Raw genomic sequence first — 144,179 nt, 5'->3', positions numbered from 1 at the left:
CTGTAGTTTTTTATTTAACTGACGTTAATGAATGTGATTGAATGTAAACTGTAATCTGTGCACTATAAGCAATCTCACCAAGAGAAAACCATGAGTCTACGTGAGTCACACATCATTATTGTCATTGTTCAAATACAGAAACCATAGAGATGTATCAGAGTAAGGGTAAACATGGTCTGAGAAGCCTGATTTCAGCTAAAATGTGTCTCTCAGTTGGATTTCCCTCAAAATGAAGTTCCTTAAACACCCCTGATTCTAATTCTCTCTCTCAGGCTCCTCTGGCTGATGGTGAATATCAAGAGATTAAAGACCCCCAAAGCTGTCCTGGTGAACTTTGAGACCCCGTTCATTCCACAGCTCACTTACCCACAAGTCTCTCTGATTCTCAGCATTTGTGTCTTCACTTCATTAACCATTTGATACCTGTGGTTTGTCTTGATTTATTTTCTCACATTTGACAATGTAATTCTAAGCTCTTTCTTATGAATGATGTTTTTGTTGTTATTGTTTTTTATTATTTTATAGGGGGCACGGTGGCACAGCAGGTAGTGTCACAGTCACACAGCTCCAGGGGCCTGGAGGTTGTGGGTTCGATTCCCGCTCCGGGTGACTGTCTGTGAGGAGTTCTTGTTCTTGTCTAATCACAGGGTTATCTAAGACACTAAAATGCAAAATGGAACCTGAATCTTAAGTCATGCTGTAAACTTCCTCAGTTACACACCCTGTGCTGTAGGGGGCAGCAGAGTGTTTCTGACACAGGCTGGTAGAGTTTGATGAAGAAAGGTGTTATCCACCATCATATTGTCTAATGGAATATGTGGTCACCTCCTCAGTGTGGGGCTGAGAGTCCACTCTGGGTCAGTGTCCACATGGTGCTGGTCAGTGAATTGTGGGGACAACATCAACAATCCAGTGCAGTATAGATTCATGTCACCACAGCAGTCTTCTGTAGGAGTGCAGTCATAAGCTGATAAGGTCAGTCACCCACCAAGAGCAGGAAATTCAGCATACCGTCAAACCACAAGGGACTGAAATAACCACATCTTCTTGACATTAGAACTGCAGGTCTACAGCTGGCACTAATATGATCTCAGTAAGTTTAGGTTCCACTGTCAAACAAAAAATGAACAAACAACATTGTAAAAAATAAACTCTTATTGGGTGGAAATGATCAGAAACCTATATTGGGAATTCTATCATATGTATTAGTTGTTTGTCTTTTTTTTAATTTTATGTGAATTCATCAGTAAAAATGTCACTCCATTGACACGTGTTCATATTAATTATGCCTAAAATCAGTAAAAAGACACAATGGTGGATTACAACACTTTCTCTTTAGACACAATCACTAAAATAGGTCACAGAAACTAGTACATAATCATAACTTTACTACAACAGTCTCAGAACGAGTGACATTAGAGTCATTGATAGAAATACAATGTGTGTGTGCGTGTGCGCTTGTGTGTGTGTGATGTGTTGCTTTAGAATGACAGATTCCACTGGTTTTTCTTTTGTGGACATTACAGTAATATTTGTTTTTACTGTAGGTTTTTCCCCAATCAAGGTTCAGATTGGGTACAATGTCTCCCCAGTAATTTCTACTAACAACATCCTTGTGATTGTCTTCAACTGTCTGATGTGTTGTCTCCTGTCTGTTAGATTTTGCTAAAATTATTATTCTATATCATGTCATTTTAAAACAATTATGGGTGAATACTGTGGAGGGAGGGAGGCACAGTTGCTGGTTCTCCACCAGTTTCTGCTGTGTGTCCTGTAATTACAGGCTGTAATTGTAGAACTACTGAAAGTTCCTGTATGTTTTTATGTATACATTTTTATGTTTTTTTTTTTCAAATTTCTTAACATTGATAGCCATTCTTTTGTGATAAGAATTACTGATTACATCTTTAAAGTGGAGTTAATACCAACTTCATGCACAGTCTGTTTAGAGGATTATATTCATACTGTCAGAACTTTCAAAAGTGTTCCCTAAATTTAATAATTTTTATTACTCTGTTTTATTGTCTTTTATTTTGTTTTAAATTTTACTGAATAGCTTTTAATCATTTTTATTTTTATTATATATTCTGTTTTGATTCTATTTTATACTTTTTAATTGTTTATATTTTCTTTTACATTTTAAATTCTACTGTAATTTTTCTGTATCACTCTGTAAAGCACTTTGAATTGCCATTGTGTAAGAAATATTGCAATATATTTTCTCTAAACAAACACCGTGATCAAACGTCAAAAGATAAACCACTAAGCATCTCTGTACCTTGAGAGAGAGAGAGAGAGAGAGAGAGAGAGAGAGAGAGAGAGAGAGAGAGAGAGAGAGAGAGAGAGAGAGAGAGAGAGAGAGAGAGAGAGAGAGAGAGAGAGAGAGAGAGAGAGAGAGAGAGAGAGAGAGAGAGAGAGAGAGAGAGAGAGAGAGAGAGAGAGAGAGAGAGAGAGAGAGAGAGAGAGAGAGAGAGAGAGAGAGAGAGAGAGAGAGAGAGAGAGAGAGAGAGAGAGAGAGAGGGAAACATCAGGTTACTGAAAGAGAGAGAGAGAAGGGTGGGGTAGAGGAAGAAAGGAAGGACGTTTGTAATGGTGGTGTTTGTAATTAAGTGGCTGGTCAGGAGGAATGTCTAAAATGAACATATGAGAGGACTGAACTTTTAGTCCTGTTTTAATGCATGGACACATTTCTCATGATTAAACATAGGACTGTGGTCAGTTCATTATTCAGGACACTGCAGGAACTGAGCGACACGTCAAGAGCTCTTTCCCTTTACTTTAATTGGGCAGTGGTCCTGGGGGGAGGAGCTTTTCTAACAGAATTTCTAAACATGTAGCTGCTTTGAGTGTATATTTATATACACCTGTGCACGGAAATGCACCGGAATCCAGAGCCTCAACAGTGTGATCACAGGAATAGAAAAAGCCACAGCAGCGAGAGAAGAGAAGAAAAGAGACTGATTCTTCAGCTCAGGATGAAGCTATTCATCATCTTTTATGTCCTCCACCTGATCTCAGGTCAAATATTTTATTTCTAATCACTGTTATCATGAGAGCACACTGTACTGGTCCTGCACTGGTTCTCTGTGTGTTCATTGTTGTTTACAGTACTGTTAACAGTTTCTGTGTTGATGTTTATGCCCAGGGTGTGACTCTGAGGTGCTCGGATATTCAGGAGGAAGTATTCTCATACTCCCTGGTCTCCAGTGGGATACAAACAGAACGAGGTCTGTGTGCAGAGTGGAGCAGAGTGAATGTGTTTATCTAATGAAGGATCAGACGAGAAGCAATGATGTCAGTGAAGGCAGACTGAAGATGTATTGCCATAAGACAGGGGAGTTTGTGTTTGTGATCAGAAATCTGACCACACAGGATTCTGGGGTTTACAGATGTGCAGTTGGAGAGGAGAAGGGTGCAGACATTGAGCTGTTGGTTCAGACAGGTGAGAAGGTTTGGTTATGCTGTTGATATCACACACATTAGACTTCTTAAGGGTTGTAGACACCAGCTGCTCCAGGGTCATGCTACTCTCAGTGAGTTAACTTCTGTGCTTAGACATTTAGACACTCAACCAGAAACACCAGGAGCGAAGAAACAGCACTGTCGCATCCCTCAACATTCACAGCTGAGGTGTCCTTCAGAAAAGGGCTGGTCTAGTTTTACTAGGTGTGCTCACTGCACTAGTGTGTGTGTGTGTGTGTGTGTTTGTGTTGTCACTGCCATAGCCGGGTATAACACAGAGGTAGTTCCATCAAACAGCCCCTGCACATTTTTTGAAGTCTGTGCCAGCAACTTGTTGTAGCAGAAACCGCTCATTAAGAGAAGTGTCTGCAAACATTATTTCTCTGTGTTTGAAATCATCGCTCTCATGCTGAAACACTAATGAATCAACTGTGTGTGTTTCTTTGTTCATGTGTTTGGCAGATGATTGTTGTGGGGGGAGAGAAAGCAAGACAGTTTTTCTTGGAGAGAATATAATTATGAGCTGTAACTATCCACCAGAGTTTACAAACAACAGCAAGAGATTAATCAGCTTCAATGATCAGAATATTATAAAAGATTTAATCAACACAGATAAAGATTCACAGAAAGTGCAGAGAGGCAAATTCTCCATCTTTGACGACAGAAGCTCTAAAGTTGTCAGAGTGGAGCTCAGTGATGTGAAAGAAGACGACAGAGTGGTTTACAGTTGTGGAGCATGGAAGAAAGACAAGTCTGTTCGTTACTCTTCATACTTCAAAGAAATTCATCTACAGTCCCCTGGTGAGATCTGTTATTATTTACACTCAGAAATCTCATTCATATAAAACATGAGGTTTTAGCCATGAAGGATAGAAAATAAGGTTCTTAAAGTCAATGTGAATTTAAAGAGGGCCATAGACTCTGTGTTTTAAAGAGTATGCAAACCGTAAATTATATTATTTCTGTTCTATGCATGTTCAGACTCAGGCATGATGATGTATTCTATTTGTAGAAGTGTTTTTGTTTAAAATATAATTGTAGAAATTGTACTTTTATTAAATAATATTCATCAGTTAAACACACAGTTAAACAGAGAGCGGAATCTGGCCACACCCTAATTCATAACAATGCTGTTTTTTTTTACTTACTGTCATGTCAAAAGTGTAGTACATTATTGATTGTAGAAGTGTTTTTTTTTTTTTTAACATTATATATAACACTGCTCTCCCAGAATCTCCAAGTACACATAAACAAACACGGCAGCAACCTACAGGATCATATCAACAACACAAACAGCAACTAACTCTGATGAAGAACATCTCATTAAGACCTTATAGACATTATTTATAACTCCCTCCTGCATTCTTTTCTTGTGTTAAATGTAACCAGACTGTGCCTCCGTGAGACACAGATCTGAGTGACAAATCAAATCACTGTGATTTCAAGAGACGTTTCATGTGCCTGTAATCCTGAGGGTTTTGCTTGTTCTTATCTCTGTCTCTCAGCTCACAGTGTCCTTGTCATCATCACTGTGTGTGTGTGTGTGATTCTGCTGCTGATTGGAGGAATAGCACTGACTCTCAAACTGAGAAAAACCAAGAGAAACGGTATGCAAATTACTTCCTTTATAAGCCCCTATTCAGAAATCAAGGCTAAAGTTTCCCTCTAGTGGACAGCAGTAGGGAACACATTCATTCAGTTTTATGACTGAGGTTTTTCTCATATTCTGTTCCCACAGACACAAACTCTGCTCTCCGTGGTAAAGACAAAAATAAAGTAAGTGAACATGGGCTCTCCACCCCTGACCTTTATTACTACAATGAGGTGCATCCATTGTGCACACCCAGCTTGTAAAATCAGTAATGTATGATCGTTTCTTTGACCTAGTGAGTATTTTTGCAGCTGCATTAGGTATCACCTGCAAAGTATATAGAGCAGATCTACTAAGTGTAAGGAAAAGAACATTGCAGTAGCCATTACACGATTTACTAATATTCCATAAGAGGAGAGAACAAGGCTTGATCTGTTTCCAAATGTGGATGTCAAGTGACAGAGGTCTTCAAACAAATCACCTAAATTGTGTATTCTAAAATGGACAGCAGAGGAAAATGGCCCAAGGCTTTTCTTTGTCAAGGGGTAATACGATCTGGAGCAAGAAACAAATCCTGTGCCTTTATCAGCATAAAGCTGCAAGAAGTTATCACTCTCCAGTCTGATAGCATCAACCCAATTCAAAAACCCAGGTAAACTTCATTGGATTTGAATGTACAGTAAGTTGAAGGTAAAACATTGAATATTAGACACATGCAGTCTTACAGAGGCCACACCAAATATACCCACCCACTTAATGATTCAAATATAAATGTCATATATTGGAACTGTATATATAGTTAAACTGTGTTTGCTGGAGTGATGGAGGATTATCTAATAAGTGGGGTTAATGATTCAAATTTTCTAACATCAACAGCTGGCCTCAGTGAAGTTTAGTTTGTGGAGAGCTATGCAATCCACACGGCAGTGTTCCAATACGCAATATAACCCATTCATTCACAAGTAGAAGCTGTTACAGCAGCAAAAACAGACTCCCTGTAATAACACAACTTGCTGAATTAGCAGATGGTCAGAAGCTAGTAGTCACTCAGCATTTATGATTATGATTCTCAGTCATGTGGCGTGTCCTGTGATTTCAGGTTGATGGTGATGATTGTGGACCACAGGACCATGCACCCAACACCAACCAATCAGATCCTATCTATGAGAACTTTGACATCAGCTCCAACTAATTAGATTCTGTCAATGAGACCAGGTTGAGCAAAGCCAGAGAGTCAAATTTAAATCTAGCATAACCAGTGAAGACTCTCCCAGAAATATCCAGTGCTTACATCATGTTTCCATTTGTTCATGATACATCTACTGGTCCATGACCTCTGTCTAAGAATCCTGCAGAAATTTTCTAGTCTATAATCGCGCCTCAGTCCTCATTAGAATGTGGGAATTTATTTTGCTTCCTCTGATTGGTTCTTGTAGTCCACTCCTTGGATCACTGTCAGTGCTGAATGTGGTGTGTTCTCCTTGTGTCTGTGGAATTTCTCAAAGTACTCCAGTGTCTTCACACAGGCCATACACATGATGGTAGGTGGACTGGCCATGAAACTGTCCACAGGTGTGAGTGTGTGAGTAACTGGGTGATTTTGTGAAGATGTCCACAGAGGCGAGTGACTGGCTGAGTGTATGATGAACCTGAGTGCCCTCTCCAGGGTGTGTTCATGCCTTGTACCTTTGATTCCAACAACCACAATCCTGATCATGATTAAGTGGTTACAGAAGAGCTAAAGTGAGTGTATTTGCTTGCTTCTTGTTTGATCAAGATACAGATTTTATATTTGTATTCAGTTATTATATCAACATGTTTATGATTCACTTTTTTGGCTTGTCAAATGCAGTAGTTGCTTACAGAAAAAATAATCTGAGCTTAAACTTAAGACTTCATTGCTACTTTTTTGTGTATCTTTTTTTATTTGTAATAAACAGAGTGTCTCTGCATATACTTTCACATCTCCTTGTCTCCTGATTCAGTTCCCAATGTGGCCAGTATTCTTTTCAATAACTGATCATATAATACATTCTAAATTAACTATCAAATTCAATTCAATATTACAATGTAATGATTTCAATTATTTTTTTATAAAATAAATTACTGACATTTACACATATTTTATGACTGCACTTCTCACACTGGACACCAGAGGTTCTCATCTGAGTAAAGAGAGGTTCTATGATAGCTGTATGAAATACACATGCATCACATTATATACCTCAATCTCAATTAAAATATATCAAAATATAATTAAAACATTTGCACAAAAATTATGATAAATAATAAATCTAATACATATTTTAGACATTTAGACTTGTAGATCAACCTCCAGTAGCTAAATGGCTATTGTTTAATAAATAATTTTGTTATTTATGTAATGTATTTTGTCTATGTCTATGTAATATTTGTTATGCATCCTCAGAATGATACTTAATGTGAATTATTTCAACATAAAATTGTGTAGGGTCTGTAAAACCCACCTGAATAAATGGCTAATGTTTCGCTGATGATGAATTTAACTGACAGAGCTCTCCACAGAGAAATTTAGCATGTTTGTAAATGATGAAGGTTTATGTTTTATTAGCTGGCTGATGATAGTTGACTAACCAGCAACATCAAGATTCTTTTTTGTATTTATGCAACATTTTAAAAGCAGCTTTAAGAAGGGGATCCTGCAGATCCTGTGTTGTTCCTGAAGCCACAGGTGCTGTTCATGTTGGCTCCTTAGACGCTGGAACATTCCTCTTGTGTTAGTGTCTTAACTGACCCATTTTTAGGTTTAAATGCATGCATGTACTCCATAAATTTGTTAAGACATTTTTACATTGTCAGGAACTTCTATTTAAACTAATTAATTAAAAAAAAAAAATCACTAAATTATAAAATGCTTTTGTTATTGTATTTATGGCTTTTCTGTTGTTAGGGTCAATTTTGACCCAGGTGTAATTTTAAATCAGAAAACAAAAATCAAGCGCCAAATCTGGAATCATAAACACTCTATACACCAATAGCCAACAGCTAGCTCTTCTTACAACCACTTGAGCTTCAGTTAGGAGCTTCTATCTTTTCCTGTTTCACAAAACAAGGAAAGACAGACATGGCCAGACAGGTAAGGCCAAGTCAGTTTAGACTTTGTTGTTTTACAGAGCATACATCTCCAGTTTACAGTATGAAACAATGAGAAATTAAAACCAACCCTTTCATGGATAAAGAAGCCTTACAATGAATAACTATGTGCAAGAAGCACTACAATTTGGCTACAAGCACCCCTCCATTTCACCTGCAACTGCAGGGTTTTCTGTCCCTACTTAGAATGTAGAAGAGCCAGTTCTATTACTGTAAAAAAATCAGTATACTTTCTTCTTTGGCCCCTTTATGGATTTATGAATGGCCTAAAAGTTAGTATGCATCAAGGAGGGTGATGAAAGGAAAACTGCTTTCAGCCCTACATCTGGTAACTTTTAATACCTAGTCATGCCATATGGACTGACCAATGCTCCTGGCGTTTCCAGTATTTTATAAATGGGTTAGATCATACACAAACAATATTGTTATTTAATCCTCCTCACTACAAAAACACATCAACCATGTCAGACAATTCCTATATCATCTGTTAGAGTACAATATATATGTAAAACTAGAAAAATATGAATTTCACAAGCTTAAATGTATAATTTCTTAGTTATGTCCTCAGCCCACAGGCAATGAATATAATTTGAGAGTAGTTCCACAACTAGGGTTTACAAGTTCTACAACAGTTATAGGGATATTATTTAGAAAAATACACTTGAGTAAGTAAATGAGTGAGTGAGCTATGTGTTTGTCTGATTGTCTTCTCCCACCTTCCTCTATATATTCAAATATTCCCTGCATATCATGGCCAAAGCTCTAAAACCCTAAAAATGTCATTCGACACAGACCTAAAATTTACCCACTGTCAATATTCTAGCCATTTTTCTTCATTGTTTAACCTTCTAACACACTGCAAAGATAAGCAGACCTTCACACCCTGTACTAGGGCTATCCTACATATTGTCCTCTAACTCACAGCATAAATTATGCTAGGCTCAATGGACCAACCACGATAAAGAGATGCTACCCTCGGCTGGCTGGAGATGATGAGGCTGTAAGCAAATGCAATGGTCAGAATATGTCAAGTGACTACCTGCATTTTAAACGATAAATAACATTGTCTTTTAATTTATATTCACTGTGCAGTTATTATTAATTAAATTATACATTTTTTTGAAAGAACAAAATGAGAAATCAAATCAGTGGGGCAAAAAGTCCCAACAGAGAAATACTCTCCAGAAATATGAAAAATAGAAAGAAAAGTTTGTGGTGAATTTGAAAGCACAAAAGAAGAAGACAATACTTCTTTTGAAAAGAACACCAAAGTAAACTCAAGACTAGGCATGGAGAAAGCAGCACAGAGCGCTCATAGAGTGTCAGCACCAGCTGTATTCACTTGGGCTGATTTCTGGGTTGCCTGGAGCGTGATCACCCTCTGGAGGTCGGAATACCACGGCACAGGCGGTCCTTTCACTGCATTTCCCTCAATGTAAAGTTCCCTTCTACACCACGGACTGATTAATTTATTCTCTCAGGGTTTATGGCCTTCTTTCTGTCACAGAATATTAGAATATTATAGACTATTAAAACTATCTGGGGGACCTTTCAGACCCTATTTATTCCACAGCTCAGTTAACCACAAGTCTCTCTGATTCTGGAGACGGTCTGATGTACTCTACAATGAATTTCAGTTCTACTGACTCTACCACTTTCACCACAGCATCTCTCAGCAAGGAACAAGACTCATGTGACTATGCTACAGTCAGATATATCACCTGATGAGCCACATTACCCCTTTATTCAGGTCACATTCTGTAATCGACTGTAAATATGTTCTTAACATCTGTGTTTTCTTTTCATTAACCATGTGTTATCTGAGGTTCGTCTTGATTTATTTCCTCACATTTGACAATAAAATTCTAAGCCTTTTCTGTAGAAAATTGTCTTTGTATGTATTATATTGTCTGCAAACATTTTAAGATTTTTTAAAAAATAATAAATAAATATTCAAAGATTTTAGAGAGTAACACCATAGACATTTACAATCCACTCCAAACTTTTCTAAAGTCAGTACACATTTTTTAAATTAAAGTTGTATCTACTGTACACACTGTGTTTCACCTGTAACAGTGAATAATCTCCATTAGTTACACTGTAGTTACACAGAGGGTGTTCTTGTCTAATCACAAGGTTATCTGAGACACTAAAGTACAAAATGGGACCTGCATCTAAAGTCATGCTGTAAGTTTCCTCAGTTACACACCCTGTGCTGTAGGGGACAGCAGAGTGTTTCTGACACAGGCTGGTAGAGTTTGATGAAGAAAGGTGTTATCCACCATCATATTGTCTAATGGACACTGTGGTCACCCCTTCAGTGTGGGGCTGAGAGTCCACTCTGGGTCAGTGTCCACATGGTGCTGGTCAGTGAAGTGTGGGGACAACATCAGCAATCCAATCCGATTCATGTCAACACTGCAGTCTTCTGTAGGAGTGCAGTCATAAGCTGATAAGATCAGTCACACACCAAGAGCAGGAAATTCAGCACACTTTTCAAACCACAGTGATAATGTCTATTGGCACATTTCCTAATAAATGATGGCTTAAAATCAGTAAAAATATTCCATGTATCTGTAGCTACAGTCACTTATAACAGGTCAGTTAACCTAGAAAGAGGTAAATAATCATGACTTTACTACAATGGTCTCTGAATGAGAGATATAAGGGATGTTGATAGATTTAAGCTGTGTTTAATAAGTGTGTGTGTGTATGTGTGTGTGTGAGGCTGGTATGGTCCTCCAGTCATTATCCCTAGACCGAGATCACATACTGCATTGTTGAAAGTTCTCACACACGTCTAATGCATGGGGAATGCAGTCTGTGCTGCAGTCGGCTGTATCATTTTCCTTTAGCAGACTCACTCCACTATAAAACATTTAAAAGTGAATTAAACTGACTGTGAGTTATATAATAATTTAAGTCAGTGCTGGTTAATTAGCCACAGCCAGTCCCGGGACTGAAAACAAAAACAAGTATAGTTAATTTGCTAACGATACCTAACTAACGTTCTAATTTTGTAGCAGATTCCTCAACAACATAAACTGCACTTTACTGTGTCTGATCAACTTTTATCAGCACAACACACCACCACGACCATGTCAGTGTCACTGCAGTGCTGAGAATGATCTACCACCACATCACACCTGCTCTGTGGAGGTCCTGGGCACTGAAGAACAGGGTGGAAAGGGGTTAACAAAGTATGCAGAGCAACCAATGGACTACAATCTGTAATTGTAGAACTACACCGTGCTCTTGTGTTGTTATATATTTCCTTTTCTCACCTTTCTATTTAAATTTAAAATGTAAAGGATGTAAAAGCAGCAGTCAGTTTCTCCAGTGATGACCCTTCGCCTAATTAAACAACTACTGACACCTCGTGGCTGTATTTGGATTTATTCGACTGTCTGTGCTATACCCAGATTTAGACAATGCTACCCCTATGTGGCAGAACTGCATCAACTTGATAATTTAGAGCCAAAACCGCAGTTACTGCCTCGTGATTATGGAAAAAATGTTAAAACAATTAATTAATATAAACATTGGTGGCAATTATTTTTGATAAAAATGACTGATTGCATCTTTAAAGGTTCAGAGAGTGGAGTTAATATTAACTTCATTCACTGTCTGTTAGAGGCTTGATCTTCATGGTGTTGGATCTGATGTTTTTTATATCACATATTTATTATCATAATTATTACACTATTTAAATTTGTTGCAAATGTTCTCTAAAAAAACTATTATCTCAGAACCATGATAACGTAAGAGTGACAGTAAGAGAGAGAAAGTGAGAGAGATTGTGTAACTGAGTGAGAGATAGCAAGAGAGTGTGGGGTAGAGGAAGAAAAGAAGGAAGATGATCATTTTCAATGAGAGGTGATGAGTGAGAGTGAGGCGTGTTGAGGGTAAAGATGTGACCCTCACTGTCTCTGATCACAGAGCTCTGAAAACAACATACGCCAACAACATTTTCTACACCTCAAATCTTTAACACTGTGCTGCTCTCAGCAGGTCACATGGCATAACCCCTTCATCAGGTGGTGTTTCTAATGAAGTGGCTGGTCAGAAGGAAAGTCTGAGATGAACACATGAGAGGACTGAACTTTTAGTCCTGTTTTAATGCATGGACACATTTCTCATGATTAAACCTAGGACTGTGGTAAGTTCATTATTCAGGGCACTGCAGGAACAGAGCGACACGTAGCTCTTTGTCTTTACTTTAATTGGACAGTGGTCCTGGAGGAGGAGCTTTGTGACTGAGTTTCTAAACATATAAGTTTGAGTTTACACTCAATTATATTCATTTGTGTACGGACGTGAACTCACAGAGATAGAAACAGCCACATAAGAGCAGAGAAGAGAAGAGACTGATTCTTCAGTTCAGGATGAAACTCTTCTTCATCATTCTTGTCCTCCACCTGATCTCAGGTCAGATATTTTATTTCTAATCACTTTTATCATGGGACTATGTGCTGCACTGGTTCTGAGCTGCACGGTTCTGTGTGTTCATCGTTGTTTACAGTACTGTTTCTGTTGTGATGTTCAGGCCTAGGGTGTGACTGTGATGTGATTGGATATTCAGGAGGAAGTATTCTCATATACCCTGGTCTCCAGTGGGACACAAACAGAATGAGGTCTGTGTGCAGAGTGCAGCAGAGTGAATGTGTTAATCTAATGATGGATCAGACGAGAAGCAGCACTCTCAGTGAAGGCAGACTAAGAATGTATTCACATACAGAGGGGGGGGGGTTGTGTTTTTAATCAGAGATCTGACCACACAGGACGCTGGAGTTTACATATTTGGAGTTGGACAGAAAAAGAGTGAAGAGATTCAGCTGTCAGTTCTAAGAGGTGAGAAGGTTTCATTTAGCTGTTAAAATTATTACACACATGATTTATTTGACATGATTTAGGCACAGTCTCCAACATTCCTTCTGAAACGAGAGATCACACTGCTGTGGCTTATCTTCTGAATCTGGGTGTTCTTTCACTGACACAGAGGTGTTAGTGAAAGAGGCACAATTTTGTTGCATGTTGCACATTGAGAATAAATTCATGTGTACAATTACATATACCACAATACACAGCAGGCACGTGCACAGATGCTCAAGCACCTGCCCTTTTGCCCTGAATGAGAAAACTTCCCTTTCTGCTGGAGACCAATTTTATTCATTATTCCTCAATATTTAAAAATAAAAAAGTTACCCTCTCTGCTATCAGTTCCCCTATAAGTGTTTTGATATCTGATGGGCATTTATTTGAGTTCTTGTGAGAATTCTGCCCTGATCTGGTCGGTGGTGCGCACAAGATCCCGCTTTGCCTCCCCCCACCTCCTCCAGTTAGCACTCTTGCCGTGTTGAGCGCTAGGCCAAACCACTGCTACACAATTCTCCTCTGACCCGCAGCGTCAGACAGACAGGTACTGACTGTGTTTGTACAATCACTGATGTTGTTTGGTGTAAAATTAATCACAGCACTTAACATTTTATTGCAGCTGAAAACATTTACTTGGCTACTAGCCTGAGGTTTTTTTTTAAATAATAAAAAAAGTGTGTGTGTGTGGGGGGGGGGGTGAGGGGCATTTAGGCAACACACCGGGTGAAAACGCTTGCCTTTTTGTACAAAAAGCATCCATGCATAATGCGTAGCCTGCACGTTTTGTACTCATCAGTCATGAAATACATGATTTCAAAGCCTTATGATGATGAAGGGGGAGGGGGACAAACTGCAGCAGACAAACAGAGAGATTTTAAAGACAGTTTTATGGCCTTGTTTTTGCCTGTTTTTCTTTTTGATAAATTCTGCAATTTGATAATTTGAGTTATTTTATTAGATGTGTATTTCTTGTGTTAAAAATATAAATATGTAAGTTAACTATCCTACTGTTTTTTTCTATTTTTTTTTTTTTTAATATATAACAATTTTGGTGATGGGTGCCCCTTTTTTGGTTTGAGCACCTGGCCCCAAAAATGTCTGTGCACGTGCCTGTTAAAATGTTCCCCCAAACAACCCCACCCTTCACTAGATGTTGGAACACTGCTGTGATGATTTGATGGCATTCATCCACATGAACACTGCTGGGCTAAAATGAAATGTGTGTATTTCTTTGTTCATGTGTTTGGCAGGTGCTTGTTGTGGTGGGAGAGAAAGAAAGACAGTTTTTCTGGGAGAGAAAGTCACTATGAGCTGTAACTATCCACCAGAGTTTACAAACAGCAGCAAGAGATTCATCAGAATCAATGATCAGGATATTATTAACCCGATCATTTACACTAAAAATAATTCACAGAAAGAACAGGAAGGCAGATACTCTATCTTCGATGACAGAAGATCTAAAGTTGTCAGAGTGGAGCTCAGTGATGTGAGAGAAGAAGACGCACTGGTTTACAGCTGTGGTGAGTGGAGGAAAGACAAGTCTATTGGGTATTATTCCTTCTTCAAAGAAATTCAGCTACAAGTCCATGGTGAGATCCATTATTGTTTACACTCAGAAATCTCATTTTAATGTGGACATCTCCAAAAGTCCCACTACAAGAGTAGAGGGAGAGACCAAACTGAAATGAGGGCATCCAGGTTTATTCCCTAAAGGTTCATTACATTCTCTTCTCCAGAAGGAGAGATGGATATTTTTAATCTTTCATTATAGAACTGTGTAACATAGTAGAACATAATGAAGTCCTGGAGTTGTAATGGGGCATAAGACATTTTTTAAAGAATCTACAATTAATACAGAATAAAGGTACAGTTACCTTCTCTATAAACTGTACAGACTATATACCCTGAGGAAACCACCACTAAGACCATTTAAAGTGTATTTGTGCTGTAAATGGTAACTGGATGTAAACATGATGTAAACCGGATATGTGTAAACAGTTCACTCATTTTCAGTCCAACAGACCAGTGTTTGCGTGAAGAAGTGTGTGTGTGTGTGCACTTCTTCAGTGCAGTCTCAGTCTCTAGGTGTTAAGGAGTCTTGTAAAATACTATAACTCTATTCAGCTTGCTTCTATCCATGACTTGCAGCTGTATCAGGGAAAAGACTGAGACAGAGGAATACAGGGCTTGTGTCTGTAGTTTCTTACACACTAAAACAATGAGATGATTACTGAAGCCTTTGTATGATCGGTGTGTGAATATCTCACTCAGATTCAGACAGAAGAGCAAAGAAACACATTAGAGTCTAATGCTAAATGTTTTTCATTAGATCCTATGATGAAAATAGCTAAATGATTAAAATCTTTTTTCTCTACATATACTAAACTGTGGGACCCTTTACACCCCTGATGCAAAGAGACAGTGGGCCTCTGTGATTCTGTGCGCTGTGAGACTCTCTCCAGCGCAGGGAGAGTAGCTGTGTATGAGATACATTTCTTGCAATTGATTTCTTTTTGTTCAGTGCCATCTTAATTAAAGTTAAAACACAGCACATCCAAACCACAGATGCTGTGTTTTTCTTTGGTATGAGTTGCTTCAGTTGGCCTCAGTGTTAAGATTCTCCACCATGCTGCAGATAGGGGCATAATCACAGGACAGCATGGTAGTTTTGTTTTAAAAGGACAGTACATGAACACGCAGTGGAGACATAACAGATTTTTAAAAAATTTAAAAGATAAAAAAATTATATAATCGATATAAACAAGATTCATATTACAGAAAGACTCTGGAGCACAGAGAATATTAGAGAGAGATTCTGGAGTACATATATGGAGTATACAATTAACACCACCTCCACACAGGTAAATCTCCACCTGTTCACACTTATGTCTTTACTTCAAAATTAAAAACAATTACATTTATCCAACACATTTCCCTCAAAAATGCAATCTCCCTCTCCCTCCCTCCCTCTCTCTCTCTCTCTCTCTCTCTCTCTCTCTCTCTCTCTCTCTCTCTCTGTGAGCTAAATATAAAAAAAAATCAACAGAGGATACCAGCTCAGCAGTACAGTCCACTAGTGCAGTCGTTCAGTTCTGAATTATTATGTGTTCTCTTTGCTCCTGACCACACCTGACCCCTCTCACTGTGTCTGAGCTGAGGTAGTCGTGTTCAAGCAGGAAATCACAGACATATCCAGGACAGTGGTTTCATCTGGAGTTATTTCATAGCTAGAAAATCTTCCCATATTTTACACATCAGTACAGGATATCCAGACTTTCCCAAGATGATGCCACACTTCTCAAACTATCCCAGAATTCTAACAGAAAACCCAAATCAGTGGTGATTCCAGTCATTGAAAAGAGATTCCATGCTTTAAATGGTTTACAGAGTCTGAGACACACACAAACACACGCACACACACACACACACACACATACACAGATCTCACACAGCTTTGTCCCTGTGTGTGGTGTGATTCAGGACCTGATGAAGGTCAGTGATGAGGTTGTGTCCAGTGGAAATATCAAAGACAGCTCCAAGCTGAGTGTGTTCCTCGGAGCAATGGAGGACACACTCCGTCTCATCGGACCCCAGCTCAACGAGTCTGTCACCAGAGTGGAAAACAACATCTCAAGTACACACACACACACACGCACACACACACACACACACACACCCACCCACACACACACACACACAAACACACACACACATAAATCAAGCTGAGCTGTGTTCTGCTGTTTCTCATTTGGTGCTTGTCCAACCTAGCAACTGTTGCTATGAAAGAACACTTTATTGTGGTGTTTTTTTCCACACAGAGTGGTATGTTAAGGTGAAAAAGGATGTGACTCCACCCAAAGGCATTGTGACTCTGGGCACCAATGTTGTGCATCTGAACACCAGTTGGGAAACTAGTGGGGGAAAAGTATCCAGGTAAATGCCCACACACACACACACACACACACACACAGAGGTTTATTTTTAATTAATTTTAAGACATTTAAGACACATATAAAGATATTTAGTAAACCCTATAAAAATTTAAATACGTGTAATAAAACAAATCTAAACTGACACTTCCAACCTCTGCCTACAAACAGACACACACTGTATGAATACAGAACAGAAACAGAGCTAATCTCTTTGTCCGGACACTCTCCTCAGGTTTTGCCTACGTGGGTGTGGTCAGTTATAAAGCTCTGAACTCCACCAACACCTCAGTTGTGGAGGAACCGAACGCTGAGAGCAGAACTGCTGAGTACTACCTCAACTCTCCAGTGGGGACAGTCTGTGTCAGCAACAAAAAGACTGACCACCTTCATGAGCCTGTTGCATTTACCTTCAAACACCCGCAGGTAAACACACACACACACACACACACACACTTTGGCATGTTCTGTTTTCAATTTCAAGATCCGCTTTCATTTCAACTTTATGCAGATTTAAATATTCCTGTATCTAAAAGTATAATAGAGAACAGGTTTGTTGAAATAGACAAACATTCTGTACCCATACTTTTGACCACCAGTGTATTTATGCTCCATGCATCTTACACAAACACAACTGATAAAATAATCAATCATGATTGACTGTGATTTCCATTGACTGATCTGTCCTCAGTGGCTGTTTCTGTGACAGCAATGACATCCTGTTTCTACTCCTTCATTTAATGCTCTTGTTTTCATAGAATTATCAAATGCTTTTCCCTGCCCATGTGCTTTTGTTTTGTTTTGGTTTCTGGCTCCTTCCCATTTCACCTGAGAGCAGTAATTTGTCATGTTTCTAATCACTCTCAGGTGTTTCTGTCTCTTGTCTTGGTTTTTTAAGCCCTATGTTTCCATCCTGTCCTCAGCCTGGTGTTACATGTATTACTCTGCACTGGTTCCCACAAGCTTACCATCCCCATCACCCTACACACCATGTTTCTCCTCACATGCTTTGTTCACTCCACATCTGCGGCTCCTGTCGTCCTTATGTAGCAGGTCCTGGATATTTGATGGGACTGATTCAGCACAGACATTTACTAAAAACCTCCATTATCCACAAAGACTCCACAGCTGCTTCTACCTGCCTTTAAATTAAAGCCTCAACACTGTGGCCTTTAGCTGCTCACCTGAGGTTATTCACTTTTGCTTTTATTTTTAATGTCTGTAAAGCTGCTCTGTGACACCACTCAGTATCCTTCAATTATTTTCTATATATTGCATATCTGATGTCACTATAACCGAGACAGATCTCATGAGATAAACCAATACAGGCTCAGCTCAGTGAGACCACTTCCCTCTACAGCCTCTACAGTGCAGAATAACCCACATCACTGGTTCCACATTCACCTGTTACACATACTCTGTCTAAAAAGAGGTCATGGGTTAGAAATGGTGAAGCATTCTGCTCTCCTCCCTGACCACAACATTCAGCTCCTCGGGCATTGGTCTTACCAAGAATAGCATAACAACATTCACAAATTCAGCATCTCCAATAAGCCTCTGAGTGGCTGATGTCATTGTACTCTGAAGTTCTTTTGGTGCCTGTCTTACTGAACCCCACCTCAAGTTTCTCTCAGTTCTCCTCCCATCTCTCAAGATCAGCTTGGTCCATGCGATCCACAATTGGACACTGATTGCTTGTCTTACCAGCTGCTACAAGAATTCTGAAACATCTGTTGTAACACAGCATGGTATAAGAGTCTCAAACTCATGACTGTTCTCTTCTGTGCAGGACGTTGTCTCTGAGAGTAAACCCTCCTGTGTGTCCTGGAACAACACTAAATGGACTAAAGATGGCTGTGACCTGCTCCAGTCCAATATCAGTCACAGTGTTGTGACTGTTCTCTTCTGTGTTCACCTGTCCACCTTCGCTCTCATCATGCAGACAAGACCACATCCAGATGTTGAAGTAAGAGCAACTATAGTTGTACGTACAGAAATATATTTAAGATAAAGCAGGAGAAATAACATACTTTACAGAAAGGTGAAGTGTGCCTCAACACAGACTAAAGGTAAATGTAACACTTTACATTAATGTTAACTAACTAATCATTAATTATAGAATGAATAATGATTAATTTCTCATTATTTACTCAGTAGTTAATCCTTCATTGGCTGTTACTAAGCATTAAGTGTTACTTAGTAACTGATTAATTTACTAGGCATTACGTATTAAGTGAACTAGTAATTAATAGTTTAGTTTGTATCTTAATTACTCATTATCTGTGTACTGCTACATACGCCATTGTTAATAAATTTGTATGTTCATTCATATAAGAAGTAACATAACTTACTATTACAATCGACTCAATGCCACTAGTAAATAATTAATTATTAGTAAATATACTTCTAATTAATTTATACTGTTATCTTATACAGTAATCATGCTAATTACCTGTTAATTAACATTCTTACCACCACATTTTCAGCTGTGTCAGTTTTTCACATTGGTCCTTACTCATCAAAGCACATCTGCTCATGAAATGAGCAAACACAAATTGATTGATCATGTTGTTGTCCATCAACTTAATATTTGGTGTATCTGTGAACTCCTGTTTTGGGATATAGTACTGAGTGTTTGAGTGTAAAGCGTTGTCATTAACTAAAAAAAAACATTATTATTATCTTTAATAATTTCAAGCTTGCTTGGAAATTGCAACGTTTGCCACTTAGTGCTGGGCTCAAGACTTAATCTGGGTGGAGTTTACATGTTCTCCACGTGTCTGCGTGGGTTTCCTCCCATGTTTCCCCCCACATTTCAAAAACATGGCGGTCAGGTAAATTGGCTACTCTAAACTGCCCTGGTGTGAAGAATGTGTGCATTTGCATGTATGAATATGTGTGAATGAATGTGTATATGCCCAGACATTGGCATTCTATCCTGAGTGAATCTGTAGTGCCCGATGCAGTCTTCAAGTTGCTTCTGGTAGAGTACACTGTGCACAAATTAGCTGCCGCTCCTTGCCGGTGTGTGTTGGTTGAATGTTCACTGTAAAGTGTGTTGTGTAGAGTGTTAACTGTAAAAGCGTCCTTGAGTATCTAGAAAGATACATAGAATATATGTTTAATTGTTTTATTGAAATGATTTAATTAACTAATATATTAATTTTATGCATGTTACACTGTGAAATAATTAAATATGTAAATTAACTGTTGAATGTGTTACTTCCTGTTTTCTGCATAGTTTGTTTTGTGGGCAGAGCCAGTATTATAAAAGCACAGTGTAATATGTAGTATCAGTGGGCCTGCTGTTCCTGAGCTTGTCCATGTTTACGTTTGCTAATTATCGACGTAACCCAAGACTGACCAACACCGCTCTGATCAACCTGTGTTTAACCCTGCTGCTGGCTCACCTCCTCTTTCTGCTCACACAGATATTCCTGCGTTACATAAAACCTCTGCAGGTGAGTGGAATTACACTTTTTGGGGAGAGCTGCTGGAGGGAAGGAATGGTAAACACTACCATAGGAAGTAAGCTGTCATACTTTTGATAGATATTAACGACTGTACATAAAGAAGACCAGACAACACCTGCCTTTTTGGAGACACTCTGTGTACAGCAGCACAAAGAGAGGGTGCAGGCTAAGAACATACCTTGCTGTTGCTTATCTCCTCTTACCAGCAACAACCATAAACATTTGGTTCATTTATTTTAAGCTCTAAGGTCTACATTTTTCTGAATTCACAAGAGAGTATATCAGTTTCATCAAATTAATATTGGCCCCAAATATCACTGTACTTTATTATTAATAATCAGTATCAGACCTAAAAGGGCAGAGGTCAACCCCTACATTTAAAGGAGCACTATGTAATATTTTTACCTTAAATTATAGCTTCAAAATGATCATGATGCTCCACTTACCTACAATAGAGAGAATAGAGCCTCACTTATTTCTACTCTGGGCTCAGAACTGCAGAAACTTAACTATGTAATTTTGAGGAGAGTAAGAAACACCCCCCTCTTTCTTGACATCAGTACAGTGCAGTAAAAATGAATAACACTAATGACACAGAAAGCCTTTTCTCACATCGGACAAACCAACATTTGTGGCCAGTGCCAAATTGAATTTTGAATATTCCCTTTGTAATTTTTTTGTATGATGACATCAGATCAGCTGCTCTGTTCTTGCCACTGATTTTTTTTTCATGTCTGCCTTTCTCTCTCTCTCTCTCTCTCTCTCCAGGTATTGTGTGCAGTGCTGGCAGGTGTTCTACACTTCCTCTTCCTCTCTGCTTTTGTGTGGCTGTTCACTGAAGCTGTGCTGCTCTTCATCCATGTGAAAAACCTCACTAAGTTAAGATCAAAGAAGTGGGGGCTTAATTGGAAATACCTGGTTCTGATTGGATACATTATCCCTCTAGTTGTGGTGGGTGTGTCTGCTGGACTGCTTCCTGATGGATACGGCAGTGAAAAGTGGGTGGAGTGGGTGGGGTTTCTTTAATCAGGGTGGAGTTTAGTTTTGAGAAAGAAATCATCAAAAGAACTAAAATAAAAAAGGGTATCAGATAATCAGATATAGGCCTGTGTGCCTGTTTATGATGTGTGTGTGTGTGTGTGTGTGTGTGTGTGTGTGTGTGTGTGTGTGTTTGTGTTTCTTTGTAGATGTTGGCTTAAGAAAGATAAAGACTTTGTGTGTAGCTTTCTGGGACCTGTGTGTTTCATTCTCACTGTAAGTAAATCATATCTAAACATTTTAACATTCTCTTTTGGTTTTTGTGAGCAGGGGTCTGTAATGAAGCAGCCATGTGTCAAATCAAAACTGACTTTCTGAATCATTTTCACGAAAGAAGCAAGTGCACAGATCACAATGGCAAGCGCATAACAAAAATTCAAAGACAAATGTAGCAGAGGTATTTAAAATCACGAACACAGACCTGGAGACAGTTACTGGGTGTGGCTGGAGGAAGATGAGTGACATGACAAAATGGAGGAGAATGTGAGAACACAAAAAAGCAGTACTTCTGCTATCATCTGCTTATTCTGTGTATTTTTGTTTGAAACTTCCAGCTCCACCTTAATTTTGCAGTATCTACAGACACTGGAAAGTAATTGCTTTGACATTTAAGATGGAATTGGATAGTCTAAGACATAATATACTGAAACTACATTAAGGCCAAATGACTTCTATCCATCCATTATCCACCGCTTATCCGGGTCCGGGTCGCGGGGGAAGCAGTCGGAGCAAAGAAACCCAGACCTCCCTCTCCCCAGCCACCGACTCAAGCTCCTCCGGGGGTATACCGAGGCGTTCCCAGGCGAGACATGTAGTCTCTCCAGCGTGTTCTTGGTCTGCCCCGGGGCCTCCTCCCCATTGGACATGCCCGGAACACCTCTCCAGGAAGGCATCCAGGAGGCATCTGAACCAGATGCCCGAACCACCTCAACTGGCCAAATGACTTAGCAATCACAAACCTTGCTTAATCATCAACATAAACAGACTAATTCAACATAAAGTAATACATGTCTCTGATACATTCAAAATTACCCCCTCACAGTCTCAGGAACAGACAGAGACACACAGTACATGAAATCTAGTTGTTATTTAATAACTCAATTGCCTCAATGCGGCTCTGGTTTGCAGAGAGGAAACTTACTTTGACTGTTGTGTGTGCATATACACCGAACAGCAGCTCAGAGTATTATGCCTTCTTGGAGGTAGTGAGTGGAGTTCTGGTGGAGTTGGACACTCTGGTAAAGAGAGGGGCTGAGCTGTCAACTGATCACCATCTGGTAGTGAGTTGGATCCGATGGCGGGGAAAGCTGCTAGACAGACCTGATGAACCCAAACGTATAGTGAAGATGTGCTGGGAAAAGCTGGCAGATGACTTTGTCCAGAAAGACACCTTTCTCTCACCTCAGAGAGAACTTCTCACATGTTCCAGAGGAGGTAGGGGGAATGGAGTCTGAATGGTCCCTGTTCTGACTTCCAACATGGAGTCTGAATGGTCCCTGTTCTGACTTCCAACATGGAAGCGGCTGCATGTAGCTGTGGTCAAAAGCTTGTCGGTGCCTGTTATGGCGGCTACCCAAGAACCCGTTGGTGGACACCGGGGATGAGGGAAGGTGTCAAGCGGAAGAAGGAGGCTTTTCGGGCTTGGCTAGCTCGGGGAACTTCTGATTCTGCGGATGGGTACAGGCAGGCGAAAAAGGCTGCAGCTGTGGCAGTTACTGAAGCAAAATCCAGAGCATGGGAGGAGTGTGGAGAGGCCATGGAGAGTGACTTCCAGGCAGCCTCAAAGAGGTTTTGGAAAACACTCCGACAGCTCAGGAGGGGGGGGTGACACTGTCCAAACTGTGCTCAGCAAGGATGGTGAAACTCTGAACTTGACTGAGCGTATTGTTGAGCGTTGGAAGGAGCAATTTGAGGAAATCCTTAACCTAAGAGACATGCTTCCTGTGCAGGAGGTAGGGCCAGAAGTGTCTGTGGTGTCAGATTTCATTTCCTTGGCTGAAGTCACTAAGATGGTGAAAAAGCTTTGCAGTGGCAAAGCTCCAGGAGTGGAGCTCCAGAGTTACTGAAGGTACTCGATACTCTGGGGCTGTCTTGGATGAGACGCCTATACAACATTGCATGGACCTTGGGAATGGTGCCTTTGGATTGACAAACGGAGGTGGTGGTTCCAATTTTTGAAAAAGGGACCAGAGAAAGTGTGCCAATTATCATGACATAACACTTCTCAGCCTCCCTGGGAAAGTCTATGCCAAGGTGCTGGAAAGAAGAATCCATCCGATAGTTGAACCTAGGATTGATGATTGAGGAGGCATGGGAATTTGCTACTCCAGTCTACACATGCTTTGTGGATTTGGAGAAGGCATAAGACTGTGTTACCTGAGAGATTCTGTGGGAGGTGCTCTAAGAGTATGGGGTACCAGGGTCGCTCCGGCGAGTCGTACGGTCCTTGTACTATAAAAGTTTGAGTTGTGTTCGCATCCTTGGTAGTAAGTCAAGCTTGTTCATTGTGGGCATTGGACATCAGGGTTGTGCCTTATCTCCACTCCTATTCCTGATATACATGGACAGGGTGGTGAGGCATAGCATGGGACAGGAAGGCTTCTGTCGAGGAGCTTGGGAGGTGGCATCTCTGCTTTTTGCGGATGATGTTGTTCTTCTGGCTTATTTGCATGGAGGCCTCCAGTGTTCACTTGAGCAGTTTGCAGCCAAGTGTGAAACTGTCTGTATGCGGACCAGCACCTCCAAGTCTGAGGCCATGGTTATCTCCCGGAAACAGATGGCATGCTCCCTTCAGGTAGGGGGAGAGAACCTACCCCAAGTGAAGGAGTTCAAGTATCTCGGGTTCTTGTTCATGAGTGATGGGAAGAGGGATAGTGAGGTTGACCGTAGGTTAGGTCTGCAGTAATGTGGTCTCTGTACCGGACCGTCGTGGTGAAGAGAGATCTGAGCCGTAAAGCAAAGCTCTCAATTTACCGGTAAGTCTACATCCCCACTCTCACCTATGGTCATGAGCTCTGGGTAATGACCGAAAGAATGAGATCGCATATACAAGCGGCTGAAATGAGCTTTCTCCGATGGGTTGCTGGGCGTACCCTCCGTGATCAGGTGAGGAGCTCTGTGACTAGGGAGGAGCTCAGAGACCCTGAAATGGACAAGCAGAAAAGAAGATGAGATGAGATGAGATGTGAACTGTCAGTTCTTACTAGCCCAGAAGGGAGTGCTACAAATGATTTTACACAAATATTTATTTTCCTTGTCAGGACAACACACTTCACTTCCTGAACATCTTGATCTTCATGACCTCAACTCTGAAAAAAGTGAAGAGTGAAAGTCTGAAAACCAGACCCACTGAGCGTGAAAAGCAACTTTTTAAAAGTGTGCACCTGAAAACCATGCTCCAGTTCATCATCCTCGTCTGCTCCTGGGTCCCTGGTTTCTTCACAGTTTGCAGTAAGGTGTTGGAGATGATCTTCCTGCTCCTCAACTCCCAGCAGGGAACATTCATCTTCCTCATCCACTGTGTCTTCACCCAAGAGGTCAGTCTTTACCTGCTCCAGCTTAGGGTCAATCCTACTGACCCACCATTTCCCAACAAACACCAACACTACCATGTTACCAGCTGTGTGCTAGGATGATGAATAAGGAATCCATGGAACAATCACGTAAATATAACAAAGTTTGAATGAAATTAATTTCAACATTTCTGCCTCCAGGACTGTGTAGTATTAAATTTATCAACATTATATTCCCATACTATCTACTTTATAGAACCTAGCAAAACACCCTATAGTTTTGTGTTCCAAATACAACAGAATTCACAAAAGATTTGAATTATTTTTCAGTCAGGGTTCATTTCATAGGATCTACTTTTTTTGTCATTCACATTCTCACTCTTTATTCTTCTACTTCCAGGTGAGGCTATTGTATGTGAAGTGGTGGCAAACTCTCCGTGCAACCCATACTCCAAAAACTGAAGAAGATCCTGGTACTACAACATCAAAGTTCTAGATTTAAGGATTATCAAGCATCTTCAGGTTTAATCATTAATTGTTTATTTCAGTGAAAATGGATTATTGAGAATCTTTCTTGTTTTATTCCAGGGTAAAATTCATGATGTTTTTGTATCTATATGCTGCCCCTTTGATAAATAATCAGCTCTCTTGGGCTCAATCTCCACTGCTATGCTGATGATACACAGAATAGTTGCCACATTAAACCCAGAGAATCATTCCATACATCCTTTCTATTGTTTTATATTCAGGAGTTAACTAATTGGTTAAAATCTATTTCTACAAACTAAATGCTACAGTTATTCATTGTTGGTACCAAATCAGCTCTCTACATTTCCAAATATCATCCTTCCAGTTGGTAACACTCTAGTTAGCCCATCTCCTTCTGAGTGAAATTTTGGTGCTATTTTTAACTCATGCATCCACTTTGCTATTTATGTTAAACCTCTGATGAAATCTGCTTTTCTCCATCTTCACATTGTTGTTAGACTTTGCCCTGTACTCACCACTAAAGCTGCTGAGATCCTTATAAATGCCTTCGTCATATCTGGATGATCCAGATTACATCATTGTCTATTCTATGGCTTACCAACCAAAACACGGTCCTCTTTAATACATCCAATTTCTGCAGCAAGAGTCTTGGTAACTACTAAGAGATCTGTTCATATTACTCCCATTCTTCACCTGTTACACTGGCTACAAATAATACATGACTTGTATGTCTTACTTGACTTACATGATCTCCCTCAATCTATTCTGATTATATCCTCTTCTGCTGTATTTATTTCCCTTTAACTGTAAAGCTTCATTGGGTTTTTGTACTGCACTATGTATGTTTAACATAAAATTATTATTATAACCATCATCATTTTTTAGTGCATTAGTTTTATCGTTTATGATTTTGTTTCATTTTTAATCATTATAATTCATAAAGTGTTTTAATTGCTGAAGTATGTTGAATAAACTGGTTAAACACAGTTTTGACTTAGACCACCTTATTGAACACCTTATTCCGTGTTTAAGTCCAACTTTCACACTTTCAAGCATCTAAACCACAACACCAACAAATCAGAGTCAGTCTACCAGACTGAACACCTCCAAACTTACCAATAAGATTTAGACTACTAGATATTTTCTGTACATGCCCTATTTCAATGAGACTTAAAGAGATTATGAGCATTTTCTGTCCTGGCAGAGGTAATTGGTATAATAGTGATTTTTGAAAAAATCATGAGCTGACCCATGCTGTCTCACCTGAGTCTAGTCTAGGTTTGAATGTGCCAGCCGCTTATAAGAAATCAGAGGGAGCTCATCATCAAACTGTAGTCTGTAGATTTTGACTGCCACAGTTTGTCAAATGATGGACAGAAAATGACATCACTGGCCGAATAAAATTTGTCAGCAGCAGGATTTCAGATTATATTTCTGAGAAATATTTGATCATTTTATGAATGCCCCTCTCTTGTCTGAATACTTACCATCCCTTCACAGGACATCAGCATTATTAGGTAAATATTGAAATCTCAGTATAAATGATAAAAATAGTTTATGTTTAAAGAAAATTATGACATGCATTAATCTGTAGTTAAACTATTGATAGGTGGATCTTAATAGGTGGTTGTTATCTGGTTTCCGGGTGTGGATAAAATAATGTCATGGATTTTTAAACTGTTGCTATGGTTTCTATGGAATTTTAGATTGTCATGTTGGTGTCACGTAATGATTGATAAGGTATCTCTGATGGCTTTTACTATGGTATATTTCAAGTGGTTGCTAAGTAGTTTAACTATTAGAATTTGCAAAATGGGGTCAGACTTGGACTCTCAATTAATATACTTTACATTTGCACACCACAAAGTGCCATAAGAAATGACTGGGTTCTCACCATTCCTCTATGGACAGGAAATCTTGGGACATTTGGAAATATTAAAAGAAACCTGTGATGGACAAAAACATAGTTTAGAGGTTTGATGTCCTCTTGCACATCTTAAATATATCAGAGAAGATGACAAGCATGATAGAGATGTTCCAGAACTTGGAGCAAGCACAGAAAAAATCGACCAAATATCTGGTATGAAAAGAATGCTTAAAACAGGTGATAGTCATTTTGCTGATGACACAAGAAACAAGCTTGCTGGTGAATAGGCAGGGACTATTCAAGGTCTTGTACCAAATCAAGCAGCACACTCATGAACTATTAGACACTATAAGAAGACTCAACAGTCATTTCACATAAACATGCTTTGACAGTGGATAGAGCAAATCAAAGTGGATCAAAGCCCAACAATTGGAGGGTAAGTTGAGTGTGTTGAGCAGTATCTAGACCACCTCAAATTAGAACAAATAGAAGAGCTACAGATCATCATCCCGTAGAATCTCATCAGGAAGGACCCAGGCAGAATTATCATTTTGTGACAATACCCTTTGGATTACATGGAGCAGAAGCAACCATTTAGCGGTGAATGGCAGTACTACTTACAAAATGTGAGGAGGATCAGTGAGGTGGGTCTGACAGCAAATCTAGAATAGTTTCACCTCGCAAAAGAGTCTGTCTCTTGCATTGTATATTAATTTAGACTTGCCAGTGGTGTCATCAGACCTCAGATGAAGTGACTGTGTGCCATTCTCTGCCAGATTCAAAGCAGAATAGTGATGGAGCAAGTGTACTTTATTGCTCTTCCACTGCGTCATCACCACGTGTCCAAATCAGGACATATCTCTGAGCAATGGCAGATGACACTCACCACCAGACTCCCACCAGAGCGAGAGAGAGTAAAACTAAAAAAAAAAAAAAAACACCAGAGGGCAGCACTAAAACACAAAACACTTTGGGAGGCCAACCACACTGAAAAGTGTAGTACATTGAAAAATCTATGCTGACTCATGAATGCTCCATAGCATTAATATTTGTTTAATAAAATTAGATTTAAAAACACCTGCTCCTCTCCGTTTTTACAGAAGAACCCAGTAAACTCACAGCAGTCTGTAGCCACAGCGCTTATTCAGTTGCAGCAGTTTGCAGTCATAAGCACTGCTGCAGCACTGCTGCGAGTTTAATGGGTCTCTTATATTCACAGATTCAGTCTCACATTCATTTAAGCTTAGTGTTTCAACACCTGTTCAATAGACTGCACAGACCGATAAAACCTGAGAGTTTGAAATTAATGTTAAAAAACTCAAATCTCAGGTGTTAATCAAACATTATGTCCAGCACAGTTCTCCAGAAACTACCTTCCTGTTACATTAGGATGACTTTATTGTGCACTGAAAATAACACTCACAACTGACTGCTGCTCTCTCTCTCTCTCTCTCTCTCTTTCTCTCTCTCTCTCTTTCTCTCTCTCTCTCTCTCTCTCTCTCTCTCTCTCTCTCTCTCTCTCTCTCTCTCTCTCTCTTTCATTTAATGCATATATGAGTATACAGGTGTTGTGTGCAAGTGTTTCAGTGCTGTGTGCTGGGAAGTCAGGGAAGTGTGGGGACATACTTAAAATGCCAGTACAATGCCAATACAATCAATCATAAGCTGATAAGATCAGTCAACCACCAAGAGCAGGAAATTCAGCCCAGCGTCAAACCACATATGCTAAAGTTAACCACAGGGTGACATTAGAACTGCTGCACTACCAGTCTGTTTAGGTTCCACAGTCCACTGTCTAACTTAAAAGAAAGGAACAAGCAAAGAACAAAATAAATAAATAAATTAATTAATTAATAAAAAGGCAAATCATTTTAACAGTCTCAGAATGAGAGATGGTGTCAACTCAGATAACATATGGTCAATGAGATGTGTGTGTGTGTGTGTGCGTGCGTGTATTTCTTGTGCAATGTTCAATTTAACATACAAGATGACACAATGTACAATTCAAAGAAGGATCATGACATTACCTGAATTTAGATAATTATAACAAGTCTAACATTACAATGCTCAATTCTAAGACAGTAATAAGATGTTACATTTAAAATATACTATTCTTTGAAGTCACAAATGTTCTTATTTTATTGTTATCCAAGTCCCAGGTGTTAAATAAACAAGAAGTAGATGATCTCAGACATCACAATCTCAAATGCGATTATCTGGAAAGAACAAAATGTGAATGTAATTTAAAAAGCTTTCTCCCTGATGCAGACCTCATTTACATATCTTAATAATTACTAGTAAGGACCATGACTGTAAAACCTGAAACAAGAACGTGAACTCAAATACATTTCTGGGCCGGAGTTCTGGGTGGCTTTGGAATGCTTATAAAGCCTAAAAATGGAAGGCTTTCAAGGCATTAAGTGCTAGAGAATGGTCAGGTTGAGAGGCACTATGGTCAAGGGTTTGGCTGGTGTCCTATATCATGAGTGGGTGATTGAAAAGGGAGTTAGTGAATCCATGAATAAACATCCTTTAATAAATTGGTGCACAGCTGAATGCCACGTGAGATTAAATACAGTCACAAAAATATTAAACATTAATAATTAGTCCTTCCCTATGAGGTGTATTCAGCAAAATTACTTCAGATAACAGACATGCAACCAGAAAATTCTTTATTAGAAAATATTATTAAAAACAATTACAATTACAACATTCACTAATACCAAATCATCAAAGGATACCGACTGGAAACTGAGAATAGTGACATTAAAATATGCTTGTCAATTAAAGGGGATGTCAAGGATTGTAGGTAAATGCTGTTTTCCCAGGTTTGTTCACGGACAGTAGCTTCAACATTTTATAATGGAAAGGTATCTTTAAGGAAAAAAAAGACTGTTGTTTGTACATGGTTGAAGTGAAGTGTAAGTGTTTCAGTTTCCACAGAAACTCATTTGTTACTTGTCATTTGCTACTATTAATGCTACTACTATTACTATTCATTATTATTATTATTATTATTATTATTATTATTATTATTATTATTATTCATCGGTTCTTTCATTATCTATTACTACTACTAAGATTATATCAGTACACACGGTTATAACAGCAGACCTATGTGGTGGCACAGTGACCTTTTGTCAAAAATTTGTAGTGACCGACCCTAAAGAGGACGCAGTTAACACAGACTGTTCCTTCGAGAAAGCCCTTAAAAAATACTCACTGGCTGTAATGGTGGGTGATCAACCTGCTGTTTTGAAATCCTTTATGGGAGTTCCCACAGAATTTGAGGGGAATTCTAACTGTGAAGGTTTCCTACTACAATGTAAACTGTATTTTAGCTACTCCGCTGCTCCTGTTCCTGTGATGGAGATGAACCCAGCCACTCCTGTCCCTGAGATGGCGACCAACCCGACCGCTCCTGTTCCAGCGAGGGTGGCGATCCAGGCTGCTCCGGATCCAGTGAACCAGGCCGCTCTGGATTCAGCGAGGGCGGCGATCCATGCCTCTCCGGATCCAGAGATGGAGGCGATACAGGCCACTCTGGATTCAGTGAGGGCGGTGATTCAGGCCGCTCGGGATTCAGTGAGGGCGGCGATCCAGGCCGCTCCGGATCCAGCGAGGGCGGACATCCAGGCCGATCCTGTCCCTGTGAAGGCGGCCAAGCCGGTCGCTTCTGTTCCTGTGAAGGCGGCTTCCTCAGCCGCTCCTGTTCCTGAGATGGCAGCTTCCTCAGCAGCTGCTGTTTCTGCTCCTATGACTGTGGCCCAGGCCACTTCAGTTCGTGTCCGTAGGTCGGCCCCTAGGACTTCAGTGCCGATCCCTAGAGCTGTGCCCAGGCTGGCTTCTCGGACAGCTCCACAGATTTTGCCAGTCCTGGGCACCCCCCAGTTGTTTTGGTTCCCGTGTCTGTCCCTGTCCTGGTTCCTGTTTCTCTCCATGTCCCAGTACCTTTGTCTCTGTCCCTGTCACTGTGTTCGTATCTGTCCCCATAAATGTCCTGGTCCCAGTTCCCTTGCCAAGTCCTGTCCAGTCCCCGTTTCTGTCCAGTGTCCCTTCTCCAGTCCAGTCCCCTGTCCTGTCCCAGTACCCAGCCTCAGTCACGTCACCTGTCTTGTCTCCAGCCTCTGCTCCTGTCCATTCCCAGTTCCCAGTTCCATCACCTGTCCAATCTCCTGTCCAGTCCCAGTACCCTGCCTCAGTCCCGTCACTGGTTTTGACTCCCTTCCAGTCACCTGCTCCTGTCCAGTCTACCGTCTCTAATCCTGTTCCGTCCCCAGTCTTGTCTCAGTTTCCTACATCTGTTTTGTCTCAGTTCCTGTCCAGTGTGCAACCCCAATCTCCTGTCAAGTCTCGTGTTTCCACTCCCATCCTATCTAGTCTTCTCCAGTCCCTGTTCCAGTCCCAAGTCCTGTCTCCTGTTCCCTTTTATCAGTCACCTGTTCAGTCCCCTGTCTGCTCTCCAGTTTTGTCTTCTGTCACTCCCCTTTGTCAGTCTCCTGTCCTGTCCCGAGTCCAGTCTCTTGTTTCCGGTCCTGTTAAGTCCCCAGCTCCAGTTCCCGTGTCTGTTCCTGTCTTGTCCTGAGTCTCCTGTCTCCTGTCTCCTGTAGGTTAATTTTCTTGTGCTGTCTCCTGCACCAGCTCCTGGAGGGTCTAGGTCTATGCGCCCCGGGAGTTGCGTGTTTAGGAGGGGGCACCTGTCACGCCCTTGTCCTGTCGTGTCTGTTTTCCCCGCCATGTGCTCTCTTAGCACATGGCTCTGTTTGTTATTGTTTGTGTCTCCGCCCTTGTCCCGCCTTTGTTCCTCCTCCTCGTCAGTGTCCTCATCAGTCTCATTTGTAATCCGGCCCTCTCGTTATCTGTCTCAGGTGTCTCTTGTCTATGTAATGTATTTAAGATCCCTTGTCTCACTTCCTCTTGTCGGTCATTCCTTTCGTTTCCCAAGTCATGTTGTTTTGCTCTCTAGTCTGTCTGTCCTGTTTGCTTTAGCTCTCAGTGTTTAGGATTAGTCTCTGTGTCATTTCCCATGTCGTGTTACCTGGTCTAGTCTGTCTGTTTCTGCTATTACTCGTTTCCTTCTGTTTGTTTCCACTTTTGTCATGCTTATTAGCAAGTCTGTCTGCCTCCGCTGTTCCTCTGTTGTCATGTTGGTCTCCACTGTAGTTTTGTCATGTTTATCCCTTACTTCCTAGTCTGTTTGTCTCTGTTTTATTATATTTTGTTTAAAAAAAGTATACTGTGTTTTAGTAAGTGCATCCACCTCCGTCAGTCTGCCCTGTGTTCCTGACAATCATTTAAAAATACAAAATAAAGCTTTATTTAAATAAACTGAACTGAGAAGACAGTACAGAATATATAAAAATAACTCACTAAGCTCTGCCTTTAGTCACCTCACCAGCAATGATCAAATTCCAAACATTAATCACATTAATATTAAAGACAAAAAACAATATTCATAACATAGGTTTCTGTGCTCGAGTTCTGAAAGGGGTCACCATTCCTGATAAAACAGCACACCATCAGGCATATATATATATATATATATATATATATATATATATATATATATATATATGCTACTCATGTTGTAAAGGATTCATTGGCACACATTTTGTCATATAATATTTTTATCATTTTTTTTTATTTTTTAGCTTTTCCCCACCTCAGCATCATCAGAGGGTTTCTCCACTGTCCACGCTCACAGATGCGTTAGTTCAGTGGTAGTGCTCCAGGTCCTGGGGCAGAGTTTGGTGGTTTCAACCCAGACTCATATCAAACTATCTTTCTCTTATGGTAGGTTTCCCCACTGTTAGTGTTCTACCATGTCTTCTTCATTTTGGGTTGTTTGTCAAACTAAAAAAGGAAACAGCCTCATACACACTGCCCTCATACACACTTTGCAATTCGGTCCTCCTAAATAGTGTGCCATATTGCTCACACACACAAAACCAGAACAAAGAACTTTCTAGGCCAACAGTGATAAATAAATAATTTGCCCTCTGCTGGCTGGAGATGATGAGCCTAAAGGCAAATGTCAGATGATTTCAAGTGACAACTTAAGATAATAAATAACCATCCATCCATCCATTATCCACTGCTTATCCGGGTCCGGGTCGCAGGGGAAGCAGTCAGAGCAAAGAAACCCAGACCTCCCTCTTCCCAGTCACCGCCTCCAGCTCCTCCGGGCGTATACCGAGGCGTTCCCAGGTCATTCGAGACATGTAGTCTCTCCAGCATGTTCTTGGTCTGCCCCGGGGCCTCCTCCCCGTTGGACATGCCCGGAACACCTCACCAGGAAGGCATCCAAACCAGATGCCCGAACCACCTCAACTGGCTCCTCTCGACGTGGAGCAGCAGCGGCTCCACTCCTAGTCTCTCCCGGATGTCCGAGCTCCTAACCCTGTCTTTAAGGGAGAGTCCAGACACCCTGCGGAGAGAACTCATTTCAGCCACTTGGACCCGCAATCTCGTTCTTTCGGTCACTACCCAAAGCTCGTGACCATAGGTGAGGGTTGGGACGTAGATTGAACGGTAAATTGCGAGCTTTGCTTTTCTGCTTAGCTCTCTCTTCACCACAACGGACCGGTACAGAGCCCGCATTACTGCTGACGCTGCACCGATCCGCCTGTCAATCTCCCACTCCATCTTTCCCTCACTGGTGAACAAGACCCCGAGGTATTTAAACTCCTCCACTTGAGGCAGGATCTCACTTCCAATCTGGAGAGAGCATTCCACCCTTTTCCAACTGAGTACCATGGACTCGGACTTGGAGGTGCTGATCCTCATCCCTACCGCTTCATAATCAATAACATTGTCTTTTATTTCATATTCATAGTGCAGTAAGGTTTGACCATAAACCGCTGTCTTTAAAAAATGTAGACGGTATCTCGAAATGAGGGAAGTATTTATGAACACTGTGTGGTGTGTAAAATTTATGTTCTGTCTTAAGCACAAGGCCAGAGTTCATGCATGTGCATTTAAGAGAGCCACAGGGAGGGTGTGATGTAGGAGCTCACTGACTGCTGATATCACAGTCTGAAAACAGGTTGAGAAAAAACACAAGCCCAGTAGACCACCACATTTGTGAATAGCCACATTACCCCTTTATTCAGGTCACTTTCTTTAATGATTGTTAAATGTGCTCCTGGTCATTTGTTTTTAAAATTTAAGAAGTTTTTCTTAATAAATTTGTCTTGCTGTTATTTTATTTTAGAAAACATTTGACAAAATATGTAACTCACTTTATTATAAATAAATATAAAAGATTTTTGGAGAGTAGCATCATAAAATTTTACAGTCCGTTTCAAACTTTTCTAAAGTGGATAAACATCATTAAATCTAAAGTTGTACTCACTGTACTCACTGTGTCTCACCTGTAACTGTGAATAATCTCCATTAGTTACACTGTTGTTACACAGAGGGTGTTCTTATATAATCACAGGTTTATCTGAGACACTAAAATATAAAGTGCGACCTGAATCTTCAGTCATATTGTAAGCTTCCTCAGGTACACACCCTGTGCTGTAGGGGTCAGCAGAGTGTTTCTGACACAGGCTGGTAGAGGTCTGATGAAGAAAGGTGTTATCCACCATCATATTGTCTAATGGACTCTGTGGTCACCCCTTCAGTGTGGGGCTGAGAGTCCACTCTGAGTCAGTGTCCACATGGTGCTGGTCAGTGAAGTGTGGGGACAACATCAACAGTCCAGTGCAGTATTAATTCATGTCATCTCTGCAGTCTTCTGTAGGAGTGCAGTTATAAGCTGATAAGATCAGTCATCAAGCCATCAAGAGCAGGAAATTCAGCACAGTGTCAAACCACAGGGGACTGAAGTAGCCAAAGTGTGACATTAGAATTAGAACTGCAGCAGGCACTAATATGATCTCAGTCAGTTTAGGTTCCACTGTGATCCATTTTCTATAAGCGCTTATGTACTTCAGGGTGGGTTCGGAACCTGCTCTGAATCACTGGGCACAAAGGAGGAACACATTCTCACAGCCAGTCACCCAGAGCGGGGCGCAAACCTCCAGGACAGTTATTAATTAATCTGATTAAACTTACATTGATCCATACCCTGTTACCATCAATGATCATGAAAACTCCAACTATTGTGGATTCAGTATATATAATCCCTATTGTAAAATGATGGGCTGTGGATCATTGAAACTGTGTTCTTATGAGTGGTGGAGCTCCACCCATATTCAGAAAGCTAGAACAAATGATGAAACATTAGGACACAATGTCATTAGTGTTTACATGGCTGAAAGATAAACTCAAAAGTGTCCGTAGGTGTGAGTGTGTGAGTGAATGTGTGAGTGAATGTGAAGAACTGTCACCCCCTCCAGGGTGTGTTGTCCAATTGATTCCGGGTAGGCTCTGGAAACACTGTGTCCCTGATCTGGATAAAGGTTACAGACAATAAATCAATGAACAATGACATGGAATCTAGTGATTAAAAGTGTTCTGATTAAATATGGAGCAGAGGGGAACTGGTGTCTACTAACTTTTGAAGACAGATTGTGTTTCTTAGTTTAAGTATTTCAGATTAACTCCAGTTCTCCATATTGCAATAGCAGCTCCATCTGTTGAAGGATAATTCAGAAAAAACTCTGTATTGACCTCCTGTCCACTCAGCTTCTCTATCTCTAGGTTCCTCTGAGAGAGAGAGAGAGAGAGAGAGAGAGAGAGAGAGAGTAAGAGAGAGGGCAAGAGAGAGAGAGAGAGAGTGCGCGCGAGAGAGAGAGAGAGAGAGAGAGAGAGAGAGAGAGAGAGAGAGAGAGAGAGGCAAGAGGAAGAAAAGGTGGAAAGCAGGTCACATGACATAACCCCTTCATCCGGTGGTGGACACATATCTCATGATTAAACATAGGACTATGGTCAGTTCATTAATCAGGACACTGCAGGAAGTGAGCGACACGTATAGAGCTCTTTCTATCTTTACTTTATTTGGTATTTGATCAGTGGCGCTGGTGGGAGGAGCTTTAATGCCTGACTTTTTAAATGCATACATTTGAGTTTTCACTTGTGCACACAAGGACCCAACAAAGACCAGTGTCTCAGCAGTGTGGACACAGGAAGCAGAAACAGCCACACTGTGATACGAAGAGAAGAAAAGATTCGTCTTTTGATCAGTATGAAGATGTTCTTCATAATTTACATTCTCCATCTGATCTCAGGTCAGATCCTTTATTTCTTATTACGTCTGTAATGCCAGCACATGCTGCACTGGTCCTGCACTGGTTCTCTGTTCATTGTTGTTTACAGTACTGTTTCTGTTGTGATGTTCAGGCCCAGGGTGTGACTCTGAGGTGCTCGGATATTCAGGAGGAAGTATTCTCATACTCTCTGGTCTTCAGTGGGATACAAACAGAACGAGGTCTGTGTGCAGAGTGGAGCAGAGTGAATGTGTTTATCTAATGAAGGATCAGACGAGAAGCAATGATGTCAGTGAAGGCAGACTGAAGATGTATTCCCATAAGGAAGGGGAACTTGTGTTTGTGATGAGAAATCTGACCACACAGGACTCTGGGGTTTACAGATGTGGAGTTGGAGAGGAAAAGGGTGCAGACATTGAGCTGTTGGTTAAGACAGGTGAGAAGGCTTGGTCATGCTGTTGATATCACTTCTTAAGGGTTGTAAACACCAGCTCCTCCAATATATCTCCTGGTGTGTGGGTCATGCTACTCTCAGTGAGTTAACTTTTGTGCTCAGACATTTAGACACTCAACCAACTCAAACAGCACTGTCTCATCCCTCAACATTCACAGCTGAGGTGTCCTTCAGAAAAGGGCTGGTCTAGTTTTGCTAGGTGGGCTCACTGCACTAGTGTGTGTGTGTGTGTGTGTGTGTGTGTGTGTGTGTGTGTGTGTGTGCGTGTGTGTGTGTGTGTTTGTGCTGTCACTGCCATAGCTGGGTATAATACAGGGGTAGTTGTATCAAACAGCCCCTACACATCGGTGGCCACAACCAGAAGGTTCCCCACTCTGCAGTAGATGGTGGTGATGATTTGATGGCATTCAGCCACATAAACACTGCTGAAGCACACAAGCACTGCCAAGTTCCACTTTGAAGTCTGTGCCAGCACCTTGTTGTAGCAGAAACCGCTCATTAAGAGAAGTGTCTGCAAACATTATTTCTCTTTGTGTGTGAAATCATTGCTCTCAGGCTGAAACACTAATGAATGAACTGTGTGTGTTTCTTTGTTCATGTGTTTGGCAGATGATTGTTGTGGGGGGAGAGAAAGAAAGACAGTTTTTCTCGGAGAGAACATAACTATGAGCTGTAACTATCCACCAGAGTTTACAAACAACAGCAAGAGATTAATCAGCTTCAATGATCAGAATATTATAAAAGACATAATTTACACTGAGAAAGATTCACAGAAAGTACAGAAAGGCAGATTCTCCATCTTTGACGACAGAAGCTCTAAAGTTGTCAGAGTGGAGCTCAGTGATGTGAGAGAAGACGACAGAGCGGCTTACAGTTGCGGATCATGGAAGAAAGACAAGTCTGTTCGTTACTCTTCATACTTCAAAGAAATTCATCTACTGGCCCCTGGTGAGATCTGTTATTATTTACACTCAGAAATCTCATTCATATAAAACATGAGGTCTTAGCCACGAAGGAAGGAAAATAAAGTTCTTAACGTCAACGTGAATTTAAAGAGGGCCATAGACTGTGTGTGGTAAAGAGTATGCAATTATACTTTTATAAAATAATATTCATCAGTTAAACAGAGAGCGAAATCTGGCCACACCCTAATTCATAACAATACTGTTTTTTTTTACTTACTGTATGTCAAAAGTGTCAAAAGTGGGCAGTGTAGTACATTATTGATTGTAGAAGTGTTTTTTTTTTACATTAAAAAGAAATAACACTGCTCTCCCAGGATCTCCAAGTACACATAAACAAACACGGCAGCAACCTACAGGATCATATCAACAACACAAACAGCAACTAACTCTGATGAAGAACATCTCATTAAGACCTTAGACATTATTTATAACTCCCTCCTGCATTCTTTTCTTGTGTTAAATGCAACCAGTGACAGTGCCTCCATGAGACACAGATCTGAGTGAATCAAAGAGAGACAAATCACTGTGATTTCAAGAGACGTTTCATGTGCCTGTAATCCTGAGGGTTTTGCTTGTTCTTATCTCTGTCTCTCAGCTCACAGTGTCCTTGTCATCATCACTGTGTGTGTGTGTGTGATTCTGCTGCTGATTGCAGGAATAGCACTGACTCTCAAACTGAGAAACACCAAGAGAAACAGTATGTAAATGACTTCCTTTATAAGCCCCTATTCAGAAATCAAGGCTAAAGTTTTCCTCTACTGGACAGCAGTAGGGAACACATTCACTGTCACTCCTTTTATGACTGGGGTTTTTCTCATATTTTGTTCCCACAGACTCAAACTCTGCTCTCCGTTGCACAAACAAAAATAAAGTAAGTGAACATGGGCTCTCCACCCCTTACCTTTATTATTATTGCACACTCCATGAGTGAAAACAGGTACAATGAGGTGCATCCATTGTGCACACCCAGCTTGTAAAATCAGTAATGTATGATAGTTTCTTTGACCTAGTGAGTATTCTTGCAGCTGCATTAAGTAGTGATCGGCTCTTTCGGCTCCTAAATAGCTCTTTGTTTTACCACTTATTTCCACTGGTACAGAACAATATTACCTACATTTTAGACGGGAACCAGCTCTTGTAAGTGAACGATGAGAGCCGGCTCTTTGAATCGGTTCGTTTGCGACCGACACATCACTAGCATTAGGTATCACCTGCAAAGTACATAGAGCAGATGTACTAAGTGTAATTAAAAGAACATTACAGTAGCCATTACGTGATTTACTAATATTTCATTAGAGGAGAGAACAAGACTTGATCTGTTTCCAAATGTGGATGTCAAGTGACAGAGGTCTTCAAACAATTCACATAAATTGTGTATGCTAAAATGGACAGCAGAGGAAAACTGCCCAAGGCTTTTCTTTGTCTAGGGGTAATACGATCTGGAGCAAGAAACAAAACCTGTGCCTTATAAGCATAAAGCTGCAAGAAGTTATCACTCTCCAGTCTGATAGCATCAACACAATTCAAAAACCCAGGTAAACTTCATTGGATTTGAATGTACAGTAAGTTGAAGGTAAAACATTGAATATTAGACACATGCAGTCTTACAGAGGCCACACCAAATATACCCATCCACTTAATGATTCAAATATAAATGTCATATATTGGAACTGTATATATAGTTAAACTGTGTTTGCTGGAGTGATGGAGGATTATCTAATAAGTGGGGTTAATGATCCAAATTTTCTAACATCAACAGCTGGCCTCAGTGAAGTTTAGTTTGTGGAGAGCTATTCAATCCACATGGCAGTGTTCCAATACGGAATGTAACCCATTCATTCACAAGTAGAAGCTTTTACAGCAGCAAAAACAGACTCCCTGTAATAACACAACTTGCTGAATTAGCAGGTGGTCAGAAGCTAGTAGTCACTCAGCATTTATTATTATTATTCTCAGTCATGTGGCATGTCCTCTGCTTTCAGGTGGCATGTCCTCTGATTTCAGATGGTGATGATTGTGGACCACAGGACCACGCACCCAACACCAACGAATCAGATCCTATCTATGAGAACTTTGACATCAGCTCCAACTAATTAGATTCTGTCAATGAGACCAGGTTGAGCAAAGCCAGAGAGTCAAATTTAAATCTAGCATAACCAGTGAAGACTCTCTCAGAAATATCCAGTGCTTACATCATGTTTCCATTTGTTCATGATACATCTACTGTTCTATGACCTCTGTCTTAGAATCCTGCAGAAATTTTCCAGTCTAAAATCTCTCCCTCAGTTCTCATTAGATTGTGGGATTTTTTTTTTGCTTCCTCTGATTGGTTCTTGTAGTCCACTTCTTGGATCATTGTCAGTGCTGAATGTGGTGTGTTCTCCTTGTGTCTGTGGAATTTCTCAAACTGTCCACAGGTGTGAGTGTGTGAGTAACTGGGTGATTTTGTGAAGATGTCCACAGAGGCGAGTGACTGGCTGATTGTATGATGAACCTGAGTGTCCTCTCCAGCGTGTGTTTATGCCTTGTACCTTTGATTCCAACAACCACAATCCTGATCATGATGAAGTAGTTACAGAAGAGCTAAAAGTGAGTGTATTTGCTTGCTTCTTGTTTGGTCAAGATAAATATGTTATATTTGTATTCAGTTATTATTTCGACATGTTTATGATTCACTTTTTTGGCTTGTCAAATGCAGTAGTTGCTTGCAGAAGAAATAATCTGATCTTAAACCTAACACTTCATTGCTACTTTTTTGTGTATCTTTTTTTATTTGTAATAAACAGAGTGTCTCTGCATATACTTTCACATCCCCTTGTCTCTTGATTCAGTTCCCAATGTGACCAGTATTCTTTTCAATAACTGATCATATAATACATTCTAAATTAACTATCAAATTCAATTAAATATTACAATGTAATGATTTCAAATATTTTTTTATAAAATAAATTACTGACATAGGCGGCACGGTGGCACAGCAGTCACACAGCTCCAGGGACCTGGAGGTTGTGGGTTCGATTCCCGCTACGGAGTGACTGTCTGTGAGGAGTTGGTGTGTGTCCTCCCCGTGTCCGTGTGGGTTTCCTCCGAGTGCTCCGGTTTCCTCCCACAGTCCAAAAACACATGGTCGTAGGTGGATTGGCGACTCGAAAGTTTCCGTAGATGTGAGTGTGTGAGTGAATGTGTGTGTGTGTCTGTGTTGTCCTGTGAAGGACTGGCGTCCCCTCCAGGGTGTATTCCCACCATGCGCCCAATGATTCCGGGTAGGCTCTGGACCCACCGCGACCCTGAACTGGATAAGCGGTTACAGATAATGAATGAATGAATGAAATTACTGACATTTACACATATTTTAGGACTGCACTTCTCACTCTGGACACCAGAGTAAAGAGAGGTTCTATGATAAGTATATGAAATACACATGCATTACCTTCTATATCTCAATCTCAATTAAAATATATCAAAATATAATTTAAAAAATTGCACAAAAATGATAATAAATAATAAATCTAATATTTTTTTAGACATTTAGACTTGTAGATCAACTTCCAGTAGCTAAATGGCTATTGTTTAATAAATAATTTTGTTATTTATGTAATGTATTTTGTCTATGTCTATGTAATATTTGTTATGCATCCTCAGAATGATACTTAATGTGAATTATTTCAACATAAAATTGTGTAGGGTCTGTAAAACCCACCTGAATAAATGGCTAATGTTTCGCTGATGATGAATTTAACTGACAGAGCTCTCCACAGAGAACTTTAGCATGTTTGTAAATGATGAAGGTTTATGTTTTATTAGCTGGCTGATGATAGTTGACTAACCAGCAACATAAAGATAATTTTTTGTATTTTTGCAACATTTTAAAAGCAGCTTTAAGAAGGGGATCCTGCAGATCCTGTGTTGTTCCTGAAGCCACAGGTGCTGTTCATGTTGGCTCCTTAGACGCTGGAACATTCCTCTTGTGTTAGTGTCTTGACTGACCCATTTTTATAGGTTTAAATGCATACATGTACTCCATAAATTTGTTAAGACATTTTGATATTATCAGGAACTTCTATTTAAACTAAATAATTAAATATATTTTTTTCACTAAATTATAAAATGCTTTTGTTATTGTAATTATGGCTTTTCTGTTGTTAGGGTCAATTTTGACCCAGGTGTAATTTTAAATCAGAAAACAAAAATCAAGTGCCAAATCTGGAATCATAAACACTCTATACACCAACAGCCAACAGCTAGCTCTTCTTACAACCACTTGAGGTTCAGTTAGGAGCTTCTATCTTTTCCTGTTTCACAAAACAAGGAAAGACAGACATGGCCAGACAGGTAAGGCCAAGTCAGTTTAGACTTTGTTGTTTTGTAGAGTATACATCTCCAGTTTACAATATGCAACAATGAGAAATTAAAACCAACCCTTTCATGGATAAAGAAGCCTAACAAGGTAAACAGGTAAGAAACAAATTGATTGATAATTAATTGTTTTTAGGGTATCTTATGGCTGATTTAAGACACAGGTTAAAACCGACCCATTAACTTAAGAGATGGTAGCAGAAAACTAACACAAGAGGAAGGTTAAAGACAGGAATGTTTAAGCCCTCAATCATCTAAGCATCATCCCAGGAAGTTTAATCCATTTTATACTTGACACACTGCAACTGGTGCAAGTGTTGCACATCAAAATTAAGCAATCACAGTGTCTGAGCCTCATGTGTTGGCTCTGTGCCCTGCCACTGTGCATTCCTAAAAGTAAATCAATGAATAACTATGTGCAATAACCACTAAAATTTGGCTACAAGCACCCCTCCATTTCACCTGCAACTGCAGGGTTTTCTGTCCCTACTTAGAATGTAGAAGAGCCAGTTCTATTACTGTAAAAAAAAATCACTATATTTTCTTCTTTGGCCCCTTTATGGATTTATGAATGGCCTAAAAGTTAGTATGCATCAAGGAGGGTGATGAAAGGAAAACTGCTTTCAGCCCTACATCTGGTAACTTTTAATACCTAGTCATGCCATATGGACTGATCAATGCTCCTGGCGTTTCCAGTATTTTATAAATGGGTTAGATCATACACAAACAATATTGTTATTTAATCCTCCTCACTACAAAAACACATCAACCATGTCAAACATTTCCTATATCATCTGTTAGAGTACAATATATATGTAAAACTAGAAAAATATGAATTTCACAAGCTTAAATTTATAATTTCTTAGTTATGTCCTCAGCCCACAGGCAATGAATATAATTTGAGAGTAGTTCCACAACTAGGGTTTACAAGTTCTACAACAGTTATAGGGATATTATTTAGAAAAACACTCGAGTAAGAAAATGAGTGAGTGAGCTACGTGTTTGTCTGATTGTCTTCCCCCACCTTCCTCTATATATTCAAATATTCCCTGCATATCATGGCCAAAGCTCTAAAGCCCTAAAAATGGCATTCGACACAGACCTAAAATTTACCCACTGTCAATATTCTAGCCATTTTTCTTCATTGTTTAACCTTCTAACACACTGCAAAGATAAGCAGACCTTCACACCCTGTACTAGGGCTATCCTACATATTGTCCTCTAACTCACAGCATAAATTATGCTAGGCTCAATGGACCAACCACGATAAAGAGATGCTACCGTCGGCTGGCTGGAGATGATGAGGCTGTAAGCAAATGCAATGGTCAGAATATGTCAAGTGACTACCTGCATTTTAAACGATAAATAACATTGTCTTTTAATTTATATTCACTGTGCAGTTATTATTAATTAAATTATACATTTTTTTGAAAAGAAAAAAATGAGAAATCAAATCAGTGGGGCAAAAAGTCCCAACAGAGAAATACTCTCCAGAAATATGAAAAATAGAAAGAAAAGTTTGTGGTGAATTTGAAAGCACAAAAGAAGAAGACAATACTTCTTTTGAAAAGAACACCAAAGTAAACTCAAGACTAGGCATGGAGAAAGCAGCACAGAGCGCTCATAGAGTGTCAGCACCAGCTGTATTCACTTGGGCTGATTTCTGGGTTGCCTGGAGAGTGATCACCCTCTGGAGGTCGGAATACCACGGCACAGGCGGTCCTTTCACTGCATTTCCCTCAATATAAAGTTCCCTTCTACACCACGGACTGATTAATTTATTCTCTCAGGGTTTATGGCCTTCTTTCTGTCACAGAATATTAGAATATTATAGACTATTAAAACTATCTGGGGGACCTTTCAGACCCTATTTATTCCACAGCTCAGTTAACCACAAGTCTCTCTGATTCTGGAGACGGTCTGATGTACTCTACAATGAATTTCAGTTCTACTGACTCTACCACTTTCACCACAGCATCTCTCAGCAAGGAACAAGACTCATGTGACTATGCTACAGTCAGATATATCACCTGATGAGCCACATTACTCCTTTATTCAGGTCACATTCTGTAATCGACTGTAAATATGTTCTTAACATCTGTGTTTTCTTTTCATTAACCATGTGTTATCTGAGGTTCGTCTTGATTTATTTCCTCACATTTGACAATAAAATTCTAAGCCTTTTCTGTAGAAAATTGTCTTTGTATGTATTATATTGTCTGCAAACATTTTAAGATTTTTTAAAAAATAATCAATAAATATTCAAAGATTTTAGAGAGTAACACCATAGACATTTACAATCCACTCCAAACTTTTCTAAAGTCAGTACACATTTTTTAAATTAAAGTTGTATCTACTGTACACACTGTGTTTCACCTGTAACAGTGAATAATCTCCATTAGTTACACTGTAGTTACACAGAGGGTGTTCTTGTCTAATCACAGGGTTATCTGAGACACTAAAGTACAAAATGGGACCTGCATCTAAAGTCATGCTGTAAGTTTCCTCAGTTACACACCCTGTGCTGTAGGGGACAGCAGAGTGTTTCTGACACAGGCTGGTAGAGTTTGATGAAGAAAGGTGTTATCCACCATCATATTGTCTAATGGACACTGTGGTCACCCCTTCAGTGTGGGGCTGAGAGTCCACTCTGGGTCAGTGTCCACATGGTGCTGGTCAGTGAAGTGTGGGGACAACATCAGCAATCCAATCCGATTCATGTCATCACTGCAGTCTTCTGTAGGAGTGCAGTCATAAGCTGATAAGATCAGTCACACACCAAGAGCAGGAAATTCAGCACACTTTTCAAACCACAGTGATAATGTCTATTGGCACATTTCCTAATAAATGATGGCTTAAAATCAGTAAAAATATTCCATGTATCTGTAGCTACAGTCACTTATAACAGGTCAGTTAACCTAGAAAGAGGTAAATAATCATGACTTTACTACAATGGTCTCTGAATGAGAGATATAAGGGATGTTGATAGATTTAAGCTGTGTTTAATAAGTGTGTGTGTGTATGTGTGTGTGTGAGGCTGGTATGGTCCTCCAGTCATTATCCCTAGACCGAGATCACATACTGCATTGTTGAAAGTTCTCACACACGTCTAATGCATGGGGAATGCAGTCTGTGCTGCAGTCGGCTGTATCATTTTCCTTTAGCAGACTCACTCCACTATAAAACATTTAAAAGTGAATTAAACTGACTGTGAGTTATATAATAATTTAAGTCAGTGCTGGTTAATTAGCCACAGCCAGTCCCGGGACTGAAAACAAAAACAAGTATAGTTAATTTGCTAACGATACCTAACTAACGTTCTAATTTTGTAGCAGATTCCTCAACAACATAAACTGCACTTTACTGTGTCTGATCAACTTTTATCAGCACAACACACCACCACGACCATGTCAGTGTCACTGCAGTGCTGAGAATGATCTACCACCACATCACACCTGCTCTGTGGAGGTCCTGGGCACTGAAGAACAGGGTGGAAAGGGGTTAACAAAGTATGCAGAGCAACCAATGGACTACAATCTGTAATTGTAGAACTACACCGTGCTCTTGTGTTGTTATATATTTCCTTTTCTCACCTTTCTATTTAAATTTAAAATGTAAAGGATGTAAAAGCAGCAGTCAGTTTCTCCAGTGATGACCCTTCGCCTAATTAAACAACTACTGACACCTCGTGGCTGTATTTGGATTTATTCGACTGTCTGTGCTATACCCAGATTTAGACAATGCTACCCCTATGTGGCAGAACTGCATCAACTTGATAATTTAGAGCCAAAACCGCAGTTACTGCCTCGTGATTATGGAAAAAATGTTAAAACAATTAATTAATATAAACATTGGTGGCAATTATTTTTGATAAAAATGACTGATTGCATCTTTAAAGGTTCAGAGAGTGGAGTTAATATTAACTTCATTCACTGTCTGTTAGAGGCTTGATCTTCATGGTGTTGGATCTGATGTTTTTTATATCACATATTTATTATCATAATTATTACACTATTTAAATTTGTTGCAAATGTTCTCTAAAAAAACTATTATCTCAGAACCATGATAACGTAAGAGTGACAGTAAGAGAGAGAAAGTGAGAGAGATTGTGTAACTGAGTGAGAGATAGCAAGAGAGTGTGGGGTAGAGGAAGAAAAGAAGGAAGATGATCATTTTCAATGAGAGGTGATGAGTGAGAGTGAGGCGTGTTGAGGGTAAAGATGTGACCCTCACTGTCTCTGATCACAGAGCTCTGAAAACAACATACGCCAACAACATTTTCTACACCTCAAATCTTTAACACTGTGCTGCTCTCAGCAGGTCACATGGCATAACCCCTTCATCAGGTGGTGTTTCTAATGAAGTGGCTGGTCAGAAGGAAAGTCTGAGATGAACACATGAGAGGACTGAACTTTTAGTCCTGTTTTAATGCATGGACACATTTCTCATGATTAAACCTAGGACTGTGGTAAGTTCATTATTCAGGGCACTGCAGGAACAGAGCGACACGTAGCTCTTTGTCTTTACTTTAATTGGACAGTGGTCCTGGAGGAGGAGCTTTGTGACTGAGTTTCTAAACATATAAGTTTGAGTTTACACTCAATTATATTCATTTGTGTACGGACGTGAACTCACAGAGATAGAAACAGCCACATAAGAGCAGAGAAGAGAAGAGACTGATTCTTCAGTTCAGGATGAAACTCTTCTTCATCATTCTTGTCCTCCACCTGATCTCAGGTCAGATATTTTATTTCTAATCACTTTTATCATGGGACTATGTGCTGCACTGGTTCTGAGCTGCACGGTTCTGTGTGTTCATCGTTGTTTACAGTACTGTTTCTGTTGTGATGTTCAGGCCTAGGGTGTGACTGTGATGTGATTGGATATTCAGGAGGAAGTATTCTCATATACCCTGGTCTCCAGTGGGACACAAACAGAATGAGGTCTGTGTGCAGAGTGCAGCAGAGTGAATGTGTTAATCTAATGATGGATCAGACGAGAAGCAGCACTCTCAGTGAAGGCAGACTAAGAATGTATTCACATACAGAGGGGGGGGGGTTGTGTTTTTAATCAGAGATCTGACCACACAGGACGCTGGAGTTTACATATTTGGAGTTGGACAGAAAAAGAGTGAAGAGATTCAGCTGTCAGTTCTAAGAGGTGAGAAGGTTTCATTTAGCTGTTAAAATTATTACACACATGATTTATTTGACATGATTTAGGCACAGTCTCCAACATTCCTTCTGAAACGAGAGATCACACTGCTGTGGCTTATCTTCTGAATCTGGGTGTTCTTTCACTGACACAGAGGTGTTAGTGAAAGAGGCACAATTTTGTTGCATGTTGCACATTGAGAATAAATTCATGTGTACAATTACATATACCACAATACACAGCAGGCACGTGCACAGATGCTCAAGCACCTGCCCTTTTGCCCTGAATGAGAAAACTTCCCTTTCTGCTGGAGACCAATTTTATTCATTATTCCTCAATATTTAAAAATAAAAAAGTTACCCTCTCTGCTATCAGTTCCCCTATAAGTGTTTTGATATCTGATGGGCATTTATTTGAGTTCTTGTGAGAATTCTGCCCTGATCTGGTCGGTGGTGCGCACAAGATCCCGCTTTGCCTCCAGCCACCTCCTCCAGTTAGCACTCTTGCCGTGTTGAGCGCTAGGCCAAACCACTGCTACACAATTCTCCTCTGACCCGCAGCGTCAGACAGACAGGTACTGACTGTGTTTGTACAATCACTGATGTTGTTTGGTGTAAAATTAATCACAGCACTTAACATTTTATTGCAGCTGAAAACATTTACTTGGCTACTAGCCTGAGGTTTTTTTTTAAATAATAAAAAAAGTGTGTGTGTGTGGGGGGGGGGGGGGCGGTGAGGGGCATTTAGGCAACACACCGGGTGAAAACGCTTGCCTTTTCGTACCAAAAGCATCCATGCATAATGCGTAGCCTGCACGTTTTGTACTCATCAGTCATGAAATACATGATTTCAAAGCCTTGTGATGATGAAGGGGGAGGGGGACAAACTGCAGCAGACAAACAGAGAGATTTTAAAGACAGTTTTATGGCCTTGTTTTTGCCTGTTTTTCTTTTTGATAAATTCTGCAATTTGATAATTTGAGTTATTTTATTAGATGCGTATTTCTTGTGTTAAAAATATAAATATGTAAGTTAACTATCCTACTGTTTTTTTTTTTTTGTTTGTTTTTTTTTTTAATATAATAATTTTGGCGATGGGGTGCCCCTTTTTTGGTTTGAGCACCTGGCCCCAAAAATGTCTGTGCACGTGCCTGTTAAAATGTTCCCCCAAACAACCCCACCCTTCACTAGATGTTGGAACACTGCTGTGATGATTTGATGGCATTCATCCACATTACACTGCTGGGCTGAAATGAAATGTGTGTATTTCTTTGTTCATGTGTTTGGCAGGTGCTTGTTGTAGTGGGAGAGAAAGAAAGACAGTTTTTCTGGGAGAGAAAGTCACTATGAGCTGTAACTATCCACCAGAGTTTACAAACAGCAGCAAGAGATTCATCAGAATCAATGATCAGGATATTATTAACCCGATCATTTACACTAAAAATAATTCACAGAAAGAACAGGAAGGCAGAAACTCTATCTTTGATGACAGAAGATCTAAAGTTGTCAGAGTGGAGCTCAGTGATGTGAGAGAAGAAGACGCACTGGTTTACAGCTGTGGTGAGTGGAGGAAAGACAAGTCTATTGGGTATTATTCCTTCTTCAAAGAAATTCAGCTACAAGTCCATGGTGAGATCCATTATTGTTTACACTCAGAAATCTCATTTTAATGTGGACATCTCCAAAAGTCCCACTACAAGAGTAGAGGGAGAGACCAAACTGAAATGAGGGCATCCAGGTTTATTCCCTAAAGGTTCATTACTTTCTCTTCTCCAGAAGGAGAGATGGATATTTTTAATCTTTCATTATAGAACTGTGTAACATAGTAGAACATAATGAAGTCCTGGAGTTGTAATGGGGCATAAGAAATGTTTTAAAGAATCTACAATTAATACAGAATAAAGGTACAGTTACCTTCTCTATAAACTGTACAGACTATATACCCTGAGGGAACCACCACTAAGACAGTTTTTCTAATGGCGTACTGAAGCTGGAAATGTCAAGACTATGCCACTGTGTAATGGAAAATTTTATTAAAAAGTAAACTTTATATTTATAGCACATTTAAAACCAAAGTGCTTACAATAAACAAAAAACAAACAAACACACAAGCAAAACACAAACACATCGATCCTCTTGGGACAAAGAGAAGTGGTGTGATTGTGATGACGAACTTTACAGATCTTGCAGGTGCATGCATGTAAAAGCATGTCCACAATATCAATAATGTAACAATGAAATGAAATGTTAGGTCATGAATAATTTGAACAAAGGAAAAAATGTATAAGAACAGGTCACTTGTGAGTGCGTTCGGCAAACACCGACCAACATGAAAGAGGAAAACTCTGTGAGAGAAGAACAATTTGCACTTGATAAAAAGTGACTATAAATGAGGAGTGCATGATGAGATCCGTGTCTCTCTCCGCTCTGTACAGCTGGAAGCTGGGGAGGTGCAGCATACTCTCAGGGGACAGATCAGACAGCCAGGTCTCCCTGAAGCAGAGGGCAGATGCGTTTAAAATGTCCTTGTTGGTTGGAGTGAGCAGAAGTACTTCTAGTTTATTGTGTAGAGCTCACAGATTTGAGAGGAATAGAGATGGTAAAGGTGTACGGACTCTAGCCCATCTCAAGCATGGCATGTTGAGCAGAGCCAGAGCATCAGTTGTGAGGATTTCCAAATATTCTGAAGGTGTTTGGAGAAGCTTAAGCACAAAATCAGGTGAAACCTTGTCAGGTCAGTAACTGTTCATTGCTCCAACTCACTGAATTTACAAACTAAATTAAACAGAGAACATACAGAGCCCTTACCGAATCAGCCGTGTGCGGCGATTACTTGTAACAGCAAGTTAATTAACAGATAATAATCAGAATTATCACATAAGTACTAGTGAGTAATCCATTACTCATTAGTCCTTTTAATAAGTACAAATATTTATAAGTTAATTAACGGTTAATTCATTAACACTTACTCAGTAAATACCTGAAATACCAATTCATTTCATATTTTATTATTAATGTTTAATCAATAACTGAGAATCAGTCAATGCTCAATTAACAGTAATCTGTAAATAAATAATGAAATGATTCTTTTGTGACCCTTATAGTAAAGTGTTACTAATCTCTAATGTTCATGTCTCTAATATTTCTCATTGTGAGATTGTTGTAAAATACTATAACACTATTCAGCTTGCTTCTATCAATGACTTGCAGCTGTAGCAGAGACAGAGGAATACGGGGCTTGTGTCTGTAGTTTCTTACACACTAAAACAACAATGAGATGATTACTGAAGCCTTTGTATGTTCGATGTGTGGATATTTCACTCAGATTCAGACAGAAGAGCAAAGAAACACATTAGAGTCTGATGCTAACAGTTTTATCATTAGATCCTATGATGAAAATTACAATGGCTAAATTGCTAAATGATTAAAATCTTTTTTCTCTACATATACTAAACTGTGGGAACCTTTACACCCCTGATGCAAAGAAACAGTGGGCCTCTGTGATTCTGTGCTGTGAGACTCTCTCCAGCGCAGGGAGAGTAGCTGTGTATGAGATACATTTCTTGCAATTGATTTCTTTTTGTTCAGTGCCATCTTAATTAAAGTTAAAACACAGCACGTCCAAACCACAGATGCTGTGTTTTTCTTTGGTATGAGTTGCTTCAGTTGGCCTCAGTGTTAAGATTCTCCACCATGCTGCAGATAGGGGCATAATCACAGGACAGCATGGTAGTTTTGTTTTAAAAGGACAGTACATGAACACGCAGTGGGGACATAACAGATTTTAAAACAGAAATTTAAAAGATACAAAAATTATATAATCGATATAAACAAGATTCATATTACAGAAAGACTCTGGAGCACAGAGAATATTACAGAGAAATTCTGGAGTACATACATTGATTACACCAAAGAACAAGTATTTTCTGAGTCGGTGTGAATGTATTTCATGTGTATACATAATAAATTTGATTTGGTGTGTGTGTGTGTGTGTGTGTGTATGTGTTTTACACAGAAATGAAGTGTGATACGATTAACACCACCTCCACACAGGTAAATCTCCACCTGTTCACACACTTTTATTTACTTCAAAATTAAAAACAATTAAATTTATCCAACACATTTCCCTCAAAAATGCAATCTCTCTCTCTCTCTCTCTCTCTCTCTCTCTCTCTCTCTCTCTCAGGCTGGAGTGGGTAAACTGTTGAGTCTGTTTGTGTCAAGTTGTGAGTCTCTGAGAAATCACACTGCTCCACAGCTCTCAGGAGAGTCTTTACTGCAGGTAACGAGCCTCATTATTTATTACAGAAAGCCATTTCAATTACAGTGACCTAAATATAAAAAAATAAACAGTGGAGACCAGCTCAGCAGTACAGTCCACTAGTGCAGTCGTTCAGTTCTGGATTATTATGTGTTCTCATTGCTCCTGACCACATCTGACCCCTCTCACTGTGTCTGAGCTGAGGTAGTCGTGTTCAAGCAGGAAATCACAGACATTTCCAGGACAGTGGTTTCATCTGGAGTTATTTTATAGCTAGAAAATCTTCCCATATTTTACACATCAGTACAGGATATCCAGACTTTCCCAAGAGGATGCCAGACTTCTCAAACTATCCCAGAATTCTAACAGAAAACCCAAATCAGTGGTGATTCCAGACATTTTGAAATGGGATTCCATGCTTTAAATGGTTTACAGAGTCTGAGACACACACACACACACACACAGGTTTATTTTTAATTCATTTTAAGACATTTAAGACACATATAAAGATATTTAGTAAACCCTATAAAAATTTAAATACGTGCAATAAACCAAATGTAAACTGACACTTCCCACTTCTTCCTACAAACAGACACACACTGTTTTACAAAGGGTTAAAGATTTGGCTCAAATTTAGGAGCTGATTGGCTGCTGCCCCGAAATCACATTCTCAGTGCATGCGCCCTTCATGGCTCCACTTGTTTAGCCAATCAGAGTGCTAGTTTAGGGAGGCTATCGCTGAGAGGGCTCAGTAGCGGTTTAAATAAGTGAAGGAGTGTACCTATGTTGGTATGTGGACTGAAAAGAACTTTATCGTTGTGTGGAATATTTGTGGACCCTTTTTTCTCTAACTGTGTACGTTTATATACCTGTAAGTATTATTACTGTTGTCATCCAGCTCATTTAGATAATGTCCAAATGTTATCAGTAGTATTTAACTCTGTAACTGAACTGGTAAAGAAATAACATTTAGTGTGTGCTTAATGTTATACTAGTCATTTAGTATTACCTATGTTATGTTTATTGTATGTATATTAGGTATCGTTTAGTTGACATGTAACTTGTATAATAATTAGTAAGTTGTTATAATGAAAGCAGTTAAAAGGCATAAGTGAAATAGGGCCTGTGCCCCTTCAGCTACATCATTGTTTTAATGCCTATAATTGTTAAGAAATCTCTCATTGGAGTGTGTACCGTAATTAGCCGTTTAGTTTGAGTGACTGAAAATGTATATGTTCCTTGTTGATATTAAGCATTGTCTGTATGTGTTTCTTTAAGAACCACACATACACCCACCACTACAAAGGTGTACCAGGACTACATTATGACAGTGTCCACAATTTATTCTGTATGCTCCATCATTCCACCTGCTGTAATAAAGAGAATTATTGGATTACATCATCTAAGGCATTTTAATCAGATGCACCACAGCGGTTTCTAACAATTTCTTACCAGACAACTAGCCCTTCACAACACACTGTATGAATACAGAACAGAAACAGAGTTAATCCCTTTGTCCGGACACTCTCCTCAGGTTTTGCCTACGTGGGTTTGGTCAGTTATAAAACTCTGAACTCCACCAACACCTCAGTCATGGAGGAACCAAACCCTGAGAGCAGAACCGTTGAGTACTACCTCAACTCTCCAGTGGTGACAGTCTGTGTCAGCAACAAAAAGACAGACCACCTTCATGAGCCTGTTACATTTACCTTCAAACACCAGCAGGTAAACACACACACACACACACACAGACACACACACACTTTGGCATGTTCTGTTTTCAATTTCAGGATCCGCTTTCATTTCAACTTTATGCAGTTTTAAATATTCCTGTATCTAAAAGTATAACAGAGAACAGGTTTGTTGAATCAGACGAACATTGTGTACCCATACTTTTGACCGCCAGTGTATTTATGCTCCATGCATCTTACACAAACACAACTGATAAAATAATCAATCATGATTGACTGTAATTTCCATAGGCTGATCTGTCCTCAGTGACTGTTTCTGTGACAGCAATGACATCCTGTTTCTACTCCTTCATTTAATGCTCTTGTTTTCATAGAATTATCAAATGCTTTTCACTGCCCATGTGCTTTTGTTTTGTTTTGGTTTCTGGCTCCTCCCCATTTCACCTGAGAGCAGTAATTTGTCATGTTTCTAATCACTCTCAGCCCTTTTTTTCCATCCATGTATCACTCTGCACTGGTTCCCACAAGCTTACTATCCCCATCACCCTACACACCATGTTTCTCCTCACATGCTTTGTTCACTCCACATCTGTGGCCCCTGTCGTCCTCATGCAGCAGGTCCTGGATATTTGATGGGACTGATTCAGCACAGACCTTTACTAAATACCTCCATTATCCACAAAGACTCCACAGCTGCTTCTACCTGCCTTTAAATTAAAGCCTCAACACTGTGGCCTTTGGCTGCTCACCTGAGGTTATTCACTTTTGCTTTTATTTTTAAAGTCTTTAAAGCTGCTCTGTGACACCACTCCGTATCCTTCAATTCTTTTCTATATATTGCATATCTGATGTCACCATAACCGTGACAGATCTCATGAGATAAACCAATACAGGCTCAACTCAGTGAGACCACTTCTCTCTACAGCCTCCACAGTGCAGAATAACCCACATTCACCTCTTACACATACTCTCTCTTAAAACAGGTCATGGGTTAGAATTGGTGACGCATTCTGTTCTCCTCCCTGACCACAACATTCAGCTCCTCATGCATTGAGAATAGCATAACAATATTCACAAATTCAGCATCTCCAATAAGGCTCTGAGTGGCTGATGTCATTGTACACTGGAGTTCTTTTGGTGCCTGTCTTACTGAACCCCACCCCAGGTTTCTCTCAGTTCTCCTCCCATCTCTGAAGATCAGCTTGGTCCGTGTGATCCACAAACACAATTGAACACTGATTCCTCGTCTTACCAGCTGCTACAAGAATTCTGAAACATCAGTAGTAACACTGCATGGTATAAGAGTCTCAAACTCATGACTGTTCTCTTCTGTGTAGGAAGTTGTCTCTGAGAGTAAACCCTCCTGTGTGTCCTGGAACAACACTAAATGGACTAAAGATGGCTGTGACCTGCTCCAGTCCAATATCAGTCACAGTGTGTGTTCCTGTGTTCGCCTGTCCACCTTCGCTCTCATCATGCAGACAAGACCACGTCCAGATGATGAAGTAAGAGCAACTATAGTTGTACGTACAGCAATATATTTAAGATAAAGCAGGAGAAATAACATACTTTACAGTAAGGTGAAGTGTGCCTCAACACAGACTAAAGGTAAATGTAACACTTTACATTAATGTTAACTAACTAATCATTAATTATAGAATGAATAATTATTAATTTCTCATTATTTACTCAGTAGTTAATCCTTCATTGGCTGTTACTAAGCATTAAGTGTTACTTAGTAATTGATTAATTTACTAGGCATTATGTATTAAGTGAACTAGTAATTAATAGTTTAGTTTGTATCTTAATTACTCATTATCTGTGTACTGCTACATACGCCATTGTTAATAAATTTGTATGTTCATTCATATAAGAAGTAACATAACTTACTATTACAATGGACTCAATGCCACTAGTAAATAATTAATTATTAGTAAATATACTTCTAATTAATTTATACTGATATCTTATACAGTAATCATGCTAATTACCTGTTAATTAACATTCTTACCACCACATTTTCAGCTGTGTCAGCTTTTTCACATTGGTCCTTACTCATCAAAGCTGAATATGGTCACATCTGCTCATGAAATGAGCAAACACAAATTGATTGATCATGTTGTTGTCCATCAACTTAATATTTGGTGAATCTGTGAACTCCTGTTTTGGGATATAGTACTGAGTGTTTGAGTGTAAAGCGTTGTCATTAACTAAAAAAAAGCATTATTATTTTCTTTAATAATTTCAAGCTTGCTTGGTGATTACAACGTTTGCCACTTAGTGCTGGGCTCTTGGGTTCAAGGCTTGATCTGGGTGGAGTTTACATGTTCTCCGCGTGTCTGCGTGGGTTTCCTCCCATGTTTCCCCCCACATTTCAAAAACATGGCGGTCAGGTAAATTGGCTACTCTAAACTGCCCTGGTGTGAAGAATGTGTGCATTTGCATGTATGAATATGTGTGAATGAATGTGTATATGCCCAGACATGGATTGGCATTCTATCCTCCGCTCCTTGCCGGTGTGTGTTGGTTGAATGTTCACTGTAAAGTGTGTTGTGTAGAGTCCTTGAGTATCTAGAAAGATACATAGAATATATGTTTAATTGTTTTATTGAAATGATTTAATTAACTAATGTATTTATTTTATTCATGTTACACTGTGAAATAATTAAATATGTAAATTAACTGTTGAATTATTCCAGTATGTGTTACTTCCTGTGTTCTGTATAGTTTGTTTTGTGGGCAGAGCCAGTATTATAAAAGCACAGTGTAATATGTCTTGAAATGGATCATGGAATAGAACGTGGATTGTTACTTTATAACAACGTGAATATGTACTAGATAGCAGGGGCACCAATTATTAGTGTTACTGATCATTTGTATATTTGTTCTTGTTAGTTTTAAAGATGAGTAATGAATAATTAAGATATACACTAACCTATTAATTACCAGTTCACTTAACTACTGCGTAGTAAATTAATATATTACTAATTAACAGTTGCCCCCTCCAGGGTGTATTCCTGCCTTGCGCCCAATGATTCCAGGTAGGCTCTGGACCCACCGCGACCCTGAATTGGATAAGCAGTTACAGATAATGAATGAATGAATGAATAATTAACAGTTAATGCTTAGTAACAGCTAATGAAGAGTTAACTACAGAACAAATAATGGGAAATGAATCATTAATTCCATAATAAATTATTTATTAGCAAACATTAATGTAGTGTTACCAAGGTTACCAGTGTTGAATTCTGAGCATCAGATTATGAGAACTTTATAGCTACCCTGCACCACCATCCTAAGCTCCCAAACAGTACAGCAAGTGGACCACAGAACTCTAGAGAGGGGCAGTGTAGTGGCTGTTATAACAGTTTCCTGAGTTTTTTATTTATTTATTTATTTTATTTTATTTTTTCAGAATAATGTTGTGATGAAGGTGATTGGGATACTAGCTGTATCAGTGGGCCTGCTGTTCCTGAGCGTGTCCCTGTTTACGTTTGCTAATTATCGACGTAACCCAAGACTGACCAACACCGCTCTGATCAACCTGTGTTTAACCCTGCTGCTGGCCCACCTCCTCTTTCTGCTCACACAGATATTCCTGCGTTACATAAAACCTCTGCATGTGAGTGGAATTACACTTTTTGGGGAGAGCTTCCCAAAAATGTTTGGGCTGCTGGAGGGAAGGAATGGTAAACACTACCATAGGAAGTAAGCTGTCATACTTTTGATAGATATTAACAACTGTAGATAAAGAAGACCAGACAACACCTGCCTTTTTGGAGACACTGTGTACAGCAGCACAAAGAGTGGGTGCAGGCTAAGAACATACCTTGCTGTTGCTTATCTCCTCTTACCAACAACAACCATAAACATTTGGTTCATTTATTTTAAGCTCTAAGGTCTACATTTTTCTAAATTCACAAGACAGTATATCAGTTTCATCAAATTAATATTGGCCCTGAATATCACTGTACTTTATTATTAATAATCAGTACCAGACCTAAAAGAGCAGAGGTCAACCCCTACATTTAAAGGAGCACTATGTAATATTTTTACCTTAAATTATAGCTTCAAAATGATCATGATGCTCCACTGACCTACAATAGAGAGAATAGAGCCTCACTTATTTCTACTCTGGGGTCAGCACTGCAGAAACTTAACTATGCAATTTTGAGGAGAGTAAGAAACAACCCCCTCTTTCTTGACCTCAGTACAGTGCAGTAAAAATGAATTACACTAGGGGGAGCCTGAGGAGCAAAAAATCACATAGACGTAGACACAGAAAGCCTTTTCTCACATCAGACAAACCAACATTTGTGGCCAGTGCCAAATTGAATTTTTAATATTCCCTTTGTATTTTTTTTGTATGATGACATCAGATCAGCTGCTCTGTTCTTGCCACTGATTTTTTTTCATGTCTGCCTTTCTCTCTCTCTCTCTCTCTCTCTCTCTCTCTCCAGGTATTGTGTGCAGTGCTGGCAGGTGTTCTACACTTCCTCTTACTCTCTGATTTTGTGTGGATGTTCATTGAAGCTGTGCTGCTCTTCATCCATGTGAAAAACCTCACTAAGTTAAGATTAAAGAAGGGGGGGCTTAATTGGAAACACCTGGTTCTGACTGGATACATTATCCCTCTAGTTGTGGTGGGTGTGTCTGCTGGACTGCTTCCTGATGGATACGGCAGTGAAAAGTGGGTGGAGTGGGTGGGGTTTCTTTAATCAGGGTGGAGTTTAGTTTTGAGAAAGAAATCATCAAAAGAACTAAAATAAAAAAGGGTATCAGATATAGGCACTTGCCTGTTTATGATGTGTGTGTATGTGTGTGTGTGTTTGTGTGTGTGTGTGTGCGTGTGTGTATTTGTGTTTCTTTGTAGATGTTGGCTTAAGAAAGATAAAGACTTTGTGTGTAGCTTTCTGGGACCTGTGTGTTTCATTCTCACTGTAAGTAAATCATATCTAAACATTTTAACATTCTTTTTTGGTTTTTGTGAGCAGTGGTCTGTAATGAAGCAGCCATGTAGGAAGGCTTGTGTCAAATCAAAACTGACTTTCTGAATCATTTTCACGAAAGAAGCAAGTGCACCGATCACAATGGCAAGCGCGTAACAAAAATTCAAAGACAAATGTAGCAGAGGTATTTAAAATCACGGACACAGACCTGGAACACCTGGAGGCAGTTACTGGGTATGGCTGGAGGAAGATGAGGGACATGACAAAATGGAGGAGAATGTGAGAACACAAAAAAGCAGTACTTCTGCTATCATCTGCTTATTCTGTGTATTTTTGTTTGAAACTTCCAGCTCCACCTTAATTTTGCAGTATCTACAGACACTGGAAAGTAATTGCTTTGACATTTAAGATGGAATTGGATAGTCTAAGACATAATATATTGAAACTACATTAAGGCCAAATGACTTAGCAATCACAAACCTTGCTTAATCATCAACATAAAGAGACTAATTCAACATAAAGTAATACATGTCTCTGATACATTCAAAATTACCCCCTCACAGTCTCAGGAACAGACAGAGACACACTGTACATGAAATCTAGTTGTTATTTAATAACTCAATTGCCTCAATGCGGCTCTGGGTTGCAGAGAGGAAAACTTTGACTGTTGTGTATGCGTATACACCGAACAGCAGCTCAGAGTATTACGCCTTCTTGGAGGTAGTGAGTGGAGTTCTGGTGGAGTTGGACACTCTGGTAAAGAGAGGGGCTGAGTTGTCAACTGATCACCATCTGGTAGTGAGTTGGATCCGATGGCGGGGAAAGCTGCTAGACAGACCTGATAAACCCAAACGTTAGTGAGGATGTGCTGGGAAAAGCTGGCAGATGACTTTGTCCAGAAAGATTTCAACTCTCACCTCAGAGAGAACTTCTCACATGTTCCAGAGGAGGTAGGGGGAATGGAGTCTGAATGGTCCCTGTTCTGACTTCCAACATGGAAGCGGCTGCATGTAGATGTGGTCAAAAACTTGTCAGTGCCTGTTATGGCGGCAACCCAAGAACCCGTTGGTGGACACCGGGGATGAGGGAAGGTGTCAAGCGGAAGAAGGAGGCTTTTCGGGCTTGGCTAGCTTGGGGAACTTCTGACTCTGCCGATGGGTACAGGCAGGTGAAAAAGGCTGCAGCTGTGGCAGTTACTGAAGCAAAATCCAGAGCATTGGAGGAGTGTGGAGAGGCCATGGAGAGTGACTTCCAGGCAGCCTCAAAGAGGTTCTGGAAAACACTCCGACAGCTCAGGAGGGGGAGGGGTGACACTGTCCAAACTGTGCTCAGCAAGGATGGTGAAACTCTGAACTTTGAGGAACTCCTTAACCCAAGAGATATGCTTCCTGTGCAGGAGGTAGGGCCAGACGTGTCTATGGTGTCAGATTTCATTTCCTTGGCTGAAGTCACTAAGGTGGTGAAAAAGCTTTGCAGTGGCAAAGCTCCAGGAGTGGAGCTCCAGAGTTACTGAAGGCACTCGATACTCTGGGGCTGTCTTGGATAACACGCCTATACAACATTGCATGGACCTTGGGAATGGTGCCTTTGGATTGACAAACGGAGGTTGTGGTTCCAATTTTTGAAAAAGGGACCAGAGAAAGTGTGCCAATTATCATGACATAACACTTCTCAGCCTCCCTGGGAAAGTCTATGCCAAGGTGCTGGAAAGAAGAATCCATCCGATAGTTGAACCTAGGATTGATGATTGAGGGGGCATGGGAATTTGCTACTCCAGTCTACACATGCTTTGTGGATTTGGATAGGCATAAGACTGTGTTCCCTGAGAGATTCTGTGGGAGATGCTCTAGGAGTATGGGGTACCAGGGTCGCTCCGGCGAGTCGTACGGTCCTTGTACTCTAAAACTTTGAGTTGTGTTCGCATCCTTGGTAGTAAGTCAAGCTTGTTCATTGTGGACATTGGACATTAGGGTTTTGCCTTATCTCCACTCCTATTCCTGATATTCATGGAAAGGGTGGTGAGGCGTAACATGGGACAGGAAGGCTTCTGTCGAGGAGCTTGGGAGGTGGCATCTCTGCTTTTTGCGGATGATGTTGTTCTTCTGGCTTATTTGCATGGAGGCCTCCAGTGTTCACTTGAGCAGCTTGCGGCCAAGTGTGAAACTGTCTGTATGCGGACCAGCACCTCCAAGTCTGAGGCCATGGTTATCTCCCGGAAAAAGATGGCATGCTCCCTCCTTGAGAACCTACCCCAAGTGAAGGAGTTCAAGTATCTCGGGTTCTTGTTCATGAGTGATGGGAAGAGGGATAGTGAGATTGACCGTAGGTTAGGTCTGCAGTAATGTGGTCTCTGTACCAGACCGTCGTGGTGAAGAGAGATCTGAGCCGTAAAGCAAAGCTCTCAATTTACCGGTAAGTCTACATCCCCACTCTCACCTATGGTCATGAGCTCTGGGTAATGACCGAAAGAATGAGATCGCATATACAAGCGGCTGAAATGAGCTTTCTCCGATGGGTTGCTGGGCGTACTCTCCGTGATCAGGTGAGGAGCTCAGTGACTAGGGAGGAGCTCAGAGACCCTGAAATGGACAAGCAGAAAAGAAGATGAGATGAGATGTGAACTGTCAGTTCTTACTAGCCCAGAAGGGAGTGCTACAAATGATTTTACACAAATATTTATTTTCCTTGTCAGGCCAACACACTTCTCTTCCTGAACATCTTGATCTTCATGACCTCAACTCTGAAAAAAGTGACGAGTGAAAGTCTGAAAACCAGATCCACTGAGCATGACCAGCAACTTTTTAAAAGTGTGCTCCTGAAAACCATGCTCCAGTTCATCATCCTCGGCTGCTCCTGGGTCCCTGGTTTCTTCACAGTTTGCAGTAAGGTGTTGGAGATGATCTTCCTGCTCCTCAACTCCCAGCAGGGAACATTCATCTTCCTCATCCACTGTGTCTTCACCCAAGAGGTCAGTCTTTACCTGCTCCACCTTAGGGTCAATCCTACTGACCCACCATATCCCAACAAACACCAACACTACCATGTTACCAGCTGTGTGCTAGGATGATGAATAAGGAATGCATCCAACAATCACGTAAATATAGCAAAGTTTGAATGAAATTAATTTCAACATTTCTGCCTCCAGGACTGTGTAGTATTAAATTTATCAACATTATATTCCCATACTATCTACTTTATAGAACCTAGCAAAACATCCTAAAGTTTTGTGTTCCAAATACAACTGAATTCACAAAAGATTTGAATTATTTTTCAGTCAGGGTTCATTTTATAGGATCTACTTTTTTTTGTCATTCATATTCTGACTCTTAATACTTCTACTTCCAGGTGAGGCTATTGTATGTGAAGTGGTGGCGAACTCTCCATGCAACCCATACTCCAAAAACTGAAGAAGATCCTGATACTACAACAACAAAGTTCTAGATTTAAGGATTATCAAGCACCTTCAGGTTTAATCATTAATTGTTTATTTCAGTGATAATGGATTATTGAGAATCTTTCTTGTTTTATTCCAGGGTAAAATTCATGATGTTTTTGTATCTATATGCTGCCCCTTTGATAAATGATCAGCTCTCTTGGGCTCAATCTCCACTGCTATGCTGATGATACACAGAATAGTTGCCACATTAAACCCAGAGAATCATTCCATACATCCTTTCAATTGTTTTATACTCAGGAGTTAACTAATTGGTTAAAATCTATTTCTACAAACTAAATGCTACAGTTATTCATTGTTGGTACCAAATCAGCTCTCTACATTTCCAAATATCATCCTTCCAGTTGGTAACACTCTAGTTAGCCCATCTCCTTCTGAGTGAAATTTTGGTGCTATTTTTAACTCATGCATCCACTTTGCTATTTATGTTAAACCTCTGATGAAATCTGCTTTTCTCCATCTTCACATTGTTGTTAGACTTTGCCCTGTACTCACCACTAAAGCTGCTGAGATCCTTATAAATGCCTTCGTCATATCTGGATGATCTAGATTACATCATTGTCTATTCTATGGCTTACCAACCAAAACACGGTCCTCTTTAATACATCCAATTTCTGCAGCAAGAGTCTTGGTAACTACTAAGAGATCTGCTCATATTACTCCCATCCTTCACCTGTTACACTGGCTACAAATAATACATGACTTGTATGTCTTACTTGACTTACATGATCTCCCTCAATCTATTCTGATTATATCCTCTTCTGCTGTATTTATTTCCCTTAAACTGTAAAGCTTCATTGGGTTTTTGTACTGCACTCTGTATGTTTAACATAAAATTATTATTACAACCATCATCATTTTCTATTAGTTTTGCATTGCATTTCTATTAGTAGTGCATTAGTTTTATCGTTTATGATTTTGTTTCATTTTTAATCATTATAATTCATAAAGTGTTTTAATTGCTGAAGTATGTTGAATAAACTGGTTAAACACAGTTTTGACTTAGACCACCTTATTCCGTGTTTAAGTCCAACTTTCGCACTTTCAAGCATCTAAACCACAACACCAACAAATCAGAGTCAGTCTACCAGACTGAACACCTCCAAACTTACCAATAAGATTTAGACTACTAGATATTTTCCGTACATGCCCTATTTCAATGAGACTTAAACAGATTATGAGCATTTTCTGTCCTGGCAGAGGTAATTGGTATAATAGTGATTTTTGAAAAAATCATGAGCTGACCCATGCTGTCTCACCTGAGTCTAGTCTAGGTTTGAATGTGCCAGCCGCTAATAAGAAATCAGAGGCAGCTCATCATCAAACTGTAGTCTGTAGATTTTGACTGCCACAGTTTGTCAAATGATGGACAGGAAATGACATCACTGGCCAAATAAAATTTGTCAGCAGCAGGCAGTGGCAGAGCCTGTGTGCTGCCACTGGATTTCAGATTATATTTCTGAAAAATATTTGATCATTTTATGAATGCCCCTCTCTTGTCTGAATACTTACCATTCCTTCACAGGACATCAGCATTATTAGGTAAATCTTGAAATCTCCGTATAAATGATAAAAATAGTTTATATTTAAAGAAAAGTATGACAAGCATTAATCTGTAGTTAAACTATTGATAGGTGGATCTTAATAGGTGGTTGTTATCTGGTTTCTGGGTGTGGATAAAATAATGTCATGGATTTTTAAACTGTTGCTATGGTTTCTATGGAATTTTAGATTGTCATGTTGGTGTCACGTAATGATTGATAAGGTAACTCTGATGGCTTTTAAGATTATTACTATGGTATATTTCAAGTGGTTGCTAAGTAGTTTAACTATTAGAATTTGCAACATGGGGCCAGACGTGGACTCTCAATTAATATACTTTACATTTGCACACCACAAAGTGCCATAAGAGATGACTGGGTTCTCACCATTCCTCTATGGACAGGAGATCTTGGGACATTTGGAAGTATTCAAAGAAACCTGTTATGGACAAAAACATAGTTTAGAGGTTTGATGTCCTCTTGCACATCTTAAAGATATCAGAGAAGATGATGAGCATGATAGAGATGTTCCAGAACTTGGAGCAAGCACAGAAAAATCTACCAAATATCTGGCATGAAAAGAATGCTTAAAACAGGTGATAGTCATTTTGCCGATGACAGAAACAAGCTTGCTGGTGAATAGGCAGGGACTATTCAAGGTCTTGTACCAAATCAAGCAGCCCACTCATGAACTGTTAGACACGATAGACTCAACAGTCATTTCACATAAACATGCTTTGACAGTGGATAGAGCAAAATCAAAGCCCAACAATTTGAGGGTAAGTTGAGTGTTTTGAGCAGTATCTAGACCACCTCAAATCAGAACAAATAGAGGAGCTACAGATCATCATCCCGTAGAATCTCATCAGGAAGGACCCAGGCAGAATTATCATTTTGTTACAATACCCTTTGGATTACATGGAGCAGAAGCAACCATTCAGCGGCGAATGGTAGTACTACTTACAACATGTGAGGAGGATCAGTGAGGTGGGTCTGACAGCAAATCTAGAATAGTTTCACCTCGCAAAAGAGTCTCTTGCATTGTATATTAATCTAGACTTGCCAGTGGTGTCATCAGACCTCAGATGAACAAAGTGACTGTGTGCCATTCTCTGCCAGATTCAAAGCAGAATAGTGATGGAGCAAGTGTATTTTATTGCTCTTCCACTATGTCATCACCACGTGTCCAAGTCAGGACATATCTCTGAGCAAGGGCAGATGACACTCACCACCAGACTCCCACCAGAGCGAGAGAGAGTAGAATTAAAAAAAAAAAAAACACCAGAGGGCAGCACTAAAACACAAAACACTTTGGGAGGCCAACTACACTGAAACACTTGTGGAGTACATGGAACAATCTATGCTGACTCATGAATGCTCCATAGCATTAATATTTGTTTAATAAAATTAGATTTAAAAACACCTCTCCATTTTTACAGAAGAACCCAGTAAACTCACAGCAGTCTGTAGCCACAGCACTTATTCAGTTGCAGCAGTTTGCAGTCATAAGCACTGCTGCGAGTTTAATGGGTCTCTTATATTCACAGATTCAATCTCACATTCATTTAAGCTTAGTGTTTCAACACCTGTTCAATAGCCTGCACAGACCGATAAAACCTGAGAGTTTGAAATCAATGTTAAAAAACTCAAATCTCAGGTGTTAATCAAACATTATTTCCTTCTGTGCTGCTGAGCATGCACAGTTCTCCAGAAACTACCTTCCCGTTACATTAGGATGACTTTATTGTGCACTGAAAATAACACACTCACAACTGACTGCTGCTCTCTCTCTCTCGCTCTCTCTCTCTCATTTAATGTATATATGAGTACACAGGTATTGTGTGCAAGTGTTTCAGTGCCGTGTGCACACATGGCTCTTTCAGTGTGTTGTGCAAGTGTCTGACTCTACCACTGTCACCACTGCATCTCTCAGCAAGACTCATGTGACTTTGCTACAGTCAGGCATGTCACCTGATGTAGTTAGAGCCACATTACCCCTTTATTCAGGTCACTTTCTGTAATCATCTGTAAATATGTTCTCAACATCTGTGTCTTCATTTCATTAACCATTTGCTATCTGTGGTTTTTCTTGATTTATTTTCTCACTTTTGACAATGAAATTCTAAGCTCTTTCTGTAGAAAGTTGTCTTTGTATTTATTTTATTGTCTGTGAACATATAAAATGTGTAAATTTATTTATAATAAATAAATATTGAAACATTTTAGAGAGAAACATCACATACATTTACAATCCACTCCAAACGTATCTAAAGTCAATACACATCTTTAAAATTAAATTTGTACCTACTGTTCTCACTGTGTCCCACCTGTAACAGTCAATAATCTCCATTAGTTACACTGTCGTTACACAGAGGGTGTCTAATAACAGTGTTATCTGAGACACTAAAGTACAAAGTGGGACCTGAATCTTCAGTCATGCTGTAAATTTCCTCAGTTACACACATTGTGCTGTAAAGAGTAGCAGAGGCTTTCTGACACAGGCTGGTAGAGGCTTGATGAAGAAATGTGTACTCTGTGGTCACCCCCTCAGTGTGGGACTGAGAGTCCACTCTGTGTCAGTGCTGGTCAGGGAAGTGTGGGGACATACTTAAAATGCCAGTACAATGCCAATACAATCAGTCATAAGCTGATAAGATCAGTCACCCACCAAGAGCAGGGAATTCAGCCCAGCGTCAAACCACAGATGCTAGAGTTAACCACAGGGTGACATTAGAACTGCTGCACTACCAGTCTGTTTAGGTTCCACTGTCCACTGAAAGGAACAAGCAAAGAACAAAATAAATTAAAAAAAAATTAATTAATAAAAAGGCAAATCATTTTAACAGTCTCAGAATGAGAGATGGTGTCAACTCAGATAACATGTGGTCAATAAGATGTGTGTGTGTGTGTGTGTGTGTATCCATCCATTATCTGTAACCGCTTATCCAATTTAGGGTCGCGGGGGGTCCAGAGCCTACCTGGAATCATCGGGCGCAAGGCGGGAATACACCCTGGAGGGGACGCCAGTCCTTCACAGGGCAACACAGACACACACACACACATTCACTCACACACTCACACCTACGGACACTTTCGAGTCGCCAATCCACCTGTAACGTGTGTTTTTGGACTGTGGGAGGAAACCGGAGCACCTGGAGGAAACCCACGCGGACACGGGGAGAACACTGTGTGTGTGTATTTCTTGTGCAATGTTCAATTTAACATACAAGATGACACAATGTACAATTCAAAAAAGGATCATGACATTACCTGAATTTAGATATTAATAACAAGTCAATGCTCAATTCTAAGACAGTGATAAGCTGTTACATTTAAAATATACTATTCTTTGAAGTCCCAAATGTTCTTATTTTATTGTTACCCAAGTCCCAGGTGTTAAATAAATAAGAAGTAGATGATCTCAGACATCACAATCTCAAATGCAATTATCTGGAAAGAACAAATTGTGAATGTAATTTAAAAAGCTTTCTCCCTGATGCAGACCTCATTTACATATCTTAATAATTACTAGTAAGGACCTTGACTGTAAAGCCTGAAACAAGAACGTGAACTCAAATACATTTTTGGGCCAGAGTTCTGGGTGGCTTTGGAATGCTTATAAAGCCTAAAAATGGAAGGCTTTCGAGGCATTAAGTGCTAGAGAATGGTCAGGTTGAGAGGCACTATGGTCAAGGGTTTGGCTGGTGTCCTATATCATGAGTGGGTGATTGAAAAGGGAGTTAGTGAATCCATGAATAAACATCCTTTAATAAATTGGTGCACAGCTGAATGCCATGTGAGATTAAATACAGTCACAAAAATATTAAACATTAATAATTAGCCCTTCCCTATGAGGTGTATTCAGTAAAATTACTTCAGATAACAGACATGCAACCAGAAAATTCTTTATTAGAAAATATTATTAAAATCAATTACAATTACAACATTCACTAATACCAAATCATCAAAGGATACCCACTGGAAACTGAGATTAGTGACATTAAAATAAAACTTTAACACTGCTTGTCAATTAAAGGGGATGTCAAGGATTGTAGGTAAATGCTGTTTTCCCAGGTTTGTTCACGGACAGTAGCTTCAACATTTTATAGTGGAAAGGTATCTTTAAGGAAAAAAAAAAAGACTGTTGTTTGTACATGGTTGAAGTGAAGTGTAAGTGATTCAGTTTCCACAGAAACTCATTTGTTAACTCGAATTGTTTAGTTTTGTATCAGTTTCAGTCAGTGTTTATTTTCATGCAGTTATCCATCTCCCAAATTTGGAGACATTTCCAGTTAAGTGATCTGAAACCGCAAAAATAAGTCAGTATTACCCACCTATGGAGCAGGAATAGACTAATATCCTCTCCTGCTACCCACTTCAGACTAGCTGCCCATGTTACCGCTACCACCACTTGCCTTGGGCTAGATGCAAACCCTCCATTGAAGGATTCATGGACTACTAACGATTTCTACTATTAATGCTACTACTATTACTATTCATTATTATTATTATTATTATTATTATTATTATTATTATTATTATTCATTCATTCATTATCTGTAACCGCTTATCCAATTCAGGGTCGCGGTGGGTCCAGAGTCTACCTGGAATCAATGGGCGCAAGGTGGGAATACACCCTGGAGGGGGCGCCAGTTTATCACAGGGCAACACAGACACACACTCATCAGTCCTCATCAGTCTCATTTGTAATCCGGCCCTCTCGTTATCTGTCTCAGGTGTCTCTTGTCTATGTAATGTATTTAAGTTCCCTTGTCTCACTTCCTCTTGTCGGTCATTCCTTTTGTTTCCCAAGTCATGTTGTTTTGCTCTCTAGTCTGTCTGTCCCATTTGCTTTAACTCTCAGTGTTTAGGATTAGTCTCTGTGTCGTTTCCCATGTCGTGTTACCTGGTCTAGTCTGTCTGTTTCTGCTATTACTTGTTTGCTTCTGTTTGTTTCCACTTTTGTCATGCTTATTACCAAGTCTGTCTGCCTCTGCAGTTCCTCTGTTGTCATGTTGGTCTCCACTGTCGTTTTGTCATGTCTATCCCTTACTTCCTAGTCTGTTTGTCTTTGTTTTATTATATTTTGTTTAAAAAAAGTTTACTGTGTTTTAGTAAGTGCATCCACCTCCGTCAGTCTGCCCTGTGTTCCTGACAATCATTTAAAAATACAAAATAAAGCTTTATTTAAATAAACTGAACTGAGAAGACAGTACAGAATATATAAAAATAACTCACTAAGCTCTGCCTTTAGTCACCTCACCTGCAATGATCAAATTCCAAACATTAATCACATTAATATTAAAGACAAAAAACAATATTCATAACATAAGTTTCTGTGCTCGAGTTCTGAAAGGGGTCGCCATTCCTGATCAAACAGCACACCATCAGGCATATATATATATATATGCTACTCATGTTGCAAAGGATTCATTGGCACACCTTATGTCATATAATATTTTTATCATTTTTTTAGCTTTTCCGCACCTCAGCATCATCAGAGGGTTTCTCCACTGTCCACGCTCACAGATGCGTTAGTTCAGTGGTAGTGCTCCAGGTCCTGGGGCAGAGTTTGGTGGTTTCAACCCAGACTCATATCAAACTATCTTTCTCTTATGATAGGTTTCCCCACTGTTAGTGTTCTACCATGTCTTCTTCATTTTGGGTTGTTTGTCAAACTAAAAAAGGAAACAGCCTCTTCCCCACTGCCCTCATATACACTTTGCAATTCGGTCCTCTTAAATAGTGTGCCATATCGCTCACACACACAAAACCAGAATAAAGAACTTTCTAGGCCAACAGAGATAAATAAATAAGTTGCCCTCTGCTGGCTGGAGATGATGAGCCTAAAGGCAAATGTCAGATGATTTCAAGTGACGACTTAAGATAATAAATAACCATCCATCCATCCATTATCCACCGCTTATCCGGGTCCGGGTCGCGGGGGAAGCAGTCAGAGCAAAGAAACCTAGACCTCCCTCTCCCCAGTCACCGCCTCCAGCTCCACCGGTGGTATACCAAGGCGTTCCCAGGCCAGTCGAGACATGTAGTCTCTCCAGCGTGTTCTTGGTCTGCCCCGGGGCCTCCTCCCCGTTGGACATGCCCAGAACACCTCACCAGGAAGGTGTCCAGGAGGCATCCAAACCAGATGCCCGAACCACCTCAACTGGCTCCTCTCGATGTGGAGGAGCAGCGGCTCCACTCCGAGTCTCTCCCGGATGTCCGAGCTCTTAACCCTGTCTCTAAGGGAGAGTCCAGACATCCTGCGGAGAAAACTCATTTCAGCCGCTTGGACCCACGATCTCATTCTTTCGGTCACTACCCAAAGCTCGTGACCATAGGTGAGGGTTGGGACGTAGATTGAACGGTAAATCGAGAGCTTTGCTTTTCTGCTCAGCTCTCTCTTCACCACAACGGACCGGTACAGAGCCCGCATTACTGCTGACGCTGCACCGATCTGCCTGTCAATCTCCCACTCCATCTTTCCCTCACTGGTGAACAAGACCCCGAGGTATAAACTCCTCCACTTGAGGCAGGATCTCACTTCCAACCTGGAGAGAGCACTCCACCCTTTTCCGACTGAGTACCATGGACTCGGACTTGGAGGTGCTGATCCTCATCCCTACCGCTTCATAATCAATAACATTGTCTTTTATTTTATATTCATAGTGCAGTCAGGTTCGACGATAATACCATAAACCGCTGTCTTTAAAAAATGTAGACTGTATCTCAAAATGAGGGAAGTATTTATGACCACTGTGTGGTGTGTAAAATTTATGTTCTGTCTTAAGCACAAGTCCAGAGTTCATGCATGTGAATTTAAGAGAGCCACAGGGAGGGTGTGATGTAGGAGCTCACTGACTGCTGATATCACAGTCTGAAAACAGGTTGAGACAAAACACAAGCCCAGTAGACCACCACAGTTATGAATAGCCACATTACACCTTTATTCAGGTCACTTTCTTTAATGATTGTTAAATGTGCTCCTGGTCATTTGTGTCCTGGTTTAATTAATCACAGGTCTGTTTAGGGTTTGTCTTGGTTTATTTTAGTTTTTTAAGTTTAAGTTTTTCTTAATAAATTTGTCTTGCTGTTATTTTATTTTAGAAAACATTTGACAAAATATGTAACTCACTTTATTATAAATAAATATAAAAGATTTTTGGAGAGTAGCATCATAAAATTTTACAGTCCGTTCCAATTGTTTTGTAAAGTGGATAAACATCATTAAATCTAAAGTTGTACCTACTGTACTCACTGTGTCTCACCTGTAACTGTGAATAATCTCCATTAGTTACACTGTTGTTACACAGAGGGTGTTCTTATATAATCACAGGTTTATCTGAGACACTAAAATATAAAGTGCGACATGAATCTAAAGTCATGCTCTAAGCTTCCTCAGTTACACACCCTGTGCTGTAGGGGACAGCAGAGTGTTTCTGACACAGGCTGGTAGAGGTTTGATGAAGAAAGGTGTTATCCACCATCATACTGTCTAATGGACACTGTGGTCACCCCCTCAGTGTGGGGCTGAGAGTCCACTCTGGGTCATTGTCCACATGGTGCTGGTCAGTGAAGTGTGGGGACAACATCAACAATCCAGTGCAGTATGAATTCATGTCATCACTGCAGTCTTCTGTAGGAGTGCAGTCATAAGCTGATAAGATCAGTCACCCATCAAGAGCAGGAAATTCAGCACAGTGTCAAACCACAGGGGACTGAAATAACCACAGAGTGACATTAAAATTAGAACTGCAGCAGGCACTAATATGATCTCAGTCAGTTTAGGTTCCACTGTGATCCATTTTCTATAAGCGCTTTTCTACTTCAGGGTGGGTTCGGAACCTGCTCTGAATCACTGGGCACAAAGGAGGAACACATTCTCACAGCCAGTCACCCAGAGCGGGGCGCAAACCCCCAACCCCAGGACAGTTATTAATTAATCCGATTAAACTTACATTGATCCTTACCCTGTTACCATCAATGATCATGAAAACTCCAACTACTGTGGATTCAGTATATATAATCCCTATTGTAAAATGATGGGCTGTGGATCATTGAAACTGTGTTCTTATGAGTGGTGGAGCTCCACCCATATTCAGAAAGCTAGAACAAATGATGAAACATTAGGACACAATGTCATTAGTGTTTACATGGCTGAAAGATAAACTCAAAAGTGTCCGTAGGTGTGAGTGTGTGAGTGAATGTGTGAGTGAATGTGAAGAACTGTCACCCCCTCCAGGGTGTGTTGTCCAATTGATTCCGGGTAGGCTCTGGAAACACTGTGTCCCTGATCTGGATAAAGGTTACAGACAATAAATCAATGAACAATGACATGGAATCTAGTGATTAGAAGTGTTCTGATTAAATATGGAGCGGAGGGGAACTGGTGTCTACTAACTTTTGAAGACAGATTGTGTTTCATTCTTAGTTTAAGTATTTCAGATTAACTCCAGTTCTCCATATTGCAATAGCAGCTCCATCTGTTGAAGGATAATTCAGAAAAAACTCTGTATTGACCTCCTGTCCACTCAGCTTCTCTATCTCTAGGTTCCTCTGTCGTCATCACTATAAATGTGTTGTGTGTGTGTGAGAGAGAGAGAGAGAGAGAGAGGCAAGAGGAAGAAAAGGTGGAAAGCAGGTCACATGACATAACCCCTTCATCCGGTGGTGGACACATATCTCATGATTAAACATAGGACTATGGTCAGTTCATTAATCAGGACACTGCAGGAAGTGAGCGACACGTATAGAGCTCTTTCTATCTTTACTTTATTTGGTATTTGATCAGTGGCGCTGGTGGGAGCAGCTTTAATGCCTGACTTTTTAAATGCATACATTTGAGTTTTCACTTAGTTATATTCACTTGTGCACACAAGGACCCAACAAAGACCAGTGTCTCAGCAGTGTGGACACAGGAAGCAGAAACAGTCACACTGTGATACGAAGAGAAGAAAAGATTCTTCTTTTGATCAGTATGAAGATGTTCTTCATAATTTACATTCTCCATCTGATCTCAGGTCAGATCCTTTATTTCTTATTATGTCTGTAATGCCAGCACATGCTGCACTGGTCCTGCACTTGTTCTCTGTTCATTGTTGTTTACAGTACTGTTTCTGTTGTGATGTTCAGGCCCAGGGTGTGACTCTGAGGTGCTCGGATATTCAGGAGGAAGTATTCTCATACTCTCTGGTCTCCAGTGGGATACAAACAGAATGAGGTCTGTGTGCAGAGTGGAGCAGAGTGAATGTGTTTATCTAATGAAGGATCAGACGAGAAGCATTGATGTCAGTGAAGGCAGACTGAAGATGTATTCCCATAAGGAAGGGGAACTTGTGTTTGTGATGAGAAATCTGACCACACAGGACTCTGGGGTTTACAGATGTGCAGTTGGAGAGGAGAAGGGTGCAGACATTGAGCTGTTGGTTCAGACAGGTGAGAAGGCTTGGTCATGCTGTTGATATCACACACATTAGAATTCTTAAGGGTTGTAGACACCAGCTCCTCCAATATATCTCCTGGTGTGAGGGTCATGCTACTCTCAGTGTGTTAACTTCTGTGCTTAGACATTTAGACACTCAACCAGAAACACCAGGAGCGAAGAAACAGCACTGTCTCATCCCTCAACATTCACAGCTGAGGTGTCCTCAGAAAAGGGATGGTCTAGTTTTGCTAGGTGGGCTCACTGCACTAGTGTGTGTGTGTGTGTGTGTGTGTGTGTGTTTGTGTTGTCACTGCCATAGCTGGGTATAATACAGAGGTAGTTGTATCAAACAGCCCCTACACATCGGTGGCCACAACCAGAAGGTTCCCCACTCTGCAGTAGATGGTGGTGATGATTTGATGGCATTCAGCCACATAAACACTGCTGAAGCACAAAAGCACTGCCAAGTTCCACTTTGAAGTCTGTGCCAGCACCTTGTTGTAGCAGAAACCGCTCATTAAGAGAAGTGTCTGCAAACATTTTTTCTCTTTGTGTGTGAAATCATCGCTCTCACGCTGAAACACTAATGAATCAACTGTGTGTGTTTCTTTGTTCATGTGTTTGGCAGATGATTGTTGTGGGGGGATAGAAAGAAAGACAGTTTTTCTCGGAGAGAACATAACTATGAGCTGTAACTATCCACCAGAGTTTACAAACAACAGCAAGAGATTAATCAGCTTCAATGATCAGAATATTATAAAAGACATCATTTACACTGAGAAAGATTCACAGAAAGTACAGAAAGGCAGATTCTCCATCTTTGACGACAGAAGCTCTAAAGTTGTCAGAGTGGAGCTCAGTGATGTGAGAGAAGACGACAGAGCGGATTACAGTTGCGGATCATGGAAGAAAGACAAGTCTGTTCGTTACTCTTCATACTTCAAAGAAATTCATCTACTGGCCCCTGGTGAGATCTGTTATTATTTACACTCAGAAATCTCATTCATATAAAACATGAGGTCTTAGCCACGAAGGAAGGAAATTAAAGTTCTTAACGTCAACGTGAATTTAAAGAGGGCCATAGACTGTGTGTGGTAAAGAGTATGCAATTATACTTTTATAAAATAATATTCATCAATTAAACAGACAGCGAAATCTGGCCACACCCTAATTCATAACAATACTGGGTTTTGTTCTGTGTAGTGGAGTATGGACCGAAAAAAGAAATGGAAAGTTCTGAATAAAGACTCTCCACTCTGAATAAGGATTTCTTGGGAGAGGACCCCACATTCCACAGACTGCGTGTGTGCAAAGACCCTGCAGTCCCCCCCACACACACGCCCCCTCACGCACACACATAAGGTCTGCATCAAAAGGCTGACCAGGACGCCTGGCCACGGCCCCTTCCTCTCTTCAGAAACGGAAAGATAACAAGCCAGTTTATGATGCTTTTAGACCAAAAGAACATCAAACAAAGTGGGGAATAACTCTGATTAACAATCCAGTTTATGGCTTTGGCGCCTGAATGGCGAAACGTTATCTCCTGTGAAAATCAGCAGGGGGCAACACTGCCTGAACTCGGTTTGAACTCCTGGTGAACCATCCGCACAGGACGAACAGCATGGACCAACAGCAACCCCAAGCGGACATTTGCGAAATCGTGTTTCGCCCTACTGACTCCTAAATGCATACCGAGCGCAACGAGCGTTTATGAACATGTTTTATGCAAATCTGTATTAATGTCAACCCCTTTTATTGTCCTCAGATGAACGTCTACCAACCAATGAAGTGATGTGTATTACTGTTTCAATCATGAAAGAAAGTTTCTGTCTCTGATTAAGAAAACGAATTAGTATCTTTTAGCATAATATTGTAGTGGGATGTAATCATAAAATACCCAAGATATATATATGTAGATATTTGATGTTAATAATCCAGGACACTCATTGTGCTATACCACAAACATGTATAAGAATCTTATGTATACATGAATCTTTCCTCTCTCTCTCTGAAACTTCTTGCGCCAGCTAGAGTGTGAAAGAAAACTACCAGTAACGTCGAGTAACTCCAAATAATCCTTTGTTCTTTTTATTGTGTTTATGTTTGATCGCCCAATCTAAGTTTAATCTCATGACTGATCAAAGCAGGTGAACTTATTCGTGGCCAGAGTAAGAAACACCGCCGAGATAGAAGAAAGTCGTAGAATAAGTATAAGCCTATTGAATCGATTTTCAGTTCTGGATCTGCAGGAACTAGCAAAACTTTTTGTCCAAAACGTCCATATGGTTGGACCCTCCTGCTCAGGACAGCGAGCCAAAGAGAGAAACCTGTCGTCTGCGTCATCACGCTCCGAGTACGCCCGAGGCCGACTCGACCGACGAGGAAATAACTCCACGCTGACCCAGCCTGGAAACTTCCGCGGGAGAACTGCGGAACTAAGCGAGACGCCATCACTTCCAGGACCTCAAAGAGCCTCTGTACCTGTCGAGTAGTGGAGAATCAACGAAAAAGTAAGCTAAACCTACACATTTCCAGAGCTGAAAATTGAATTAAGTCTCTTGATAAGTTTATACGTTAATTAAATCTCAGTTAGTAACACATGAGTCACAAGCCATATCGCCTAGCTTATCTTTAAATTCGAATCGGCTTCATCTGCGTTGATGCCGTGAGGTTTTAAGATCATGCTATGTTAAGTAAATATTCTTTTTCTTTTTAATAAATATTTCCATTATTTGAAATCACAGTGTGTGGAGTCTGTTCATTAAAAGTCTGAAGATCCTGAAGAACTCACTTAGCTTGACCATTATTCATTCTCAAACTACTTGTTAATGGTTTAATTACTTAAGTCAATTATAAAATTTTAATTATTATCATTAGTCAAATGTCAGTAATCACAAGAGTTTGAATAAGGTCAAATGCTGCAAACACAATATATATACACAGTATATATATATATATATATATATATATATATATATCTCATATATATACATGGGAAAACACCCATATATATATATATATATATATATATATATATATATATATATATATATATATATATATATATATATCACGGTGTATACACAACATACACTACATGTGAGTGAATCAAAGAGAGAGACAAATCACTGTGATTTCAAGAGATGTTTCATGTGCCTGTAATCCTGAGGGTTTTGCTTGCTCTTATCTCTGTCTCTCAGCTCACAGTGCCCTTGTCATCATCACTGTGTGTGTGTGTGTGATTCTGCTGCTGACTGGAGAAATAGCACTGACTCTCAAACTGAGAAACACCAAGAGAAACGGTATGTAAATGACTTCCTTTATAAGCCCCTATTCAGAAATCAAGGCTAAAGTTTACCTCTACTGGACAGCAGTAGGGAACACATTCACTGTCACATTTTATGACTGAGGTTTTTATTCATGTTCTGTTCCCACAGACTCAAACTCTGCTCTCCGTTGCACAGACAAAAATAAAGTAAGTGAACATATCCTCTCCACCCCTGACCTTTATTATTATTACACACTCCATGTCCTGAGTGAATTCTGTTAAACTGAGGTACACACACTGTGTACACCCAGTTTGTAAAATCAGTAATGTGTGATAGCAGAACTGCTCTATGTGCTTTGCAGGTAATACCTAATGTAGCTTTAAGAATACGCACTAGGTCAAAGAAACATTAGGGAAAAGAACATTACACTTACCATTATGTGATTTACCAATATTTCATAAAAGGGGAAAACAAGACTTGGTCTGTTTCTTAATGTGAACGTCAAATGACAGAGGTTGGTCAAACAAATAACCTAAATTGTGTATTCTAAAATGGGCAGCAGAGGAAAAATGCCCAAGACTTTGCTTGATGAAGGAGCTAATCTGATTTGAAGAAAGAAACAAAACCTGTGTCTTATAAGCATAAAGCTGCAAGTTATCCACTATCCAGTCTGATAACATCAAGACAATCCAAAAGCTCAGGTAAACCTCATTGGATTTGAATGTACAATAAGTTGAAGGTAACAAGTTGAATATTAGTCATATGCAATCTTAAAATGTTCTATGATCTGTCTGAAAGGCAACAAATATAAAGAAACTAGCATGGGCCCCATAATAGAACCATGTGGGACACCACAGGACAGTGTTGAGGACACAGATTTGAAATGGCTGATCAACACAGTAAAATTTCTCTCAGAGTGATATATAAACCAGTCACACCATATAAATCTACCAAGCTTAGTAACCTCTTGATTCAAATATAATGGTCAATTTTGTCAAACACAGAGCTAAGGTCAAGTAGCACCATTACCAAAAAGTTGCACACGTAGGAAAACATTAAAACATAAGCATTTATGATTATGATTCTCAGTCATGTGGCCTGTCCTGTGATTTCAGGTTGATGGTGATGATGGTGGACCACAGGACCACGCACCCAACACCAACCAATCAGATCCTATCTATGAGAACTTTGACAGCTCCAACTAATTAGATTCTGTCAATGAGACCAGGTTGAGCAAAGCCAAAGAGTCAAATTTAAATCTATCATAATCAGTGAAGACTCTCCCAGAAATATCCAGTGCTTACATCATGTTTCCATTTGTTCATGATACATCTACTGTTCCTTGACCTCTGTCTTAGAATCCTACAAAAACATTCCAATCTATAATCGCTCCTTCAGTCCTCATTAGATTGTGGGAATTTATTTTGCTTCCTCTGATTGGTTCTTGTAGTCCACTCCTTGTATCACTGCCAGTGCTGAATGTGGTGTGTTCTCCTTGTGTCTGTGGAATTTCTCAAAGTGGTCCAGTGTCCTCACAAAGGCCATACACATGATGGTAGGTGGACGGGCAGTGAAACTGTCCACAGGTGTGAGTGTGTGAGTAACTGGGTGATTTTGTGAAGATGTCCACAGATGCCAGCGACTGGGTGAGATTATGATAACCTGAGTGTCCTCTTCAGCGTGTGTTCATGTCTTGTACCTATGATTCCAACAACCACAAATGAATCTGGAGAAACCTCTGTCATATATTCCCAACAAACATTTTGGGTCTCCTAGGTCTGTCCTGCAGTTTTCTCTGCTATCTGATCCAACACAGATTACACTCAGCTGCTCTCATTACCCAAGTGCCCAAAACATACGGCATTATGTCAGAAGACACAACCACAAAGTTGACCATTTACTTTTGGCCCAAGGTGCTCTGCACTTTGTCTATCCTTAAGAACCAATGACTAGCACTTAAGTGTAATACCCTCCCACCACTCAGGGTCAGATCAGGCAGTTTCTCTAAATCACTTCTCTCCAGGACTCCCAGTCAGTGCCAACATGAGCACTGAAGTCCACCAGCAAAATACTGCAGCCAGTACTACTGTGAACTGCTGTGAACACATATGAACAACAGTCCATGTTTTCCTCTGTGCATGCCCTATTTTTTACTGGGACAAACTCCTACTGAACATCTGTCAAACAAAGACTCTCAGAGCCAGAGTACAGAGTCTTTAGTAAAAGTTACAGAGAGAAAGAAAACACATGAACATATCAGAAGGCATCAAACCAGTTTGATTCACTGTGTTTTATGTAGAATACTTAATTCATGCTAAAATCCTAATCTGGCTATCATGTGTGGTAAATGAGTGACTGCCCCTTAAAAAGGCTCGGAGTGGATTTGAATATTAGCTGCATACACTGTCTGCTTACTGCTAACTTTTTTTTTTTTACAAAAGTTCTGATTCTGTCCAAATGATCTGAGTTTTGACTAAATCTGAAGTTCACACAGTGCAATAAATGTATGTGTTGATGGAAAGGCCATAAATGAACGCTGATCTTAGAAGGCATTATATATGAACTAAGATAAACCACTGAGTGCCTCTGAACATAGTTCAGTGTGGTGCAGGAGAGAGAGAGAGAGAGAGAAAGAGGAAAAAAGCGAGAGTTACTTTACGAGAAATGCACAAACAGCTGCGGAATTGTGGGTGATTTTTTTTTTATTTTGCCATGTAAATTTCATGTAAAGTTACTTCAAAATTAAAAACAATTGATTTTTTCCAACACATTTCACTCAAAATGCAATCTCTCTCTCTCTCTCTCTCTCTCTCTCTCTCTCCTCCCCCACACTGAACTATGTTCAGAGGCACTCAGTGGTTTATCTTTGTTCATATATAATGCCTTCTAAGATCAGCGAGAGAGAGAGAGATGGGGGGAGAGCAGCACCCTGGCAGAGAGATATGTATCTGCCTGCCATACACACACACACACACACGCACGCACGTACGCACACACACACACACACCCTCACACATGTACACCCACACACACCCTCACACATGTACACCCACACACAACCACACATGTACACACAGACAATCACACATTCCCTCCCTTCCACACCCCCTCACACACACACACACAAGTGCTCTGTTTGCTGCCATTTTCACATATTAAATTAAGTTTAATTGTAATTATTAAACATTCATTAATTTAATAAGTTAATATTTAACTTACTGTTCTTACTGTTCTTTTAGATTGCTGAGAGAGAGAGAGAGAGAGGGAACAGAGAGAGTGAGAGAGAGAGAGAGAGAGAACAGACAGAGATAGAGAGAACATTCATTCATTCATTATCTGTAAGCGCTTATCCAATTCAGGGTTACGGTGAGTCCAGAGCCTACCTGGAATAATTGGGCGACACACAAACTCACACATTCACACCTACGGTCATTTTCGAGTCGCCAATCAACCTACCAATGTATGTCTTTGGACTGTGGGAGGAAACCGGAGCACCCGGAGGAAACCCTCACAGACCGTCACCCAGAGCGGGAATCAAACCCACAACCTCCAGGTCCCTGGAGCTGTGTGATTGCGACACTAACCTGCTGTGCCACCGTGCCGCCCCAAAGAGAGAACAGAGAGAGAGAAAGAAAACAGAGAGAAAGAGAGACAGACAGAAAGAAAGACAGATCAATAGACAGAGCTAGAGAGAGAGAGAGAGAGAGAGAGAAATATAAGTAAGATGATCAAACTACTGCAGAACAAATGAAAAATTTGAGGAGCAGGAATACAACTGATCAATTCATTATAATTCATTCTTGACTATAGGTTATACATCAGCAGCAGTTAGATTGTTACTGCATAGTTTATCTCCCTGCTGTATGTGTGTGTGTGTGTGTGTGCGTGCGTGCGTGCATGTGTGTGTGTGTTGTTGTTGTTGTTTTATATAAACACACTGACCGGATTTTTCACCCAAAGTAACTACACTAATGTTGTTCTGATGAAGAAATAGAAGGAATTAAAAGATAAACGCTACAACAGAAGAGCCAGGGGAATAGAAAGAGAGGAGGAATGATTATCAGCATTTTCAGTGAGATCTAGTCAGTAAGAGAAAGGCTAATGATCTGACCCTGCACTTCCCCTGAGTCAAGAGCTTTCTCTCAATTGACTTTATTTGGTGATTTTTCAGTGGCTGAGTTTAAAGACGTGTGAATTTATATTTAACTATGAAACTGTAAGTGAAACCTCATGGCCTCAGCAATGTGGTCAGAGAAAGCAGAAATAGTCACAACGAGAAAACCACAGAATGCAGACACAGCCAGAGTGGGGCAGAGGAGACGAGAGGAGAGGTGAGAGTCTGAGTGGAACAACTGAGAACTTCAGGCTGATGCTGTGGATCAAGATGAAGATCTGCTTCATCATTTACATCCTCCACTTGATCTCAGGTCAGACATTATATTTCCTGTCATGGCTATTTTAACAGGATGTGATGTGGTTCTCTTTTGTCGTCCTGTTTACAGTACTGTTTCTGTTTTGACCGGCAGGCCTGGGGTGTAGTTACGAGGTGCTTGGATATTCAGGAGGAAGTGTCATTATAGTCTCTGGTTTCCAGTGGGATACAAACAGAACGAGGTCTGTGTGCAGAGTGGAGCAGAGTGACTGTGTTTATCTAATGAAGGATCAGACGACAAGCAGCAGTGTCAATAAAGGCAGACTGAAGATGTATTCAAATACAAAAGATGAGTTTCTTTTCTTGATGTTAAGGCTGACCCCACACGATGCTGGAATTTACAGATTTGGAGTTGGAGAGGAAAAGAGCTCAGACATTGAGCTGTCAGTTCGGACAGGTGAGAAGGTTTCATTAAGTTTGGTTAAGTTAAGTTACAAACCGGATTCCAAAAAAGTTGGGACACTAAACAAATTGTGAATAAAAACTGAATGTAATGATGTGGAGATGGCAAATGTTAATATTTTATTCGTAATAGAACACAGATGACAGGTCAAAAGTTTAATCTGAGTAAATGTAACATTTTAAAGGAAAAATATGTTGATTCAAAATTTCACAGTGTCAACAAATCCCAAAAAAGTTGGAACAAGTAGCAATAAGTGGCTGGAAAAAGGAAATTGAGCATATAACGAACAGCTGGAAGACCAATTAACACTAATTAGGTCAATTGACAACATGACTGTGTATAAAAAGAGCTTCTCAGAGTGTCAGTGTCTCTCTGAAAGCACCATTAATTCAGAGAACTATGTTCAGGTTCTAGAACAACATATGCTCCCATCTAGACGTCATCTCTTTCAGGGAAGACCCTGCATTTTTCAACAAGATAATGCCAGACCACATTCTGCAGCAATCACAACATCATGGCTACGTAGGAGAAGGATCCGGGTACTGAAATGGCCAGCCTGCAGTCCAGATCTTTCACCTATAGAGAACATTTGACGCATCATAAAGAGGAAGGTGCGACAAAGAAGGCCCAAGACGATTGGACAGTTAGAGGCCTGTATTAGACATGAATGGGAGAGCATTCCTATTTCTAAACTTGAGAAACTGGTCTCCTCTGTCCCCAGACGTCTGTTGAGTGTTGTAAGAAGAAGGGGGGATGCCACACAGTGGTAAAAAATGGTCTTGTCCCAACTTTTTTGGGATCAACTTTTTTTCTCTCATTTTAAACTTTTGATCTGTGATTTGTGTTCTATTCTGAATAAAATATTAGATGTTGGCACCTCCACATCATTGCATTCAATTTTTATTCACAATCTGTTTAGTGTCCCAACTTTTTTGGAATCCGGTTTGTAGTTAAACTAATTAAAATGTTTGTAGACACCATCTCATCCAACATTTCTCCTGGAATGAGGGAGCAGTGATTTATCGTCCACACCCGAAGAGTAAATTTGTTCCTCCTTTTGCTGCACAAAAGGCTTCTAATTTCCTGGAAATATTTTACATTTACTTACAATTTACTTTACATCCACATCCTTACGAAGGTCATTTACTGATGAATAGTGATTGTTACTGAGTGGTAATTTGTGTTATGGTTCATATATTGGCATGAATGTATTGCACAGCATAAACTCTGATGATGCATAGCTCTCAGACTGAAACACTAATGACTGAACTGTGTGTGTTTCTTTGTTCATTTGTTTGACAGATGCTTGTTGTGGGGGGATAGAAAGAAAGACAGTTTTTCTTGGAGACACCGTCACTGTGAGCTGTAAATATCCACCAGAGTTTACACCCAGCAAAAAGTTATTAATCAGCATCAGTGATCAGAATAATATTAAATCTATCATCAGCACTAATAAAGATTCACAGAAAGAACAGAAAGACAGATTCTCCATCTTTGACGACAGAAGGTCTAAAGTTGTCAGAGTGGAGCTCAATGATGTGAGAGAAGAAGACGCACTGGTTTACACCTGTGGGGTGTGGAGGAATGACAAGTCTGATGCCTACTACTCCTCCTTCAAAGACATTAAACTACTGGTCACTGGTGAGACCCTTTGCATTTACTCAACACTGCCATTAAGTCTTTAATCTCTACATTCTCACTGTTCCTTACTGTTACTATGAATTAAGGTGAATATTCATCAGCTGTGTATAAGTGGTTACAGACAATGAACTAATGAATGAATGTTCCCATGAATTCAGCTCTTGTGATTCAGAGTGTGGGAAAAAACAAAAGTTTATAACCTTTTACTGAAGGTAATTGTTCATAATGATGCCTGACATAAATCTACATACTTATCTACAATATAAAGTCTTAGTACAACATGTGGCAGGTGGCATTTCCAGGGGAAACTGATTCAAGAAACCTGTATGACAACTGCCACATTTTGGACTAAGTCTTTATCCTGTAGATGTTATTGTAGGTTTATTGTAGGAGCAAAGTGTTACAAATACATATATTCCAAGTTTTTATGTGGCAGTTGTCCTTAAAGTTGCTTCAGTCAAGTTGAACTCTGAAACTTATTACAAAGCCATTTGTAGAAATAAGCCTTTATAAATGTTTATGTAGGTTTATAACACTTGTAAGCCCTAAAAAGGCTTAGGTAAAGGTCACATAGTCTTATGAACCATGCGCTACAGTAAAGGGCACTTCTGTAAAAATGCAGCACAGCTGGTCCAGAGTCAGTGCTGGCAAACTCCATTTGAATCAGAATTGACTTCTGTCACTAAACAGATCTGCCTCACTTTTGATAAATCTATGGCTGTGCTGGATGTGAGCCACAAATGGCCTGAAAGGTGGCGTCATGTGGAATACGGGAGCGGTGTAATCAAATGCTTTCATTCCTTCATACCATGAGGCAGTTGGGCCTTGAAAATGAGGAATGTTGGCCAGAATATATATATGGCGGCACGGTGGCACAGCAGGCAGTGTCGCAGTCACACAACTCCAGGGAGTGTGTTGCTATAGTTCTCACTGTATTTTTATTTATTTATTTTTTTAACATGCAAAAGAAAAACCGACTGGTCTTCCAGAAACTACAAGTACAACTACATTCACCACAGCAACAACCAACAGGATCACGTCTACAACAACCAACACGATCACATCAGCAACAACAGCATTAACCACCTCCACTACAGAACATCATAGTAAGAGCTCAGATATTATTCTTAACTCCCTAATCTTTCACTCCACCTTCATGTCAACCCCAAAACCAAAAAGTGCCAATAACATTTAATACTATGTTTAAGCATTATGAATGTCAAAGGAATGAAAAACACTTACTGCTGTGTGGAGAATGAACCGTTTTACACTTCATAAATCGAGTCTTCAGCATTAAAATGGGTTTTAGTACAGAATCTCGGATACATTCAACCACTGTGTCCGTGTAATGTGAAAATTGTGAAAATCAACAATGAAATTAACAAAAAATTAGCTGTCTGTAATACCGAGGGTTTGTCTTCCTCTTTTCTCTCTCTCTCAGCTGGCAGTGTTTCTGTCATCGTCACTGTGTGTGTCTGTGTGACTCTGCTGCTGATTGGAGGAATAGCACTGACTCTCAAACTGAGAAACGCCAAGAGAAACGGTAAGCAGATTATTTTTTCTATACCTCCTCACTCAGAAGTCAAAGCTAAAGCTAAAACAGCAACAGATAATACACTCAATTATTTGTGTGATGTTTTTCTCATATTCTTTTCCCACAGATTCAGATTCTACTGGCCAGAACATAGACAAGAACAAAGTGAGTGACCATCTCAATTCTTCTCTACACCTGACCATTATATACTTCATACACTATATCTTCCAGTTGCACCCAGTGTGAACATTCAGTTTTTATAATCTCTATAGAAAAGCATTGAAGAATTGAATGGTACATGAACTTAAGTAAAACATGCTCAATGTCAGGTGTCAGCTAGAGGCATATGAAGCTTTCCACCTTTAAATGGAAAAGCTTGGAGCAGTGAAAGTCATTGTTACACTGCTCCATACTATAACTTAGGGAATGTTTTGAGGCTGTTTGTGTGATTCTAATCATCCAACATCAGCACCTGGCCTCACTAATATGGTAAAATGCTATCAAATCCACACAAATACCGTCCAACAGTGAGTGTAACCCCTTCCTTTACATGGATCAGAAGCTGTAAATGCATTAAGGAGAGAGTCTCAGTTAATAACCCATAGGCTGGTTCAGAAATCAGTGGTTACACAGTGTTTACAGCTGTTGTGTGTCCTGTGTTTTCAGGGTGATGGAGGTGGTCCACAGGGAAACCCATACAACATTAGAATTAACAAAATCCATCAGAACCAATACCCCGACCCCAACCAATCAGATTCTATGTATGGGAACTATGACATCTGCAGCAACCAATCAGATTCTATGTATGGGAACTATGACATCAGCACCAACCAATCAGATTCTCTCTATGAGAACTTTGACCTTAAAACCAACTGATCAAAATCTATAAAGTTAGGTTTAACAAAGGCAGCTAATCATATTTAGTTCGTCAGAATCTGTAAAGACTCTCAGTTAGAACTAAGAAGTGCTACTTTATATAAAGGTTTCTACTAACTGTGCAGCCTGTGTAACAACAGTGTAACTACTGTTGACAGTCACTGTTCCACACAGCTGTTACAGGCTGATTACAAATGGTATGAAAGTGCTATATTACAAGGCATGAAAATGCATACATATTTAATGATCAGTACCACTGTCTTTTAGCAGTAACAGTGATCACATCAGTAGTAATTACACTCTTGTTACAATGGTTGTTAAGGTGTAACAACACCATTATTAGAGAAACCATATATAAAGTGGGATGTGAGATCCAATGTCTCTTCTACTATTGTAACACCCTGTTAAAAATAACAACCAAATTGACAAGGCAAAGGCAATAAAATCTGCCCTTTACCATCTCAAAAACAAATCAAAGCTCAAACATATGTCACAGACAGAGAAAACCTAATTGATGTGTTTATCTCCAGAACAAAAGACTGAGGAGATCATTTGTATTCTTAGGTCACTGATTAAAAGTCCCATTTTAAAAAAATAAATAATTAAACAGCCTCAGACCAAAATATTCTGTTGATTTACTTTAAGTGTGTGAACCCTCAGTCAGGACTGGTCAGCTAGTAGTGTCCAGAGTCAGAACCACACAGGGGGAGGCAGCTTTCAGTCACTGTGCTGTCCACATCAGGAACAAACTCCCGGCAGATGTCAGATTTGACCCAAATATTGAGATCTTCAAATCTAAAGACTTTGCTGTTCTCCTGTGCTTAGCACTGCACAGTTTACATCTCATCACTGTCCAATAAAAAAAGAGTTATTTCCCAAAATAATTACTAAACAGGAGAACAAAAAAACCTTCTTAACATTTAATGGAGAAACATGATTTTAATTGGACAGTGATTATTTATTTCTTTAAATTTCTAATTTAATTTCTGTATTTTATTTTCAAATTTGCCTTGGGTGATTTGCCATAGTCTTACCACACTTTATTTTCATATTTACATTTTCTAATTCTTTTGATAGATATCAATTCCTCGGAGGATAAAATCTAACATGAATACCTTCAATAATGATTAACAGATTTTTTTTTAAAGTCATAAGATTCAATCTGTTACGGCTGATACTCAACAGGCAATAGAAGTAATTTTAGTGCTTCTTCTCACTCAGGGTGATGGAAATGACAAGAGTAAATGTTCTCCTAAGCTTTATCAACTCTTGGAGCTTTTAAAATTTTCTAGGACTTTGTGTCCCTAGAGCTGATTAACAGAGGTGCTCTTCCTCAGTTGGCGGCTGGAAACTGTTGAGTATCATTTTCTTTTCGTTTTTAAAATATTTTTCCTTTAACTGTAACAATCAAAGCTAAAGCCTTTCTGAGGTGTTAGATCTCAGGAATGTTCCAGTGCATTTTTTTTCATGTTTACTTGTTTTATAATAATAACTTTACATCATGCATTTTCATATATTGCAATTTTTGGAATGTTTTTATTTTTATGAATTACTTGGTTTTACTGTTCCTTTTGTCTCTGTAAAGCACTTAGAATTGTCATTGTGTATGAAGGTTGCTCTATAAATAAACTTGTAGTGCCTTTTGATGAGTGTATAACTTTTGTTCCTTGAAATAGTTTTTAGATTTAATTTGTTTTATAATTAAATTTCAGTCAGGATTTTTCTCATCTTTTTTTTTCACTCTGTGTTGTTTGCCATCAATCCACTCACATCTGTTTCCATTTGTTCATGTTACAACTGGTCCTTGAACTCTGGCTTCAATTGCTGCAGAAATATTCCAGGATACAAATCCCTTTTCCTCAGTTTCCTCAGTACTCCTCTATTTGACTGTGTGAATATGGCCACAGGTGTGTGTGTGTGTGTGTGTGTGTGTGTGTGTGTGTGTGTGTGTGTGTGTGTGTCCTGGTGTGCTCCTGTCCACCAGCTGTGACCCTGATGAGGATGAAGTGGTTATAGAAGAGCTGAAAGTGCATCTATATAATACTATAATGTGCTTATTCTGGTTTGGTCACAACATTTTATTTTTTGTTTGTAACCAACTGTTATTTTAGATTTGTGACTTGTGTAATTGCAAATAATAATATGTTTTTTATTCAAAAGTCATTAAAAAAAGCCTGATCCTGAACCGACTATTCATAAATTAACATAATTTTGAACTCTTGCCACTGCATTGATTTATTCACTAACATATTTATTTTAAAAGGTTATAGCTCCATTAATAATAAGAGCTTCTATTTCACTAAAAGTAATTTGAAATCTTTATTTAGAAGCATATTTTTGAACACACATCAAGGTCTTTTAATTTTGATTACAAGCATTAAAGTGTCTGGCCCTCTTGAATATTTAACAAACATATAATTAATAACTTTAAAAATGTTCCTCCTAATATTTACATATTATTATTATTATTATCCATCCATTCATTCATTATCTGTAACCGCTTATCCATTTCAGGGTCACGGTGGGTCCAGAGCCTACCTGGAATCCTTCACAGGGCAACACACACACTCACACATTCATTCACACACTCACACCTACGGACACTTTTGAGTCATCAATCCACCTACTAACGTGTGTTTTTGGACTGTGGGAGGAAACTGGAGTACCCAGGAAACCCACACGGACACAGGGAGAACACACTAAACTACTCACAGACAGTCACACATTATTATTATAAAAACAATTAGCTCTAGTGAGGTGTGGGGTGTTTGGGCAAATTAAGCAGTAACATGGGAGTTAGGTGGTTAGTTTGCAATTTTAACTGGTTGCAAGGAGGTTGCTAGGTGTTAGCTATCATATTTCTGGTGATTGCTGTTGTGTTAGATTATTAAATAGTTGCTGAAGTGTTGTTATGATACTAGAGGGATATGGCATCCCAGGTCTCCCAGGTGGTTACTATTCAATTTCAGAAGGTTGTAATTGTGTTACTAGGTGATTGCTATGGCGTCCCAGTTGGCTGCTAGGGTGTTACTAACAGTCGCTGTATTCTTTTAAACTGTAGCTCAATTGTTCTTTATTTAGAGGACAATAAACATTGTAAATTTATTAGCATTTGTAAGGGGTGCGGGCAGATGCACAGAAACAAGCAAAGGTGGCCATAAAAGCAGAGATGTTAATCTTTATTGAAAACAAATGGAAACAAAATAACTTTGGAGCAGCATCGTGACACAAGTGTAACAAACGGAAGTCTGACAAAAACTATCCAGCACTGCACAGGGTGTGAGTAAAGTCAAACAAGCTATTTCCTGCTCTGTCAGGGTCCTGACCACTGAAGAACAGAGTAAAAGGGTGTTATCAACATAAGCAGAGAAACAGAAAGACTACAGATTGTAATCGTAGAATTACATAGTGCTCCTTTATGGTTATATATGTGTTTTTCATCTTTCTAAATATTTACATATAAAATGTAAAGGGTGTCGAAAGAGCAGACAGTTTCTCTAACTACTAACACCTAGCGGCTGCATCTGGATCCATTAGACTGTCTGTACTAAACCTTTATACAATGCTACGTAGGTAAGTGGCAGATCAACAAATTAGAGGCAATAAAGCAGTTCGATTTCTGCCACTGCCTCGCAAATATGGAAATAAACGTTTTAAAAATTATTTTTATATGAATATTGCTATCTATTTTCGTGGTAAAAATGACTTATTGCATCTTTAAAGGTTCAGAGTGGAGTGTTTATTCTTCATACCGTCTTGGTTTTTGTTGTTAATTTATTTGACATTTTATTGTTATTATCATGGTTTTTCAGTTTTTGAGGTTTGTTGCAAAAGTTGTAAATAAACACTATGACCTCATAGCCATGAACCAAGGTCTCTGAACATATAAAAAGAGTGAGTGGAAGAGAGAGAGAGTTTTGAGTTTTTAAACAAACTTTAATCACTATTTGTTACAAAAAGAAAAAAATCAGGAATTAAATTCAGTTCTTATTTTAAAAGGTCAGAGAAAAATAAAACACCACCCTCTGTGGTGCACAGAGCCCCATAGTAGTCCCATACATTTATAAAACTGTCCAAGTTCTTCATCATTTTATAAAACAAAAAATCCACTTTGATTCTGGATTTCACCAACCCTTTAAAAATCAGACAGACATCACTATTCAACCCAGAGTCCAGTTTTTTCTTTCTGCTAAAATAAATGGCATTTTTGGCTTGACCCACAATGAAGTTCAACAACTGACACTTTTTCCTTCTCTTCTGACAGTACTGAAAACCAAAGATAAAAACATGAAGATTAAAACATTCACCAAAATTTTGAAAAAGTGAAGTTAAAACCTTAAATAATGCGTTCAGTCTAAAACACTGTGTAAAACAATGGAAAACTGGCAAAAAGGACACTCCGAAGACACAGTGGGGTTTAAAATGGACACAAACGCATTGACAGCGACAATACCATGTAAAATTCTCCACTGCAGATCTCCAGCTGACTTAGTCAATGGTGGTTTATAGAGTGCCCTCCAGGCAGGCTTCACGTCACTGGCGAGGCCAAAATGAGCTCGCCAGGGCGTATCCACCTGGCCGGTCAGTTCAGTCTGATTTAACATTTTTACACACCCTTTATACAACACACGCGCAGAAAGACCGTCAAAACGCAGTTCGCTCAAACCCCCAGAGTTCAGCAGGGGGCTCCCAGAGTCAGGAGCCGGGAGTCTGGGGCTGATCCACAGACAGGGGAAAGGCTCCTCTGTTTCCTGACCTGTTTGTTGACAGTCCCAGTTCTTTAGCAGTCTCTTTTTCGTCTTCGGTGAGAGCCCGTTGAAACCTGCAGAGCATCTGCAGAGCGACTCTGCAGGACCTCATCCCCAGTCTCTGTGCCAGAGCATCAGGTTTGTCACAGTCCACTCCAGCAGATGTTATTAGGTCCTTCACTGTGATCAGACCTGCGCTCCTCATCCTCTCAGACTGTCCATGGTTACTCCCGTCTGTCAAGGAGAGTCGAGCCCCATGGAGGACTGGTTCCTTCAGAAGCCAGTAGACAGAGTTAGCTGGTGTCTGTTTTTCCACCTTGTATAAAGTCCATGTTTTAAAAACACTGCTGTAAAAGAGAGGGAGTCCATAAAAAGACAGTTTATCAGGGTGTACTAAAAAGACGCTCTCCTCCAGGCCCAGTCCACCAGCCTTGCGCAAAACAGCCTTCGCCACGTTCCTCCACAGGGCCTGCGCAGGACCGTATAAAACTTTTTGTAAAAACTGAAGCCTAAAAGTTGCCCTTCTGCTCTCGAGATGTATGACACCCTGACCCCCCTCATCTCTAGATAAATACAAGACACTTCTTTTGACCCAATGGAGTTTATCCCAAATAAAATCAACAATAAAAGCTTGAATCCCCTTTAAAAGGCCCTGTGGAGGTTCCAGGACAGCCAAACGATGCCAGAGGGACGACGCTATTAAATTACTGACTATTAGTGTTCTACCCCTAAAAGACATGTTCGGTAAAATCCATTTCCATTTACTCAGTCTGTTCTGTATGTTTTGTAACAATCCTTCCCAATTTTTCTTTTCAGTATTTTGATTTCCTAAAAACACCCCCAAATATTTAAAACCACCCTTGGACCAAGTTAGTCCCTCTGGCAAAGCTGGCTCTCCACCGTCCCAGTCCCCCACCAGCAAACCCACACTTTTCCCCCAGTTCACTCTCGCAGAGGAGATCAGAGCAAAGTCCTTAAAAGTGTTGTTTAAAACAGAAATGTCTCTGGCTCCAGTGACTCCTACTACCACATCGTCTGCATACGCAGCTAAATAAAACCGTGGGATGTTGTCAGCCATTACAACTCCACTGAGGTTTCTCCTCACATAGTGGAGCATTGGTTCAATGGCCAGAGCATACAGCATCCCCGACAATGAACAGCCCTGTCTGACTCCCCTCTGCACGGTGAAAGGGGCACACAAACCACCATTGACCTTCAGTACACTCTCAATGTCTTCATAAAGCACCTTTATCATGGAAGTAAACCCTGGTGAGAAACCAAAAGCATCAAAAGTATTCCACAAATACTGATGCTCCACTCTGTCAAAGGCTTTTTCCTGATCTAAGGAGAGGAGCCCAAAAGGGGGCCCCGACCCAGACACTTCCAAAATGTCTCTAATAAGCGAGATATTATCATGGATCGATCTGCAAGGGACGCAGTAAGCCTGATCCGTGTGTGTGACCTGCCCCATCACCTCCTTTAGGCGATTCGCCAGGACTTTAGAGAGGACTTTATAATCAACGCACAGCAAACTCACAGGCCTCCAGTTTTTAACCTCGCTGAGGTCGCCTTTCTTGGGCAGTAGGGCGAGGACCGCTCTCCTGCAGCTCAACGGCAGTCGTCCTCCGACCAGGCTGTCATTGAGCACAGCCAGCAAATCCCCCCCACCACGTCCCAGAAAGACTTATAAAACTCAACCGGGAGGCCATCGATGCCCGGAGCCTTCCCTGTTGCCATGCTTTGCAACTCTCTCTGTAGTTCCTGCATGGTTATCACTCGCTCTAGCTCCTCGTTCTGTTCAGGTGATACCTGCGGTAGTCCGTCATAGAACTGCTGTGAAATTAAACTGTCCTCTCTATACTCACTAGAGTACAGCTCCGAAAAAAAGCCCACAGCCCGCCTTCTGATCTCCGCTGGGTCCGTCAGCGGAGCAGAGGCAGTGAATGAACCTGCTCTGTCCGTTCTTTTTCTCCAAACTGAAGAAGAACTTTGATGGGGCATCCATCTCAGAAATGTGTTGGAAACGAGATCTGATCAATGCTCCCTGCACTCTCACCCCCAGCAGATCTGCCAAAGATGTTCTTTTATTTTGAAGTGTCTGGATGTGACCCTGTTCCCCACTGGACTCCACCAAATTCTGAAGAAACACTATCTCCTTCTCAAGCTCAGTGACAGAGTGTTTGATGCTGTTGGTGACATTGAGAGTGTACTGTTTACAAAACTGCTGGATCTGCACTTTACCAATGTCCCACCACCGCTGCAGAGACTCAAACCTGTCCCTGTTCAACCTCCACGTGTCCCAAAAAAAACTAAAACAAGTTTTAAAATGAAAATCATCCACTAGGGTCGTGTTAAAATGCCAGTACGCACTTTTAGACTTAACAGAGTTTATATAAACACTACCAATCACCAGAGAGTGATCAGTGAACCCCACAGGTAAAATACTGCAGTTTTTAAAAACCTGAGACTGGTGTTTAAAACAATAAAACCTATCTAATCTAGCCAGAGAAATAAACCCCTCCCGAGTTTGTGCCCATGTGTATCGTCGAACCGTTCTATGTTTATTTCTCCACACATCCGTCAGATCATGTCTCTCAATTAAATCATTTAAAACGCGTCTGAAAGCAGGATCAGGTTCAATATGATTCCTGTCTAAAACCGAGGAAGTGCAGTTAAAATCACCCCCTACCACCAGGTGATGATCAGTGTCACACTTTTCTATTGTCTCAGAAAGCTTCGCCAGAAAAGCTCACCTCTCCCTCGGCAGCACAGGCGCATAAACACACACTAAAACCAGGTGAACCTTCTCAAAACTAGCTGTGATTTTTAAAAGCCGTCCCTCCACCACTTCCTCGTAAACATAAGACTGTGGTAAAAAACCCTTTGAGAAGAGCACAGCCACTCCAGCAGTGGTGGAACTCCCGTGTCCCATCACCACCGTGCCCCCCCCCCCCCCCCCCCCCCCACTCCCTGTGCCAGTCCGCCTCATTCCGCCTGTCGCTGTGTGTCTCCTGTATCATAGCAACGTCCACCCGTTTAACCCTTAGCAGCTCAAACAGCGCCGCTCTTTTCCTCACGTCCCTCGCCCCGTTCAGATTCAGTGTCAAGATTTTAACGTCACACATTCCTAACAAAAAAGTGGCTAACAACCAACTCAGTGCGAGAGCCACGAGACAGAGCTCAGGTCTTCGCGTCATCATCGCGTTCTAGTTGCATGCGGACTTTCAACAGTAATTTTTTAAGCCGATGCATCTCGGGTTCCCGAATACTCGAATTCTCGGACTCACTGCCTGTCGCCTGAGACTGAGACTGAGGCGGAGGCGGAGGCGGAGGCGGAGACGCTGGGGGTTTAGTTGGTTTTGATTTTTTGGCGTGTCTGTTGGACTTAGCTTTGTTTGCCGGCCTCTTAAACACAGGCTCTTTCCCCTTCGTTTCCTCACTCAGCACCTGTTCTTCCACCTCCATTTCAGTCACCTGCTCTGCCCCTACATCCCCCTGTTCCTCAGTGACCTCCTGACTGTCCGTCTGCACCTGATCCCCATTTCCTTCACCCTCACGACCACTGTGTCCTTCTCCATCATTCGCCCCGAGCCCGGCCGCGTCTCCCGCCTCTCCGTCAGCCGAGGCCTCCGGCTGATTCCCGCCGGCGGGAGCTGTTTCGGCGTGACTCGGTCCGGGCTGAGGCTCTGCGGCCTTATTCGGACAAGATCTCACCAAATGTCCCTCTAAACCACATCCAAAACACTTCTTAGTAGCAGTCGTGGCAAAAACTACATAGTCAAAGTTATCAATTCTAAACTTTATGGCCAAATTTAAATCCTCATCATTATTCTTTAAAACCATAAACACCCTCCTCCTGAATGAGATGACATGTTGCAGCAGAGGAGATTTACAGCCCAAAAGGATTTTATAAATCGTAAAAACAATCTGTCCGTGTCGGGAGAGCTCGCGCAGTAACATCTCGTCTTTAACAAACGGGGGGACGCTGCTAATAATGACTTTCCTCGCCGGATTAACGAGGGGAAACACCGCTGTGTGTGTGTCTTTCAGAACAATACCCTTTTCTACCAGTGCGTTCACCTTCTCTACCTCATCCAAAAACAGAACGATGGCCCCATTCATTCATAGAGGCCGTCTGAACAGCGCCACTTCCCACCACCGCCCCCACCGCCAAACTACACTCCTCCACCGAGCAATCCACTCCAACCGGCACTTTGACGCCACGCCGGCGAGAAAGCTCTTCAATGTCGAACCACCCCATATCCCCCCTACACCCGGCCGAGGCTTAAAGAAAAAAACCCTTACCCCGTTGCCCCTAAACCCTCACCCCTCTGTGCCCAAACAACAAACAAACACACTAAAGACAAAAAACTAGTGAAAAAAGAGTTAGAAACCGTAAATAAACCGAAAAAGATCCGGTCGCTCTCACAAACCGCACTCCGCTCACTCGGACGCCCACGCATGCGCAGAGAGAGAGAGGAAGGGGCAGAGGAAGAAAAGAAGTAAGATGATCATTTTCAATGAACAGAGGTAAGTGGGACTGAGGCGTGTTGATGGTAAAGATGTGATTTAGAACCCAGATTTAGACAATGCCGCCCCCATGTGGCGGATCTGCATCATCTTGTCCAATACCGTTTGATTCCTGTCACTGCCTCACAATTATGGAGGAGAACAATCTTCTATAGACGCTCAATAAGTTTATTTTTAATATTATCTTAACGCATTCTCTGTTTACAGGGTTAATTTGCTTTTCATTCTCATAATAATTATTGTTATTTACATTTTGTTTCAGAATTTCATTAAGCAAACAATGATGCCTGAAACATGATGAGTGTTAAATTATTACACTGAGAGTGTTAAATTAACACTAGTAGTATTCATTTAACACTGAAGAAATTGCTGTGCATGTAGAGGAGCATCTCTGAACATATAAACAGTGTGTGTGTGTGTGTGTGTGTGTGTGTGTGTGGAGGGTGGGGTAGAGGAAGAAAAGAAGGAAGATAATCATTTTCATTGAGAGGTGGTGAGTGAGAGTGAAGCGTGTTGAGGGTAAAGATGTGACCCTCCCTGTCTCTGATCACACAGCTCTGAAAACAACACACTCCTTTTCTTCACCTGAAACCTTTAACACTGTGCTGCTCTCAGCAGGTCACATGACATAACCACTTCATCAGGTGGTGTTTCTAATGAAGTGGCTGGTCAGGAGGAAGGTCTGAGATGAACACATTAGAGACTGAACTTTTAGTCCTGTTTTAATGCATGGACACATTTCTCATGATTAAACCTAGGACTGTGGTCAGTTCATTATTCAGGGCACTGCAGGAACTGAGCGACACGTCAAGAGCTCTTTGTCTTTACTTTAATTGGACAGTGGTCCTGGGGGAGGAGTTTTGTGACTGAGTTTCTAAACATATAAGTTTGAGTTTACACTAAATTATATTCATTTGTGTACGGACGTGAACTCACAGAGATCAGAGTCTCAGCGGTGTGGACACAGAAATAGAAACAACCACAGCAGCGAGAGAAGAGAAGAAAAGGGACTGATTCTACATTTCAGGATGAAGCTCTTCATCATCATTTATGTCCTCCACCTGATCTCAGGTCAGATATTTTATTTCTAATCACTGTTATCATGAGAGCACACTGTACTGGTCCTGCACTGGTTCTGCATGTGTTCATTGTTGTTTACAGTACTGTTTCTGTTGTGATGTTCAGGCCCAGGGTGTGACTCTTATATTCTTATATTCCCTGGTCTCAAGTGGGAGAAAACCAGACTGGCATCTGTGTGCAGAGTGGAGCAGAGTGACTGTGTTTATCTAATAAAGGATGTGATGGACAGCAACAGTTTCAGTGAAGACAGACTGGACATATTTGCAAGTTCACGAGGGTCCTTGATGTTTTGGATCAGAAATCTGACCACGCAGGACTCTGGGGTTTACAGATTTGAAGTCGGAGAGGAAATGTCTGCAGACATTCAGCTGTCAGTTCAGACAGGTGAGAAGTGTTGATTACGCTGGTAAAATATTACATACAAAGATTAACCATAACATTATGATCCCCTCCTTGTTTCTACACTCATTGTCTATTCTCTCAGCTCCACTGTCCACAGGAGCATAGTTCTACAATTACAGACTGGAGTCCCTCTGTTGCTCTGTATAATATATTTCCCCCTTTCACAGTGTTCTTCAATGATCAGGACCCCACAGGGGTCACACACATACACACACACACACACACACTACCACGTCAGTGTTACTGCAGCACTGAGAATGATCCAAAAAGGGGCAAACAAAGGATTCAGAGCAGAAGTCTCCTGTACGGTCAGTGGAGCTGAGAGAGTGGATGGAATGTGTAGAAACAAGGTGTGTATATGCAACAATTTCAAGAACACTAAGTTGTAATTTTATATTTAAACTGTACAGACATTGAACTGAGAAGAAGAAAAGGACTAAATAAAACAATCAATAATTTAATCTAAAGATATGTAATAAAGTTATATAGCCAAGTAATTACAGTGACAGCCCACTTGGACTTAGGCTGTTCATCTCAGTTCATGCTCAGTTTAAAACCCTCTTCTCCTCCTTATTGCCTCGTCATCACTCCTGTTCCTCTGTAAAATACATCATACACACATTAATATATTTTAATCGTGCTCTGTTCCTGTTTGTTTAGTAAAACTCACTTCTTTGCAATTTACAGTAACAGCAATAGTTAAAGAGCCTAAAGAAGCGAAAGAAACCAATGTACTCTCCGTGACACAGTGTGTGGATAGAGGAAAGATTAATATGCAGGACACACTAGTGTCATTTTATTACACAGGAACCATGGAGAAAGACAGGATCAGGGAGCAAGTCATACACGTAAAGATTTATAATTTTATGTTTAAAGCAGTATCCTTACAAATCATGCTGAGCATTATGACTCATGGTCATAAAGCATGATTTTTTTTTTAAAGTGGATCAACGAAAACAGACTTTTTTGAACAACATATGTTCATGTAAAATATAGATATGCTTGCACAAGTTTGTTTTGTATTCACAGTGATCTTACTCCATAAAAACACCTCTTCCCCACTCAGCCACATAAACACTGCTGAGGTCAGGTGCTGATGTTGGTGATTAGTTCTGAATTACAAACCCCATGTGAAACTAAACCCAGAGGAACTGGATAGAGTTCCACCACTCCACTCCACAGCCCCTGTCAGCACCTTGAAATAGCAGAAAGTGCTCATTAAAGAGGTTTCTGCAAACGTTTGGACTCATCTTCATGTGTAAACTGTGATGAGGCGTCACCCTCAGGCTGAAACACTAATGAATCAACTGTGTGTGTTTCTTTGTTCATGTGTTTGGCAGATGATTGTTGTGGGGGGAGAGAAAGAAAGAAAGTTTTTCTGGGAGAGAACGTCACTATGAGGTGTAACTATCCACCAGAGTTTACAAATGGCAACAAGGAATTTATTAGCTTCGATGACCAGAGTGTTTTAAAACACATTATTAACACAGATAAAGATTCACAGAAAGAGCAGGAAGACAGATACTCCATCTTTGATGACAGAAGGTTTAAAGTTGTCAGAGTGGAGCTCAGTGATGTGAGAAAAGAAGATGGACTGGTTTACAGCTGTGGAGCATGGAGGAAAGACAAGTCTATTCGTTATTATTCCTACTTCAATGACATTCAACTACAAGTCACTGGTGAGATCCATTATTGTTTACACTCAGAAATATTATTCTTATCACACACTAGTCCTTCACAGGGCAAAACACACTCACATTTACGGACAATTTTGAGTCACCAATCCACCTACCAATGTGTCTTTGGACTGTGTTGATGGACTGGTGTCCTGCCCTGGGTGTGCCCCTGCAGTGATTCCACCAAACATGAACCTAAACAAAGTGATTCCAGAAGAACTGAAAGGGCCGCTATATAAAACCATACTTTGCTTGTTTCATGTTTAGTCAAGGGCGGCACGGTGGCGCAGCAGGTAGTGTCGCAGTCACACAGCTGCAGGGACCTGGAGGTTGTGGGTTCTAGTCCCGCTCCAGGTGACTGTCTGTGAAGGAGTTGGTGTGTTCTCCCCGTGTCCGCGTGGGTTTCCCTGTGGGTGCTCCAGTTTCCTCCCACAGTCCAAAAACACACGTTGGTAGGTGGATTGGTGACTCAAAAGTGTCCGTAGGTGTGTGTGTCTGTGTTGCCCTGTGAAGGACTGGCGCCCCCTCCAGGGTGTATTCCCGCCTTGCGCCCATTGATTCCAGGTAGGCTCTGGACCCACCGCACCCCTGAATTGGATAAGTGGTTACAGATAATGAATGAATGAATGAATGTTTAGTCAAAATTTTGATTTTATGTATGTAATCAAATGTTGTTTTAATAGATTTGTGATTTTTCAGATAATCATTTGCTTTACATATAATAAATGCTAGCAAATAATAACAATACTTCTATTACTACTACTACTAATAATAATAATAATATTAAAGCCTGACCTTGAATTCAACTCTTTTGTCAATAAATATAAAACCTTAAAATCTTGACATTGCATTGATTTCTGACTGAAATATAAATTTTAAAATGTTCTGTACTATGGCTTCATTAAAGGAACACTATGCTGTATTTGACCTTTAACTTACAGCTTCAGAATCATTGTGATGTTCAACTGAGCTGTGACCAGAACAGAGCCTCTATAGCTGTTACTCCAGGCTTTTGGTGGAGGGAAGGAACCCCTGTCCCCACTTTAATTTGAGGACAGGGCTGTAGAAGTGAATTACACTTATTTGTGCAGATGTTTAGTTTACTACATCTTTGGAACACCGCAGGATATGGATCAATAAAAATGCTCCAAAATTACTTCAAATTCAGACTTTTTGCATCCATTGAAAGTTAGGGTGTTTTTTTTTCCTTTTACTATGTTACTATTTTGGAGATACATATTTTTCTTTGGACAGCAAAATATATCAATAAACAATTTTTTTGAGGTGCCCTTATTGTGAACAAATCCCTAAATGAAACAGAAAAGCAGCCTTAGCACTAAGCTGTGGAGCAGTTGAACTGCTTTCTCTGGGCTGATTGATCTCCCTCCACTACTTTAGGATGAGCTGCAGTGGTGTTTATGATCCAGAACTCTCCATCCAACACCAGCACCTGAGCTCACTGATGTTCCTGTGGCTGACACTTGTTTCTTTGTCACTATGAGGGACTTTGAGGTTGAGAAACACTGACACGAACTAAGAAAACAGCAGTGAACCACACCAAACCAGAGAGGGAAACATGCCCAGAAGATTAAATGCTGTAAGCATTTGTTGTGCCTAAATGTACACTGAAGAAGCCAATTATCTTACCCGTCAAGCCTGCTGGTAAAGACATATTCTTATCAATAACAATCTGACAACTAAAACCACAGTAAGGAAACTATTATCCACTGCGGTCTCACATTGCGGATTTCATAACCAACTTACCCACTTCTAATAGTTTCACTGTTTTAGTTATTATTGACCAGTTTTCCTGCTGATTAGACAAACTCCTCACTGCATTAGAAACTTTAGTTCTTTTTAAAAACTTTTCCATTTATATGGCCTCCCTGAAGATATAGCTTCAGATCAAGGCATTCAGTTCCTCTAATCTGTTTGTCAGGACTTCTGTAAAACATTGAATATTAGTGTAAGTTTCATCTCAGGCTGTTGTCCTGACAAGTTTAAAGATTATGACCTTAAGAACCTGCCAGTCTCCAGGTTTAATGTGAACAACATGATTGGAGTTATGACTTCCAGCATCGCCTGCCTATTAAGAAAATTAGTGCTTGATATATTCGTCCTTTTATGTTTGCATTTTGCCTACTCCTGTGATCTCAGATGATTGGGACACTTGGCTGAGTTCCATTTAAGAATTAAGAATAAAGGCAGCTGCTTCTACTAAATCAGACGTTCCCTGAATCACACAAGTTCAAAAAGCCTACATCTTAAATATGGCATTTCCCTCACCACTGATGTCCACCATGGGGTTTTTGGTTTGCTGCTGTAACAGACACCAACAAGATTTTAACCACAGCTATTTGCAGACACTTCCACAATTGAGGTTTTTGACAGGGTCATTTCAGACTGCAATGTCTCCAGAAAGTATGAAAATAGCAGTGAGAGTTGAAATCGGTTTGGACAGATTACTCTGCCAGCCTTTCCTTGTAAATAGTCCCAGCCTACCAGGTCTGACTGGTAGTTTTCCCACCATCCACCCACAATGTTATTACTCTCTGTATGAGTAATTTTCTTGTCCAACTACTCATAAGGATGTCTTTTTGGATTGAGTTTATCTGGATTGTCACTCCAGACCTGTTCATCATAGGAAATCAAACAGCATAATGACAACATAAACCCTTCTGCCTCATTAAGGCCTAGGAAAGTTATTTTAGAATTAAAGCTGTATTATATAGAACTATTTCAGTATTTGTATATTTTTTATTGTAATATTTTAGAGCAATAACATTATTATTAAAGAAACAATAAGGAATTTTCAGCATTTTGTTCCAGGTGTAGTTTAATCAGCAATAGATTAATTGTATTATTCTGATTTGTGTTGTAAATAAATGTTTCTGTATTTGGATTTTTTTTTACTGTAAATTAATTCTCTAAATTGTATTTTCCTTCATAATGTCACGCCTACATCCCAGGACTCCAATTCCCAGAATGCACCCGTCAGTCACATGACTACCCACCGGTCTCCCTCGCCTGAATTCTAATCACACACGCCTGTTTGTTTCCCTATTTATACCCCTATCACTGAATTGTTCTCTGCCGAGTATTGCAGTGGTTTATCGCAGCTTACAACTCATTCTCTTGTTATCAGTCTGACGATTTCTTGTTGCCTACTCTGTTATTCCGGTTTACGTCTCCTGCCTTGTCCCTTTTGGTACTGTCTGTATTCTTCGGTTTTTGAACTCTGCCTGATTTTCGACTACGATTTTCGCTTATCCTCTGAGGTACTGTTTGCTCCCTGTTTTTGAACCTAGCTTGCCTTTTGATTACTCTTTTGGATAACGTCATTAAAAACTGTTTACTGTGTTCCCCAATTGTCAGCTCTCTGTCCTGTCCTGACACACAAATGCTTTAAATCACTTGTACATAGTTGCAACTGTAAGACAATGAGTTTCAGTGCTCCAAGCTATATGTTTTTTTTTTAAATAATATTTTCGTTAATTTTTACCTCCTGAGCCAACCACTACTAAACTTCCTTAAGTTTCACTGTATTGTGAAAGTTAAACACCTGCTTATCTGTTTATAACTGCTGCATGTTTGAGATTAGGAGTTACATTAGTGTTTTTCCTTCAACCTCCAGAATTTTTAAAGGACTTCCTGGGTAGCATTCTCTCCTGTATCCTCTGCTATAAGCCATTTTGTTGGGGATATTAAGTGGCTTTTTTTCGTCTCCTCCAGGATTCGGACAGGTGTCAATATGGCGTCACCAAATCAGTTTCCGGGTCCTGGACATAGGAGGAGGATTGGTAAGAAAAACAGTAATTTTTAGGGTTTTTGAGCACACACTCAGTGAGAGAGGGGGTGGGGGGAGGACAGAATGTGAAAGAGACAGAAAAAAGATAGGAAGAGAGAGAGAGAGAGGTCAAATTTTTCAATTAAAGCAACACTCTTAAAAATTGCGGTTCTTTAAGGGTTTTTTATTAAAGGAAAGAGTTCTATATAGAACCATGAACAGTTGAAGAAACTTTTGCATGATTAAAGGCTTCTTTGAATTGTAAATGTTATTCAGATTGATGGAGAATGTGCTATAGATTTTTTAATAATATTGTGCAACAAAGACAGAGGTGCTGAAACAGAATAAACAATTCCAGAGAGAGTTTGATTGTGCAAGCTAGTCTTTGCTGACTAGGGAAAATATATATATATATATATATATATATATATATATATATATATATATATATATTGCAAGGTTTTTGCACATTATGAGATAAATAGAAACATATAGTAACAAATGGAATAATAGAAAATGAGGCTTTCTGAAATAATGTGACTCATGAAAACAAGTTCTCCAAGTGTGCAATAACAAACAGGAACAATAATTCAGTATGTGACAGAGTGAGATTGAGGAATTATGTGTGAATTCTATGTTGTCCAAAAATGAACATGAGCAAAAGGACTGGATGATTCTACTACAAGTGCACAATAATGATATGTTGGATACCAGAGCTCAGGTCTTGCTCAGGAGACATACAAAAGATACAGCACACAAGCTTTTGTTCATCATGGGGCCAAAAGATTTACAGACCATACTAAATTTAGTGGACTATGAAAAACTGAATCTGGTAAAAGGGGGCACTGGTAGTTAAAAGTTGATCTGGATCAGACTACAACAGCTTGATGTAAGAGTACAGTAATATGTTCAGAGGACAGGGCTTTTTGTTTGGTGAACACACCATTTGACTTGACAAGATTGAAAAGTGTGCCTCCTGTAATGTGCTCTTACAGAAAATGATAATTTGTGTTAAGTTGTGAGTTGAAGATGGAATGGAATATCTAGGGGTTATTAAAAAAAAATGAGCCTACAGAATGGGTCAGCTCACTAGTAATAGTTGTGGTAAGAGAGAAATGTGAAACTGAGGATTTTTTTTAAATCCTCTAAATTTGTCAATTAAAATGGAACATTTAGACCTTTCTACATTTGAATAGAAAATGTCTGTCAGCAAATTCAAAGTTTTCCAGCAGCTTGAATGCATGTTCTGGATTTTGCCATTGAAAGTTGGACGAAGTCAGCTTTAAACACTGTATAAAACAGTTTGTAAACATTCAATACACCATTTGTCAGATACCACTTCCTGAGATTATCTTTTCTATCGGTCTAACAAACAGACAAGAACAAGACACGGGAGGCGAAGCAACAAGACTTAGAGGAGAGAAACGAAACAACATGACTAGCAAACAAAACGACTAGACTTGGAGTGGGAAAGAAACAAAACGACATGACTTGGAATGAGAATGAATCGAAACGAATGACCAATCCAAGGAAGGGACACAAGGGAACTTAAATACATGAACAGACGAGACACACCTGAAACAGATAATGAGGATTAAGGACAAGGAGGCGAAACAAAGGCGGGACAAGGGCGGAGACGTGGAGAATAACAGACAGAGCCATGTGCAGAGAGAGCACATGGCGGGGAAAACAGGCATGACAGGACGAGTGCGTGACACAGCATAAAAAAATTGCTGAAGAATGAGCATGTGTTAAGATTCTATGATCCTGCCAGACCCAGTAAAATATCCTCTGATGCATCAAAGAAAAATATGAATACTAACAGCCACTAGCATATGCTTCTTGCTCATTGACTGAAGCAGACACTAGATTTGCTCAAATCAAGAAAGAGATCCTTAGTATCACATTTGCTTGTGAGAGATTTCAGCAGTTCATAGCAGGGAGCACTGTGAGCATAGAAACTGATCAAAAGCCATTAATCACATTGTGTGCAAAGTAATTTAGTGCACATTCTGTGGCTGATGGTCAGCCTCCAGCTGTATGCACTGAATGTGTCTTACATACCAGGGAAGTTCATGCATATGGCTATCACACTATCCAGAGTTGTGGATCCAAAAGCCCCATCAATCACACAATGTCTGAGGAAATGCAGTTTTATGTGAGCACAGTGACTACACCATCACCTGTTGCAGTTACAAAACTGCTGCTGAATTGGGAAGAGACTGAGAATGATCACGTCCTGAAACAACTCAGACAGCCTATGTTCACTGGACAGCCATAGGCGAGGCAACATTTCAGTTTCAGATATACACATGTATGGCAACAGCAGAGCTTGCTGTGGTGGATGAAAATGCATACAAAGTTGAAAAACCAGTCATCCCCAGAAGTGTAAGAAAACGCAAAGCATAATTCATGGGGGACATTTGGGCATAGAGAAGGGCAAGTGAAGGGCTTGTGAAATTATGTTCTTTCCTATAATCAATAACAATATTAAAGATGTGGTATCATCCTGCTAGACATGTCTGAAATATCAGCCCATGATTCTTAGTGAGTCATTAATTCATGGCCATATCAGAAAGTAGGTGCAGATCTGTTTACCTTTAACTAAGATTTTAGAAGTCAATGGTTCCTACTCACTGTACCCAAAGTGTGTGGTATGAGCTCTACTACAGCACAGAATGTTATCACATGGCGTACTGAAAGAAGTTCAAGTTTCTAAGCCTTTCCTCTCTGTCTACACCATCCCCAATCCACATTTCCACAAACTAACATATAAGTGAAATTGTGTGAAATCTGATGAGAAAAGCTGAAGACGATGCAGGTCATTTCTACAAGGCATTTCTACTACTGCCCTGCTATGATACTTGTATCTGTCAAAGTATTTGTCAGTTAAGACCTTTTAGATACAAAGCAAAGTAAGAAAGTGTTATAGCATAAGGAGCATGAAAGGGCAGAAGAGAAGATATTCAATTACATGAAAGCAAGGTCATGAAGATAAAAATGTTTCTTTGGACCGTTCTCAAAGTATTTAAAATTTACCAACCCATGAGAAAATAACAAAAAGGTCCAAAATACACTCTCCCTCTTCGGGGGAGGCATGTCCATCACGAGAGAGTCGCAGACACCAGTCGAGTGAAGTTCAAAGCAAATCAAAGTATTTATTTACCAAAATACTGGATCCAGGAGAATTCACACATTGAGAACAGTGTGATACCCCTCCCAAGTGAAAATTCTGACCTCCCATCCTCTGACTCCGAAAGTTATACCCATGATGACGTATAGCCTGGTAGTAAGGCGTTTCTGGCTGATTAGCGTATATTAATATGCATAATTTCACGTGTTAGTACTCAGCTCTTCACGTGCAATATTCAGGTGCCTGTTGTGACCCTGAAGACATTCATTATCTGGTCAGGCTTATAATGGGCCTCTCTTCTCAGCACTTTTTTTTCCTAGAGACTAAAATTTAGGGAGTTAGAGATACACTTCAAGGCCACAAGAAGAAGCTACAGATCAGCGCCTCCATGCCCAACACTATGATGTCAGTGTGTTACAATCCTGGAGTGCACATCTGTTCAAGGTTAGACGTTAAGAATTAAAACTGTGTGTAAATATCAAGTTATCATGCCATATAGTGAAGTTAGCTTATAATATGTTTTTAAGAGTAATTATCATATGAGTTAGTAGTGCAGAATCAAGTAAAAATGTTTAACTACATGTGTAAGTAATTAATAATGTAAATACTGGTTAGTCATTCATATACATGCATATAGGGTACAGGATTTCACACCATGAGTATGTTAATTTAACTAATCATCATTTAAGGATATTTGTCAACAAACAAAAAGTAATAAAATTATTTTCTACAACAATTCCCCCTTTTGACCTGTCCAACTGACAGGTCAACACATTTAGATAAATGGTAAACAATTAATGTTAGATTAGTCTGCCTAGGTCACCCCCGGTTTGGCGAGTGACTTAGGTAGAGCGTGATGGCAGATTGTGGTGGTAGCGGGCAATTACACCACTCCTGTTGGGAGTGGACACCTCTGTCCTACCACTCACTCTCTGGACTAAGAGATTACAATGAGCCCTATATGTGTATGTGTTAAAGTGTATTCTTCATCCGTTGGTAGGGATCTGCGCTGGGGGCAAGGATAGACTTTCCTTGTCGTGCCCCTGCCTCAGGGGAGTATTCTGCCCCTATGTTGGTTGAGGCTGCTTGATCAGCCTCTTCTGAGGTGTTGTTTTTCCTTCAGTGAATGTTTGATGTTAGATGTCGGTGCGGCTCTGCACTGTGTGAGGTGGTACCACTATAAGCCTTTACCCTTCAGCCGGACTGCACAACTTGTTCTCTCTGTCACCTGGTAGGGTCCTGTCCAGCGAGGTTCGTACCACTTCCGCTTGATGACCTTCAGGAGGACCCAGGGTGAGACTGTCACTTCTGGATCCTTCTCCTCCGTTTCTTCTCTTTCTCTCCTTTCCTGCACCTGTATAGAGAAATCTTAACAAACAGCTTTTAGTTCTTCATATAGCTGCCGGTACTCTGCTTGACGTGGTTTCTGGGGGGACGCAAGCGCATTGTTGGGGCCCGGAAATGGCATGCCTCTCACTAATTCAAAAGGAGTAAATCCTATAGTTCTATTTACTGAACTACAGACACTAATTAAAGCAATTGGAAGGGCCTCAAGCCAATTCATGCCCGTGGCCAGTTTGATTTTTGCTAATTTGGTTTTCAAAGTTTGATTCATCCTCTCCACCTGACCTTGTGAGGCAGGATGATACACACAACCATAGCTATGGCGCAGCCCCAATGACTGCTCCACCCACTGCAGTGTTTTACTCGTGAAATGACTCCCGTTATCTGAAAAAAAAAAAATAAATAAATAAAATTTTCTAGGAAACCCATGGTTAGAAATCCAACAATTAATCAGAAACTTACAGACTGATTTTACATCTTCCCTCAGAGTGGGGAATGCCTCCACCCACCCCGAGAATCTATCTACAACGACCAGGAGATATCTATATCTCCTAATGAGGTCAATCATATCTGTGTAATCCATTTGAATCTCATGTCCATGAGAATCTGGCAATGGAAACCTTCCTGGAGCTAGTTTAAATTGTTTTGCTACATTCTGAGTGTTACAAATCTGAGATTTAGTGATGTAATCAGCCACTAATGCTGACATGTATTGGTGCCACCATTGTTTTAGATTTTCCAGTGTTTTGTTGTTTTCCTATATGTGCCACTTCTAATGCTGAAATTACTGCTAGCAGTTCTGCGTTCCCCCTTTTTCTGAAACAGTACACCATTAATCACAGTGTCTGTTTCAGAAACATCCATGTAAAAACGTAGTGAATAGTCATGTCTGGCTAAGTCAACTGCAACTGATAAGGTTTGTTTAACATCTATAAACGCCTGTTCAGACTCCACCGTCCAAGTGAGCTTACCAGACAAATTTCTCATCCCTATAAATTTCACCATGTCCCTAAAAGGTTATGTTCGTCCGACAAAGTCAAGAATCTATTGTCTGCTGTAACCAGTCAGTCCTAAAAATGCTAACATGTCTTACACAGTCTCTGGTTTTGTGTTTATATTGGTGAATCCAAATTGGTTGTGTAATATTCATACAAAAAGAGACAGGTGTCTGATTATTGTATCCTACATCATCTGGGCCTGTGGACCACAATATGTCAGGCAGTGATGCCAATAATGCCTCCGTCTGTGGATGATCAGAGTCCTCACAACCATGGTGTCTAGGCAGCAATTGATGGTGCAATGTGACTCGGATGCATGAGTTATCAGTGATGTGATATGTCTGTGTTGACTTTGAAAACATGACACCAGGCAGCTAGGTCCAGACCCAATCCGTGGCCTCATTTGCTCTTTTTACCATAGGGCCCAACTGCTTGGCCTCGTGTCCCTGATGGAGAGCTAGTGAAATGTGTGGTGCCGCCGTGTCAGACAGTTTGTACCAGTAATGTTGTTGTGGTGTTAGTGAAACAGGAGATGCCACCCCTTCAAGACCCACATAAATCCCTGTGGTGTCAACCGACCACACTGTACCCTCTAATTCTGTTTGAAAAAATTCATAGTAAGTTAAATCTCCCCCTACATCATATAACAGGGTGACACGGAATGGGTCGGCGGAGGGACGTAGGGTGCCATGGCTGTAATCCAAGGCGACCACTGTTGGAACAAGTCAATTAGTGGTGGTGACGGGTCCGTCTGTCCAGTCACTAAACCCCAGTAAATGTCTACCGACTCATCCTGCTGAGGTCTCATCAGGTGTGTGGGTACTGTGTTGATGGCTGACCATGTGGCTCCCGTGTCTGCCAGAAAAGTGATTTTGGAGGCCCCCACAGTTAATGACAGCATGGGTTCTGCCCTGGCCCTGCTGTCCTGGGCCCCGTCAATGTCCACCCCACGGCTCCATGCTGTATTGGCCAGCAGGAAGATGTGACAATCCCGGTTTTGGTGCCGCCTGTGGGTGTGGTGCCTGGTGTGGATAGCTGGTGTCAGTAAATAGTGGTGCCTTCCATTGTGCTGCCCAGTGATCCATGGCTCCACATCTTAGGCATGCCCCGGTCTGGTGGTGGACCCTGCCCCTCCACCTACCATTACCCCGCCACCTGCCCCATTAGTAGGGCTGATATGGGAAATATGAAATTAGTCCATAATTATACGATGGGTTTTGTGGTGGCCCTGTTTGGGTTGGCATATATGTTTGTGTGTTCATGTATGTTTGTGTTGGTTGAATGTTTGGTTGTGGTACTGCAGTCATAGGCATCATGGTGTCAGACCCTGTTTGCTTTTTATTATCATTAATATATTTCCTGGCTTCTGCTAGTTGAACAGTTAGTAGTTCTCTTTCTAACTTAACTGTCTCCTTGTCTTTATTATCTAATTTTTAATGGTACATATTTATATGTTCCTGTACTAGTGGCCACTAATAGAAGCATAGTTCCGACGTTAGTGTCAGTCCCAAACCTCTCAGGCGGGTGTCGGTGTCTAGTGCTTCTTCTCAAAATGTCTGTTTTGTCAGAGGTGTGCATGTGCGTTCTAAAGTCTGTTGTTTTAATTCCAATTGTCTCTTTTCTTCTAGTATAAGGTTTTCCATGATACGCAATGTCTTGTTCAAATCAGTCATCCGTCTATCACCACATCGTCCATTTGCACTGTCCTCATCATCTGCTGTGTGTCCGTCATCATGGTCAGAATCATCATCAGTTGTGACATGGCCCTCTAAATCTGCTTTAATCCTAATGTTTTGTTTAGTTTTTTGTGGCATTTGGTTCTTAAATGGTGTTTTCAGTGTTTGTTTATGGTGAAGGCGCGGTTTATCCTGTTCTATATAATTTCCCGTGGTATCTATAATGTCAGAACAGTCGGTGTTAATATTTGTGTGTGCAATTAAAATTGACTCTCGTGGCCTCCGCAATTCAAAAAGATTTTCTGTGCATGCGTTTGTGTGTGCTGCCTGCTCACAGAGCCCAGCCCCTCCCTTCTGTGTCTGCGTTTGTGTGTTTGACTCTGTAAACTCACTGTGCCCGAGTCTACACTGAAGACAGGCAGGATGATGTCAGCTGGTGGGACGTGGCCTATGTTGTATGGCGGAGGCGGGGCAGTAGCCCCCTCCCCCTTGTGTTTTGTATACGGACCTGGTGTTTTCAATGTAACAATCTGTGTTGTTAGCGCTTTCCGGCTCAGTTTATATAAAAAAGAAAAGAAAAGTTTTAAAGTCAAGTTTTCAAGCTCAGCCAAGAAAAGCAGGACCACCTCAGCCCTGTGAATAATTTCACAGGTGGATAGAAAACATAAGCTTGTCTTCAAACACATTATTGAATTTAAAAGCAAGTGAAGCCTAATTTACATTAATTATCAAACCGACCCACTAACCGAAAAAACTCTTTAGTCAGACGCAAATAACACACCAATATATGAAATATAATTTGTAATAAACAGAAAAAAACCAAAGACTATATTTTAGATAACCGAACACACTTATCAGTCAACAAGCCACCATCGTGCCTATTATGTAGAGTATCAATGTCCAACCGAACAAAACAAACATCATCAGCACACCATCAATAAGCAGTCAAACTACAAGATATATTATAAAAAGTGAAAACAAAATTTTGAGAACTACAGAAATAGCAAGGAAGTGACAAAATATCTTATGATGAACAAAAAGTTCAAACCGAGGCAGAAAATAAATTTTTAACACCAACTACCACAGTCAAAAAAAAAAAATGCAAACTGAACCGGAAAAATAATATTCTTAGGACAATAAGCAGTAAACAAAATACCAAATATATTTTTATCCACTACCAGTCTAAATTAACCCCAATAACAAAGAAACCAGATTCAAAATTAGAGCAATTGTTCAAGTACCAATTTTCCCTTTAATTCCCATGTTTAAACCTTACAGTTTCCCCAATTTATCATATTAATACCTCAGCTTTACACCTTGCTCTCCTTTCTCCTATTCTCAACCTCTAAAAACTTCTTTCTGGAGCTCATTGTCTATATTTTCTTAATGTATAGTCTCCAAGAAAGCTCATTTATTTTTACTTTATATATTTTTACTTTAAAAACGTCTTCCGTTCAGGCTCATTGTCATAAATAAACAAACCCCTCATTTTATTGAGGTTCATATTCTTTAAATAACTGTCCTTGAACGAAGCTCATAATTGTTACCATTACAAATATCTTTCCCTATTAATTCCTAAATCACACATTCTTTATCACATTCCCCACTTTCTTTAAACACTCTCGAAACACTTACGAAAACTCTCTCTCTGACACTCAAGGCAGAGATGTCCTTTCCCCACTTTTCTTTAAACACACCCACAAAAAATTCATGGCTTTTTACAGCCCATGGAGAAACTACTTCTCCCCACACACAAGCAACCACAGAAGAAAGGGGGTTGATCAGTCCCTCACTTTCTCCCTCTTTTTTTTTTCAAAAAAAAAAAATTCTTTCAGCTAACACACACACATAGTTACAGAAGATGGGAAAAGGGAGGGGGGAGAGAGACACACACTCAGCTGACACATACACATACACACAGACAGCAAAACACTCCTCTTGTCCTCTAGCGAGCACAAACGTACACAACAGTCATGCAAACAGCCCCAAAAAATAACACAAGCTCCCAAAACAGACACAACACATGAATACACAATAAAATTCCATTAAAATACACACCAAAACCTGCGGGAACAACATCCGCTTCCGATATACCATAAATTTCATTTAAATCCACAATAACCCATGGTGGGAACAACATCCACCTTTATAAAACCTGCGGGAACAACATCCGCTTCCGATATACCATAAATTTCATTAAAATATACAACAAATTGTGGCGGGAACAACTTCCGCTCTTTTTAAATTAATAAATACGCGGGAACAACTTCCGCTCGCGGGCACAGCATCCGCGAATAATATACTTCTGAGGAGACGAACTCTCACGGCCTACCCTTAGACCAGGCAATTAACACGAAACCTCGTCAGGCTCCGAGCTGAGGACGCCACCACTCTGTCTCAGATGGGCACAACATCCATCTATTAATTTTTTTTTTTTTTTTTTTTTTTTTAATTATTATTATTTTTTTATTTTTTTATTTTTTAACAAACAACCCCAAATTTTTAAACAAATTGATTTGCTCAATACCCCACTCCGGACCACCGTCGGGGCTCCACACCACTCCAATTTAAAATGTCCAATATGCAGAATTTGAATAAAACAGGGTCTGCACACCCACCTTAGTATGTTGCGGCCGCGAGTGGAAAGCAGTCCCAAGGTGTCCGGTCTGGACCTCCCGCACGTCGGGGTCACCAATTTGAAGATAAAAATGTTTCTTTGGACCGTTCTCAAAGTATTTAAAATTTACCAACCCATGAGAAAATAACAAAAAGGTCCAAAATACACTCTCCCTCTTCGGGGGAGGCATGTCCATCACGAGAGAGTCGCAGACACCAGTCGAGTGAAGTTCAAAGCAAATCAAAGTATTTATTTACCAAAATACTGGATCCAGGAGAATTCACACATTGAGAACAGTCTAATACCCCTCCCAAGTGAAAATTCTGACCTCCCATCCTCTGACTCCGAAAGTTATACCCATGATGACGTATAGCCTGGTAGTAAGGCGTTTCTGGCTGATTAGCGTATATTAATATGCATAATTTCACGTGTTAGTACTCAGCTCTTCACGTGCAATATTCAGGTGCCTGTTGTGACCCTGAAGACATTCATTATCTGGTCAGGCTTATAATGGGCCTCTCTTCTCAGCACTTTTTTTTCCTAGAGACTAAAATTTAGGGAGTTAGAGATACACTTCAAGGCCATAAGAAGAAGCTACAGATCAGCGCCTCCATGCCCAACACTATGATGTCAGTGTGTTACAATCCTGGAGTGCACATCTGTTCAAGGTTAGACGTTAAGAATTAAAACTGTGTGTAAATATCAAGTTATCATGCCATATAGTGAAGTTAGCTTATAATATGTTTTTAAGAGTAATTATCATATGAGTTAGTAGTGCAGAATCAAGTAAAAATGTTTAACTACATGTGTAAGTAATTAATAATGTAAATACTGGTTAGTCATTCATATACATGCATATAGGGTACAGGATTTCACACCATGAGTATGTTAATTTAACTAATCATCATTTAAGGATATTTGTCAACAAACAAAAAGTAATAAAATTATTTTCTACAACAGTCAGCATGCCATGTCTGGAAAAATGGACTTTATGCATGTGATAAAATTGAAGATGATGGAGTGAATCAAAGAGGACACATGAAGAAAAATATATACTGTGTAGGAAAAGTACAATCAAAGTCACAATTCAGACAGATGGTGCTGTTCTAAGAAAAAATCCACAGAAATCTGACAATATTGACAGCATTTCAGTGACTAAATGTGATTCTGTTTACCCAGTACCAGCATCTCCAGCTTCCACTGTGACCTTTGTTGTGTCTGTGATTCTGTAACCAAATGACACAAATACACACACATTTTCAACTGCTCAAAGGTAGTATAGGCAGAGGCTATAAACAAAGGCAATGTTCAAATGCATTCCAATGTTCCATGTATTCCTAGATCTGTAGTTTGTGTTTTAGTATGTAGATTTGTAAATCTACGTGAGTCACACATTATTATTGTCATTATTCAGTTCAGTTTTTGAATGTGCTTAGATACAGAAACCATAGAGATATACCAGAGTAAGAGTAAACATGGTCTGAGAAGCCTGATTTCAGCTAAAATGTATCTCTCTCTGTTGAATTTCCCTCAAAATGAAGTTCCTTACATGCCACTGATACTCTAATTATCTCTCTGGGGCTCTTTTGGCTGTTGCTGAATATGAAGTTATTAAAGACCCCAAAAACTGTCCTGGTGAACTTCCAGACCCAATTTCTTCAACAGCTCAGTTACTCACATTTCTCTCTGATTCTGTAGAAGGTCTGATGTACTCTAAAATGAATTTCAGCTCTACTGACTCTACCACTGACACCACAGCATCTCTCAGCAAGGAACAAGTCTCATGTGACTATGCTACAGTCAGACATGTCACCTGATGTAGTTAGAGTCATATTACCCCTTTATTCAGGTCACTTTCTGTAATCATCTCTAAATATGTTCTCAACATCTGTGTCTTCACTTCATTAACCATTTGATACCTGTGTTTTTTCTTGACTTATTTCCTCACATTTGACCATGTAATTCTAAGTTCCTTCTTATGAATGATGTCTTTGTTGTTATTTTATTCATTATTTAATTTTATTGTTAATCAAGTGATGGCACGGTGGTGCAGCAGGTACTGTTTCTGTCACAGCTCCAGGGTCCTAGACACAGGCTTCTGACAGGCTGGTTAGAGGCTTGATGAAGAAAGGTGTTATGCATATATCATATTGTGTAATGGACTCTGGTCCATTCTGGGAGAGGATGTCACTATGAGCTGTAACTATCCACCAGAGTTTACAGACAGCATCAAGAGATTAATCAGCAATCAGCATCATTTTAGATATTTTAGAATTAGAATAAGTAATGTTTAAGAAGACTTCAAGATTATTTCTTTTCTCAGCATGCAGCCGATGAGGTATTTTGTACAGTTCATTTTTTTTGTTTCATTTAATTTGCCATCATGTATGCTAACATGGTGTTTATGTTCAATACTGTGTATTATTAGTTTTGAACAAGAAGACTTCAGTAAAACCGTTTAAAGAAAACCACTTGTGTCTGACAGTGCTTTGGGAGGGAATAAACTGCTACTACTACTACTAATAATAATAGTAATAATAAAAGCCTGATCTTGAATACAACTTTTTTTTTTCTCTCAATGAAAATATAACAGAGGACAGGGCCTCTGTCGCTGCTACTCCAGGCTTTTAGTGGAGTTTGATTTGAGGACAGAATTGTAGAAGAGAATTACACTATGCAACTGTAGGGGGAGAAAATATCAGATCTTACCTAATGTTCCATTGAAAATTAGAGCTTCAACATTATTTACCCTTGACCTGATAAACATACTATAAACTTAAAAATAAACTAAACAGCTCGAGTTACAAATGAGTTTCTGTGGGAATTCAAAAAGTGAATAAAATCTTACAGACAATTGACACTTCAGCCGTGTACAAACACAAGTTTTTTCCTCAAACATAACGATTCACCTTAAAAGATGCTGAGATTCTGAATGTAAACAAATGACAGAACAGCTGTTGCCCAGAATCATAGACACTGCCTTTAAGAGAGATGATGGAGATTTACGTTTTTGAATGTAAAGAAACAAACATCCAAGTTGTCATTGAAGGTTCTAACCAAAGAAGATTAAGCTCTGTCATTATCACAGTGTCTCAGGGCTCGCTCAGCTCATGGTGAAAGTTTAAACCCCTGTAACTTCACTCATGGGATTATAATGCTGCATGTCATTGTAATGTGCCTGTAGTGCAGAGGCAAGTCACACAAAAAACTATCCAGCACTGCACAGAGCCAGGAGGTGATTGGTCTGCACAGTGCTGGATAAAGTCGAACAAGACTTTACCTGCTCTATGGGGGTCCTGACTATTGAAGAACCGGGTGTATGCAAAGCAAAACATGCAAAAGCAACAGATAAGACTACAGAATGCAATTGTAGAACTACAGAGTGCTTCTTTATGGTTATATATATATATATATATATATATATATATAATGTGTGTGTGTTTCGTTTAAAGTTTACAAGATCTTAAAGCAGTATTTAGTCAGTTGTGCTGCAGAAGTGCTGGCTCTTCATCGTAGGAAACAACGGCTGACATCTAGTGACTGTATCTGTAATTATTATACTGACTTTACTAAACCCAGCTTTAGACAATGCTGCCCCCATGTGGATGATCAATTAAAACATACAAAGTAGTTTGATCCCTGCCTGCCTCACAATTATGTTATATATATATATATATATATATATATATTGCTCTCATCCTTGGATCACCACCTTAACGTGGTGGAGGGGTTTGCGAGCCTGCGTGAGCCTAGGAGCTATGTTGTCGGGGGCAATAGCCCCTGGTAGGGTCTCCCAAGGCAAATTGGTCCTAGGTGATGGGCCAGACAAAGAGTGATCCACAAAGACACGGATGAAAAAGACAAGAACACGGACACAGCCTCCCTTGCCCGGAGCAGGGTTACCTGGGCCTCACCCTGGAGCCAAAGGCCTGGGGGAGGGGCTCCTTGGCGAGCGCCTGGTGGCCGGACTTTCACCCATGGGGTCCGGCCGGGTTTAGCCCGAAGGAGATATATGGGTCCACTCTCCCATGGGCCCACCACCTGTGGGAGAAGTAGTAATCCGGGTCTGGTGCATTGTGGATCGGGTGGCGGTCGGGGTCGGGGGCCCTGGCGTTCTGATCCTCGGTTACTGAAACTGGCTTTTGGAACATGGACCGTAACCTCTCTGGTGGGAAAAGAGCCTGAGCTGGTGCGCGAGGTTGAAAGGTACCGGCTAGATATAGTTGGGCTCACCTCGACACACAGTATGGGCTCTGGAACCAATCTCCTTGAGAGGGGCTGGATGCTCTTTCACTCTGGAGTTGCCCAGGGTGAGAGGCGTAATGCAGGTGTGGGCTTACACATAGCCCCCCGGCTTATCGCCTGTACGTTGGGGTTTACCCCAGTGGACGAGAGGGTAATTTCCCTGCGCCTTCGGGTTGGGGAAAGGGCTCTGACTGTTGTTTGTGCTTATGCACCGAACAGCAGTTCAGAGTACCATGCCTTCTTGGGGACCCTAGAGGGAGTGCTGGAGAACACTCATTCTGGGGACTCCATTGTTCTGCTGGGGGACTTCAACGCTCACGTGGGTAATGACAGTGAGACCTGGAGGGGCGTGATTGGGAGGAACGGCCCCGCTAATCTGAACCCGAGTGGTGTTCAGTTATTGGATTTCTGTGCTCGTCACAGTTTGTCCATTACGAACACCATGTTCGAACATAAGGGTGTCCACAAGCACACCTGGCATCAGGACACCCTAGGCTGCATTTCGATGATAGACTTTATAGTTGTATCATCTGACCTGCGGCCATATGTTCTGGACACTCGGGTGAAGAGAGGCGCTGAGCTGTCAACTGATCACCACCTTGTGGTGAGTTGGATCAGATGGCGGGGGAGGATGCCGGACGTGTGCTGAGGGTTTGCTGGGAACGTTTGTCAGAGGAACCTGTCAGAAAGATCTTCAACTCCCACATCCGGCAGAGCTTCGACTGCATCCCGGGGGAGGCTGGTGACATTGAGTCCGAGTGGGCCATGTTCCGGACCTCCATTGTTGAGGCGGCTGAACGGAGCTGTGGCTGTAAGGTTGTCGGTGCCTGTTGGGGTGGCAATCCCCGCACTCTGTGGTGGACACCCCGGGTGAGGGGGGCTGTCAAGCTGAAGAAAGAGTCCTATCGAGCCTGGTTGGCTCAGGGGACTCTGGAGGCAGCAGACAGGTACCAAGGAGCCAAGCGGCTTGCGGCCTCGGCAGTCGCTGAGGCAAAAACTCGGGTGTGGGAGGAGCTCGGTGAGAACATGGAAAACGACTTTCGGTCGGCTCCGAGAAGTTTCTGGCAAACCATCAGGCGACTCAGGAGGGGAAAGCAGTTTTCCACCAACACTGTATATGGTGGGGGTGGGGAACTGTTGACCTCGACTGGGGACGTCACCAGACGGTGGAAGGAATACTTTGAGGACCTTCTCAATCCCACCAGCACGTCTTCCGCAGAGGAAGCAGAGCTTGGGGACCCCGGGGGGGGCTCGTCTATCACTGGGGCTGAAGTGGCCAAGGTGGTAGGGAAACTCCTTGGCGGTAGGGCCCCGGGGGTGGATGAGGTTCACCCCGGGTTCCTCAAGGCTCTGGATGTTGTGGGGCTGTCCTGGTTGACACGTCTTTGCAACATCGCATGGACATCGGGGGCAGTGCCTCTGGACTGGCAGACTGGGGTGGTGGTTCCCCTTTTTAAAAAGGGGGATCGGAGGGTGTGTTCCAACTATAGGGGGATCACACTCCTCAGCCTCCCCGGTAAGGTCTATGCGGGGGTACTGGAGAAGAGAGTCCGACTGATAGTTGAACCTCGGATCCAGGAGGAACAATGCGGATTCCGCCCCGGTCGTGGAACACAGAACCAGCACTTTACCCTCGCTAGGATCCTGGAGGGTGCATGGGAGTTTGCTCAACCAGTCTACATGTGTTTTGTGGATCTGGAGAAGGCATTCGACCGTGTCCCTCGGGGTATTCTGTGGGGGGTGCTCAGGGAGTATGGGGTACTGGGCTCTTTGTTACGAGCTATCCAGTCCCTGTACAAACAGAGCAGGAGTCTGGTTCGTATGGCTGGCAGTAAGTCCGACTGGTTTCCAGTCGGAGTTGGACTCCGTCAGGGCTGCCCGTTGTCACCGGTTCTGTTCACAATTTTTATGGACAGAATTTCTCGGCGTAGCCAAGTGGCGGAGGGTGTCTGGTTTGGTGGTCTCAGGATTCCATGTCTGCTTTTTGCAGATGATGTGGTCTTGTTGGCTTCATCGAGCCGGGACCTCCAGCTCTTGCTGGACCAGTTTGCAGCCGAGTGTGAAGCAGTAGGGATGATGATCAGCACCTCCAAGTCCGAGTCCATGGTACTCAGCCGGAAAAGGTTGGAGTGCTCTCTCCAGGTTGGAAGTGAGATCCTGCCTCAAGTGGAGGAGTTTAAATACCTCGGGGTCTTGTTCACGAGTGAGGGAAAGATGGAGCGTGAGATTGACAGGCGGATCGGTGCAGCATCAGCAGTAATGCGGGCTCTGTACCGGTCTGTTGTGGTGAAGAGAGAGCTGAGCAAAAAAGCAAAGCTCTCGATTTACCGTTCAATCTACGTCCCAACCCTCACCTATGGTCACGAGCTTTGGGTAGTGACCGAAAGAACGAGATCGCGGGTACAAGCGGCTGAAATGAGTTTTCTCCGCAGGATGTCTGGACTCTCCCTTAGAGACAGGGTTAGGAGCTCGGACATCCGGGAGAGACTCGGAGTGGAGCCGCTGCTCCTCCATGTCGAGAGGAGCCAGTTGAGGTGGTTCGGGCATCTGGTTCGGATGCCTCCTGGACGCCTTCCTGGTGAGGTGTTCCGGGCATGTCCAACGGGGCAGAGCCCCCGGGGCAGACCAAGAACACGCTGGAGAGACTATATGTCTCGACTGGCCTGGGAACGCCTCGGTATACCCCCGGAGGAGCTAGAGTCGGTGGCTGGGGAGAGGGAGGTCTACGTTTCTTTGCTCCGACTGCTTCCCCCGCGACCCGGACCCGGATAAGCGGTGGATAATGGATGGATGGATGGATGGATAAATATTGCTAGATATTTTTGTGGTAAAAGTGACTGAATGCATCTTTAAAGGTTCAGTGAGTGGAGTTAATATCAGCTTCATGTTTAGAGGCTTATTTTTCATACCATCATGCTTATTGTTGTTATTTTACTTTGTTTTAATTTAGGTATTAGTTGTGGGTTCGATTCCCGCTCTGGGTGACTGTCTGTGAGGAGTTGGTGTGTTCTCCTCATGTCCACGTGGGTTTCCTCCGGGTGCTCCGGTTTCCTCCCACAGTCCAAAAAAAAGACACACTTTGGTAGGTGGATTGGCGACTCAAAAGTGTCCGTAGGTGTGAATGTGTGTGTCTGTGTTGCCCTGTGAAGGACTGGCGCCCCCTCCAGGGTGTATTCCCGCCTTGCGCCCAATGATTCCAGGTAGGCTCTGGACCCACCGCGACCCTGAATTGGATAAGCGGTTACAGATAATGAATGAATTAATGAATTAATTTTTAAAAATATATTATCTGAAACAATGCAGTATGAACAGTGATATAAATATTACTTAAAAAAATTATAAATGACAATGGAAACAATTGTAGTTTTATTGGACAAAAACCAAGTGTTTGTCTTATCCTAAATTAAATAATGGTAATCTCAGTGAGGTTTTAGAATTAAAATGTAATGATTTCAAATGAATTTTACAAAAATTACTGACATTTTGACATGTATTATAAATCCAAACATACCAGCAATAGACTCTATTACTATTGAACTATCATGAGATCCTTCCAACCTGGACACCAGAGGTCCTTTTCTGAGTACAGGGAGGTTTGATAAATATATGAAACACACCTGCACCTCATCAAACCTCTTTTGAAAGCCTCCCTTTAACCTCAGCATTATGTGAGGTATTGTCAGTTCTCCTGCAATTCCAAGCATTCCCAGATGAACTGTACCTCCCTCTGGTTTTAAAACGTATCCCCTCCATTAGATTAGCTCTCACTGAAAAATATGACAGTTACCCAGAAACATTACTGACCTTTTGTAGTAATTGTCTTGAGTTCATATGAGGAAACTGCTTTAGTGACCAGAAGAAATAATGAAAGCATGTTTGTGTAATGACCGGAACAATTGTTTTTGCACAAAACCCCCCTTCATTATCCTTACTAACCACAGCAATTAAATCTGCACTGAAGCAGCCAAACTCCTTACCTTTAGCCATCATGCTGGGCATTATTATTCACTTATTTTAACATAACTTAATCATATAGGCCTGTGTCTAAAATCAGAAATGTGGATACATTTTCTTGTGAATAACAATCTGACAACTAACAGCCCAGTAAGGAAACTATTATCCCTTGACGTATCATGTATTGTTGCTCATGTAAACTGGAACATCATGAATTAGATAATAAGGGACCAGAGTCAGGATCCTGTACCTCCTGCCTGTACCCAAAATCACATCTGGTAACCAACTACCCTATATCAACAAGTGATGAAATCACTTTATTCTATTACTCTGTTTATTCCTTTGAACCATGGATGTCCTGGTATCACACATACTTTTATAGTATAGTTTTTGGTTCTGTATTAATTTTGTTTGCCATCCATATCTGAGGATGTTTCAGTTTGTAAAAACATGTTCTCTGTGTGTCTGAAGTAAAACACCACAGCAATAACACTCTAGATTACTCACATCACTGCTAGAGTTTCCATGGTCTCACATTGTCTCAGACCAGTTTTCCTGCTGATTAATTCTCCTAGACAAGCTCCTCACTGCATAAGAAACAGCAGAAATTCTTTTTAAAAACTGTCCCATTTAAATGGCCTCCCTGAAGACAGCTTCAGATCAAGGCATTCAGTTCATCTAACATGTTTGTCAAGACTTGTGTAAAGCGTAAGCTTCGACCTCAAATGACAGGAAGACATTCTTGATTCTGTGCTTGCTTAATTGGTTGAGTTCCATTAAAAAATGAAGTGTTTTTAATTTTTTAACACTTCATATTTCAGGCAGGAGTTCACAGAATCACAGTTCAAAAAGCCTACATCTTAAATATGACAGCTTCTTTTAACACTGTTGTTCATCACAGGATATGATTAAAGTTATTTTCACTTCCACAACTGAGGTTTCTGACAGGGTCAGTCCAGCCTCCATGTCCTTCAACTCCTCTCCAGTTTGAACAGTCCCCCAGATATTTCATTTACGTTCTACAAGAAGAAAGTAAGAAGTAAAAGCATTTTCTTCCTGTAATAAAATGGTGGTAATTGTGCAATGAAGGTATAGGTCAAAAGTGCTGAAACAGAAGGGACATTTCTGGAGACAGCAAATTGCTTAGAGGTGCAAGCTAGGTTGTGCTTGCTAAGCAAAAATAAATTGAAAGTAGATAACTTGTGAGTAGAAGAATAGAAGTGTAGCAGCCACCCCTGACACTACAGCTAAGTGGTACTGTTACATTTAACTGAAAAAAAAGACTGAATTTTACCTATCTACAATAGATGCTGACAAGCTGATAGAAAAGCAGACAGGGTCGAATCATCATCATTGTTTATACAATAATTTTATTATTTTAAAAAACTGTTTATTTTTAATACAATATTTTTACAGATAATGGATGGGTAAAGCTTATTTTATTCTGAATATAAATGTATGTACTGTGACCTAAAGTTTAGAGAAGAGGGCTTAAGATGGAAAGGTTTGAAGTAAAGAAGTGTTAATACTGGGCCAGTTGAAAATGTGAGTTATTTGAAATGTGAGGTGTGACGAAACATCATAGAATACTGCATGTTGCTTCACACTTGTTGTCTTTTTTTTTAAGAGGAGAAGATCTAATGATATATACCAGAGAATCTTCAAAGAAAGCTATGATCAATTTAAAAATCCCAAGAGTGAATTCCCTGTAATGTATTGTAATGATTACGATGTCAATCAAAAGTCCTTCCAAAAGGATGTAGTGGCAGATGAATATGTTTTATTAATTTCTAATAAAAAAAGAAATGTGACTTTTTGGGACTTTAATATAAAAACTTTCGAATGGTCTCTCAGACTTCTCAAATTCCCCCAATTCAGATTGGAATCTCAAATAACACCCAGAGAGGATTGTAAACCAACACTATAAGCCACTCCAAGCCGATTTATAACCCAAGGTCTCACAGGGGCAAGAGAGGAATCTTTGGTGATGGTAGAGATACTCAAAGGATCAATTTATGCTCTCTGTAGAACTGTGTAATCAAGAACTTCTCAAATCATGGAATTAAACCTTAACTGTTTGAAGATGCATATGGGATACGACTGTGTAAAATTAATTCCAGTGAGACAATCCAATCAGAGGCAAGAGATGCTCCAATCCTCAATCCCTGAGGACCAATCAGGCCTTCAAGGTGGGATTCCTAAAACCTGGTTAAAAACACTGGGGCAAAAAATCTCTTTCAGTTAGTTTTCTCTTCAAGTCAGTTTCCACTTCTAGACTCTTCTCAGTCTCTAACAGACTCTGCTCTCTTCCAGAGAGAATACAGACTCTCTCATTGCTCTATCCTAGGCTTTCCCTCGCTTTTCAACATTTCAGCCCATTCAGAAGAAACCTAGGACAGGGAAAGAAGATGTAGAGACAGAAGGAGAGAGGAGGGGTAAAATGAAAGAGAAACTTAGATTCACCCATGGAATCTGTTTATACTCAGGAAACTCAGCTAAGAGAGCCCAGAAATTCCAACAGAATTTTTATCTTAATTTCTAGTAGTAATATTAGAAAGCTATTGTTTAAACTCAGCAAAGCTTGATGCAACACTCAGGGCATGAAAGATACCTCAGACCTCTGACCCTCAAAGTGGTGGGATAATAGCTTCAGGATCAGTGACAAAGGTGAAAGCCACATGCTCTCTCAGCATGATCACCTTCTGAGGCGGTATCTCTGAGCAAAGGTGTCTCTCACAAGGAAGTAAATCAGCGATGAAGGAGAAACCCCACATGCCTTTCCGAATACCACAAGCCCAGAATAAGTGGTTGTTATGTTCAAGGCTGTGTCTTTGACCAAAAGCCAAATGGAAGAAGAAGTACAATGCTAAGGACTGTGTCTGCGAAAAGAAAACCAAGCACGTCTGTGAAGTCCTGCAAGCCATCTCCACTTCTTTCCAGGCATAAGTAAGGTCACATGGTTTCATTTCATTCTTAGCTCAGGAGATGGGTGCTGAATGCTTTGCTGGGATAAACTATAGCCTTTTCAGAATTTACGGTAATTATCATAGAGAAATTCCATCATATAATAATCTCCCTGCTCCTTCATGTAGCACTGTAGCCTAATTGGTTATATGAATGTATAATCAATATGTATTATTTGATATTAAATGTAATAAACCAGTTGTGAGATAAAACCTATCCTTGGTTATGTGTTTGTGTGTGTGCACCTTTCTTATATGGAATTATTACTTTTGAGTCAGATTCAATTTCAGAGCCAAGAACCTATAATGGGTCAATGAGCATAATATTTAATAATAATTAATACTAGCTAATTCTGCTATATTATGTGTAATGTCACTCAAGATGATAGCCTACTTGTCCAAGCAAGACTGAACAGGTAAATACACTATATATTACTTAATGGCTTAATGGAATTAAATTAAATTATTATTATTAGTATTATTATTATTATTATTATTAGTATTATTATTCCGGTACAAAGAATTAAGTCATCTAGACAAATGGGACAAGATGTCTATTGTAAATCTGCTAAATCTAATTCCATGAGGCTCTAAAAGTTGCTAGGTTCATTACACAGCCCAAATGGAAGAACATTAAATTCATAGAGGCCTGTTCTTATAAAAAGTCTCCACTCACCAGTATCCACTTGTATCACAGTCTAGAGACTATACCATGTATTAAAGCCCAATATGTGCCCAATATTACTGACAAGGAACCAAAATATAAAAAGTACCATTCCACAGTTAAATTAGGGTTAAAATTACAAACTCTACCATTTTAATATGTTTTTATTAAAAAACAGTGAAAGAAGGAAAATTACTAAACTAAAGTCTCTAAAAAAAAAAAAAAGAGCAAATTGACCCGGCATTTCAGTTATCCTTTTATAAACTTGTCTCCCACGGCCCGTCAATTACCCCAGGTCACCCCAGTCACCCGATGTCAATGCTTCCGTATGATCCTTGCTTCGTTCCATGCAGCTAACAGTCATTTCACCTCCTTGGCAATTCCTGCAGTCATCAAATGCCACAACAGCAAGCAATTCGCTCAGATGTCTCAAAAATCATGTGTGCAAACAACTACACTCTTTCGCCCCACAGTGGAAGTCCTCCACTATATATTGTCTGTCCCACTTTCACACAATATGCAGGAGTTTCACTCCCACTCCCTACTCAATCCCATTCCCCATTAATGCAGTCACTACAGCACCATCTGAGTATGTGTCAATTCACTCCCATTCATTTTGGGGTCTTTGAACCAATAATAAATGTATTTCAGAGCCATTCCTGATTATGACATGACTCCAAGTCTCTTCTACAAAGTATGGACTTTCTTTAATTTGATTTACAAGTGTAACAAAATGTTTGTAGTTTAGACATTAACTTTTTTCCACAATAATGCTAAAGATGACATGATAAAGCTGTGACCCAAAACAATGTGCTGTAATGTTTGAAGAAGAAACTGAGTATAATCCAGAAACACCCAGCACTGCTCAAAATAGTTAGTCTTGTTAGTCATGGTGAAAAGTGTATATTTATTTTACACACCTATAAAACAGCTGATCATGAAGCAATAAAATTAGAATATCAGTTTATTTAATATTACCTTGTGCAATATATATGTAAAATCCTAACCATTATTTATTTGTTAAAGACTACAGTCATTGTCTGGCTCCAGAAAATAAAACTAAGTGCAGTGAGAATGAAGAAAAAAATGCCTGCACAGTTTTTCACTTTCCCGGTATTGCACAAGAATCCGATCAGTAAGTGACATGACTGACCACAGGTTTCCCCATTGAACACAGTGGGATTGCTGGGTCCAGTTTATATGTACTGTCAATGATATAAATGGCTCCCAAGGACGCTTAGGCTGACCTAATAATTGCCTGCTCCGTCTCCATTTACTACACTAGCCAAGCCCAGGTTACATTTAGCTGCTCTGTGTGCAGTGCATTGTTGGCAGAACTTATTAATTTGCATTTTTTTTCACCTCCCACCAGGAACTTAAGCTATTAAAATGTTGAGGGTAAAGATGTGGTCCTCACTGTCTGACACACTGACATAACCCCTTCATCAGGGGGAGTTTGTAATGTGGTGGGTCAGGAAGAAGGTCTAAAATAAACAAATGAGAGGACTGAACTTTTAGTACTGTTTTAATGCATGGACACATTTCTCATGATAAAACCTTCGACTGTGGTCAGTCCATTATTCAGGACACTGCAGGAACTGAGCGACTCGCCAAAAGCTCTTTCTCTTTGCTTTAATTGGACAGTGGTCCTTGGGGGAGGAGCTTTATTTTTACTTTTCATTTAATTATATCCAGTTGTGCATGGGAAGGAACTCCAAGAGATCAGTGTTTCAACAGTGTGGTCACCAAAAGCAGAAACAGCTACAGCAGTAAGAGAAGAGAAGAGAAGTATTCTTCAGTTTATGATGAGGGTCTTCTTTATTATTTATGCCCTCCACCTGATCTCAGGTCAGATATGTTACTTCTAATCACTGCTAGTATGAGATCTTGCTGTACTGGTTCTGTGTGTGTTTGTCATTGTTTACAGTACTGTTTCTGTTGTTAAGTTCAGGTCCGGGGTGTGACTCTGAGGTGCTCGGATATTCAGGAGGAAGTGTTGTTATATTCCCTGATCTCCAGTATTATACAAACAGAATGAGGACGGTGTGCAGAGTGGAGCAGAATGACTGTGTTTATCTAATGAAGGATCAGACAACAAACAGCAATGTCACTAAAGGCAGACTGATGATGTATTCAAATACAAATGGGAGGTTTGTGTTTGTGATCAGAGATCTGACTCCCCAGGATGCCGGGGTTTACAGATTTAGAGTCGGAGAGAAAAAGAGTGCAGACATTCAGCTGTTAGTTCAGACAGGTGAGAAGGTTTCATTTAGCTGTTAATTATTACATACATGGTCAACCAATTGTAGACACAGTCTCATCAATTATTTCCTCAGGAATTAGGCAGCGGTATATCTTCGACTTTCATTTTGCATATCATCGCTGTCCAATGATAAACGAGTATGTCTATGTTTGTGGATGTTTAATTTACTTCATCCTTTGAACACAGCAGCTGTCCTTGACTGTGTAAAAATTTCATGATGAATGGACCAATAGAAACACTCTAAAATTACTCTGAGTAAAATGTTTTTACACTGATCTCCACTGAATGTTATGAAGGTTTTTTCTTTCTCCTGTAAAGTTACTATTTTGGGAGACATGTTTTTATTAGACAGTGAAGATGTTGGTGAACTGTGTGTGTTTCTTTGTTCATGTGTTTGGCAGATGCATGTTGTGGGAGGAAAGAAAGAAAGCCAGTTTTTCTGGGAGAGAATGTCACTCTGAGCTTTAACTATCTACCAGAGTTTACACACAACAGCAAATACTTAATCAGCTTTAATGATCAGACTATTCTTAAAGTCTTAATTTACACAGATAAAGATTCACAGAAAGAACAAAGAAACAGATTTTCCATGTTTGACGACAGAACCTCTAAAGTTGTCAGAGTGGAGCTCAGTGATGTGAGAAAAGAAGACGGAGTGGTTTACAGCTTTGGAGCGATGAAGACAGATGAGTCTCTTGTGTATTATTCCTACTTCAAAAACATTCAGCTACAGGTCACTGGTGAGATCTGATATATTTTACACTCAGAAATCTAATTCTTATCAATTCTGAGGTCTTAGCCATAAAGGAAGTAAATTCCACCATTTAATGTCAACCTGAATTCAAAGTTTATAACCTCTAATAAAAACCCACAACTTGCAAAAGGTATGTCCCTAACCCAAACCCTTACAATAATACAGACCATGACCCTGCCTGGTGGCAGCTAGTTGAATATTTTCTAGGTTTGACTCTAACCCAAAACCAAAACTTAACCCCAACCCTACATGGAGTTTTAGTAGCAGTGTCTGCATTTGCCCTTAAGTAGCACAAAAGCCTGACAATGTCACATTGGTCAGTGTTGGCAGATGCGTTGTACACAATTTACCTTTGATATCATGTTGGATGTTGCATCTCCAGACCAGATGAAAACAAAAAATTTGAACCAATTTTAGAATCTGTTTCTGTTTGTGTTTGGGTCCTTCCAATATTAACAATAAGAAAAGACAAAAATTGAAACACAGTGGCACAAAACATGTGCACCTTGTGTATATTGTTTGCTGTATAGGATCTTAATGTGTTTTTTTTTTTTCTCATTGTATTTTTTTTAACATTAAAAAGAAAAAACAACTGCTCTCCCAGAATCTCCAGGTGCAACTACATTCACCCCAGCAGCGACTGACACAACCACATCAACATCACCATCATCCACCTCCGATGAAGAACTTCTCAGTACGAACCCTGTCATTATATATAACTCAATCTTTCACTTTGTTTTCATGGTAAATATAAATAGAAAGGGGTTCACAGATATGGTATGTGTTCAATGTATGACTGTCTTTTTTATTAACACAAGAACTGAAATAAACCCCACAGTTTGTGTTTTGAGCAATGAACCTCTTGCAATAGCAGTGTTTTCAACACTAAAGACTGTGCCATTTTTAGAAATGGTAGGTTTTGCCATTTCTAAACATATGTAAATTATACCAATAAGCTGAGAATACAAGGTGCTGCACATTGTGGGATTCAGGTTTTTTGGGAGTTTTGTGTTTGTGGAATCATGTGTCGTTCTTGTTATTGGGAGCTCTTTGCAGGGATTGCCAGGGCAGCCTCAGTGGTCCAAGGCCTGGAATCCATGAGAGAACAATTACCCTCCTTCTCTCTCTCCATCCTAAACACAAATCCAGTCGATGCTAACAATAGGCATGACCTAAACCAAAATCCTAAACCCAACCCTTAAACCAGCCCAAGGAATTATTCATTAATATGATTATGATTCATTCATTCTTATGATTATGATTCATTCATTCCTATGATTATGATTCATTCATTCCTATGACAAATTCATGGTCTTTTAGAGCTGTCTGTAATCCTAAGGGTTTTGTTCTGTCTCTCAGCTGGCAGTGTCTCTGTCACTTTCACTGTGTGTGTGTGTGTGACTCTGCTGCTGATTGGAGGAATAGCACTGACTCTCAAACTGAGAAACACCAAGAGAAATGGTACACGTATTACTTCCTTTATACTTCCTCATTCAGAAGTCTAAAGGCTTCCTCTAGTGGACAGCATCAGAACACACTGACTCATTTATAGGACTGTTGTTTTTCTCATATTCTTTTCCCACAGATTCAGATTCTACTAGCCATAACACAGAAAGCAACAAAGTGAGTGAGCATCATGTGAATTCCTCTCCGCATCTGACCATAATATACTTTAAACACTATGTCAACTCAGCTACATTAAGGTACACCCACAGTACAATGCATCCAATACTTCTAGGATGTTTATTGTAATCCTAGTCATCCAATGAGTTTTGTTTGTAATCCTAGTCATCCAGCATCAGCAGCTGGCCTCACTAAGGTTGTGTATTATAAAACCCCACATAGCAGTCTTCAAATACTGAATGAAATGTCAGAGTTAATAACCCTTCAGACTATTTGTTGAGCACTCTGTGTTTCTTTTGATTTCAGGCCAATGAAGATGATGGAAAAGCTCCACATAGATATCAGTACTTTAGAATTGATGCAATTTACAAGAAGTAAGACCACAATGCCAACCAATCAAATGCTACACATATGAACTTTGACCTCAACACCAGCGAATCAGATTCTGTCTATGTGTTCAGTAGAGATGGCTCTGAATAGTTGGGCATTCATTTTTAATATTGAGATTCGACTATCATTAAAGGCTAATCAACATAAAAGTTCGAATGAAGCCTAAAACAGTTGAACACCATAAATTAGTTCACTTTCAATGAAGCCTGGTGATGCTACAGTTAATTTTGTCAGCTTTGTACCTAGAAATTGAGGATGTCTGTGAAGCCCTGGTTAACTCGTGCATACACTTAGTGCCACAGTAATTCCACCAACCGTGACCTTGAGGAGGATGAAGTGGTTACAGAAGAGCTGAAAGGGACTTTATATAATACCATAAGTTGCTTGTTTGGCCAAGGTTTAAATTTTTATTGTTTGTGACTTGTCTTTGCACAAAGTAATTTGTTTTAAATCCAATATTTGCTAGCAAAACAAAGCCTGATATTGAACTTGCTCTTTTTTTCAATAAACATAATTATAAAATTGTGACATAGCATTTATTTCTGACTAAAATATTTTAAAATGTTACGGTTTCATTAAAGCAAATCTAGATAGTATTTTACCTCAAAATTACAGCTTAAATTATTGGGAAGCTCCACTGAGCTGTAATAAGGAGACGAGAGCCCCTTGCTTTGCTACTGCAGGCACAGTACTGCAGAAACTACATTATGTAACTTTTGGTGGGGTGTAGGTTGGGTCCAACAACCATGTTACATGTGGTGCAGGGAAGCAAAGAGGCAGATGTAAAGGCAGCAACTTATGAATTATATTTATTCAACATAAACAAGACATCAAAAGGACAACTGAGACAGGACCAGGATCAAATGACACTAGACAACAGCAATACACTAACCTACACTTAAAAGGGGGCTAACACAATAACTGAATTAAAAAAAATAAATAAATATGGCATAACTTAGACTAGGGAAATAAAACCAAACATTCAAAACATTCAACAGAGAAGTGATAAACTTATATTAATCCTACACAGTAAAGAACACTGAACCTACAACTGAACAATACCAGAATAAACCTAGGCTTATCATGGGATAAGGATAACTAAGGAGACAGAAGAATTGGCAATGGTAAAGACACTAAGGAAAAGGCACAGAAACTAGAACAAGATCAAACCAAAAACAAGGCTCACAAAACAGAAGCAGGAATACAGGCAAACAAAGCAATAACAGGCTGAGAAAGCAAAGCACAAAGATTACAGCCAGAGAAGAGAGACAGGAACCAAAGCCAGACAGAGCTTAACTCGGAACAAACACCTAATAGTAACACTATTAGGTGTTTATAGAGGTAAACAGAATTAGAAAATGAACCTACAATAAGATCCAAAAATACAACTAACAACCAATGGGAGGGACACGGAGATTAAAGCAGGAAACTTATCATCACCAAGATGTTTAATTTTGTTTATCAAGTTAATCATCATTTGTTCTCTGTATGTCTATCCATCTATCTCGTTTTGTATTCTCTGTAGCTACTGGTTATTTTTATAGTTTCTCTTTTTTTTTTTTTTTTTTTTTTTTTTTGCAGGAGTATGTTTAGTGCTTTATATTTTAATATTTTACTAATATTAGTTTGTTTCAGTTTGTCTCCCCTGGTTGTTTGGTCTCATGGCTCATTGTTTATCTAATAAAACTTTCACGCTCTTATCTCTCCACATTCTCAGAGCAACAAAATTTTATATTTCCTGAACTTTGTTATAACTGAATAATAGAATTACACAAAATACAGTTTTATCATGTGATGCACTCTTACGTCACAAAAGTTCATTTCAGTCTAACCAAGCCTCCCACGGGGCACCAGATTAATCGACAAGTGCCTGGAACTGAAAGGAGGCACTGAAATAAGGAAGTGATGGAAAGATTGCAAGCCCCCCCCACCATCACCCCCAACCATTTCCTCAAAAAGATGACTGACAATAATAACAACAAATAACCAATTGTGCGAGTAATCATATCCCACATAACTCCACCTTCCACCCCCTCATGTGCAACTTATTTCAATGAAAGAGGATTCTTTAGAGGGGAGTGGAGACAGAGACTTTAATGAAAACACACTGTGTTTATTTGTATTTATTAATTTTTTTTATTATAATAAAACTGGACTAATTTCAACAGAGAATGAAGATACTCTTCATGTTCACCTTCTTAAAGATCACAGGTCAGTCTTAGGAATTATCTTGCTGCTAATGTGTGTCACCAAAATCTATCATTTATTTAATATTGTAGGGTTTTTACTTTCAGCTATCTGAAGTTTTTGAACCAACATTTGAGGAATAAATAAATAAATCCCTCTTCAACAGAAAGAAAATCTCTTAAATTGGCAAATCTTAAAAAGCATTTTTTTAATTGACAGTGATTATATGAAAAAGTGTGCATTCATACCCAATGATAAACAATGAGACTTCACCACTCCAGAGAGCACAGATCCACTGTTCCACAGTCCAACACTTGGTAGGATGAGTTTACAACCCTCTAGCCAACACTTGCCATTGGTTTATTGCCTCTTACAGCTTAACTCATTTTCGGGGTTGTGTTCTAAGCCTTAGAGCAGTAGTACACTTCACCTCTATTACTGACTAATTTCAACACTGCATGATTGACAGATGCCTGGAGTACAGAATTGCTGAACAGTTTTGTAGGTGAGAATGTAACAATCAGCTGTACTTACCCAGAGGAATTCAAGAACTATGACAAGTGTTTTACCAAAAGAGATGACGACTCTTTTACTGAAGTGGTCAGTACCACAAATCCTCATATACGCAGATTCTCCATCTCTGAAGACAGAAGCTCAAACATGTTCTTAGTGACCATCAGGAATGTGACAACAGAAGATTCAGGCGATTACCTCTGCAGTGTGTTAAAAGGTGATGGTTATTCCACCTTCAGAAGAATTCATCTCAACCTTCTCGGTGAGGCACATGTAGCTTTGAGTTTGTGTTTTCCTAACAAAAAAAACTATCCCTGGCTTTTATTTTATTTATTTGTGTCCAAAAAATATGTGATTACTTCTATCACACAGAAAGACCCAGATCTACTGTGAAACCAACCACAGAAGCCTCAAAGAACACATCTGCAGAATTTATACCAAGAACTTCAGATGAAAATCACTGCAGTAAGAACTCAGTTGTTATTTATAATGCTGCTTTCATACCACATTTTTTTTTTGCATTTGTATATTTGTATTACAAGAGCTAGAGTTAGGGAGCTAGGGTTGTAAGGAATCGAGCCACTCTACCTGCAGCCAGTAGAAGGTGTGGTCTTTCTGTATGAGGACTAAATTCAGTAGTCATTAACACTTCATTTCCCAACCTCACCTGCTGAGTGCTATATTTAAAGGGGAAGTGTACATTTCAGGGGAAATGATGTTCTCTCTGGTTTGTTTACATTCAGAAGCACCACATCTTTATGGTGGAAAGGTATGTCTGAGAGGGAAAAAACGTTTGTTTGTACGTGGCTTAAGTTTAACTGGTCTATAAGTTTTTATATTCACTATTTGAATTACCACAGAACCTTGAGCCATTTACTTTTGTAGCACACTCTCAGAAAAAAAGGTACAGTAGAGCTACAATATTGGTCACTAAAAGGTACAACAATGTTTAAAAGTCCAGTTTTGTTCTTTAAATGTACATTACATTATAGGAGAGATACATGTTTGTAATCTTTCATTAGAAAACTTAATAAAAGTCCTGGAGATGAAATCAACATTTTTTTAAATCTACAATTATAATAAAATAAGGTACAATTATGTTCCCTAAATAAAAGGTAACTCGCGCCCCCTCCAGGGTGTATTCCTGCCTTGCGCCCAATGATTCCAGGTAGGAATTGGATAAGCAGTTACAGATAATGAATGAATGAATGAATGAATGAATGAATGAAATAAAAATGTACAAATATGTACCCTTGAGGGTACTACCACAGAGACAGCAAAAGGTACCACCACAGTGACAATATTTGACAGTGCAAGAGTGGTCTGTGTTTACTTTCATGCTGTTAGTCACATCCCGAATTGAGATATTAATTTATCCAAAACAGCAGAAATTAGTTACTACCCACCCACCTATGGAGAAGAAATAAACAATATCCTCATCTTGTTTCATGCTCATTCATCTCAAACAATTTTTAAATGAGGTAAAACACGTCAGCCATTCAGAACAGAGGTCATTTACATATACCACTCTTATTCACACAGAGCTTGTTTGAGGTGGAAATATGATTTTGTAAAAACAATCGATGACAGTTTGTGGTGAATGAGTTTTACTTTCGGTTTATGTTCTTAGTTCTGTGTTTCATTTCCAGGTTCCTCCATCATCTCCACAGTCTTTGTGTGTGTGACTCTGCTGTTGGTTGGAGGATTATCACTGATATTTTACCATCTTAAGCATCCCAACACACGTGGTACTGTACACACTATTAATTTAAACTTTATTTACATTTTACTATTTTAAATGTACAGCTGTGTGCAAGCACAGTAAATGGATCAGAACCTGAATATTACTTTACATCCTAATGTCTCTGATCATATGAAAACACTCAGGAAAGTATCAAGTTTTCAGTAATAGTGCTTCAGAATCACTAGACAGCTATAGATGTTATTGACTATTTTCTATTTTCATCAGACTCCTCTTCTAACAATCAAAGACAAAGAGATATCACAGTAAGTAAATTATTTTATTTTGACATGTCCCATGTAGACACGTGTATATTCTTCTGTGGGAAATACTATGGAAAACTCACTTTTTCTGTGCATGTGCCTATTAATTATTTATTCTGAAGTCAGAAAACATGGGATAAAATGAGCTGTTCTGTTTCTGCATCTGACATCAAGTACCAAGAATTGCCATGCCCCCTGAGTCTGTGCAATCATGGCGCTGGACTCGCATTTATTTGAGAGCACAAAGATGAGGTTAAATGCAGCAACAGACTTGAGTGCAGAGAAATAAGAGCACTGAGTAAAAACTGAGAAAACGAGAACAGAGAAGAAAGAGAACCAGTTGAAATGACTAAAACCAGAGCTTCTGCTCCCCGATCCTCACTGCTATTTAATTGGGGTTGGGGTGAACAGTGAGCGGCTCATTATCATTTAAAGGATTAGGTACTAAAGGCAGGTATTCTGAACAGGGCTGTTTAGACAGAGGGAGAACGCTGCTGTGGGGCTCATGGGGCTTTGACCAAAGCAGCTCACAGACATTTCATTAAGACACAAAACTGTGTTCCACTGTGGAGAAGGAGGAAAAACACAGCAGATTTGCCAGTGTCAAATCAACACTTAGTGTTAAAATTGTGTTAAATTAACACTGCATGATAACATTTAAAGTTCACAGTGTTAGTTTGATTTAACACCTGCAAATTTACTGTCCATGTCCCCATTATTTATTATAATACCACATAAAAGCTAACCAGTACTGATCTGATTTCAGGCTGAAGGTGATAAAGAAAATAATTCACCCAGAAACCAGAGTAACTTCAGCATGGACCCAGCTGACCAGAGTCTACATGTCAATACTGATCAATCAGATTCAGTCTACCAGATTCTTGACCCCAACACTGACCAATCATATTCAATCTACCAGGACATTGACTTCTTCTCCAACCAATCAGGTTCAGTCTACCAGAGTATAGACCTCAACACTCGCCAATCAGATTCAGTCTACCTTAGTCTCAACGCCCACACCAACCAACAAGATTCAATCTACCAGGACATTGACCTCTAAACAATGCAACCAATCAGATTCAGGCAGACAGTGGCTCATTGGAATAGTGTCCATGACACCAATGGATTTCCTTGAGGTCTAATTTTACATCTCAAAGCTATGAGTTTCATATGGGCTGTGTGTTTATTTTTCTTCATGTAAATGTGATCAGGTAGTGAGGAAGCAGATGAGCTGTGGAGAATATCTTTATTTAGATGAACATTCAATATTTCAGTGTACAAAAGTCTGCATTGTTTTAGTATAGAAGAAAAAACACTGGTCTATACTAGAAATGTCATGAGCTTGTAATAGGACAGCTATCTCAAAAGCAGATAGATACAACTATGCAAGCACTGGCGCTTTCAAAATGGGTCTGAAACGTGCGTACATAATATCGCACGCAGAAAGTGTGATGTATAAAGAAATAACATGCATACAAATGAGCATATATTTAAGCAAATATTGACCCAAAGCAAATTGGTGACATGTGGTTAAATAGAGTATTGCAATTAAATGTGCAATCCATCCTCACAGTGTTGTTTATAATGCATAAAGATGAAGATTACTGATGATTAAATAAGAATTAAGGAAGATTAACACCCACTTGTTCAAAATGCAGGATATTAAAAAATAAATGCTTTCTATTCTACATTACTTATTTCACTCTGTATTTTATTCAGATTGCTATATTTAATTTATTTCAGCCACGACTGAGGCACCAAACACCACATTTTAACTCACCTCAACCTCTGAAACAATAACTTCTTAAGAGAGACTGAAAACTGAGAGTCATCGAAAACAAATAACTGGAAGAGAAGGCTGCTATCTATCCAGGAAGTCCCCTGGATAAACTTGTCAAAAGAGAAAATAGAAGTGAAAAGAAAAAAGGCAAGTCAGTGGGGTAATAGAGTCCCATCATAAAAGTGTTTTTCAGACTTCTGGATAACAGAGAGGCTAAATCCAACAAGTAAGAAACACAAAAGAAAGCAAAAGGGCGTTTAGTGAAAAACAATCTCTAAAATAAATATACACAATCTGTTTCCCTCTCAGTAGTTTGTGGTCAATGATTTCGTGAGGCTGAGATACACAAAGAAGAAGGAAATACAGAGTGACACCATGCAGAAACCCACACACATACACACCAGCATAGGGTTAGTTTAATGCAATACACTTGTCATCCTTTTCTGCTTCCCTACATGGTAATTAATACAGGCACCCAGTCTCAGGCTTAAAACAGTTACATTATAGTGGATTAGGTTTCCTTAATTAATCTCAAATTAATAAATCTATGTCATTAATTCAGTCATGAATATCTGAATACTTAAATATAGAGAATAATATTGATGACAAGATGACATCAGTTCTGATATTTTTCTCATATGAGAATTCTGTTATGTACATCAGACATCGTCAGTAAAGTGTACTTCAATAAAAAAGACACAGAACACTTTATAATGCACTCTAAGACTCAAAAATCATCTTACATTAGCTCTGGTTAGATATTGTGTGTGTGTGTGTGAGAGAGTGTGAGTGTGTGTGTGTGTGTGTGTGAGAGAAAGAGAGAGAAAGAGAGAGAGAAAAGGAATTGAAAAAAATATGGAAATTTTATGCTTAATATCAATTAATATAATTTTTCAAGGGTGGCACAGTTGCGCAGCATGTTTTGTCGCAGTCACACAGCTCCAGGGGCCTGGAGGTTGTGGGTCCAAGTCCCGCCCCGGGTGACTGTCTGTGAGGAGTTGGTGTGTTCTCCCCGTGTCTACGTGGGTTTCCTCCAGGTGCTCCGGTTTCCTCCCACAGTCCAAAAACACATGTTGGTAGGTGGACTGGTGACTCAAAAGTGTCCGTAGTTGTGAGTGTGTGTGTTGCCCTGTAAAGGTATGGTTCCCCCTCCAGGGTGTATTTCCGCTAAACCAGCTTTCTGTATAAAGTACAGTTACATTCCCCATGAAACCATGTTGTATGTCTCTAAATGACCATTAGAATACATAATGGTCATGGTGGGGAGTGCTGTGACAGGAAGAAGTATTTAATATAGTCAAAGAGGAAGGGGTTGCGGAATAGTTAAAAGAGACAACAAAAGCGAGAGCAGACAGCACATGAACAAAATAAGAAAATGAAGATTCTCCTTATAATCATCCTCTACCACGTCTCAGGTCAGACACTGAAGCTTTTGATCCACTTCTTTCTTTTAAAGATTTGTTTGAATATTTGTTGAATATTGACGTAATTAACTTTAGGTATAAATGACTAAATAGGGCCTATACATCTTACTAGACTGGTAACATCTGCCTGGGTTTAGCTGCTGAAACATTATTCCACTATTTGACCTGAAAAGATGAACCACAAACAACAACAGTAATGTAGCTGCTTGAATGTAACCATTGTATCATGTTCCCCATTCCACTTTAAATGATGAACGACAGAACCAAAAGAACAAAATCACCTTAAGTATACTCTGCATCATTTTTGTTCCACCTTAACTTGTGCATGTCAATGAATATATGTGTGGTAACTCCTGCATTGTTTGGTCAATCCCACCTTAAATAGTACAACAGAACACAGCCACCTACAGTAAAATTGCAGTGTTTATTCAGATCTAGTTTACATGGTGGAACTGTTTTTTTTTTTTTTTTTCTGTTCCATCTTAAACCTAGATTTAAAGAGGTTAAGGCGGGTTAATTCAGAAATGAGCCTAGCGTCTAAGTGTAGTTTATTGGCTTTATTGGCTTATCACTTATCCATATCTTATCTAGTTATCTATCTAGAGTACATGTGTCAAACTCAAGGCCCGGGCCAGCTGTGTCATTTGATGTGGCCCAAGAGCTTAAAAGATCTGATTGACTGCAATCTAGTGGCTTAATGCCGTCGCTTCATGAGTAACATAATTGGTATGAATTGTGGGAAATGGAGTTTATGGTCAATGCACGCTTTTAGAGTTAATTATTAATTATTCCACCACTAATTCAAAAGCGTGCATTGACCTTAAACTACATTTCCCACAATGCATGCCGATTATGTTACCCGCCAAGTGACGGTGTTACACCGAATTCTGTGACCGTCGTGTTTTGTGACCCTAGAGGGCGCTACTTCATGTCCAGCATAGGGGTCATAAATTTCTCACAGCTGCCGTCAGAATTTAGGGTCACAGAACTCGACGTAACAACGGTATTCCACCACGAGATTACAGTGTATCCTCTTCGATATGATTTTTTCAACAAGTGGAATTAAGAAATAGCTACAAATATTGATCCCAAAATGTCCAGGAAAAGAAAAATTGATGCGGATGGAAGACCAAGAGAGATGGGAAGGCGAATACATGTTTGTGCTTCAAGGAGAAAAGCAGGATGTCTTTTGTGTTGTGAGGCGATGGCAGTTGTCAAGGAGTACCATTTACGTCGGCACTTTGATACCAAACACGGAGCTAAGTATGCCAAAGTTAGCCTTCAAGAAAAGCAACAAACTGTACAAGAATTAAAAGGAAAACTGCGATAGCAGCAGAATATATTCACAAGAGTTACGGCCCAAAACGACACAGCTGTGAAGGCTTTATTGTAGCTGAAGAAATCTCTCGCACGTCTAAGTCTTTTTCAGAGGGTGAAGCAGTGTATACTGAAGGTCATAACTTGCGTTTGATGATTTATTTCTTTATTCTATAGTTTGATCGTTGATTGATGGAGTAATATGAGTTTCTTAACCTGACAACTTAACAAGATTTATGTTAACAGAGCAACAAGGAAACATATTTTACATCTATGCAAATATGTATTTATTTCTTATTTTCTTATTTCTTACTTTATTTATTATTATTTACATTTATTTAGTTACATTTATACTGTCTTACAGTTACATCTGGCCCTTTGAGGGCAACCATTATGCTGATGTGGCCCTCTGTGAAAATGAGTTTGACACCCCTGATCTAGAGAATGGTGCTTTTCTCTTTTTTTCCCACGACCAGGTCCAGTTCTGAGTGCTGACGTGTCTGTATACACAGGAGGAACTGTTCTAATCAACTATAAATATGATCCATCAAAGTACAATAAACACACCAGGTTCTTCTGCAGATTAAATGATAACAGGAAATGCAACGACAAGATCCTGCTGAAGGCATCGGACATAAGACTTGATAAAGGAAGACTCATCTTTATGAAGACAGAACAGCTAGGACTGGACCAAGTGGTCATTAGACATGTAAATGTGCAGGATAAAGGAACCTACAGTTATGGAGTAGAACCCAATGAAGTTAAGCCTACTGACATCTCTATGGAAGTAGAAGAAGGTGAGAGACTCCAGTTTGAATTTCACTGATATTCCTTAATGTTCTGGGATTAGTATCCTGCATCATGATGACCTTGATTTAAATCAGTTGAACTGTGTAATCCATATCTGGAAATATATCTTGGGCTTAATGGATTACATGATAATGTAATGCTAAATAAAAATTATAATCCTATATAAAAACGTTTTATTAAAAAAAATCACATTTGAAATGTCTCTAATATATAAATGTATAAATATATAATTTGTGGCCTAGGATCCCTTATAATACCTTATAATACATTTCATAAATGAAACATTGCATGTTTGTATTGTGGGAATAAAATGGAAAATGAGAAAAATAAGTTATTTCCTTTTTTCAATGTTCTATTTAAAAATTTACATGTTTTTAATTAAAGAAACAAGTATTTCACTAAGTGGCTGGTTTGTATTTCCTGGCAGATCCTCGTTTTGGACAGACACAGACTCACACAGCTCATCCAGGAGAGAATCTTACCTTCACCTGCACTTATCCAGACAAGTATAAAGACCTCCTGAAGTTCCTGCACAGAGAGACTAATCACAGCCTCAGTGCAGTCATTCATCCTTTTCAAGACCCAGCTCAGAGAGGGAGGTTTTTATTTTCTGACTATTCCCAAAAAAAACACTTCACTGTGAGCATCAGGGACATGAGGAAGGAGGATGGAGGAGTATATCTTTGTGGAATTCAGGAAAAATTTGGTGGAACTACCGTTTTCTCCTTCTTCAGTGAAATACAGCTTCATGTTACAGGTGAGAACCTATGACTCATTATCATTGAGTTCATATATTTTACATGATACACAGCATATAAACCCCAGGCACTATCCTACAAAGTCCAAAATGTTGTGACGGAAGGTGACAAGCAAATAGAAAAAGATAGCAGTGATCAATAAAGATTATGTATTTAATTTGAAACAGCACAAAGAAAAGATTTGCTAGTACAGACCACGCCTGTAGAGGCTGAATCCGGGAGGTGAACTCAGAAGTCTTTGGGGAGGAGTTCAGGGTGGCATATGAAGCTGGACCACCTCATTGGATAAATGAATACGAGAAAAGGGTGGATACGGGTTGGAGGTGGGAGCAAGTTTAAAACAGGAGGCTCGGTGGGCTTGATAATGGCAGAACACGGCTCCGAATATGGGGATCAGCAGGAATGAACCAGCGCGGAGGAGCAAGATGACGTAGTGAAGCTGTCGAGTCGAGATCTGTCTCCTGAACTAAATGAAGCAAGTTTGTGCTACTTGTTTCTTTCATGTCAATTTGTTGTTGTTTTTTTTTATTTCTCCTCATGACTCCTCCACTGACTCTGACAAGACCCAGCAGAAAAACCCTCAGGTAAAATCTCAGTTTACACATGGATTATGTTCATTTGTCATTACCTTTCATCTCTCCAGACAGTTTTCACTGACCTGTGTTTGTCTGTTTTCAGATTCCTCCATCATCATCATCACTGTGTGTGTGGGGGGCACTCTGATGCTGATTGGAGGACTGGCACTGATTTACTATAAGCTGAGAAAGAGTAAGACACAAGATATACTTGAAAGTTTTATATATATATATATATATATATATAATGTGTGTATATATATATAATGTATATATGTGTGTGTGTGTGTGTTTTTCATTTGTTTCCATGCTTTTCAGATGCTCCTGAGACAAGCCCTTCCAGAGAGGTGGGTGCATGTGCAAAGTTACATAAGAAAACTTCACATGTGATTTGTTCCATCAGTGCTTTCATAAAATAAACTACACAGTAGTTAAGATCTAATGTTTGTCCTTGTTTCAGCCTAACAGGAATAAACCCAAAGACCCAGCTCTTGTCTCTCTTCAATCAAGCGAAAATACCAACCAATCAGATTCAGTTTACCAGAGTCTAGATCCCAACACCAACCAATCAGATTCAGTTTACCAGAGTCTAGATCCCAACACCAACCAATCAGATTCAGTTTACCAGAGTCTAGATCCCAACACCAACCAATCAGATTCAGTCTACCAGAGCCTAGACCCCAACACCAACCAATCAGATTCAGCCCACAGGGTGTAAACCCCAACATGAATCAATCGGATTCAGTCTGCCACAGTGTAAGTTCAACCCCCACCTATCAGACAAGATTCCAGCACCAACCACAGTTATGCACCTGTCTGTAGGGAGCAGTGTCCTGTCTCCTCAATCCAATCCTGTCTGAAAATATGTGACCTTCTACTGCAAGGAAAAAATGACATATTGTAATTTTGGCATATTTAAATGAACTATTTCAATTTTGTTCTCTTAAAATTAAGAAGATATATAACACTAGCCTTTATTTCATCAGTGTTATATTCAGGAAACAAATATATATAATCTAATCTTCTATTTTTCCATCAGGTCATTAGTTTGTGACCTAGGCACTGCCCAGCCTACTGGGGTACTCGGGAACAGTGTTTCAGAAAATATTTCACAACTGTGAGAAGAAGTGTGTTAATTAATATTTTACCCTAAAAGCTCCATATGAAAGCCCTGAAAGTAAGTTGAATAAAACAATGTTTGTATGTTCCTGAGACTAAGTTCCACATTTTTTTTCTGCCCGTTATACACACCAAAACAGATGAAAAAATATTTCTAGGATCAACTACAATTTTAGCCATCAAAAGTACAACATTTATTTTCCTTACACACTTCTTTTTACCTTTTTTGGTCTTTCAGCTTCCATGGGGCAGATTTAAAAAAAAGTTTCCTCATATCCTCATAGTGCTTCCCCTAAGTGAACCCATGAAAAGGGAAGAAAATAAATCAGCAGTTAGAAAAGTGTAGTTTCCTCGTTTCTGTACTGAGAAGAAAGACAAATTTTTCAAGCAACTTTCCTGAAAGCAAGAACACAGCGGATCATGGTTGGTCGCAAAGCTGGAGGTTCATTGACATTTTTCTCAGCATTTTCTGGGTGGACCATTGGTTGTTTAACATATTTTTAGACATAATATTACTTTTTATAATTTTTCAATTCACAGTTCAGTTTCCTTTATCATATTTTCTCAATATTCTTCATAATTCATTCATTATCTGTAACTTCTTATCCAGTTCAGGGTCGCGGTGGGTCAAGAGCTTACCTGGAATCATTGGGCACAAAGCAGAAATACACCCTGGAGGGGGCGCCAGTCCTTCACAGGGCAACACACACACACTTTTTGAGTCGCCAATCCACCTATCAACGTGTGTTTTTTAACTGTGGGAGGAAACTGGAGCACCCGGAGGAAACCCACACAGACACGGGTAGAACACATCAACTCCTCACAGACAGTCACCCGGAGCGGGAATCGAACCCACAACCTCCAAGCCCCTGGAGCTGTATGACTGCGACACTACCTGCTGCGCCACCGTGCCACCATTCTTCATAATTTAGATTTGTAAATGATTTTAATCCAGCACAGTGTCAACATTTTCAACTGAATCACTTTATATCAGGCATTCTCATTATTATATCTCTCATAGTTGTTGGTAATAATTGTACAAGTTTTTTTTTTTTCCACAATAAAAGTCTCTGTGTGTTTCTAATCAGTTTGAGGAGATTAAATCTAGTACAGCACAGTAATCAGAGTGTTCCCATGGTGGATCAGCAGAGGCCTACACTCGGAGGGGTGCCGAACATTTTAAACCAGTGGACAGATATATTCACTGTCTGGGAGAGTGACATTTTTAACACACACACGCACACATACACAAAATCTTGATGTAACAAAAACAAAAACAGTCAGAAATTATTTCTTGGTCTGCTAAGGTTCATTCTACATTCAGTTTATTTACTGTATTAAACCACTTTTTAAATTTTATATTGAATGAAACATCTTTTTTTCTGCTATGCATGAATCAGCTTTTACTCATATCAAATTATTTTTAAGCACTTCACGGTATAAGTCACAATTTTAAACTGTCATGTGTGTTTAAATGGAGTGTATTAGTATGTGTGCAGATGTTTGTCCTCTTTAAACATTTGTACATGCAAACATCTCAACTCAATATCAGTCTCACCGTAGCAGCACCTTTAAGAGGTACAAACACAGCTAGTCCCAAAATAAAACAACAATGTGGTCCCACTCTGGAGCATAATATGTTTCATTCAGGGATAACAAAGCAGTTTGAGTCTTCAATGAGTGAGTATGAGTGATTGCTCTTTAAATCTATTTAACCCAATAGAGGGGGCTGTTTATTCATTGTTAGTGTAGATTGATTGCAGGTGGGTCATTTAAGGAAAAACATCTGTCGGAAAGAGGAACAAGACAGTGAGAGAGAGAAGAAAAGTGCTTTGTTTTGTTTTAAGATAAACAAGAGTGATTTGAAGAGTATCAGTTGAACTTAACTTCAGTTCAGAATGAAGATTTTCATCCTCAGCTTGTGCCTAATTTCAGGTCAGTTTAAATAAATATGGTCTGTTTGAATTTATTTTTATTGCATTTGTCAGAAACTCTTAATGTTAATAATTCATTGTAAGTTTTTTTTTATATTCTTTGGTTTTTATAATAGTTTTAACACCTCGAAGCACTAACATTTTAACACTGTATTATTTAAGTTTGATTGTTATCTTTTATTCCTATTTTGAAATTTCACAATTTTTTATTTAGATTAGAAATATTATCTCCTTCCGACATTTATTATTATCACTATTGTTATAGTTTTATTAAACACTAACAATTACAAATGCTGTAAAATATGAGCTATATAAATTTGTAATATTTGTAATGTAAAGCAAACTTACATGCATTTCATTTTGATTGACAGGTCTAGTGAGCTGCTTTGATGTGATTGGCTACTCCAGAGGAAATCTCATTATAAACATTGATAGAAAGCAGAACGAACAAATATATATTTGTAAGAAAGTGTCGGGTAGCTGCAAAAATAAAAAATATTCCTATAATGAAAATGAAATTATTTATGAAGAAAGACTTTCAATGTATAAAAACACAGTGGTGATGAGAGAGCTGAAACCACGGGATGGTGGGATATATGAAATTGGATCAGGGGATGTGGAGCTGCAGGTAAAGCTAATAATTAAGAATGGTGAGTGGATTTTTTCAACAATCTCTGCAAAAGCAACCCATTACAAAGGGAAGACATCTGATGAATACAAGCTTATATAAATAGAAAATAATTAATACATTGGCTAGTTCTAAGATCTCACTTGACACCATTTTTGCAGTGTGCATATACGTAATTAATAACCTGTATTTAATGACCTGTGTTACGATTGACAGATGCTTGTTGTGTGAATACGATAGACGTGACTGGACTCCTGAATGGGAATGCGGTTATTAAATGTGATTATCCCGAAGAGCACAAAGAAAAATATAAATATTTGTACAGAATGAACGGTCATCTGATAGTTAGGGTTGTTTATTGTCTTCCTGGTAAAAATTACCAAATGAAAAAATTTACTATTGAGGATAATACACATTCAAACATTTTTACTGTAACCATCACTGGTGTGAGCAATGACGATTTGGGAACTTATTTCTGTGGAGTTCAGACCAGAGACTCAATTAGGGTCAGCTCTACAATCAAAAAACTAAACCTACACATTACTGGTAAGTGCCATATTCTACATACATTGCAATTTTGCCTCGTATTTTTTAATTTTTTCAGTGAATACTGCTACAAACTATCACAGTGTCCTACAAATGTGAATGTTTAGACATAGATAAGTTACCTTAATCTTACAAAAATTAAAAAAAACAAAAAAAAAAAAACAAGGTAAAATGTAAAACTAATGTCATCACATTATTTCTCAGTAATAAAATTGACAATTCTCAAATTTCTCATATGTCAAAATTACAAATTTCTGACTTAAGTGAAATTAAACTGAAATTTCCAAAACGTAAACTGCTTATTTGATCTAAAAATATGAACTACATAAAGATATCAAATGATGACAAAAATGCATAGTCTGGTGTCAATTGAAAGTATTAGTGACTGTCTGATATATACTGATTGGAATTGCTATTTTATCCTTAAGTGTAAAAACAGACTTTTTAAAACATGGTATAAAACTAATAAATTGGTTCATAAACATTTTATTAAGAGTTTACTGTTGTGACAAAATCTGTTTTCATCTTCAGAAAAAGTGGGTTCAGTCACAGTTGCTGGTTTTGTTTGGGGAAACATCGCAATGAAGTTCCAACCCGTTAGTAAGGGAAAATATAAAAAGTTCATCTGTAAGGAATCGCAAGAGGAGTGTCCTGAGAAAACTTACACTACCGTTCCAAACAGCTGGGAAAGAAAGGAGGGATATTCTCTGTATGAGGACACCAACGATGAGTCCTTAATGGTTTTCTTCAGACAGCTCTCCACAGGGACATACAGGTGTGGAGTGGATGTATCACAGTTCACAGAGCAGTA

At 39.9% G+C, this 144,179-nt stretch overlaps 6 protein-coding genes and 2 long non-coding RNA genes across 10 annotated transcripts in view; all 8 read left to right on the top strand.

Annotated features, from left to right (window-relative positions):
* Positions 1–52,421: 52,421 nt before the first annotated feature.
* Positions 52,422–58,121, top strand: LOC136677368 (adhesion G protein-coupled receptor E3-like). The gene is made up of 5 exons (XM_066654894.1): positions 52,422–52,583; positions 53,247–53,437; positions 54,741–54,908; positions 56,819–57,025; positions 57,864–58,121. The coding sequence occupies exons 1-5, from the start codon at positions 52,496–52,498 to the stop codon at positions 58,119–58,121; spliced, it is 912 nt and encodes a 303-aa protein (XP_066510991.1). The 5' UTR covers positions 52,422–52,495.
* A 123-nt stretch (positions 58,122–58,244) lies between these two features.
* Positions 58,245–62,691, top strand: LOC136687803 (uncharacterized). Its single transcript, XR_010800537.1, has 3 exons — positions 58,245–58,343; positions 61,045–61,320; positions 61,698–62,691. It is a non-coding gene; the product is annotated as an uncharacterized lncRNA (long non-coding RNA).
* Positions 62,692–80,664: 17,973 nt separating this feature from the next.
* On the top strand, positions 80,665–84,926 carry LOC136677358 (CMRF35-like molecule 1; the record flags this gene model as incomplete). The annotated part of the gene is made up of 6 exons (XM_066654886.1): positions 80,665–80,869; positions 82,178–82,516; positions 83,485–83,622; positions 83,958–84,059; positions 84,178–84,215; positions 84,717–84,926. Coding segments are annotated over 6 exons (1,032 nt in total), but the record flags the coding sequence as incomplete, so codon positions are not given.
* A 10,217-nt stretch (positions 84,927–95,143) lies between these two features.
* Positions 95,144–97,460, top strand: LOC136674944 (uncharacterized). The gene is made up of 3 exons (XR_010796121.1): positions 95,144–95,275; positions 95,434–95,668; positions 97,027–97,460. It is a non-coding gene; the product is annotated as an uncharacterized lncRNA (long non-coding RNA).
* A 3,653-nt stretch (positions 97,461–101,113) lies between these two features.
* Positions 101,114–128,255, top strand: LOC136677348 (uncharacterized). Its single transcript, XM_066654879.1, has 8 exons — positions 101,114–101,162; positions 124,439–124,591; positions 124,695–124,997; positions 125,408–125,746; positions 126,344–126,454; positions 127,120–127,221; positions 127,346–127,383; positions 127,690–128,255. Exons 1-8 carry the CDS (start codon positions 101,114–101,116, stop codon positions 127,759–127,761), a joined length of 1,167 nt encoding a protein of 388 aa, XP_066510976.1. The 3' UTR covers positions 127,762–128,255.
* Positions 128,256–129,847: 1,592 nt separating this feature from the next.
* LOC136687742 (CMRF35-like molecule 9) lies at positions 129,848–134,130 on the top strand. The gene is made up of 6 exons (XM_066662284.1): positions 129,848–129,984; positions 130,430–130,735; positions 130,846–130,938; positions 132,123–132,221; positions 132,443–132,480; positions 133,244–134,130. Exons 1-6 carry the CDS (start codon positions 129,945–129,947, stop codon positions 133,535–133,537), a joined length of 870 nt encoding a protein of 289 aa, XP_066518381.1. The 5' UTR covers positions 129,848–129,944; the 3' UTR covers positions 133,538–134,130.
* Positions 134,131–135,598: 1,468 nt separating this feature from the next.
* LOC136686642 (polymeric immunoglobulin receptor-like) lies at positions 135,599–141,506 on the top strand. Of its 2 annotated transcripts, none has more exons than XM_066660543.1 (7): positions 135,599–135,672; positions 137,475–137,795; positions 138,236–138,565; positions 139,130–139,150; positions 139,245–139,334; positions 139,460–139,488; positions 139,602–141,506. In XM_066660543.1, exons 1-7 carry the CDS (start codon positions 135,633–135,635, stop codon positions 139,857–139,859), a joined length of 1,089 nt encoding a protein of 362 aa, XP_066516640.1. In that variant the 5' UTR covers positions 135,599–135,632; the 3' UTR covers positions 139,860–141,506. The 2 variants fall into 2 exon arrangements, with proteins under 2 accessions (XP_066516640.1, XP_066516639.1); XM_066660542.1 differs by lacking the exon at positions 135,599–135,672 and adding an exon at positions 136,635–136,944.
* Positions 141,507–142,078: 572 nt separating this feature from the next.
* LOC136674070 (polymeric immunoglobulin receptor-like) overlaps positions 142,079–144,179 on the top strand; it is a 10,522-nt gene continuing 8,421 nt past the window's right edge. For both annotated transcript variants that reach the window (XM_066649942.1, XM_066649934.1), the window contains exons 1-4: positions 142,079–142,195; positions 142,566–142,844; positions 143,039–143,368; positions 143,900–144,179. The exon at positions 143,900–144,179 is cut by the window's right edge and continues 29 nt beyond it. In XM_066649942.1, the coding sequence (XP_066506039.1) occupies positions 142,159–142,195; positions 142,566–142,844; positions 143,039–143,368; positions 143,900–144,179 (926 nt within the window). In that variant the 5' untranslated portion in view covers positions 142,079–142,158. The remainder of the gene's footprint in view (positions 142,196–142,565; positions 142,845–143,038; positions 143,369–143,899) is intronic.

The sequence above is a fragment of the Hoplias malabaricus genome, chromosome 2 (assembly GCF_029633855.1).
Source record: "Hoplias malabaricus isolate fHopMal1 chromosome 2, fHopMal1.hap1, whole genome shotgun sequence".
Classification (NCBI taxonomy): domain Eukaryota; kingdom Metazoa; phylum Chordata; class Actinopteri; order Characiformes; family Erythrinidae; genus Hoplias; species Hoplias malabaricus.
This window is presented reverse-complemented; position numbering and strand designations above follow the sequence as displayed.

What these genes read in the sequence shown, in the direction of transcription:
- LOC136686642 (XM_066660542.1), top strand. Translation starts at nt 136,797, where the DNA reads ATGCGGATGGAAGACCAAGAGAGATGGGAAGGCGAATACATGTTTGTG. An exon ending in CTCTATGGAAGTAGAAGAAG is followed by an intron (nt 137,796 to 138,235) that starts GTGAGAGACTCC and finishes ATTTCCTGGCAG; the next exon opens with ATCCTCGTTTTGGACAGACA. An exon ending in AGACAAGCCCTTCCAGAGAG is followed by an intron (nt 139,489 to 139,601) that starts GTGGGTGCATGT and finishes TCCTTGTTTCAG; the next exon opens with CCTAACAGGAATAAACCCAA.
- LOC136677348 (XM_066654879.1), top strand. Translation starts at nt 101,114, where the DNA reads ATGGCGTCACCAAATCAGTTTCCGGGTCCTGGACATAGGAGGAGGATT. An exon ending in TGGACATAGGAGGAGGATTG is followed by an intron (nt 101,163 to 124,438) that starts GTAAGAAAAACA and finishes AATTATATCCAG; the next exon opens with TTGTGCATGGGAAGGAACTC. An exon ending in ATAACACAGAAAGCAACAAA is followed by an intron (nt 127,384 to 127,689) that starts GTGAGTGAGCAT and finishes TTTTGATTTCAG; the next exon opens with GCCAATGAAGATGATGGAAA.
- LOC136677368 (XM_066654894.1), top strand. Translation starts at nt 52,496, where the DNA reads ATGTTGGTATGTGGACTGAAAAGAACTTTATCGTTGTGTGGAATATTT. An exon ending in CTGTGTACGTTTATATACCT is followed by an intron (nt 52,584 to 53,246) that starts GTAAGTATTATT and finishes CACTCTCCTCAG; the next exon opens with GTTTTGCCTACGTGGGTTTG. An exon ending in GTTACATAAAACCTCTGCAT is followed by an intron (nt 57,026 to 57,863) that starts GTGAGTGGAATT and finishes CTCTCTCTCCAG; the next exon opens with GTATTGTGTGCAGTGCTGGC.
- LOC136687742 (XM_066662284.1), top strand. Translation starts at nt 129,945, where the DNA reads ATGAAGATACTCTTCATGTTCACCTTCTTAAAGATCACAG. An exon ending in AATTCATCTCAACCTTCTCG is followed by an intron (nt 130,736 to 130,845) that starts GTGAGGCACATG and finishes TCTATCACACAG; the next exon opens with AAAGACCCAGATCTACTGTG. An exon ending in TTCAGATGAAAATCACTGCA is followed by an intron (nt 130,939 to 132,122) that starts GTAAGAACTCAG and finishes TTTCATTTCCAG; the next exon opens with GTTCCTCCATCATCTCCACA.